The sequence below is a fragment of the Lissotriton vulgaris genome, unplaced genomic scaffold (genome assembly GCF_964263255.1).
Source record: "Lissotriton vulgaris unplaced genomic scaffold, aLisVul1.2 SCAFFOLD_921, whole genome shotgun sequence".
In the NCBI taxonomy this organism is placed as follows: Eukaryota; Metazoa; Chordata; class Amphibia; order Caudata; family Salamandridae; genus Lissotriton; species Lissotriton vulgaris.
In genome coordinates this window covers 234,329-378,507 of record NW_028255581.1, presented here as the reverse complement: position 1 = coordinate 378,507, position 144,179 = coordinate 234,329, and the positions used below count along the sequence as shown (strand labels likewise).

Sequence of the window (144,179 nt, the reverse complement as noted above, 5' to 3'; positions counted from 1 at the left end):
TATTCCAACTTCAGGTCAATAACACACTGTTTTGGGGCAAAAATGGAGAAAGATTGGACACTCTGTTTCAAGATAGAAATCTACATTCATCTAAGAAAAGAACCCTCCCTGGGAGCACCAAAAGAGACGATGCATGACCGTGGCACAGAAACAGCAGTGATTGCCACCTGGGGTGATTTTTATACTAGAATGGATTAAATAAGAGTTCCAGCACACTATGACTTGACCTCTCCCCTGCCGTTTACACTGTTCACAATCCTGAGCTTCTACAGAGACTCTACAACACCAGAGTGCAGGGAGAGAACTGAAGCAGATTGAATCTTTTCCATCAGACAGATCATCATCTCACCTCCTCCCTTCAGGTCAGCTGCATTCAACTCACAACTAGTGCACCAAACAGCTATGCTGCCTCTCTAACATTTACCTTGGCTCTCTTCCGGATCTTACCTCCTCTTCACTCTTCACTGTTACTGTTCTGCGGATGATACAAAACTCAAACTTGAGTACAAAAACCCACCTGCGTTTGATTCATACCCAATTGAACAATACGTCAAACGGTCAAATGATGGATGATATCGAACGATAACAAAATAAACATGACATAAATCGAAACATTTATATGTGGCACATGGATCAAACACCATCCATGAACAATATGGCCTCAGCAACCAGGCCCACAGCCAAGTAACCCAGCCCAAGTGAGGAATCTAATGGAAATCATGGACTCCAGTCTGTCAATCACAATTAGATATGGTTTGTTCAATATGCGTAAATTGCAGTCTGTCACTTCTTTCCATCGTATTGGCTATAATGATAGCTCCGCCCCCATTGCTTGGAATGCATGTCCCACTGCCTCACTCCACTTCCTGGAAGTGTTAGTCACTCCTCCTCCCCTCACATCTCCCAGGTCTGGTGCAGAAGACCTGGCTTGACTCTTGGATCACTAGTGCATTGCAGTCAGTGCGCGAGCCTGGGTGGTGCGGGATTGTTTCTATGTTCATGTCAAAAACTGTTAATTAATGCCTCTTGATGCAGTAAAATAATCTGACATTCTCAAGTGAAGCGCTTCTGCAAGTCAAAGAAGTACACTTCGAACTTTGATGAGAGTAAGGGACTGATTACGAGTTTGGCGAACCCATCTTGGAGATGCTGTGGTGGTCAGCGACTGCCATACCAGCGGTCCAACCACCTTATTACGAGTATGGCGGTCGGAGCAGGGGCGGCTGGTGACATTTGAAAGTGGTCGGGCGTAAATACTGCACTGTGGTGAGAGTGCATAGTGAGCGTGCCCGACCCCCTTACTGGGGGTTCGGGAGGCTTCTCCGCCGATAATTTTTTTTAAAAAGAGTGGGCAAATGGTGCATTCTCAAACAAATTTGAAAAAGAGGTGGCTTGGCGAACACATCTCTGGGAGTAGCCAGACAAGTCCTTTTGCACTTGCACAGATACATCACTCTCCCTGAATTCACAAAGGCACACTACTCACCCTCCACTCATAGACCCATTACTCACCCTTCCTTGACACATCACTAAGCCGTAAGCCTGCATTCACCCATCCACATCACTCACCCTGGACTCAAACAGGCACACTTCTCAAACTGCACTCACACAGACATCACTCACCCTTCGCTACACTGGACTCAATAGGTTTAATTTATTACAAATACAGCCTGTCTAGGTATTTGTGATACTATTTTAAAAAATTTAAATAATCCATTTTAACAATAATATACAGAGAATTCCTTCAATTACATTGCTCATGGTGACCACAATGTGCCATATAGACAAAGCATTAAACAATAGTGGAAATGATACCACCCTTATAGCATTCGGATTCGCTCCTGCAAAAATTCACTCATTCCAATGTTTGTTTTATGGAAAATAATTATTAAAAAAATAAACTCATGTAAAACAGGAAACAGCAAAAATTAGTTTACATGTGCAACATCATAAAAGTGAATAGAGATATCCTGCTTGGACCATAGCTATGATGCAGCAGTCAGCTGCAGTGCTTCATAGTAGTTACATGTCAACTGTTAATCCTTTCACCACTTCTGGCGTCTTACCCAACAGCACTGTCTGTGTGCATTACACGGGTTGTAACTGAAACTGTAAGCCCCAGAATGCACTAAAACAGTTAACAAGCCCAGACGCCGTGGGAAGGAGTCATTCATAAAATGAGAGTTCTTAGTGGGTCTGTTGCCAATCTCTAGATGGACTATAACGTTCGGCAACGTGTCCGATGCTCAGAGTAAATGAAGCGCGCGCTGATATATTGACCGCCACTATGAATAGTTGTGAGAGCTATAATGCAACACTGTTTACCAGTGAACAGGTACGTTTCACTGTTTGCACTGCAGGTCACGAAACAACATTTTGCCTGTTTATTTAGCTACACTTGACGTTATAATGACCACCTACCACCACCAATTGTGCTATGTGACACAGCCTTTGAACAGAATTGGTTCTAGATACTGCCACGGAGCTTCAATTTACGGTGGAAGTCAACGTGCCACAGAAAATGATGATTTACACAGTCGCGGCTCGCAGGGGGTTAGGGGAGAGGTGGGGGTGTCATGCGAGGGAGGGGGGTTATTAAAATACATTTAAAAAATCCTACCTGAGGTGAGGTCCTGAGCAGGTCCGTGCCGCCATAGGTCCGTTGGCGCCTACAGCCCCTCTCAGCCAATCCTGGTGCTGCCAGCAGCGCCAGGATTGCCTTAGGACACGGCTATTCTTCGCCCACAGCACGCCCATTAGGTAATGGGCATGCGAGGCCAAGTCAAAACACAAGTGCGCATGAGTGGGCGCGGTGTGAAAATTCGCCCTCCGTCCCCACTCATGCGCACTTGTGTTGTGCTGCTGCCTGTTGCCCCCCACTGGTCTGACAATCATGTCAGTCAACATGACGCCAGACCTCCCACCCCCTTCAGTCTCTGAAGGTGGTGGGCGGTCCAACGTCATGCTGACTGACATGATTGTCAGTTCTCCCTCAGCTCTTTGAACTTAAGTAAACTGAGAGTTTATTTAAGTTCAAAGATGCCGAGGGAGCTGCGGGCGGGGGGGGCTACGCCTCCACGCCCCAATGTACCGCTGGGTCGGAGTGCTTTGGGACTGCCGCAACTGCCAGGGATGTGCGGACCCTGGCGGTGGCGCAGTGGTCTGGGGAAGCATTATGCACGCATTGCCACTGCAGCACCGCCATGCACATTACGAGCTTCCCCAACGCCAGCCTTTTCATGGTGGTGAGCCCGCCATGAAAAGCCTGGTGGTGGGTAAACAAAGGGGGCCCTGTTGCCCCTGTGCAAGGGGATTCATGCAGGGGGGCACATGTTGTGCCTCCCTGTCTGCATGCACCCCATTTCCTGCATGGCAAGGACTGCACAGTCCATGCCGTGCAGGACAGCTTTGGGTGCTTACCTTGCGGGTCTTTTCAATAGGCCCCGCAATGGGACCACTGCACCGCCATCCCGCCAGACGATGAGGAAACTCGTAGACTTGCGGGCGGGTGACTTTGGCGGTCTGGGAGTGGGGCTCTGGCGTGGGAGCCCCCTCCCAGACCACCAAAGTCGTAAACAGTCCCTTTATCATACATTTACATATTTATGGCTTGATGTAGGCTTTAAACATGTCCATTACCCGTCTCATTCACTGGCTCTTAGTGCCAAGACAAACACTTGACTCGGCTCGGGCTCGGTTCTCCCTTTTCCTGTGTTGCCTCGCCCACCTATAGACTGACCTCTGGAGTACTTCCGGAATCAACACACACCGCACCAGGTACTGATGTGTTTGCACTCACCTCCTGGTGCACGCGCCACCCAAATATGCCAACTCGGCACATTTCCGGTTATTATGAGTTCATCGTAAAATAGCTCATATGGTTCCGCGATATCTGAAGACTTGCGGATTAGAAAGGGGTGACAAAGCATCAGCTTGTCCTTTCATCCTTCCAAGGTCGACATGTGTTTCAAGAGATGGGTAAAACTTTAGTGCCAAGTCACACTTCATGTGCGGTGCGCGCTCATTATTAGGAGACTGTGAGTCTTACCTGAAAACACCCACCCTGGTGCCAAGTTTTAATTAAATGAGGCCCACACTCGCGTCGGAAATAAAAAGTGGCAGTTCCAGGCAAACATCAAATTAGAAATGGTGGTTTACTTAGGCGGTCTCGGGAAGTTTCATAGATAATCGATAAGCAAAACAACTGTACTTGTATCTAAAATAATAATCAATTATTTACAGAAATAAACCAAGAGACATGAACTGCAGACATGGGTTTGTCGTATTTGAAATAATGAGTCGTTTTCTCCAATATAGCAATACATACAAAACGTGATATCACCATTATGGGGTGACCCTGAAACTTCGTCCATTTAACTATTTACAGTATGCGTCACTATCATACACGAACGACGTCATAGCGCGTCCCTCTTACCACAGACTCCTGTGCTCGCTCTGCGGGGGTTTCCTCCCTCGGCGCAGATGACAGCAGGGGGCACGTGACGTCACCCGTCCTTCACCCGGAGCACTTCAGCCACCAGAGGCACAGAAGGGAGGGGCGAGCCACCCCCTTCTAGTCCCCCCTCACTGCTCTTTCGCCCCCACCTGCCTCTTCTCCACCCATCTTCCTTTGCCCTTTCACCCCCACACATCTTCACTGTTCCCTCCCCTTTCTCTCCTCCACAGTCCCTTCTCACCCTTCCTTCTCTGACCCCTCCCTCCTTTTTTATCTGCCCTTTGCACTCTCTCCCGCCCTATTCCCCCCTCTCTCGCCCCATTCCCCTCTCTCTCCAGAAGCCCGTGTCTGAGCCCTGAGGGGCCCGTTCAATTCTGGTCATTGCTGTATTTACTACCCCAGCCGCAGTCACAGTGGCCCTTACCTTGCACAGGGAAGGGCCTGTGGCGTCTCTCTGTCCTCTCCTTTTAGCCTGTCCTCGCCCCCACCTCACCCCCTCTTTCTCTTGCCTACCGTCTCCCTCACAAACCCTGCTCCTCAAGGCCGTCTTCTGGGGGGTGATCGCCCACCCGATGGCCCACGGCGAGCGGAGATCACGGGTCGGTCCCACCTGGAGTGTTGTGGAGCGCGGAATGCACCTCCCCCGACCGCCCGTTCCGTATTTTTTTGTCGTTGTTTGCGAAACCTGCTCAGCCGGCTCGGTTCCTTGTGACACATTCACATAGCTGCCAAGTTTTCTGCTTGCTCATGTGTGACATGTTCATGTTTTTGGTGTACTCATATGCGACATTACTATGTTAAAGTGTGCCATTTACAGTGACACTTTATCTCGAGTAGAACAAAGCTGGCCTCTCACATCAGTGACCCATGTGTGCAATGGAATGGACCAGAAATGGCTTCAAACCACCCTCATTTTCAGAATGCTGATGCAAAACCGCAGACCTGCTTCCTGCTTCTAATGCTCCTGGAAATGTTTGTTGTGCCCTAGTTCACCATAGTGATACTCCTCATAAGGGGGAATGTGATCTCACCCAGTGAAATAGCCCGAGCCAGGAGGTGACAAACCACAGGCCTAGGGTGAGCAACTGGCATTGGTGCAAAATCAGGACAGGGTGAGTGTGAACATTCAGGACAGAGGGTCAACATTCAAGACACAAATTCAGGACAGGAGGTCAAAATTCAGGACAAAAGGTAAGTTATACAGAAACATCAGAGGAGGTCGCGCAATAGAATATAAGTAAGCCCAGCCATATGCATACACATTCAACCATTTGCAAACCTATCCGTCATGTACCCTTCAATCTATCATTTCACTCATCCATCTCTTCATCCATACTTTCACTCATCCATCCATTATCCATCCATCCACCCTTTCACTCTATCCATCTGTACACTTATCCATCCACTCTTCTTCCCATCCATCCATTCACTCATCCATCCAGCCATTTACCCTTTCACCCATCCAGCCATCCTTTCACTTACTCATCCATCCACCCAGTCACTCACCCTGCCACCCAACCACCCTTTCAGCCATCCATCCATCCATCCTCCCTTTCTCTCTCCATCGACGTTTTCACTTAGCCACCCTTCCTTCCGTCCATCCATCCACCCATCCATCTACTCATCGACTCATGAATCCATCCATTGACCCTATCAATCATCCATCCTTTCTCTCATTCATCTATCCTTTAACTACTTCACTCATCTATTCATCCTTTTGTCCATCTACCCTCCCTTTCACTCACTCATCCATCCTTACATCCACCCTTTCACTCATACGTCCATCCATTCACCCTTGCACTTATCAATTCATCAATCCATCCATCATTTCACTCATCCATCCACCCACTCACTCACTCATCATCCACCTTGTCACTCATCCATCCTTTCACTCATCCATCCTTTAACTCATCCATCCACCCATTTACCTATCCAGCTACCCTTCCACCCATACATCCAGCTATTTGCCTTTTCTCTCATCCATCCTTCCACTCACTCATCAATCCATCCATCCTCCCTCCATATCCATCTATTCAATCTTTGATTCATCCATTCACCCTTTCACTAATTCATCCACCCATCCCTTCACTTACTCACTCGCCCACCTTTTCATATTAATTTTGAGCTGAGCCTTTTTGAGAAGAGGCCCATCAAGAACTTCACCCTCGCTGCAGGAGCCATTCCAGGACTGGGACAGAAGCCACCCAGGGCGGAGACATGATCCACCACAGGGGGGGGACAGGAGCCACCACATGGGGGACAGGAGTTATCACGGGTGGGGGGCCAGGAGCCACCACATGAGGGGACAGGAGCCATCACAGGAGGGGGAACAGATCCACCAGGGTGGGCACAGGGTGGATGCTGTATTTTAGTATCATTGTGGTCTCTTCCAGGGTGGGGTAGGGCTCCTCACCCCTCATGGACAAGACAACGAGAAGATAGGCTCTTTCCAAAATGTTCGTTTTGCCATCCCCCACTGTGATGTACAGTACTTAAAGGAGATAATCCAAGAGAACGGATTTAACTGATTGTCCTCCATTCTTTGATAATCAGTGTGGGTGCGATTGTGCCATTTCTTTATTTTATTATATTATAGACTGCATGTTTGAAGAACCGAGGTTTGCTTACAATTTAGTGACAGTTATTAAGCTCTGTGAATAGAACCACGTGCTGCCTCGGTGTAATCAGGGCCGGTTCGAGGAAGTTTGGGGCCCTGGGCAGAAAGGGAATGTGTGAAGCCCCTCTAAATTGCAGAGACATGGCACATTCAGGGCTGTTTGCATCTGAATAGATGGCCCTGCTCCTGAAGCTGCCGCCCCTCCCTCTCAGTCACCTTCAAGCACCTCTTAACAGCTCATCAAGGGCTGGAGGTGTGAGGGTTGCCATCCCGCTGTGCCTCTCCAATGCTGCTGGGTATGTGAGCTTTTGTACTGCCTCTGAGTCTCTGACACCTGACCTCAGCATCGGAGTCAAGAAGGGAGGTGGGTTGGAAGCTGCGCCGGCCCGGTTAAAAAATCCTTCACGGACAACGGACAGGCGGCTAAAATTACAGACTGTCCGTGAAATTTACGGATGGTTGGTCACCCTACACAGGCCCTCTATGCAGCCACCTGAAGAGGTCTCCAGCCTCGGTGAGAGGAGTTAGTGACACGCATGAAAATGATAGGAGTTCACTAATGGGCGTGACAGTTATGGACAGGAATCAACAACTGATTTGCATGACTCTTCCCCGACCCTGGCAGGATGCGGACATTTAGCCAGTTTGCGTTACTATCACCTGTGATGCGTGGTGCCTGGCAGGTCTGCTTTTAACACACACGTCACAGGGCTGTAATATTAACTTGTGATTTTCGCAAATAAATATATTTTAAAGAATTAGGAGGACAAAAAAAGACATAGGGGCATATTAGCAACAAAAGGCGATAATGATCGCCAGTGAAAGGTAGCGTGATTTTTGTTATCACGTCTATTCCTGGACACTTTTCGCATTCTTATCAACCTATTATGAACACGTCAATAAGATGCGATAGTGTCCGGGAAAGAAAGCGATAACTGCCGCTAACAGGCGATAGGCAAACATGCAATAGCATGGAGAAGCCTGTTAGCGGCAATACCTCATAATATGTCTGCATATGCCTCATATTAAGCCATAATATTCCTGAAAACTCTCTGTATGACACGATCAATGGCCCAATGAGCAGGGCACTCTGCAGCAAGAAAAATTAATTGAAATTGTATGACTTAAGTAATGCAGTCAGTAATTCAGTGAATGCCAATAACAATGTTATGTGACAGTCTGGATGCACTGCAATGTCCCCCCTTACAACACAACATCACCAGGCAGCATGACATCTACCTCTAGAGTGACTGATGCTCCTCAGATGGGAATTCTGGGCTACTGTCCCCCTCATGTACCTCCATGTATCACCATGTTTAGTCAGGATTTTATCAGGTGTTAAAAACCTGCGATCACTGGGGCTTAGAGTATTATCGCGGGACAACTTTGCTTATACAGCAAAGTCGGGTTAGTGACTTTTTACGTGTAATTTAGGTTGCCTACCTTGCATGTCATTAGTGATAAATATCGCTGACATGCAAGGCGATAGAAAATGCGACAGTTAACACCTGAAAGCATGTGCTAATGCATGTTACCGCAGGCTTGATAATAGGGCGATAAAAATATCGCCGCTTTTTCGGCAAAAAGTGCTGCAAAAGCAGCGATATGGCCATTGATAATATGCCCCATATTGAGTAAGCCAGCGAAGAAGGAGGAGTAGAGAAGGTTTATAACTGAGCAACAATTTGTTTTAAGAAGTCATGGTTCTCCTGCTCTCCAAAAAGATCATTGCAAGTTGCGAGAATATATTAAGGGGCCGTTTTCGAGTGCAGCGGTCTGCAGAACTGTGAACTTGCAGTATCGGTACACAGCCTGGCCAATTATGACATTCACCGTCGTATCGGCAATGGACTGCCATCTGGGCATATTGTGAGTTCCTCCACCACCAGACTTTACATGGCGGCAAGCCAGCCATAAAAAGGCTGGTGGTGGGGAAACAAAGGGGGCCCTATATGGCCCCCATGCCATAGGGGTGCATTTAGGGTGGCACAACTTGTGCTTCGCTGTCTGTTTGTACACACAGTTCCAGCCATGCTGGAACATTTTTGCCGTTCCCATTGTGGTGCCTTTTTTCTTGGGAAGGGCAAAAAAGATCATATGCCTTCATGAGTTGAACCCGTGATGATGCAGGCGGTCCCTGCGTGGCTTTGGCGGTGCTGCGCTGGCGGAGAGCAATACCACCAAAGTCAAAATCAAGCCCTAAGATCTCACACCTACTGAATCATAGGTGAATCAGTAGTTGTTTCTTCTCATTGTATTGCTTCATAAGTCCAGGTCAGTAGAGCATGTGGTCTATAAAATTGACAATGTCCTACCTTGTTTTAACCATATATTTGTGAATCTGTGGTTTTAATCTCTTTAGGAATGAGTTTGGATAATTTGGTGGACTTGTGTTTTATGCAGCACCTTACATTTGTATAAACCCTATTGGCCTGATTCCCAACTTGCTCTTTGTAGTACATTTTGTAGTATAATAAAATGTACTACAAATTGCAGTTCACAAACTATGTGCAGAGTTTAATGAGTTCCGCATTGCCTATGCTTATGTGTGCGGAGTTCTCTGCGCTGACTCAGAGTCTCTGCACACATAAGTATAGGCGTTATTAGTATATGTTGGAGAGACACAGAGGAGTGGCCTAAAAAAAAGGCAGTCCTTCAACAAAGCGGGGATGGGATTAAGGAGGAGTAAGAGGGGTTTTGAGGGTGTAAGGGGGGGTTTAGGGAAAGACGTCACCCACTGAAACAAAAGAAAGAGAATTGCTTTAGTCTTGGGATGGAGACATGTAACTTACACTTTTGTAGTAATTTTACACGCAGAGTTTGTGAATACATAAAGCAGTAAACTTACTCCGAAGTGTAAACTTACTACAAAAGTGTAAGTTACCTTTGAGAATCAGGCCCTATAAATCTAATGAGGTGACATCAAGGGCCAGCACCTCCTCTCTGTAAATTGTTCAAGCTCCACCACCCCTGGTCCTCCAAATGCCCCATGTACTAATCCTACCATCTTTGATGTATGGTTAATATATATATATATATATATATATATATATATATATATATATATATATATATATATATATATATATATATATATATATATATATATATATATATATATATATATATATATATATATATATATATATATATATACATATACTCAGGAAAATAACTCGTACATTATAAACCTCATTTTCAAAAATAAATTGATTATGTTTATGATTGAATTTCTTTTCTATGCCTTCCAAAATTTAAATGTATTTTTGAATGTGGACTTCTTAGTCATGAGTGCAGAGAAATCTTTGCTTGTAAATCTTACTCAAGAGCCGTGAAGTGGGCATGCCAGGGAGTTTTCTGGCTTGGAACTTAGGAAAGGCTCTCTAATGTGTATGTTTTCACTCTGGGATTTGCTACAGCAATGGTACGGGATACATTCTGGTTGAATATTGATCCTCCAACTATCTTAGGGTGAAAGGATATCCAAAGATATTGGAGAAGACGCCTCACTCACTTATTGTGACATGCTTCATCATAGGCGTCTTTCCACATCAAGGTAAGATGGTACTACCTGGGCGGACTCAACCAAATGATGTTATGGGAGTTCTTATATAAAACATTGACTGGCCATGCAGGGAACCAGATGAGTGACATTAAAAATACCTAAGGTATACCCCAACCATATGTTTATTCATAGGGTACCTTGAGTACTAGATAAAACATGTGATACAAAAGAATTTTTTTTTTTAACATTATTCATTCAATTATGCCCGCATCAGAATGCCAACATGTTTCGGCCCACAACTAGAGTCCTAACAGGTCTGGCGCCTTCTTCAGGGCTGGAATCTCTACTCTTAAGTACCCCTGCTTAAAATATTGCACATATTGCATGCAACTCTGAGGCCCAGTGCGCTCACCTGTTTATTTGGTCTTCCAGTCATATTTCTACAAGACAAAAAAAAAAGGACAAATGTATAGTGAGGCAGTTAGCCAGTACAGTTATGGGTAACAAAAAGATTCGCCAAGCACTTTTCACCTCGTGTTTTTAGACAAGTGTTTGAATTTTAACTGTTATACTCTAATTTATGGTAATCTGGGTGAATTTCCCTTAATGCCCATATTTCAAAATCAGGATCTCGATCCGCATATACTCATTCAAACAAAGTAATTTTATCTGTCAAAACTCCAAAAGGTATCCAGTGTGCTATAGTGATAGGTGTCCGAATGACAAGCATCAACTTACTAATATACACAAATATTGTGATATATTTTGTGGAGACCATCTGTGCGCCTCAGTCTCTTATTTGAATCAATTTCATGCCACGTAGTTCTTAATCTAAATTTATATGCTTACCTACTAGGTAACGCTACTACGCACCATGTGGGTCAGGAGGTTCGATGCTGTCTTATAGTCAAACACTGTGGAAATAAAATACATCATGTGTCGCGTGTTTTTTGCACAGATTATTCCCAATAGTGCGACCATCATGTTTGTTTGTCTGATGTAGCTCTGTTATCAACACAAACTCGTTACAGTGATCATAAACCATTGTCAAGACATCAATGTCAAGTAAGTTACCACATTCATTCAACCGTACAAGTACTTTAAATGTGAGTAAGATCCTGTCATCTTATCTGGACCTCGTGTCTCTCATACTTAGCCTATTGATTACTGGCCTGTGTTTCTCAGAATCGTTAAAGTTATATATTGGTTACCTGCAAATTTGCCATCTCTGCGGTGATTGTAGCCCGTGGTTTTTTAACTTTACAAGTGTTTTTTTGTATCTAAAATAAAGGAGATTGAGTGGTTTGGAGACGGTATCTGCGTGTATCACTCATTCACTTTTGCACGCATCTCATGTCTCACTTTCTTGCAGTACCAAAGACGCCTCCCTCCCTGAGGCTTCCATCCCGCTTGCCACCATGTATTGTTTGTGGTGGGCGGGGTCCCAAATTCACATAAGTGTTTTTTAACTATCCAAAACTAAGGGAGATCAAGTGGTTTGGAGACCATATCTCAGTGCATCCCTCATTCACTTTTGCACACATCTCATGTCTCACTTTAGCACCTGTCTCCCTGAGGCCCCCTGTCCCGCCCAATGTCGTGTGATGTTTTCGGCAGGTCGGGGTCCCAGAATCACACAAGAGTCACACGGAAAGACTTACTTTGCCAATGTACACTCACCGCCGGTGCACCTAAGGCTCCCTTCCTGCCCGCCGCCGAATGGTGTTCGTCGTGGGCCAGGAACCTAAATACATATGGGCGTCTGCCAATGACATCATTGTATCTGCGCGCGTGTCGACGCGTCCCAATATCTCATGAGATTTGTGGTCCTCCTTCTGTTTAGGTGTATTATTAAAACGTGGACTAGTCTAGAATCATGGGAAGTGTAGTATAGTAACTCCCATTGTCCCGGTCATCAGGGAACTCACTTACTTTGAGTGTTGTTAGCCCTTTACTAGAGAAGTGTGGCTCAGGGGTTAGAGGCGGCAGACCCGGAAGCTGAGATCGGCCCTGGACCAGTGTTCAATTCCCCGCCTCGGCGGGTCTTGGGCTCAAAAATTCCACAGACTCGATAATTCTCGCTCCGGTGCCTTCTCGACTCACGGGTTCACACTCGGCGACTCTGGGCAATAGCTTGCTTAATCTCCAAAACGGCCCCTCGCGGTGGGATGCCTGGCTTTCACCTTGTGGATACCCTGCCGGGGTTATCTCACAGGGGAATACCAGGACGGGTTCCCTAAGCAAGCGCCGGGAAACCCTTTGTGGGTAGCTGTGCGCTATATAAGCTCAAATACATTTACATATACATACATTTTTTTACATTTACTATATATACTGAGGTATATATAGTAGCTGATCAAGATTAAGGATCAGAGCACTGGAGATTGTAAAGTTTGGTATACACATACACACCCCTTATCCTACCTCTCATCTGTTTCTGTTCCTTCTTTTTATGACCTGTTTACGATATGGGTTTGTCCAGCTTGTGTAAGAAGGAATGTTGGGGTTTTTGCATGCTTGCAAAAGCTAGGACTGCCCCTTACTTTTGTGCTGAGTCATGTAACCCTAAAACATATAAAAGGCCTCTGTCCTCTGTATTCCTCAGACTACCTCACTCAGTTACTACGGTTTCTGTGTGACTTGGCCTCATTTATTAAATTTAATAAAGATGTCTTTTCATATTTCAGCTTCTGTGCCAAGTTCTTTATTGATATTAGGAAGACCCCTGAGAATGGAGATTTTGGATTTCCTCAGACTGCAACAATTAAGGTGCTCAAGGCCGTGTGAATGCCCAGGTTTCATGCAATGGGAATGGACATAGATGGGGCTAAATTAACGTAATGTGCACCGTCATTGGTCCATGGAAAGGTGGCATGGTAGTCGGACCACAAGAATGTATCTGTATTCTTTAATTGCATTATATGCGAGAGAGAGAGAGAGAGAGAGAGAGAGAGAGAGAGAGAGAGAGAGAGAGAGAGAGAGAGAGAGAGAGAGAGAGAGAGAGAGAGAGAGAGAGAGAGAGAGAGAGAGAATATGAATGAATGAATGAATGATGAATCCTGTTGCTCATTACCTTTTTAGGGTTGAGATTAAGACTTTGCCAAAATGTTGCTATTCAGAACTCAAGGTCAGTTTCCGGTTATGTATGGTTTGGTCGTTTATTGGAGCTTTTAGGATTTCAGAGTTCTTGGGTGGTATGGATAGAAAAGGCATTACCAAAAGAGATTTGGGGAGAGTTATTAGCAATATGGTTGAGCAACTGGAAAACACATCAGAGAGGCATATTGCATTGTGTGTCTTTGAAAAGGGTCTATGGATGTGAGATTTGGCAATTTGAAATGTGAAAACAGTGTGCAGGGAATTCAGTTTGTTGAGAAGCACTTTTCCACAATGCAGATGGGAGGAGGCTGACGGCATTAAATGTGTTTGGGGTTTTAGGGTGTCTAGGCTTACAGACTGAGCACTGAGGAACACATTTTTTGGAATTAATGCGGCTACAAAGGGGCATAGATGAGGTTTGGCTAGGGAAGAAGTTAGGTGTATCGGCATATAAAAAGTGTTCTTGTTAAGTTACGAGCATTATATTAGGCTATCAAGGTAGTTATGGTAATGGGTTAGGCATTTGTTTATTGACTGTGTTGTTATTTGTTTCCTTCAATGATGTGTTTGAGGCCCTATGTCATCAAAGAGTTTAAGATGGATTTTAGGAAATTCTTTAGTTAAACGGGTGACTAACCAGGCTGATTCTCGTGCAGTTGAAAGAGTGCAGGCACTGCTCTGCAGTCCCTTGGTGTGGACAAAGCAGTATGAGAGGGGGACAACTGCTGTCATTCTTGGTGGGAAGTTTAATTGGAAGTGGTTGCTTCACTGTTTAATTATACATTTAGGTGAGAGCAATCTAGTGCAGCTGTCAGGTTTGGTGCTGCCTAAAAATGATGGGGGTGGACTTGCAACATTTGAAGATTGTGGGTAGGGACTTTGAAACGCGTGATGATGGGTAGAGCTAGAAGAAAGTTAATAGAAAGAGGAGAGTTGTTTGCAGTAAGCACCAACTTTGTTGAGGAGGAGTTTGCCCAGTATCTCTTAGACCACGGGTACTCATAGTACGGCCCGCGGGCTAGTGGCGGCCCGGCAAGCCTTCCCTGGCGGCCTGCTGACCGTCCTGACATCGTACCCGTGTTGTATTTAAATGAAAATGTAAACCCGGCGTTGTATTTAAATGAAAATGTAAACCCGTGTTGTATTTAAATTGAAAATGAAAATGTCAAACACTGCTGGTTGCTGCAGCGCGAGTCTGAGAGACTCTGCTGCTCTGTGGGGGCCGGCCGCCGGGTGATTCCAATGATAGTGGAGCTGCAGGGGCCTAAGAAGAGGTTAAGTACAGGAAGGCCTCATTAACATACAAATGGTCTTTCTAAAGACCTGTGAAGTGCTCGGGTGGGGCTGTGTGTGCCAGGAGGCTGTCTCGGCCCAGGCTGACACACGCAGGGTGAGGTGAAGAGGGTGACAAAGGGAGGTAGTGGGGCGGAGAGAGGGAGAGGGAGGGAGGGAAAGGAGACCGAAAGAAACATCGGGGCTTGTTAAAGTAGGAGTTGGAAAACGATTAACCTTGCACTTTGCACCAGGCTTCTGAGGTGTACACAGCGCCACTCTGCCCGCCCACCTTCTCTATTTTTAGCAGCTAGTTTGTTGTGGGTTTACAATTAGGGTAAAACAGTTCAGCAGGCTACTGGAATCCAAAAAGTAATGTTTGAAAGCAAAGGGCATAGCATCTAGTTTCAATACAGAATCCCTAAATCGCACGTCATTACTATGCACCTACAGTCCAGTTAGATCACGGGTACTCATAGTACGGCCCGGCAAGCCTTCCCTGGCGGCCCGCGGACCTTGCATACATGTACCCGTGTTTAACTTTTTTTTTTTTACAGAGTGTCAGCAAACACCCCTGAAGCAAACACCCCTGCGGCAGCGCGACTCAGACTGCTGCTCTGTGGGGACCGGACGATTTCTGTCGTAGTCAAAGTGGGGCTGCAGGGATCTAAGAGGTGACAAAGCCTCATTAACTTACGAATGGTCTTTTAAAGACCTGTGAAGTGCTCCGGTGAGGCTGTGTGTGCCCAGAAGCTATCTCAGCCCGGGCACACACAGGCAAGGTGGAGGGAGGGCGACAGGGAGGGAGGGAAAGGAAGGGAGAGAGACAGGGAGGGAGAGAGACGGAGGGAGGGTGAGTGAGGGAGGGTGAGTGAGGGAGGGAGAGTGAGGGAGGGAGAGTGAGGGAGGGAGAGTGAGGGAAGGAGAGTGAGGGAAGGAGAGTGAGGGAAGGAGAGTGAGGGAGAGGGAGAGTGAGGGCGAGGGAGAGTGAGGGCGAGGGAGAGTGAGGGAGAGTGAGGGCGAGGGAGAGTGAGGGCGAGGGAGAGTGAGGGCGAGGGAGAGTGAGGGCGAGTGAGGGAGAGTGAGGGCGAGTGAGGGCGAGGGAGAGTGAGGGCGAGGGAGAGTGAGGGCGAGGGAGAGTGAGGGCGAGGGAGAGTGAGGGAGAGTGAGGGCGAGGGAGAGTGAGGGCGAGGAGAGCGAGGGAGAGGGAAGGAGAGTGAGGGAGGGAGAGTGAGGGAAGTAGAGTGAGGGAGGGAGAGTGAGAGAGTGAGGGAAGGAGAGAGTGAGGGAAGGAGAGAGTGAGGGAGGGAGAGTGAGGGAAGGAGAGGGAGGGAGAGGGAAGGAGAGTGAGGGAGCCCGCCAAGAGTGAGGAACCCACCAAGAGTGAGGGAGCCCGCCAAGAGTGAGGGAGCTCACCAAGAGTGAGGGAGGGAGACAGAGGGAGGGAGGGAGACAGAGGGAGGGAGGGAGACAGAGTGAGGGAGAGAGAGGGAGACAGAGGGAAGGAGGGAAAGGGAAGGAGAGGGAGACAGAGGGAAGGAGGGAGAGGGAAGGAGAGAGGGAGACAGAGGGAAGAAGGGAGAGGGAAACAGAGTGAGGGAGAGGGAAACTGAGGGAGAGGGAAACTGAGGGAGAGGGAAACTGAGGGAGAGGGAAACAGAGTGAGGGAGAGGGAAACTGAGGGAGAGGGAAACAGAGTGAGGGAGAGGGAAACAGAGTGAGGGAGAGGGAAACAGAGTGAGGGAGAGGGAAACAGAGTGAGGGAGAGGGAAACAGAGTGAGGGAGAGGGAAACTGAGGGAGAGGGAAACAGAGTGAGGGAGAGGGAAACTGAGGGAGGGAGAGGGAAACTGAGGGAGGGAGAGGGAAACTGAAGGAGAGGAAAACCGAGTGAGGGAGAGGGAGACAGAGATGGAGAGGAGACAGAGATGGAGAGGGAGACAGAGAGAGTGAGACATTCAGAGTGAGTGAGACAGAGGAAGAGAGGGAGTGAGACAGTCAAAGTGAGTGAGAGGGAGGGAGGGAGTGAGACAGAGGGAGAGAGGGAGTGAGTGAGGGAGAGAGGGAGTGAGACAGTCAGAGTGAGTGAGACAGATGGAGACAGAAAGAGAGAGAGAGCGGGAGAGAGAGAGAGAGAGAGAGAGAGAGAGAGAGAGAGAGAGAAAGACCAAGAGAGCGAGAGATGTCTGTATGCCGGTGGACGAAGGCGTCAGCTGCAGGGACCTATGATCAACCTCATGGTCACAGTTTTTTTTTTCTTGCTCTAGCCCCGCCCCTTCCCCCACTGACCCCGCCCCCACCGGTGCGGCCCTCGGACATAAACCACACTATAAATTTGGCCCCCGAGAGAAAGTTTGTGAGTACCCATGTCTTAGACGGTGTGCATTTGTCTTCTTTACCTAACAAACCCTGGGCCATATTATCAAGAAAGGGTGATACATTATCGCTGCTTTTATAGGCAGGAAACTGCCGCTAAATCGGCGATAATGGGCTTGATAATATGGCCTTGTGAATTTCCATAGAAGCCCAGGTTAACACCAGAACCCGGGCTTCTATGGGAATTCATAAGGGCCTATTATCAAGTCCATTATCGCCACCTTAGTGGCAGTTTCCTGCAGATAAAAGCGGTGCTAAAGTATCGCCCTTTCTTGATAATATGGCCGCCAATGTGTTGGCCCTGAGAAAATGTATGGGGTTAAAGGCAGCGGAGAGTTGTATTTTTGCTCGGTGGTTGGGCAGGGAAACAGCGTTTCCTTGGTGGCCTGGGCTGGTGAGCCGCTGCGCGGGTCTAGTCATTCCATCAAGGCGGAGGGGAGGAGACGGGACATCTCAGAAGGTGTAGTCAGGGTTGGATTGGGATTACAAATCGGCCCGGGCACGCATAAAAAATCGGCCCTAATTTGCATAATGCCCTCTCTCAAATCACTGCTTTCAGCGTAATTTTACATAAAAGGGGGGGTGGGCGGTAAAAAAAATGCACGCATCAGTTTGCACTAGTGAAACACACCTTAAAACTAGTGAGGCCACTTCTGCTCAGGCCCCCTGCCCCGCTCTGTATGCCTACATTAATGGGAGGCTCAGCAAAAGAAAAGGGGTGACACCTCTACCTGTTGCTGCTATACGGGAGATAATGAGTGCCCTTCTCCCTCCAGAAAGGCCACTCAGACACCCACTGGGCCGCTGGCGGTATAGTCGAACAACAGAGACGCCACCCAAATCGGCCCCCAGGTTGCTCAAAAGCAGCCCACAGCAGGAACTCGGACCCCGGCCCCTCAGGCATTGCCCAAATGCCCCCGTTACCAATCCGACGCTGGGTGTAGTGTACATAGCTATAGATTAAAAGGCGCATGGGTGGAATGGTAAGGAAGGATGCACAGATGAAGAGTGAGGTGGGATGACTGATAGTGTGATTTATGGAACGGGGAAAAAGCTGGAAAATCTGGGAGGTTTAAGGATGGGGGGTTTTAGATTTACAAATTGCATTAGTGAAATGCGATATGTTATTTTTATTGGAGTTATGTTTCAATTCAGATCTGTCCTGATAAAGTGGACTTTTCTGCTTAGTACAGCTCTGTCGTTGGTTGCACCATTGCTCCCAAAGGGGGTTCAGACAAAATGCCCATCCAATCCTTGCCCTCTGCAGAGCACGTAAATTGGTGGTCACATATGTACCCATTGAAGTTACCAATTTATATGAAAGTATGTGACGCCGCCGCTATGCATAGCAGAGAAAAATATTCATAGTGGCAATGGAAAAGAAAATGCTGCGTTTATAGGTGAAGGTGTGTGCATGTTTATGTGTGTGTGTCTGTGAGCGTGCGTTGAACACAACTATCTCTCACATGGACTTTAGTAATGTTTAATTTACATTCTGATATTTTCAGGTTTGAAATATCATCAGTTTTAAGAACTTGCAACAAAATCAATGTTACTCATTTCTCAGTTACAGCTAAGTTATTGTTCTAGCATGTTTAGGCACAAGTACACTGCATACATACAGTAACAAACAAGCATTGGAATTGCCACAAGTTTTCGCTTTTGAATAAAAGTTCCTTTTATGTCATTGATGGGTTTAGCCACTCAAGTCAACATAAACTCTGTCATATAATTTTTCAGTTGTTCATCCGTGCACTGACTCACTCTTGCATTCACCATCCACCACGACCACTATACGACATACACAAAGTCCATCACATTTGGAAGACAAATTAAAAGAATTCAAGAAAAAATAAGAACGTATGCTGCAGTCTAAACACAGTGGGTTTTTGCGTGCAATTGTGAAACTAAAGAGAGCAGAGGGTGTCAGAGGTATTGTTCATTGTCTATTGTTGTTTTAAAGATCCAGCGTGGCTGTCACACTTTAAAACCAATATATTGGCCAGCTTGGAATGGTAAAACAAGAATACACTATAGACAACAGCATTCCGTAATGGGCTCCTGGTTTAGAGGAAGTGGCCATCTGGGATGCGGTGCACTGAAGACAAAATCAGTGTCATGCCAGTGACCCATTAGCACTGCCTGGAGAGCTGAAGTATCAGCTGAAGAACAATTAAAATAAAAAGAGGGGAAGCAATGAAATGAAAGAGGAACTTTAAAATTAGAAAATAAAAAACTAAAGGATTGACCACCAGCTCTGACACTGAACAACACTCTTTTTCAGGTGGATGTACACATGTGATCAGAAAATGATTCCCAGGGCAAGAGAGCCAATGACTGGTGTTGACTAAATTTTACCCCATGCAGTAGGCTGTCATGGATTGAAGCAGAGTGCAAATGACACTAGGACAGATCAATGGTGAAAGAGAGCTGACTCAAAATCCCTCTTTGAATCAATATGTTTATATATGTATGTATAGGTATGCATGTAATATTATTTTTTTATCACAAGATTATGCCCAGTGGTACTCAGTGGTGTATGGGCCTAGTCTTTCTGTGGGATGTCTTGAATTTAAACATCATTGAGGGCATGGATGGCATTGGATTGTGGTGATTTTTGTGTGTTTTTCGACTTTTTGGGGTGTTGTTGGGGCCTCGCCATGTGGGTGGGGGCTATTTTGACTGGGCCTGATACAGGCAGGGCATTGCCATGTGGTTGGGGTCAAGGGGCCATTTTGAAGCCAGGCAGTATGCTCAGGCCTGCACCCAGTTTGCTGTGCTTTCAACCATTATGCCCAGGGGTACTCAGTGGTGCATAGGCCTAGTCTTTCTGTGGGGTGTCTTGAATTTAAACATCATTGAGGGCATGGATGGCATTGGATTGTGTTGATTTTTGTGTGTTTTTTGACTTTTTGGGGTGTTGTTGGGGCCTGGCCATGTGGATGGGGGCCATTTTGACTGGGCCTGGGACAGGCAGGGCCTGGCCATGTGGTAGGGGTCAAGGGGCCATTTTGAAGCCAGGCAGTGTGCTCAGGCCAGCACCCAGTCTGCCTTGCTTTAAACCATTATGCGCAGGGGTTCTCAGTGGTGCATGGGCCTAGTCTTTCTGTGGGGTGTCTTGAATTTAAACATCATTGAGGGCATGGATGGCATTGGATTGTGGTGATTTTTGTGTGTTTTTCGACTTTTTGGGGTGTTGTTGGGGCCTGGCCATGTGGGTGGGGGCCATTTTGACTGGGCCTGGGACAGAAAGGGCCTTGGCACGTGGTGGGGGTCAAGGAGCCATTTTGAAGCCAGGCAGTGTGCTCAGGCCTGCACCCAGCTTGCCTTGCTTTTAACCACTATGCCTATGGGTATTCAGTGGTGCATGGTCCTAGTCTTTCTGTGGGGTGTCTTGAATTTAAACATCATTGAGGGCATTGATGGCATTGGATTGTGGTGATTTTTGTGTGTTTTTCGACTTTTTGGGGTTTTGGTGGAGCCTGGGCATGTGGGTGGGGGCCATTTTGACTGGGCCTGGGACAGGCAGGGCCTGGCCATGTGGTGGGGGTCAAGGGGCCATTTTGAAGCCAGGCAGTGTGCTCAGGCCTGCACCCAGTTTGCCTTGCTTTCAACCATTATGCCCAGGGGTCCTCAGTGGTGCATGGGCCTAGTCTTTCTGTGGGGTGTCTTGAATTTAAACATCATTGAGGGCATGGATGGCATTGGATTGTGGTGATTTTGTGTGTGTTTTTGACTTTTTGGGGTGTTGTTGGGGCCTGGCCATGTGGGTGGGGGCCATTTTGACTGGGCCTGGGACAGGCAGGGCCTGGCCATGTGGTGGGGGTCAAGGGGCCATTTTGAAGCCAGGCAGTGTGCTCAGGCCTGCACCCAGTTTGCCTTGCTTTCAACCATTATGCCCAGGGATACTCAGTGGTACATGGGCCTAGTCTTTCTGTGGGGTGTCTTGAATTTAAACATCCTTGAGGACATGGATGGCATTGGATTGTGGTGATTTTTGTGTGTTTTTCGACTTTTTGGGGTGTTGTTGGGGCCTCGCCATGTGGGTGGGGGCTATTTTGACTGGGCCTGATACAGGCAGGGCCTTGCCATGTGGTTGGGGTCAAGGGGCCATTTTGAAGCCAGGCAGTATGCTCAGGCCTGCACCCAGTTTGCTGTGCTTTCAACCATTATGCCAAGGGGTACTCAGTGGTGCATAGGCCTAGTCTTTCTGTGGGGTGTCTTGAATTTAAACATCATTGAGGGCATGGATGGCATTGGATTGTGTTGATTTTTGTGTGTTTTTCGACTTTTTGGGGTGTTGTTGGGGCCTGGCCATGTGGATGGGGGCCATTTTGACTGGGCCTGGGACAGGCAGGGCCTGGCCATGTGGTAGGGGTCAAGGGGCCATTTTGAAGCCAGGCAGTGTGCTCAGGCCAGCAACCAGTCTGCCTTGCTTTAAACCATTATGCGCAGGGGTTCTCAGTGGTGCATGGGCCTAGTCTTTCTGTGGGTTATCTTGAATTTAAACATCATTGAGGGCATGGATGGCATTGGATTGTGGTGATTTTTGTGTGTTTTTCGACTTTTTGGGGTGTTGTTGGGGCCTGGCCATGTGGGTGGGGGACATTTTGACTGGGCCTGGGACAGGCAGGGCCTGGCCATGTGGTGGGGGTCAAGGGGCCATTTTGAAGCCAGGCAGTGTGCTCAGGCCTGCACCCAGTTTGCCTTGCTTTCAACCATTATGCCCAGGGGTCCTCAGTGGTGCATGGGCCTAGTCTTTCTGTGGGGTGTCTTGAATTTAAACATCATTGAGGGCATGGATGGCATTGGATTGTGGTGATTTTTGTGTGTTTTTGACTTTTTGGGATGTTGTTGGGGCCTGGCCATGTGGGTGGGGGCCATTTTGACTGGGCCTGGGACAGGCAGGGCCTGGCCATGTGGTGGGGCTCAAGGGGCCATTTTGAAGCCAAGCAGTGTGCTCAGGCCTGCACCCAGTTTGCCTTGCTTTCAACCATTATGCCCAGGGGTACTCCGTGGTGCAAGGGCCTAGTCTTTCTGTGGGGTGTCTTGAATTTAAACATCATTGAGGGCATGGATGGCATTGGATTGTGGTGATTTTTTAGTGTTTTGTTCGACTTTTTGGGGTGTTGTTGGGGCCTGGACATGTGGTGGGGGTCTTTTTGAGGCCTGGGACAGGCAGGGCCTTGCCATGTGGTGGGAGTCAAGGGGCCATTTTGAAGCCAGGCAGTGTGCTCAGGCCTGCACCCAGTTTGCCTTGCTTTCAACCATTATGCCCAGGGGTACTCAGTGGTACATGGGCCTAGTCTTTCTGTGGGGTGTCTTGAATTGAAACATCATTGAAGGCAATGATGGTATTGGATTGTGGTGATTTTTGTGTGTTTTGCGACTTTTTGGGGTGTTGTTGGGGCCTGGCCATGTGGGTGGGGGCCATTTTGACTGGGCTTGGGACAGGCAGGGCCTGGCTAGGTGGTGGGGGTCAAGGGGCCATTTTGAAGCCAGGCAGTGTGCTCAGGCCTGCACCCAGTTTGCCTTGCTTTCAGCCATTATGCCCAGGGGTACTCAGTGGTGCATGGGCCTAGTCTTTCTGTGGGGTGTCTTGAATTTAAACATCATTGAGGGCATGGATGGCATTGGATTGTGGTGATTTTTGTGTGTTGTTTTTACTTTTTGGGGTGTTGTTGGGGCCTGGCCATGTGGGTGGGGGCCATTATGACTGGGCCTGGGACAGGCAGGGCCTGGCCATGTGGTGGGGGTCAAGGGGCCATTTTGAAGCCAGGCAGTGTGCTCAGGCCTGCACCCAGTTTGCCTTGCTTTCAACCATTATGCTCACGGGTACTCAGTGGTACATGGGCCTAGTCTTTCTGTGGGGTGTCTTGAATTTAAACATCATTGAGGGCATGGATGGCATTGGATTGTGGGGATTTTTGTGTGTTTTTCGACTTTTTGGGGTGTTGTTGGGGCCTGGCCATGTGGGTGGGGGCCATTTTGACTGGGCCTGGCCATGTGGTGGGGTCAAGGGGCCATTTTGAAGCCAGGCAGCGTGCTCAGGTCTGCACCCAGTTTGCCTTGCTTTCAACCATTATGCCCAGGGGTACTCAGTGGTGCATGGGTCTAGACTTTCTGTGGGGTGTCCTGAATTTAAACATCATTTAGGGCATGGATGGCATTGAATTGTGGTGAATTTTGAGTGTATTTTGACTTTTTGGGGTGTAGTTGGGGCCTGGACATGTGGGTGGGGGCCATTTTGAGGCCAGGGACAGGCAGGGCCTTGCCATGTGGTGGGGGTCAAGGGGCCATTTAGAAGCCATTGAGTGTGCTCAGGCGTGCACCCCATTTCCCTTGCTTTCAACCATTATGCCCAGGGGTACTCAGTGGTGCATGGGCCTAGTCTTTCTGTGGGGTGCCTTGAATTTAAACATCATTGAGGGCATGGATGGCATTGGATTGTGGTGATTTGTGAGTGTTTTTCAACTTTTTGGGGCGTTGTTGGGGCCTGGCCATGTGGGTGGGGGCCATATTGAGGCCTGCGACAGGCAGGGCCTGGCCATGTGGTGGGGGTCAAGGGGCCATTTTAAAGCCAGGCAGTGTGCTCAGGCCTGCACCCAGTTTGCCTTGCTTTCAACCATTATGCCCAGAGGTACTCAGTGGTGCATGGGCCTAGTCTTTCTTTGGGGTTTCTTGAATTTAAACATCATTGAGGGTAAGGATGGCATTGGATTGTGGTGATTTTTGTGTTTTTCGACTTTTTGGGGTGTATAATTGATGTTCCTCTGGCTTCCATTGCTTTTAGGTGCACAAGAGAACCACCAGTGCCAGGAAGAAGTCCTGCTGCGGTGTGTGCAGCACAATGTCACGTGACGTCACGTGTGGCCACAAACAAGACAACTCTGCAACTTGTGCAACTGCGGCCTGCTGTTCTGACATCTGAAGAAAATGGCCCCAAAGAAAGGTGGCGGTAGCGCCACAGCAAAAAAGGTTGCCAGTGCCACTGCCAGTAAGAAGGAGCAGAAGAAGCAAGTGGCACCACCTACCAAGGAGACTGGTGTGCCCACCTACACCATTTTGGGGAAAAAAAACTAAGCCTGCAGCAGCAGCGGTGTCCGCCGGGGACCAAGCTGGAAGCAGCACCTCCGCTTCATTGGGCTCAGTGCCAACACGCCAAATTAGGTCCAAGAACATGAGTGCTGCTGCGGCAGCCACTTTGGTTGTTCAATCACCATCGACCAGTGATCTTGGCTCATCACAAGAAAGTACCATCCAATCAACGCCAGGTGTAACTCAGCTGACGAGTGTTCAACAACCACAGGTGCAACGACAACCACAGGTGCAACTAGTACAAGCGCAAGTACATGGGCAAGGAGAGGCGCAAGGAGAGGCGCTAGGAGAGGCGCAAGTAGAGCCGCAAGGAGAGGCGCAAGTAAAGGGGCAAGGAGAGGCACATGGACAGGTGCATGAAAAGGTTGAACTAGAGGTTCATGGAGCGGCACAATTGCCTACAACGCTTGTTCCTCCAGAAGTAGGGGCACATCAGGAAATTGATATTCAAGCGTTATCATCCGAGGAAGCCACTCCTCCTGAGGATGATCCTTTGTCTTCCAGATCCCCAGCAAGAAAAAGGTCAAGGTGGGCTACTACTACTACAAGTTCTTCTTAAAGCCCCATTCATTCTGATGACCTTGATCCTGATTGGAACCCTGAAATACAATCTGAGAGTGAGGCACGCCATGAGCCGACAAAGGTAGCTAAGCCTAAAAGGAAGGTTCCCGCAAGGCTTCGACTTATGTGTGATGACGACGAACAAGAAGTGGTGTCTTCTGCTGCTGATGAACAGTCTGACGACGACCCAGTCATCACAGTCGCCACTCCAGCCCCAGTGGGCATGCAGCAGACAAACATTTTTACCCTATCCCGAATGGCTGCTGAGCGGGATATGGGCGGCGTGGCACTGGTACCACCACCAACGCAGTTAACTACAACACCAACACGACCTACAGCTCCCATCTTTTTTAGTCAGAAGGGCCAGCATGGACCTCCAACTAGCTCGACCTCAAGTAGTGGTGCTGTAAGTGAACAACAGAAACAAATTCAGCCACGCCTATCCTCCACTTCATCTGGCATTGAAAGTCAAAGTAGCACCTCCACCACCAGCAGACATCACCAGTCCCCAGTTTGGGACTTCTTTACTGTTAGCGCAAAGGCGGAAAACATGGTGGTTTGTTCGATTTGTAAAGTATCCGTTAGTCAGGGTAAGCTTGGTACCAACTATGGTACCGGAGGCCAGAGAGATCATCTCAAACAACACCACCCTATCCAGTGGTATACGCACCTAAGTAAGATCGAGGGAGCCCAACAAAGTAGAACTGATCCAAATGTATCCATTCACATTGCATCTGATGCTGACGAGGTGCTGATTGTGCAGGGCGGAAGTCAAGAATCGAGCAACATTTTTTCTCGTACACCCAGTACCCCTGGCAGCAGCACTGCAGTGGTAGCGCCCACACCCTCTACCCCTGCAACATGTATGAGGCACACTAAGAGTCTGGGACAGACACTAATACAAAAAGTCCATCAATGAGCCTAACTGGTTTGAAGTCTTCATCATCATCATCATCATCACGTAAAACTGACCAGCCAACCATTAAAAGCATGTTTTGGTCGGTGGCGCCATTTGAATGCAACCACCCAACGGTACGTCTGTATAACCAAAGCTGGCTAAAATACTAGCGCTGGACCTTCTCCCATATTCTTTCCTGGAGGGGGTGGGGTTTCTAGAATTAGTGGCAACAGTCTGCCCTAAATGGAAGGTTCCTAGCTGGTCCTATTTTGCCAGAGTTGCGGTTCCAGCACTACATCAAGATGTGCTGGAGGTGATTGGGGCAGCTTTGCAGAAGAGTGCTGTTCACACTATCCACTTGACTACAGACATGTGGACCAATTGCCAAGCCCTTGATTACATGTGCATCACTGCACACTGGGTCTCTTTTGCAGGGGTTAGAGACAAGTCAAGTGCAGTTGTTGACCTGGACACACTTTTTCAAGCTACTCGGAAACATGCAACATTAGCCATGTTTGCCATGGAGAAATATGATACTGCAAAAAACATTTTGGAGGAGTTTAACAGTAAGGTCTCTGAATGGCTGCAACCAAGAAATCGCATAGTTATGTTTCCACGGATAATTATCAGTAATATAGTTAAGGCCATGCAGCAAGGTGACTATTTCCGAGTGCTGTGTTTGGCGCACAGTATTAACATTGTGGTGCAAGATTTCTTGAAAAATGAAAACACAGTCAGGAAGTTACTGACCACCTGCCGAAGAATCTGCACACATTTCAGCCATTCTTGTAAGGCCCGGAAGGAGCCGTGGAGCAATCAACATGAACGTAAAGTGCCAGTCAAAGGACTCATCCTGGAGGTGGCAACACGTTGGAACTCAACCTTTTACATGCTTGAGCGTCTGTCCGAGCAGTACATGGTAATCAATGAGTTTGTCTTTCGCCTAGGTTCTACTATGAAAGACATGAGGCTAGAGTTGGAGGAATGGAAGCTAGTTAAAAGCCTGACAGACATGCTTCGTCCTTTTGAGGGCTTCACGCGTAAAGTCAGCAGGGAGGACTGTTCTTTGGGCAAAGCTATCCCATTGTTGGTCATGCTAGAGCACCAACTGAAGGCAGTGTCTTCAACGTTGAGAGATGCTGGTGAAAAAAAGCAAGACGCATATCAGTTGGCGGAGAGCTTATTAAGCCGCCTAGTTGCCAATGAAAGGCTTAAAAACATACATACAGAACAACATTACATTTGTGCCACTATTCTGGATCCACGGTACAAAAAGGCAGTGGCCAGCAAAGCATTCAATCCTTTTGATGAAGCAGATGTTTCAAAGTACAAACATTGGCTAGCTGTGTCAGCCACTCGGTTCGAAAAAGTTCGGCAGAAAATTCTAGGAGCTTGCAGAAGTCCAACTGAATCAGCAGCCATCCGGCGTCAAGTTCCACTTTTTAATCTGTGGGCGAAGGGAGTCCCTTTCCCTCACATCCGTTAACGACACCAGCAGCAACCGTATCACCATCCTCACCTGCACCAGGCCCAGCCATAATATTGTCGGAAGCGGATTGGCTAACTCATCAAGGGTTTGCTCGTTTCAGTGCTGCAAAGGCCACAGATGGTACGCAAAGTGGAGCAACCATGGAGAACCTTGAGTCAATGGTGCAGGCCTATCTGGATGACCCAACAGATGTCTTTGTTAATAAGAACCCATTGCTGTATTGGTACAGGAAAATGGCTCTATGGCCACTGATCACCAACCTGGCTGTAAATTATTTGTCTTGCCCACTCGCAAGCGTGTCTTCTGAACATGTTTTCAGTGCTGCTGGTGCCATTGTAACTTCAAAAAGGACCTGCCTCTCGGCCAAAAATGTGGAGAGGTTAACACTGATCAAGATGAATCAGCACTTCATACCACCAGATTACAAAGTACGTGAATGCACGCAGGAAGAAGAGGACACCGACTTAGGTGATGGAAGTTCTTCTCTGTTACCTCACCTTCTCCCGTCTCAATTCATGGAGTTTGAGGACGAGCTCTACTTCCCTGACACCGAGCCCGGAAAATGACTTCCTTTTTTTCATCCTTATTCACTTTTATTCCTAAGTGTCTTTCTTTGTTTTGCAACTTTTACCACAACAAAACTCTAATCACCAAATCACAACAAGTCCATCAGCAGCACTGTCTTCATCTTATATTCCTCATTGATTTGAGGGTGCCACAGTCTGTAATCCTGAGGTTCACAAGTTCACAACTCAATCATGCTCCTCTATACTCCTCCTCCAGACTCCCCCTATCCATTTCCTTCAAAGCAGATGGATGGATTAAGACGCATCCCCTCAAGTGGGACTGAAATTACTGACTGACTACATGCTTGTTGATTGCTGACAGACTTACTTCTGATATTGACAGGAGAGGCTGCCCTGTGGGCCCTCACTTTCCGAAGAAGATGCGGACAAAAAGTAGAACAGGTAATGAATAATTGAGAAGATGGCATGCAGTGGACAGCAATGGCTGTCTGGCTCTGATGAAACCAATTGCTGTTTGTTTTTTGTGCATGAAATGATGAATAATATGTCTTGTCTTAGTTATTATTTAATCTTTTACACAGTAATTGTAACTCATGTCAACTACTCTGTTTTTTTTACCTTGTTTAATTTAAATTGTACTTCAAAATCAGGGACCACTATGTTGCATTTCAAAATATGCAAAATGTCCTTGGAGCGGACTCACTTTCCAATATACCATGATGATTGATTAAATAATATATCTTTTTTCTTTACAGTCACTCACTGGGATGGATGGATCATCAGCGTCGGTTGGGTTTACGGAACAACTATGGCCAATTCGCGAGTGGCAAACAGGTAAACCAGTCTACAACAACTACTACAGCAGAACTACATGTCTGTCTATTCATGGTATGTAGTGGTCCAGGGCGAGGCAGTGTACTGTTGTTGTTATGCCAGGCAGAGTCCACTCCTGACAGCAGTTTATGTAAAATTGGGGCTATGTTGCTTGCTGCATAAAATTAGATATGCTTTGTCTGTCTGACAAAGAGGCTAGGTATGCTACATCAGCATGCTTCACTCAGTGGTGCCTGCCTTGACTGTCTGCATGGCACTGCCTCAAGCTTGGGACAAGCATCCGTTATGTTTGCAAAATTTGCTGTTTTTCAGTATTTCGCAAATCTCGCGAAATTACCGAAAAATTGCTAATTCTTGAGCGGAACTGATTTTTGGTCCATGCTTGCGGCAGGGCCATGCAGACGGTCAAGGCAGGCACCACTGAGTGAAGCATCCTCCTGATGTAGCATAACTAGTCTCTTTGACACAGACAGACAAAGCATATCTAGGGTTTAGGGTTCAGTGCGATTTACTAGGGTTTTTGGGTTTAAGTTGGTATGGTTCACACTGAGTCTAGGGCTCGAGGCTCGATGCAGGCTCGTTCATAATGATGTTGGCAAGGTTTTAGGGGGGTTTGGTGTTCTTTGGTCCAGAATTGGCAGAATTTTGGCCTTTTTGGGTGTTTTGCGGGCGGGTGTGTTTGGGTGAAAACTAAGCGAAAACTAGTCGTAGACCTTCTTCTTCTTCTTCTTCTTCTTCTTCTTCTTCTTCAAAGAGCACAGTGGTTCGATTTTGTTCTGCCTTGCTGAGATTCTTGTTAATCGCTGGAACAAGTGACTGTCCAGGTAAGTTTCAAGAGGATCGAAGTAGTGGAAGTGCTGAAAACAGCAATGTTTTGTGAACAGCGCAATTTGCCATGTTTTGAATATACCAGTATTGCATGTTTTTGGGGGCTGTTTGGGGGTGTTCTATATTTTTGGGGGAGGGTCTGGGGGTCTGGGAGCACTGCTGGGATAGCATAATTTTGATTGCAAGTGATTTGAAGAAAATCCATGGTGGGAAAGAGGAGTTAGGGGCTAGCTGCAGAGCGCGTTTGGACCGATGTTGACTGGTTGGCGGTTGCATTTTTGCTTTTTGCCTGTTTGGGGGTGTTCCGCTTTTTTGCGGGTGGCTGCAGGGGTCTGGGGGCATAGCTGGGAAGGTCTAATATCGGAATCAAGTGTTTTGGACCAAATCCATGGTGAAAAAGTTTTTCACTTTTCAGAGTTTTCGCTCACTTTCGTGTTTTCGGGGGCCTGCTTGGGGGGGGTTCCTGGTGTTTGTGGGGTGTGGGGGGGTCTTGGAGCAACGCTGGGTATGGATAGTTTTGATTGCATGTGGTTTGAAGAAAATCTATGGTGGCAAAGGGGAGTTAGGGCCTAGCTGCAGAGCGCGCACGGCGGATTTGGGAATGAGGCCTAAATTATTCTAAGTCTCACTTTTTCCGGTTTTGCTTTTTGGCTGTTTGGGGTGTTAAACTTGTTTTCGCCTGGGTTGACGGGTCTGGGGGCATTGCTGGGAAGGTCTAATACCGGATAAAAGTGTTTAGGAGAAAATCCATGGTGAAAAAGTTTTCCAAGTTTCAGCGATTTTGCTCACTTTTCTGTTTTTGGGTGGCTGCTTGGGGGGGGTTCCTGGTGTTTGGGGGGGGGTTGGGAGGTCTTGGAGCAACGCTGGGTATGGATAGTTTTGATTGCAAGTGGTTTGAAGAAAATCCATGGTGGCAAAGGGGAGTTAGGGCCTAGCTGCAGAGCGCGCACGGAGTGATTTGGGAATGAGGCCTAAATTATTCTGTCTCACTTCTTCCGGTTTTGCTTTTTGGCTTTTTGGGGGTGTTAAACTTGTTTTCGCCTGGGTTGACGGGTCTGGGGGCATTGCTGGGAAGGTCTGATACCGGATAAAAGTGTTTAGGAGAAAATCCATGGTGAAAAAGTTTTCCACTTTTCAGCGATTTTGCTCACTTTCGTGTTTTCAGGGGGCTGCTTGGAGGGGTTCCTGGTGTTTGGGGGGGTCTTGGAGCAACGCTGGGTATGGATAGTTTTGATTGCAAGTGGTTTGAAGAAAATCCATGGTGGCAAAGGGGAGTTAGGGCCTAGCTGCAGAGCGCGCACGGAGTGATTTGGGAATGAGGCTTAAATTATTCTGTCTCACTTCTTCCGGTTTTGCTTTTTGGCTGTTTGGGGGTGTTAAACTTGTTTTCGCCTGGGTTAACGGGTCTAGGGGCATTGCTGGGAAGGTCTAATACCGGATAAAAGTGTTTAGGAGAAAATCAATGGTGAAAAGGTTTTCCACTTTTCAGCGATTCTGCTCACTTTCGTGTTTTCGGGGGGCTGCCTGGGGGGGTTCCTGGTGTTTGGGGGGGTAGGAGGGTCTTGGAGCAACGCTGGGTATGGATAGTTTGGATTGCAAGTGGTTTGAAGAAAATCCATGGTGGCAAAGGGGAGTTAGGGCCTAGCTGCAGAGCGCGCATGGAGTGATTTGTGAATGAGGCCTAAATTATTCTAAGTCTCACTTTTTCCGTTTTTGCTTTTTGGGGGTGTTCTGGATTTTTGGGAGTGATACTGTCAACTCTGAAACTGAGAGTGTTATTTTTGCACTAAACAGCCGTGGTGTTTTCATCACTTCTTGTTTTTCCATCAACAATTACAGGCCAGCTTTTACCCTGTGCCATGGAACAAACAACGTACTACTCAGGCTTATCATTAGCGATCCGCAATTCCGCAATCGGCAGGCAGTGGACAGTGTGTCTGGTCACCAAGATTGATCGACAGAGCATAAGATGGAATGAAGGAGTACCGCGAATAAGAGGAATGGCTGGATGCATCAACTTCACAAATTCAACAGGACAACTACAACATACAGTTACAGTATCCTCTTAAATTCTCCTTATCTTTTAAATGTTATTGTTGTGAACTTGAACTTACTTCTACGAGTGTGACTCTGTGCATTTGTTTGATCTCTGCTTCAAATTCATCCCTCCAGCTATTTGAAATACGTCTTTGCTTTTTTAAAAACTAATTTAATGTTCTAATAATAAGTCTACTCTTCATTCTCTTTTAGGGCAGAGAGGCAAGTGAAATTGCGTAATTAGTTACTGCAGCCCTGTACTGTCAACTTGTTTCTTCGTAGTTACTAGTAAGTTGCAGTAAGTAGGTAAGTAGTAGTACTACTTTTCAGTAACCTAACCATCCATTTAGCAAACAACTTCATGCATGCAGTAGTGCACTTTCTTTATGTACCTTAGAAGATTTATCAATATCTTCGAATCCAAAGATTTGTTTCTCTTCATTTGTTGTTTGTCCATGCTGTGTTTTATTTTCCTCTCTACCAAACTTTTCCGAAAACCCCCATTCCCATCCAATTTGCAAACCCTAACCCTCTTCCCCCGGGCTGTGTGGTTTTTCATTGAGGTGTGACTGACAACAATAAATTCCACACACTTGCTGGGGAGGATAAGGTCAAAGCAACCGAGAAATCATTCCAATCAGAATTTCATGTGCGCAATCGTGGATTGATCATCAACAACATCCTCCTCCTACGTGACAAATCAAATGCTTAATGCTTACGTTGCTGTGTCCTTTGGCTTAATACTATTTCTTATAGTAGTCATACTCCATGCAACTACTACTTATATTTACATTACTTTAGCACTGCTAAGGCTACAATTTATGGCACTGTTCTCTACCGTACTATCTGTATTGTACTGTTTCTAATGCTACGCTCAGGCCACTCAATGTTTCATTTCCTTTTTTTTCATATGCTGCTACTGCCAGTGTGTACCACTACTACTACCAGCACAACAATGATATTCCATCCGTCCAGGATTCAAGTCAACACCAAAGCTTTCGCTATTTGCCATACAGCCAGCCCTGTGCCTACCTAGCACTATTCTCAAACATGAACCACAGGTAATATAAGCATTTTGGGGGGGTAGAATAATGGGCTAGGACTCGGAGGAGAGGAGAGGCTGACAGTAGTACTAGTAAAGTACTAAGGCAATTGAATTCACTAACACTGTTACTGGCACTTTTGTACATTTTTGGACGTTTAGATAATCCATTCTGGTAGTAAGTTTGAAGAAACCAAACGTACAGTAACACCCGCCCACCACCACACAAAATAATATGAACGTGTATATTATCTTTAACACCATGCGTGCGGGCTCATTCTCCTGCTGTGCGCTGACTTTTTTAAAAACCCATTGTTCATGACGAGCTCAGCTCATCATGAGTGTACAAGAGGTGTAACTCATGACGAGCTGAGCTCGTCATGAGCGTCGAAGGGGTTAAGTATGTAAAATAAATGAATATATTTTCCCTAACAAAAATAAACTAACCCAGCTCACCCCCCTCCCTAAGCCCAACCAATGTCCAAATGTCCTTCAAATCCCTTTCCCCAACACCCAATTCCCCCCCAACAGTCTTTAAAAAAGGGGCAAGGGACAGTCATTTCCGGCGGTGGCCAGGTGGTCCCGTAGCTCTTTGCGGAGCTCCCGGAGCTGGCGTTGTTGTTTCTCTGCCAAGCGCTCCAGGAAGTCCACTCGCTTTCACAGGCGGCTCAGGCGTGTCATCCAGGCTCTGGGAGGGGCAGCAGTTGTTTTGGCTGCTGTGCGGCAGCGGCGGAGGCCCTGGGGGCACTGGAGGAGGTTGTTGATGCCCTCTCCTCCTGTTCCCGAACCCACAGCCGGCGATATTCCACAGCAATGGCCTCCATCTTACGGGCCCTGGCCCGGACAGCCATCCCCCCTCTGGTGAGCTTTTTGAGAGCATCTATATGAAGAAAGAAAGAAAAATAATGTAACCAATACTCTTTAACAATAACACAAAATAATTCAACAGAAAGTTGTCTCACAGTAACACTAGCAATTTGCAAGCACAGTATAACATTTTGGCATGTATCTTTCCGCCGTCTTAGTTTGTAGACCTGTAACAGTGGGAGTTTCAAGAATTCTAATACGAGGCAGCACTATGGATTCAATACATAGTCAGAGAGTCAGAGAGTACACCGGTATTCTTCTTTTTTTCTTTACTTTTGCGAAAGAAATTACTTGTACGTGAACTTGTGGTAGCCAGCATAACCCAGCTCACTCAGCTTGCACCCAAAAAAAAGAGACACAAGCCATGATGACGCGCACTTGCATGCATTACTTTAAGCAATATATACAGGTGGGGATAGGGAATCTCTTACTTTTGTATAGGGGTGGCACTGGCCATACTCGGCTACATCAAGGGCTACTGCTCAATGTAATTTATATTTCGCACTGCTCCCTCCTGGGCCTTCAGTACTACAAAAGGAAAATGAAGATTATTCATTTCTGATCATGTATCCATCCAATCACATGATCTCTTTGCTTATGTGATGGATGACTTTAGGTGCTTTATTCTGATAGATTGAGTGAACAACAGCGATAGTCCACCGCTGTGTTAAACAGCAGAAAGAAAATTATGAACATAGGGAGTGAGTGTGGTAACCATAATTGCCGGAGGAAAGGAATTGACTTGATATAATTGTCAACTATACAATACATACACAATATATGCTGTGCTTGCAAAGTAAACTACTGTACTGTTACTTTAGGCAAGGGAGAGTTTCAGAACAATCACAACTTGTAGTATTTGGATTTCCTCTGCTTTGCTACTCTGCCACGGACATGCTATTCGAACAAAGTAACACTCTTCATGCACTGAGCTTCTGCTCTACATACACCTCTGCTATGTATGAGGAAGAAGATACCATCCAGGCTTCCAAAGTAAACGTCTATCATTCTTCTTAATGTCTCAACTGTAACAACTTTACTTTTTCTCGACAACTAAATAACACCCTTTTAATTTTATTTGGTAAACCACCGTCTTAACTTGCATTTGAGTTTCACCCAAATGATATATTGCAATGCACACCACACATGAATTTTCTGATTCACCCACACAGGCAGTCATTTTTTCTTTCTCCTCCAACCATCCTTGCTTCAAGCAGCCATGCATCTGATTCCTTCCTATCAGCCACCTCTGCCTGCATTCAAAAACACGTATCATTCTTTAGTCATAAATGTTACGACTCGCTCGTCCTTCCATTGACCCTAAGTTCTTTCCCTTTTCGTTCATCACATCCCTAAAGTTCATCTGATATGACTTGGCTTCACAAGAAAAGTTTCCCAGCTGATTTGAAGTCAAATAGAGGGGGCCATTGCTTACTCGAGAACTACCGCCGCTAATGCTATTGCTAAGTCAAGGGTGACTGACTTCTCCGTGATTGGAAAAAAAAAATGTAGTTCTAAATCAGTAACTGTTCTTAACAGTACATTGTACTTGTAGTAGTGTACTTTCTACTGTACAGTACATCATACACTCCTTTGCGAGCCTACTCTAAAATCTTAATAAGTAAGGAGTATAATAATAACTTACCACCGTCCACCGCTGCTGAACCATCCCCCTCAGCTCCTCCTAGTGGCGCCGCCGCTTGAGTGGACCCCTCCGCGTTGCTGGTCCCGGCACTGGTGGTGGTAAGTGCTGCATCAGATGTTGTGACGCCTAGAAAAAACATGTCATATTTTTAGATGCCATACACCACCCCCTACTTCGTCTCGTAATAGAAAACAAAATGTTAAACAATTTTTAATTATTGGGACTGAAAAGAAGTCACGGTTTTGGGGAGGGTGTTAACTTATATGCTTAGCCATAACATGCAACTCTTTTTGGCACAACTGATGAATGCTTGCTCTTTAACATGCAACATTTTTATAATTATAGACAGAACCAACTACTCTCCATCACCACCAGGAGGACTTGAAGTTCCAACAAGGTGAGGGCTCCCAAGTCCCGCACAGTTACTTCTGACTGAGATATGTGGAAAGCCGAACTGCACCTATCATCAAAAATGTCCTATTTCTCTTGTCCATACTTATGTATGAGCAGAATAGTCCCTGAAACACTAGCGGTATGGTATGTGCTACTATCAAATCAAAAAGACAACTACTAGTTTATTCTCGATGGACATTGACATTTTGTTGTTGGAAATTGTCAAAGCACTAACATTAAGAAGACTGGAATAGACAGCAAGGGCAACCCAGAGGACTGCACTGAGTGCCTCTAGAGCTATTGCTGGATCAGAGTTTTGTTTAACACCGTTTGCCGACTAGGCAAGCTTAGCTACCTACACAGACCGACTCATAAATAATAGTAAATAGTAGTAGCACAGAGAGTGATGGTAGAGAGGCAGGATAAGAATGTAGAAACAGTCTACAAGAAGATCAAGGACCATTTTGTAAAAAATAGAGTTAGGGAAGTATAATTATCTTAAAAACAGAACTACTTACTGGGTCCAGCAGAGGAGCCTGCAGTGGACCGTTCCTCCTGCCCACTCTGTTCCGCTGGAGTCTGGGGTGGTGCTGTCGTCTTGCCCCTGGGAGGTGCTGATGATCATGAAATAAACACAAACATGGATGATTGTTTTTTGGGAATATTTGATTTCTTTGACCACAATCCTAAATTATCTTGGGGAAACAAATTAGCAACAATTGCACTACATGTATTGACCTATCTGATCTGGTCAATTAGGAGGATACTAGTACAGTATTGCTGGATTCGCAGACCGTCTACTTGGAAACTTATTTAAATCACTAACTAAACCAACAACAAAAAGGTTCTACTACAACTGCCAGCACTCAGCAGCATGCGACATGACAGACACAGTCCGTCATCATGATTGCAGAGTACTAAAGAATGTCCTACTACTACTAATAATAATAAGTCATAATATACTCAACCTGAAGCAATCAATCCATCACTATCTCTTCTTCTTAGTGGCAGCAAGACTACAAAGGAAGAACTAGACTTGAGTCTGTAGTCTCTCTAGCATTACGCAGTTCTGTAAAGTACTACACTCATACATATTCAGGCCGAATGAGCACAAAGTTGCAAACAAGTAAGCATAGTAGCAACGCCACTGAGCAGGCAAGCACCTGCACAGAACCCTAGCAATGAATGAAAAACAAGATATAAATTATCTAACGATCTAAGACACTGCACAGGCTCCCAGATGCCGATCCCAGCACTTCTCTCATTCTGTCAATACTATTCCCAGTATGAGAGAAGTGCTGGGATTGGTCTGAGTGGCCTGGTTTGCAACTCAGACAGTGCATTGGAGTGTTCCCCACCCGGCTGTGCAACACAGCCAAGTGGAGAAAGGCTACATGCGCCTGTCTATTTGGCAGGCCTAGGACGGCCTTCCGAACCAACATACGCACTAAGCAGTGCCCATTAATCCTCCAAAAGGTGAGGAAGGCCTCACCCCAACCCTGCTGGCTGTGGCAAAAATGAAATGATAATAAACTGATTTTTATCATTTTTTTTTCTTGTTTGCCACTGCTGACTTTCAGCGGTGGGGGGTGACGCTCTTTTGCCATAACAGAGGAGTTGCCCGGCCATAGAATTACTGGGTTAAGTGTCTGACCCCTATGGTCAAGATCTATGTCTTTGTAAGTTAGATACTTCTCTAGGGGGAGCTGAGCAACTCTGTTACCAGTGCCACACTTACCTGCATCTTGCCGTGAGGGAAACGGCCATTCTACCTGGAGAATCCTGCCATGAAGGAAATGGCTACCGGGCTCAGGGGCTAGGGGCTACATCCCCCAGCTGCCCGGCACAACTGTGACGCTCCCGCTGCGCCTGCTGGCGCCATAAGAACGCGGAGCATCGAGCGGGGCAGAGGTGAGCTGAGTAACTCCATTACCAGTGCCACACTTACCTGCATCTTGCCGTGAGGGAAACAGCCATTCTACCTGGAGAATCCTGCCGTGAGGGAAACGGCTACCGGACTCAGGGACCAGGGGCTACATCCCCCAGCTGCCCCGGCACACCTGTGACGCTCCCACTGCGCCTGCTGGCGCCATAAGAATGCAGAGCATCGAGCGGGGCAGAGGGGAGCTGAGTAACTATTACCAGTGCCACACTTACCTGCATCTTGCCGTGAGCTAAACGGCCATTCTACCTGGAGAATCCCGCCGTGAGGGAAACGGCTACCGGGCTCAGGGACCAGGGACTACATCCCCCAGCTTCCCCGGCACACCCGTGACGCTCCCGCTGCGCCTGCTGACGCCATAAGAACTCGGAGCATCGAGCGGGGAAGAGGGGAGCTGAGTAACTCTTTTACCGGTGCCACACTTACCTGCATCTTGCCGTGAGTGAAACGGCCATTCTACCTGGAGAATCCTGCCATGATGGAAACGGCTACCGGGCTCAGGGACCACGGACTACATCCCCCAGCTGCCCCGGCACGCCCGTGACGCACCCTCTGCGCCTGCTGGCGCCATAGGAACGTGGAGCATCGAGCGGGGCGAGGGGAGCTGAGTAACTATTACCAGTGCCACACGTACCTGCATCTTGCCGTGAGGGAAACGGCCATTCTACCTGGAGAATCCCGCCATGAGGGAAACGGCTACCGGGCTCAGGGACCAGGGACCACATCCCCCAGCTGCCCCGGCACACCCTTGACGCTCCCGCTGCGTCTGCTGGCGCCATAAGAATGCGGAACGTCTCCCGCCTAACGGGAGGCGTGCAGGTGGGTGCCGGGCCAAGCCTGGGCCAAGGGCAGGCCCGTCAAAGCCTGGAGGAGCGAGGGCTGGGCCATTCCTCTGACATCGGCTCCCTGGGGACTATTGGCTAGAAGGTACTGATGATTATATTTTAGCGTACCCACTCTGATCATTCATTAAACTTATTTGGCAATAACTGTTGTCGTTTGTGGGGGCGCCACTAGCACTAATTTATTATGACTAAGCGCAAGGGAGCAGTAGGAACTCTGGATGCCTTCATTGCTAGGGCCAAAAGTTTACTCACGCATGAAATCGAGCTCACTGAACGGCGTCTGTCTTTGGACCTTTTAACTGCTGAAAGACGCGCATCCCTGGATGCGTTAAATCAGGGTGATATCCCTCATCATCGCCTTTCTCTAACGCCGAACTTACAGCCACTGCCTGAAGTAATGCCCTCCTTATCGCCAATGCTACTGATTATGGATACTTCCCCCACTGCCCCACCTAATGGTCCCAAATTTACCACCCGGGCACGCGCTCCTTAAACCATGGCCTCGACAAAGCTACAGGAGCCCGCGGCAAAACGGAAGCGGGTTGTCCCCCCTAATTTAAAACCTAAAAACCCATTAAAAACTGTAAGAAGCATGTACCTCTCTACACCTGTAGTGATTACTTCTTCTACGGGTACCCAGACTGATAACGTCCCACATACATTGAGAACAGATAACATTATGGATGCCTTGGAGTCTAGTATGAGAACTATGATGAGTTACATAAAAGCACTCTCTGAGAAGAACATTAGTTCCCCGAAAAAGAGACTGGACCAATTGAAACGCCTGATCACACCACAGTCTGCTATAAAAAGTCTTGGAGATTGTTTTCCCCCTTTAACTATTGATCATACTACGGTGACTACGGTGGCTAGTGCTTGTAAATCATGCACTAAAAATCAGGATGTTATTGCTCCAAAGCCTATTGTTGTTCCTGGTCTTGGGTCGAAGGATTGTACAAAGCAGCCCTCAGTTTTGTATTTGGGCTCCCGGACTCCCAATGTTGGTGGACATAAGAATAGATCGGCTAATGCAAGAACAGTGCCTCCTAGCAATTATTCTAATACTGATGTTCTGAACCTTCCCCCAGCTTCCTGTCCTTATGTTTTAATTTTGGCGGGTGTCCCTTGTTTATCAGGCAACGGAAGGGAGTTGTTGGGTTGATTTGCGGAACAAGTGTGTGGATTGGCTTAAGAAATATAAAGGTTTCAATCCCGCCAACCTGCATGAAATTTTAATGGTGCGTAGAGCGGGGTGGGTTGGACAATCCCCCAAAAACATTGTGGGAGTCTGTATTGTTATCAATTTTCGTAGGCCTCAGACAGTGCGTAATGTTTTATGCTCATGAGACCAAACATTTTCACCATGTACTGATATCTGTCCTCATCCTAATGTGCCTGTAGATTAACCTTTGGCAAATCGCTTCTATGCCCTGTCAGACCTGGATATTCCTGACTGAAAATCCCCCCCACAAACTCATCGTGCAGAGAATGCAAGAGATCCTCCTTCTTTATCCCCACCTATTATATCTAATAATATACCCAGATCGACTAGAACAGTGGGAGCTAACGATTTAAATGCTTTGACCTGGAACATAGCAGGCCTCCAATCAAGGTTAGAAGACCCAGAGTGGCTTAGCCTAATAAATCAGCAGGATATCGTAATGTTTCAGGAGACCTGGGCTACACAAGAGCTGCACCTCTATGGGTTCCAGTGCCATAACATTTTAGCTGCTAAACCAAGATTGGGCCGGCCTTCTGGCGGCCTATCGATATGGATTAATATTGATGCCGGTGGGTGTGTTAAGAATATATCAACTGATAATTTACATTTCCAAGCTCTTTTATTTAAAAGGAAAGTTTATTTCTTTTTGATTAATTTTTATAATAATGATTTTACCACGTCCCCAAACAGGAATTTTATTGACTTATTTAATTTTATTGCCAACTTAGTGTCCAGGCAAGATTTTGATAAAGTCGGTGGTATCTTGTAGGGCGGAGATTTTAATGCTAGGCTTAACAATGCCCCTTTGCATATCAGGCCGAATGAGCAAGGCACTTCTTGTCAAAGGGGCATCGAACTGCGTTCTTTTTTAAGCTCCCACAACTTGCAAAATGTTATGGATATTGTTGCCAATTTCTCACTGAATGCCCAGTTAGTGCCAACTTGCAGAGGCAGGGGGTGTTGCTCAATCATTAATTATTTCTTTGTCTCACCCCGCCTTGCTGATTGTTTATCAGAGGACGTTGTTATCCCAATGAGTCAAGGGGGTCACAACCCTATTAGGGTTGTTATGCATTTGGAATCACGGCCCATCTTCAATAAGGAGTGCAGTGCCAGGAACCTATCCCCCTCTACAGATAAACTCAGACTCCGATGGCGGGGTATCAACATTAAGGAAGTGTTCCGTGCCCTAGTTAGAGATAACTTATATCTCTTTAACTCATGTTTGTCAGACACGGTCCCTCATCCCAAGGCCGTCTTTGACTTTGTTAAGATTTATTCAGCCTCTAAATCTTTATTATCAGCACCTCGTAGGGAAACTGAATTAGGCCCCAGATGGTTCAATCGTGAGTACTCAGTGGCGAAAAGGGAACTGCGCAGGACATTGTCTTCTAGACCAAATTGTCCCATTGAAGTGAGAGAAGCAAGACGCAGGTATAGAGTGACCATAAATAGAAGAAAAACAGAGTTCCTCGAAGACCATTGGGATGCACTGGCCAGAGCAGCTGATCTAAAGAAGGGAAATGCCTTTTGGGCCGCTGTCAAGGACCTCCACTGTTCTGGTGAGTTCCTGTGTGAGTGAGTGAGTGAGTGAGTAAGGATTTATAAAGCGCAACTTTGCCCATGGGCATCAAGGCATCAAGGCACTGAGGATGGTATTAGCTGTATGGAGGGAGGGAGAAAAGAGTGCGCCGGCTATGGGTAGGCCTCCCTGAAGAGCCTCCCTGAAGAGCCAGGTCTTCAATGCCTTTCGGAAGAGAGGATAAGAGGTTTGTCCTTTAAGCTCAGCCGGAAGTATGTTCCAGATGCTGGGGGCGAGGGAGAAAAAGGCCCTCCCGCCCCACCTGGCTTTGGTGACTCGAGGCACAAAAAGAAGATTTTTACATGCTGAGCGAAGTGCCCTGCCGGGGGTAGAGAGAGACACAAGGGGTCTGATGTCTTCAGCACCGGATCCATATAGGGCCCGGTGGGTGAGACACAGTACCTTAAACTCTATCCTGGCCTGCATGGGGAGCCAATGCAGATTCTTTCTAATGGAGGAGCCTGATGAGAGCCTCGGGCATCAGCAACAAACCTGGCTGCTGCATTTTGCACTATTTGAAGGCGGTGGACTCGACGTTTGTTGATTCCTATATAGTGCATTGCAGTAATCTAGCCTTGAGGATATGAGGGTCACAGTGACCTGTTTTCGAGCCTCGATGGTAAGATAGTGTACAATTTTCCTCAGGATTCTTAAGACCCCACAACAGGTTGAGGCAGTCCTGCTGACTTGTTTGTCGAAGGAGAGCTTGGTGTCAAAAATTACACCCAGGTTGCGGGCATACTGTGAGGGCGTGGGGCATGCTCCAAGAGCAGAAGGCCAGCACTCCATCGACCAGATCTCATCCTTACCTCGGAAGATAAGGACCTCCGTTTTCTCCCCATTTAATTTGAGGAAGTTCCTTATCATCCAGCCCGCCACTGCTTCCATACAGTTCCTGAAATTTCGGGCCGTGATGTCTACAGATTGCGAGAGGGAGACCATAATCTGGGTGTCGTCAGCATAGGATACGACTTCCAGCCCAAATGATCTCACAAGCCTGGCAAGCAGTGCCACATAGATATTAAAGAGTGTGGGGCTCAGGGACGAACCCTGAGGCACCCCACACTGCACAGGCTTGACTGGGGAGAGAAAATCACCCAGCTTGACCCTCTGTTCATGGTTGTCAAGGAAGGATGTCAGGAGGCTAAGCGCTGGTCCTTCCACTCCTATCCCCCTAAGGCGCTTGGCCAAGATGGAAGGGGACAGGGTATCAAAAGCGGCTGTAAGGTCGAGCAGCACCAGAAGGGTGGTCTGGCCACTGTCGACCTTAGCGCAGATGTTGTTTGTGACTACTGTCAGGGCGGACTCACTGCTATGTGCCCTCCGAAAACCGTGATGAGAGGAGTCCAATAGGCTGGAATTGTCCAGGAAGGCACTCAGGTGGTTGTTTAGATGGGCCTCTAGAATTTTCGAGGGGGCTGGGAGTGAGGAAATTGGGCGAAAGTTCTTTAAAATCGCTGGGTCCAAAGTGGCCTTCCTAAGGAGGGGCTTAACTATGGGCATTTTCCGCTCTGTCTGGAAGACGCCTTCGTGGAGTGCCGGATTGATTACCTCCATGAGTGGAGGAAGTAAAACTTCCCTGCACTCTTTGAGAGTTTTCAAAGGACAGGGATCAAGAGGAGATCCGGATTTAAGTTTGTCCAGGTGCAGATTCAGTTGCACCAGTGTGAGCGGAGGGAAGTTAGTGAGATCGTAACCCAGAGCCCTCACCAAAACTTCTTCCAAGGGGGGTGCTACTGAAGCAGGAGGGGCCCCTGGGTCTACGTTAAGGGCTTCTAGGCCTGAATAAATGTCAGTTATCTTAACATGGAAAAAGGTTAAAATCTGATCACAGAGTTCCTGTGTTGCTATTATGGGGTTGGGTGATTGAAGGACAGCCAGGGATCAACAATTTTAAACAGTTCCCTGGGGGAACTGAGGGAGGCAGTCAATTTGTTGAAGTGTTTTTTCCTTTCCGCCAACACCGCGGCTTTATAGTCCCTAAGTAAGCTTTTATGTTTATCTTTTTCGTGTGGGTCAAGGTGTGATCTCCAGAGCCTCTCTTGCTTCCCTGCCGTAGCAGCCTAAGGGTGTCTGTGTACCAGGGTGCTGAGGTTCGCTTTTTAGCGGAATAGTGCTGCTTGATCGGGGCCAGGATATCCACGGCCCTCGAGATAGAATTAAAGAGATCAAGAGCAGCAATATCAGTATCTCTCGCTAAGGTGGGCATAAGACTAGCCATCAGAGGGGATAAAGTCTTGTTGTTTAAACCCCTAAAATTCCTTTTTAATTCCCACTTACTGGGATCTGCTAAGGATATAACAGGATGGGGGGGTGTAAAATTAAGTGGGACGGCCAGATGATCTGACCAGGACAGGGGGAGGGGAAGCCCTAACCCTACCCTGGGGTTGTTGGTAAAGACCCCGTCAAGGGTGTGTCCGGCTGAGTGGGTGGGGCCTACTACTGCTTGAGTCAGCCCACAAGAGGTCAGAGAATCCAGTAGAAGGGCAGTATCAGCAGAGCTGTCCTTCTCTAAATGGAAATTAAAATCTCCAAGGATGGACAGGTTAGGTCTATCAATGTAGGGTTCCAGCAATTTTAACAAGTCATGACTGAAAGCTGACCTAGGGCCCGGGGGCCTGTAGATCAGGATACCGGAAAAGGAGACCGTAGGGGAGGAATTGAGAGCAAAATACAAGGCCTGAAAGGAGTCAAGCGGTGAGGAGAGAGGCTCGGTCCGACATCTTATAGAAGTTTTATGAAGTATTCCCAGCCCCCCCCTGCGCCCTTCTCTGTCCATTCTTTCCAGGGAGTACCCCTCAGGAATGGCATTTAGGAGCTCAGGCCCTGTGTACTCTGAAGCCCAGGTCTCAGTAATAAATGCCCAGGATGGTTTTCTGTCTGAGATAAAGTCTTTGAAAGCAATGTTATTTTTGATTAGGGATCGAGCGTTGATAAGAAACCCGGTCTCTGTAATCGGTGGGGGGAAGTCGTGGTTCCCTGATCTGGGCCGTTTATGATATAGGTCGGGGAGGGTAGAGCTAGTCCCTCTCCCGAAGCATTGGCACTCGGGAGCGTCAAGTAGCCCCTCAGGTAGAAGCTTATGGTGACAAGGCTTCCACGGGGGTTTGAGTGTATGTAATGACCGTAAAGAATACAGGGGGCTGACTGGGACTTGGGTGTCTAAATGGACAGCCTTCCTGGCCTCTGGTGCTTTCTTGGCACTGACGGGCGCAGACGGGCTGGACTCAGATGTGACTCCGGCGCTGATGCGGTGCGTCCGCAGATCATGTCCGCTGCGCGGAGGCATGCACCTGCATGCTCTTTTATGCGCTGGAGATTAGAGCGCTGCAGGTGTAGCCTACCCCCAAGATGGCCGCTGCTAGATTCCGAGGTCCTAGGTCCGTGTGTCTCAGCGCCTCAGTCGGCTGAATACCGATTTCTGACTCCGATCAGTTGTACCATTACAGGTGAAGCATGGGTGAATCATTTTGATGCCATTTATGCTGCACCACACTCAGAGTCGGCCCCACTGTCCTTTTGCCACCCACCGAGGGTTGACATAACTCTATCTGAGGTAGAAGACGGCATTAATCAGAGTGCAGGGAATAAGGCACCTGGCCCTGATGGCTTACCCATTGACATTATCAAATCAAACGTAGAAGTTTGGGCACCGCTTCTTTTAAATGTTTTTAATAATCTTACAGTTGCCCCTATTTTTAAGAAGGGAGAACGCTCTCAACCTAGCTGTTACAGACCTATCTCTCTTATCGATAATACTTTAAAAATTCTTGGCAGGATTTTATATAATAAGATTTTGAGCTGGACTCAGGACAATGGTATTTTGGAGTGCTGCCAACTAGGTTTCCGTAACAAGGTAGGAACCATTGAGCAGTGCCTTAATTTAAACCTAATTTTAGGCAAATATAATATTGCACGCAGATCGGCAGTTTATCTTGCATTTATGGACCTGTCCTCTGCTTTCGATCTCGTTAATAGATCGAAACTCTGGACAGCTCTTCTGAATTATGGTCTAGATGAGCCCCTTGTGTATTTTTTGGCTTACTTGCACAAGGACCTTAACGCTGGTGTCAGGATCGGTCAGGGTGGGCGACGTGACAAACGCCATGAAAGTCCAAAGAGGGGTCAGACAAGGGTGCGTGTTAGCCCCTCTTCTTATTATTATTTATATGAACGGGCTGCACAAAGTCCTCACCCCTCTTTCTCATGACGTCCCGAAAATTATGGACAAATCTCTTCCTGTTCTGCTTTACGTAGACGATGCGGTCCTTATGGGCCGCACCCCCAATGCTTTACGTATTCTGGTGAAGGGGTTTGCTGATTGCATGGAGTCTCTTGACCAAAAAACTAATTTTAAGAAATCTTTTATTATGTCCTGTGGCCCTAAGAAATGACAGTTAGGTTGCATCTCGGTGGGCGCTGATAAGCTGTGGTCTACTAATAGTTTTCCCTATTATGGGGTGGTCTTTGCTGCGAACAACTCCTGGACTGAGCATATTGCTCACTCCAGGGGTAGGTTCTCAAAGGCCATTAACTCAATCCTCAGCTTACCCCGTCCCAAAAATACTGGTACCATATGTGCAATTTTAAAAATGTATAAAGCCCAGTGTATTCCCGTTGTGACTTATGGCGTGGAGGTATGGGGTGTGGCTAAGAGCGGACCCATCCAATTTGAAGAGAATAGATTTCTCAGGAAGATGCTCTGCATCCCTATCTCCACCACACAATATGTTTGTCATAAAGAATTACATTTGAATTTTATTGAAGATTTTGTTCGTGCCCGCCCTGCCCCCTTTTGGCTCACTATCTGGAAGAACCCTGCGGCATCACTCACTAGAGACATCATCATTGATTGTTTGAACTGTGATGAATGTTTGGATATTCTTTGGCTCTTTGGAGTGTATAATAGCCTTTGTAGCATTAATCAAGGGAGTGTTTTTACCAACTATACTGCAAATGATCTCCCACATAAAAATGAATTAAGACATGCTCTATACACACTGTACGACCAAGAAAGATTATGCCGCGAATCTTCAAAGACTACTGTCTCTACATATTTGGCCCATGATTTTTTAACTTCACCCATGCCTCGTTATTTGACACTTCCGATGAGTCACTGGGTGCGGGGCTTATTATTCCGTTTAAGGGCTGGCACAATTAAATTTGTACTTTGTTTTCCCCTCGGCCACTGCAACAAACTTGATTCTTCGCCCTGCCCGCGTGATGGCCTGAGTGGTCAATCTGCGTTGCACTTTTTATTCTTTTGTAAATTTTACATGAAATATATTAAATGTTTCTTAACTCCGTATTTTAAAAAACTTAAACCTATTAGCTTGGAAAATGCTTATCTAATTATATTAACTATGGATGATGTTGAACTTATTTTTCGTATTGGTACTTTTCTGCAAATAGCCGTCCGAGCTAGACAGACTATGCTTGACCCATGAATTTGTTTGTATCATGTGATCTTATGATGTTTTTAAATCTTGCAGTGATTTATATGTATTTGTACTTTTGTGGATACTCCGATATCCGAATAAAGTTTCTTTGAAATGAAATGACTTCTCTAGACAGCCATACTGCTGCTACCCTAGCAAAGATAATAACCACAGCTGCATGAAGGAGAAGCGCTTTTTTATGTGGAAGCACACTACTACCGTTTGAACAAAACCTGTAGCAGAGTCACTGTGATACACTGTTAAGACAGACCTAGAGCGAAATGTGGCTCTCCCTGGACAACTACCTGTCCTCACACAAGCCACCGTAGCCGCTCAGACTTAGCTAAACCTCCTGAGCGAGTCAAGATCCTGACCAGTCTCAATTGCACACAAGCACTGTGCTCCACCCAACATCACAACCATACAATTCTCCTCCTCTACCTTCTTTCTTTCCTTTCTCGCAGCCCGGGGGGACAGACAGTTAAGGGGCCGCAGACATGATCAACAACCGGCCATACAAACTATACGCAGCCCAACAGAACCGGCAAGGGCGGGGGAGACGGCCAGGAGGCCGAGACAAGAACTATCACCGATTATACGAGCAATATGTAACTATGTAACCGGCCCGAAATGCCACTACAAACTCTCGCCAGGTCTCCACCCCCCCTGGGGCGCTCCTTTGTCTGTATCCCTGTTTACTGTACCTTGTATATACAAATTCTTCTTTTCAATAAAAAATTACTGAAATTAAAAAAAAAAAAGATACAGAGATGCATCAGAGTAATGATCAGATGTGCTTATATTTGGAGTCAGGACTCTTTGACAAGGCTTCTAGTGACCTTTGGCCACGCCCTTATGGGCATCCTCCCACAAGCGGCATTCATCTGATTGACAGCAGTGGTATGGGGTCGGTTTCTTGGAGGGTGAGATTACCTGTGTGAATTTCATTCATTTTGCCTGCTTTCTTTCGAATTTTCACTAAATTATTGTGAGGGGCAAAAAACACAAGACAAGAAAGGACCGACTCCTCTGTCATTTCCACCGCTGGGCGGAGCAGACTGGCAGAGAGTGTGCCCAGGTGCCTCTGCCGCTCGCTGGCTGGGGGGGCGGCGCGAGCTGCAGTTAGGCTGGGGTCATGGGCGTCCACAGGGTGGGGGGGGGGCAAGGAGGGGCGCTTGCCCCCCCCTGGAGCGACCCTCCTTGCCCCCCTGCGGACGCCAATGAAAACTGTGACTTCAAGACGGGGTTTTCACTCTCTTTCCTCTCCTTTCTTTTATTTGCTTCCCTGTGAAATGGATCCAAAAAAGAGAGACGCTTTTGCTGGAAATGCCATATTTTTCTGACATTTTAATTCCAAAATGCAGCAATGGGAATAAAAGGCTAAAAATATGAAAAATAGATAAATAACTTAATAAAGTAAGACAGAGTGGTCGCAAACTGGCCAAACTGATTTTATTCACACTGGAACACAGTAGCGCCACTTTTACAGAGTTTGCCAGTGAAGCTCTTTTTTTGTTTTCTTGTCTTTGTTTTCCCTGGACTTGGAACTAGTGCACCAATCCTGGAGAAACTGCAATGTGTGGTTTGGAAAACAAAATGTGTGCTCCGGCTCCGCGTCCAGGGATGTGGTCTTTTTACCATACTGCTTACATTTTGTAAGGATGTAAGCAATGGCCATTGAAATGGGTCCATTCAGGGCCCTGTAGTCGTGTCCTTAATTTTTCAGGCAAAAGCACTCACTGATTTCTGAATAGTGAGTGTTAAAGTATTAAGGTAACCATGTTGTTCCTGCTTACATTTCTCATGGTTTGCAAAAATTTGCAATCCCTACAAGTGTTTGCTTTTTCCAGGATGTTGTTACTTTTTTTTTGTAGGCCGCATATTGCTCTTTCTAGTGCGTAATTTAAATTGAGCCGCATCCAGGTGTTTATAGCGGGCAACAATTGGGTTGTAGTTAAAGACAGTGGGAGTTTCTCAGTGGGTCAGTTCTGTGTTCAGTGGGGGAGAGGATGTGGCACTATGGTCAGAGCTGCCGAATTTGGAACTGGGAACCAGGTTCAGCCTTAATAACCAGCCCACCAGACCCCTCTCCTGCGAGAGCACAATCACATGCTAGACCTTAGAAGGCTTCACAACACCTTAGAAGTCCTGGTGTCTTCGCACCAGCAGGTGAACCCTAGCATGACAAGTGTAGGTTAATCTTCAAGGCTTGTCCACCACTATCCATACTGAAGTTCACCTCCAGTCTTGCGGGCAGGCATATGAAGCAGCACACCTTAGAACAACAGTCACTGAGGTCACAGGACCCTTGAGAAGGGCCAGCTCTAGGGCGGTGCAACCAGTGTGACCGCACTGGGTGATGACTTTAGGTGGAGGCATCATGTTTGCAAGTATATTATGGTTTTAAAAATGCTTACTGCCTCTTTCCTGGCCTCCAGCACATTTCGGCAACATCCAAATGTCATGATGACTCTGGTGATTAATGTTCTTCCTAGAGAGAGATCAGAATTTTGTCTAGTGGAAGTTTTGACTCATGGAAAGGTAGCTCAGAAGGTTAATGTAACAGCTGCAAAGAACATGCGCCATGTAGATCACAAAGTGCACATAATGTAAATAGGTCAGTGGGCTACTGCTTTTGTCAGAGAGATCCTTTTGTTACTTGCAGTTTATAAATTCTAATCCTAACTTAGAACAGTGAGCTATGAACTGTCATCTAAGAGCTGCATACAAACTGCAAGGTATAAATTAAAGCGTTATGTTTCCCACCCCCCCAGGCTTTGATTATCTTAATGTCCCAAAAAGTGTTCTTTTGGAAAGAAATCAATTCTGATTATTAAGGAGAACCCCCAATCATGGTATTACGTTATAAATTCCGGGTATTGTGTTTCTCCAGACCAATCACTATAAAACTATACGGGCTACTAGTATGGTTGTCATGTGACTCCTACACCTTGTAGTCCTTAGTCTTATGTAACATTTTCTATAAAATGATTTACACACATATTGATTGTCTATGTGTAATATGTTTGATATAAAGTGCTCTGACAACCTACAATGCATCTGAAAGAGAGTGGTTATGGAAACTTGGGGGGCACAGTTAAAGGGTGGTAGTGAGGGAATCCATGGCAGAAGCGGTCATTGGGGGCACTAACAAACATTAATGAACAGGGCACCACCAGTGCTATGGCTGGCCCTGCCCTTGAGGCCAGTCTGCCTCACCCATAGGTACCTCCATTGCCCTTGTTTCAGCAATAGTAGCTGCAACTCACCAGGGATTAGCAATGCAGGATTTGCACGCACACCAAATTAAGTTCGCAAACTTCAGTCTCCCTGCTTCATTCACAAGCACTTTTAACATGTGCTGCCTGCGCTGGGGCCAAGGATGAATGAATGAATGAAGTGATATTTGTATTGCGCAAACTTAGCCCAAAGGCATCAAGGCACATAAGGTGGAACAGCTGAGAAAAAGGTCATACAGGCTGTCGTCTATAGGTAGGTTTCTGTGTAGAGCCAGGTCTTTAAGGCTTTGCGGAAAAGAGTGAGGGGCACAAGTCCCTTGAGTTTAGCAGGAAGTATGTTCCAGAGTTTTGGGGCAAGGGCGAAAAAGGCCTTCCCTTCCCATCTGGCCTTAGCCGTTCAGGGGACTGACAGGAGATTCTTGTTGGCGGAGCGCAGATCCCTGCCAGGGGTATAGAGGGACACAAGAGACCTAATGTCTTCTGCACCAGATCCATGGAGAACCCGGTGGGTAAGACATAGGACCTTAAAGTTTATTCTGGCCTGCATCGGGAGCCAATGGAGGCTTTTTCTGATAGAAGAGCCTGATGACCGCCTGGTGGCATTAACAACGAACCTAGCTGCCGCATTTTGCACAACTTGTAGGCGTTGGACCAGCTTCTTATTTATGCCTAAATAGAGAGCATTGCAGTAATCCAAGCAAGAGGAGATGAGAGCAACCGCAAGTTGTTTCCGGGCATCCAGGGAGAGATAATGTGAGAGTTTTCTAAGTATCCTTAGGACCCCACAGCAGGTGGAAACGGTCCTATTGACTTGCCTGTCGAAGGAAAGTGTGGTATCAAGAATTACACCCAAATTGCGAACTGCAGGGGAGGGTATAGGACAGGTTCCAAGGGAAGATGGCCACCAGTCACCTGACCAGACCTCCTGTTTATCTCCAAAGATAAGGACCGCAGTCTTTTCCCCATTTAATTTGAGGAAGTTTTTGGTCATCCAGCCTGCCACTGCTTCCATGCAATTCCTAAAATTTTTGGCCACAGTCTCCATAGATTGAGAGAGGGAAACCATGATCTGGGTGTCGTCAGCATAAGACAGGACCTCCAATCCGAACGATCTTACTAGCCTGGCAAGTGGGGCCACATAGATGTTAAAGAGTGTGGGGCTCGAGGATGAGCCCTGAGGGACCCCACACTGCACAGGCTTTGCGGGGGAGAGGAAGTCACCCAGTTTAACCCTCTGCCTGCGCTGATTGAGAAACGACGTCAAGAGGCTCAGAGTGGACCCATTCACTCCCATCTCACTGAGACGGGAGGCCAGGATAGTGGGGGACAGGGTGTCAAAGGCGGCTGTAAGGTCGAGCAGGATCAGAAGGGTAGTCTGACCACTGTCGACCTTGGTGCAGATGTTATTAACCACCACTGTGAGAGCTGTGAGGATGACAACATTATGCCGTAGTGTTGACTAAATTATGCATTTAAAAAAGGCTGCAGCGTAATGCAGTATATTTTCAGATATTTTATTATTTTGACGTGTGTACACACTCGCTAACAGTCTCTGGAAAGATTTTGCCTTATTAGTACCAGTGTAACATACCAACGCAGCAGTGAGAAAGGTGACCAGTCAACCTTTACAATAGACCATCCACTCCGCAGCAACACAAGTCACATTTTATAATAACTTTTGATATGTTTGAGCTACAAACAATTTATTAGTTTAAATGGTCAGATCATGCAGCAGATCTTGCATTATGAGGCAAATACGGCAGAGCCATCATTTTAGAGAAAACATTTGCAAACTAGGATATTTTGCCATTCATGTTTGAACTGATGTTGTGGAAAAAGGGAGTAGTGCTGATGACAGAAACTCCATGGCTCAGAGACAAATGACTTGTGTTTCCATATTTTATCGTATTTGGTACATTCTGTGATTAGAAGCATATCCCATTTTGTGAATATATTTTAATGTCAATAACTCATTATAACCTTAAATAATCATGTGTATTCATTGGTTGATTAAACTGGGCAGTGAAATGCCAAACAAATACTAAAATTTGGGATGTCTGCGCATTCTGGCCACACCTCTGGCTCTGCCCACAGATCCAATCCTTGGGTTATTCCCGCCCTCTGATTCTCCGCCCACTGTTCCCCTACTTTTTTTCCCACACTTTGACCACTGTGTAAGACTCAGCATCCCTGGACCTGTGATGTGCCGCCACTGCGGGCGCCGCATGTGCCACACATTTCAGGTGCCGGGCATCCGCATAAGGGAGCTGGTCTTTATTGTATCCCTAAACGTGCGCACGTTGTCAATTTGACATTGACTACACGTAGAGGGACTCTAAGTTTCTTTTAAAAAATATAGCTAACATTTAGACCTATACATTATATTTTGTATAAATGAATTGAATGTGTATAAAATTTAGCAATGCCCGTGGAATTCTAGTAAAGGGAGCATCCATTGGCGCATCACTAGCGTGTGTGATTGCTGCATTATTTATTACTAACTTTGACGTTGTGCTTTAACTTTGGATAAATGTTATCATGAACTCTAGCACGAAGAAGCCAATATTGGTAAATATGTGTGCTACAAATAATCCCTAGCATACACTGAGCATACAGTATATTTAATATGGTGCTTTAATCATAGGCTGTTTTAAAGTATTCTGATAAAAATCGAATCATGCTGAAGACAGCATTGATTGGTGTTGGATCGAGGACCCAGAAGTCTGCACACCTAGCAGACAGAGATAAAGCAGCTTGTCAGAAAGTTTTGCGTTTTCCCTACAGGCGGTGTTTGTTGGCCTGTGGCACGGTCAGTCACATGTCCTGGATTCCTGGCATTTAATTGAGTCTATCCCAGTTATGCGCCCCAGTGTTTCTTGTGCCCCACCTGGCACACATCATGTCGGAAGATGGTGATGACGTTAACATTTTGCCCCCCCCCCCTGGAAAAATGTCTGCGGTGGCCCATGGCTGGGGTGTGGTCTCTTACTGGTATAAAAGAGGCTGCCAGCCAGGACGAGAAGGGAAAAGGCAGAGCATGGAAAGAGGCTGCAAAGAGAAGCAGCAGTCACTGTAATGACTCGCCTGCACACTAGTGCGGGAGTTCTGCGGTGCAGTGTCCGAAGGGGTGAAGCAGAGCTCCCGGGAGCCTCGCCACCGGTCTGCCACCCAGGAGCACGAGGCAGCAGGGGTAGGGTGGCCAGGAGTCCAGTATTTGCCCGGACGGTCCCTGTTTTTTACCTGCTGTCCGGGCAAATTTCAGGAAATGTAGCTCCTGTCCCCGGTGTCCTGGTTTTTAGAGAGGGGCGACTGAAAAATGTGGGAGGTGCTTTTTTGTGTTTTGCAGAGCAGGGATAGTTAGCAGTTGTTTCAAGAAAGCAATCTACTTAACAGGCAAGCTTCTGGGTTTAAAAATTGCATTTTATTTATGTTCTAGCTGCCTGTTCTGTAAATCACTGATGAGGAGCGCTGCCATTCTCTGAGCTCGCTTGAAATAAAACTGTAGTCCTTCTTCTATTTTCGTGAAATGTCCCTTTTTTTGGCTTTCAAATTCTGGTCACCCTAAGCAGGGGGTATGATGGGACAACCATCTGTGGACACCCATCCACGGTCAGGTGCATCACCGGAGTGCGTGGCAGTGGCCTCCGAAGAGACCGTGACCCTGCCCGCAGTCACTGCGGAGCTCCAGCCCCTTTCTGAGGACCCCACAACTGCCCTGGGGCGGCCACCGCTTGGGGTTCGGAGGACAGATGAGGTTGGGTGCAGGTCACAGGGTGTCAGAGGGGCACAGTGCTTTCAGTGTGCCACTAGGACTGTCACATACGGAGCACCTGCACTTCTCAGCAGGGTCCCTGCAGGGGCGTACTTAGATCAGTAAGATGGGAGGGGGTTGGGAGGGGGGTGGTCAGCTTCAGATTTCCCAACAATCACGCTGGCATATAATGTTAATATACATTAAGTGACAAGCAGGGTGCACAAGAGGGGCTTAAGAGGCAGTGGAAGAGAGAGGAGTGCGGATTGCCAGGGGTCCTAAGTGAGAGAAAACATTATTCTGTGAAAAAAACAATTTTTTTAAAGTCTTTCCAAACAGAGACAGGGAGAGGGAGAGTAAAAGAGTGAGAGAGTGGGAGTGAATGTGTGTGTGTTTGTAAAAAACATTTCTGGTGATCCACAGATACCTCACCATCCTCGACTGAAAGCACAGGTGGCCAACTAATTTTCATAAAATTCATATATCTGGGGGGTGTATCACCCCTCTCACCCCCGAAGCTGTAGCCCTGGGTCCCTGCACTTTTAACATTAGTGCCGGCACTTCGCAACAAGGGCTCCTTACATTTAACATGGAATTAGTGGCACTTCACAGCAGGGGCTCTGTACCTTGAATATTGGAGTACCAGTACTTCGCAGCAGGGGCTCTGCATTTGATACTCTGGGGGGCACCTCCCGCGTGGATTTACTGAAGGTGCAGTCATTTTCCCACTGCCACCCGTGGATGCGTAAATGTGTAGTCCCTAATCTGTCAGATAAAACGATACTTGCCTACTCCAAAAATCTAGTGACGTCATCGCAGTCTTTTTCGCCTCTTCACCTGATGATTATTCTTCAGCCCCTCCATCACCTAGTAGTTTGTTTATCACCACTCCGGTTCCCTTCACCCGCCCTCTGCCCCTTCCCCCTCCACCTATTAGCACCCCTACTTCCTTCAAGAATCTTTCACCTCAAACACATCGGCCAATCATGACCCACCATACCCCTGTTGTCACGTGACCAGGGCACATCTTCATAGAGAGTTGTGGGGTTTTACAGCCCCCTATACTTATTGCAGTAATGTAACGTGTCCCCAGTAACGGACCGGTTGTGCCTTGAATGTAAATTGTATTGTAATTGCATTTATATAGCGCTTACTACCCCTGACGAGGCGTTGTAGCGCTTTTACAGCGAGTAGCACGCTACTCCGGGACCCATAAAGGATTAGTGTTGAATTAGTACAGTGAAACATAAAAGTAACTTTTAAATGGTGGATAGGTTAGTCAGTTATTTAATTCGGAAGGATAGCAGAAGGATAGAAGAGGAAAAAAGGTTTGTATTTATATAGCGCTTGTTTTTTTTGCACACTGGCTGTTCACCTGTGTGCGGGTCACACATTGTGACAGGACTCAGGGCGCAGCTGGGATCTGAAACTAGCGCTGTGCGTGGACAGGCCCCCATCACAGTGACACCATGCAGTGCATCGCCATAGGCAACGGCGGGAGTCCCAGAATAAATGTATGTGGTGAACAAAACAGCAGGAACAGGGGCCAGTATGCTTGTTCAGGGGAACAATAGTGAGTGCTGCTGCTCTGTTCCATCAGAACAAGTATTCAATGTTGTTTGTTAATGTATGTAAATGAATGTGCGCCAGGGAGTGCGTGCACATGTACGTTTGTTGAGTGTGCATGTGAACCTGAGCTTGTGTACATTTGAGTGTGTACACATGAAAACATGGTTGCAAGTGAGTGCACACTTGAGTGCAAGTGAATGGGTGTGCACGTGTGTGTGTGTGTGTGTGTGTGTGTGTGTGGACATGGTTGTGTGTGCATGTGCAGAAATGTGTTTGAGTCTCAACAGCTCCGCTTAGCCTTCCGCCCTTCTGAAGTCAATGGCATGATACTTCAAGCGGTAGATGTGCACTTTTGCTATCATACATTGTATGTTCATGTGTTAATTGCACAAGACAGTGTGTTACTTGCACAGGAGTGTGTTTGCAGAAAGGTGTTTGAACTTCAGTGACGCCACTTAACCTTTCATCTTTTAGGGGTTGATTAAAATAGGTACCATTACAATACATGTCTACTATTCAGTGCCAGGAACCTTTGGCAGAGGTTCATGTCAGCTGCTGAGGTATGGAATCCAGTCCTACAGAGACTGAATCACCTACAACTTGAGGCACCAAGTCAAGATTCCAGGGAGTCCTGCGCACTGCACCTTCCACCCTGGGGACTGCAGATGGGGGAGGAAATAACCAAGGTTTTACTCCACTCGGCCCTAATAAAAGGATGCTATAGAAAAGGCAGACACCGAGATGCTACGGGAAGGCATTAGAATACTAAAAAGGAAGGAAGTATTATCGGATAAGTTAGGGAATTCATTCCTCAGAAATCACGCAGCATTAGGTGAGAGACAAATAAAAATGATTAACCTGGGGAGAGGTAATAAAGACGCCATAGAAATCACGATAAGACCCAATGACCAAAGGTGGGATATGGAAGATGTACTTGCTGGGAATAGATACAGAGAGTTGGCATACATGAGTGGGGATTGGTGTCAGTACAACGCGGATTTTTACAACGCATTCCGTTACATCGGAATTTTTACAACGCAGGATCCATTACATCGGATGCCATTACAACGCATGGCATTACATAGCAGATGCTATTACAACGCATGGCATTACACCGTAAGTATAGGTAAGTATACCTTTTTAAAAAAAATGTTATTAAGTTAATTTAATTAATTTAATTTAATTAATTTAATTAAAATATATTTTTAAATAGCCATTAATTTAATGTAATAAAATAATATCTATTTAATAAATGTAATTTTAATAAAAAATGGAAATAATTTAATTTAATTAAAATAATGAAATTAATTTAATGTACATATTTTTATAATTGGAATTAAATTAAATTAATTGAAATAATTTATTTAATTTAATTAATTTAATTTAAAAATGTAATTAATGTAATAAAATTAATTTAATTTATTAAATATATTTTAATTAATTTAAAAATGGTAAATATAATTTAATTATCCCTAAACACAAACCTACCCCTGTACCCTACAATACCCCTGTACCCCAAAACCCAAAACCCTGCCCTAAAACCTAAAAACACCCCTGTACCCCAAAACCCAAACCCTGCCCTAAAACCTAAAAACACCCCTGTACCCCAAAACCCAAAACCCTGCCCTAAAACCTAAAAACACCCCTGTACCCCAAAACCCAAAACCCTGCCCTAAAACCTAAAAACACCCCTGTACCCCAAAACCCAAACCCTGCCCTAAAACCTAAAAACACCCCTGTACCCCCAAACCCAAAACCCTGCCCTAAAACCTAAAAACACCCCTGTACCCCCAAACCCAAAACCCTGCCCTAAAACCTAAAAACACCCCTGTACCCCAAAACCCAAAACCCTGCCCTAAAACCTAAAAACACCCCTGTACCCCAAAACCCAAAACCCTGCCCTAAAACCTAAAACACCCCTGTACCCCAAAACCCAAACCCTGCCCTAAAACCTAAAAACACCCCTGTACCCCAAAACCCTGCCCTAAAACCTAAAAACACCCCTGTACCCCAAAACCCAAAACCCTGCCCTAAAACCTAAAAACACCCCTGTACCCCCAAACCCAAAACCCTGCCCTAAAACCTAAAAACACCCCTGTACCCCAAAACCCAAACCCAGCCCTAAAACCTAAACACACCCCTGTACCCCAAAACCCAAACCCTGCCCTAAAACTTAAAAACACCCCTGTACCCCAAAACCCAAACCCTGCCCTAAAACCTAAAAACACCCCTGTACCCCAAAACCCAAACCCTGCCCTAAAACCTAAAAATACCCAAACACCCCAAAACATATACCTCAGTACCCCAAAACATATACTCCTATACTCATACTTATTTAAAAAATTACTTAAATTAATATATTTAATTTATAATATTTAAAAACATAAATACATATTTTTATTTATAATTAATAATAATTAAATCAATTATATAATATTAAATAAAATATAAAAAAATTATATACTTACCAATACTTACGATGTAATGGTATGCGTTGTAATAGCATCTGCTATGTAATGCCATGCGTTGTAATGGCATCCGATGTAATGGATCCAGCGTTGTAATAGCTGCGTTGTAACAGCATTACGACGTAAAAGTTGCGTTGTAAGTGTAACATACCATGAGTGGTGAGCAAGATGGTTCTACGAGTGAGATCGATTAGGAAGTAGGGTCGCCGCACAGCCTATCTATAATGACCTGGAACATAAATGGGTATAATAGAATAGTGGCACAGAAGGATTTTAAAAATATATTGAGGAAAAATGACATTGTTTGCCTCCAGGAAACTTGGCTGTGCGGCGAAATCCCTGCTACCGTAGGTTTTACTCATTATGTAAAAGCAGCAAAAAGGAACATGGTGGGTAGACCTTCAGGGGGGCTGATGACGTTGATTTCTACAAGGATCGCCAAGGACATTGAACCCCTGGAACTAAAGTGCAATTGGGCACTGGGCAACAGAGTGAGAACAATAAATAATATGCTGGGGGGTGAAAGTCTATGCATTATAAATGTATATATTCAGAAAGGGAAAGCAAATGAGTATAAGGCAGACTTGGAACGCTTACAAACTGACCTGGAAGTGGTGTGTAACCGTTTTCCAAGGCATGTGCTCATAATATTGGGAGACTTCAACCATAAATTGAACCCTAAAATAATGGACTCTTGGTTGAAGGACTTGTTGGATGCATATAAAATAGAGCGGGCGCAATTTCCCTGCTGCGATACTTCAACTAAAGATGATGAGCTTGGGCAACTGTTGGGGGTTATGGGATTTGTATGTTCCAACGGTGGAAAGAAAGCGGACAGGCCTGCGAAGCGTACCTTTAAGGTAGGGCAACAATTGTGCCCCATAGATTATGTATTCATACAGGCCTGGCATTTCCATCTTATCAAACAGTTTGAAATTCTGGGGGTGGAGGGTAGTGACCACTATCCATTGCAGGTTGAACTTCAGGTAAATAGCCCCCCGCAAAGACAAAAAGTGCTATTAGTAGATGTAGAATACCCCAAGCGGTTGACAACACGAATCACCGATGAATATATACAGAAACTAAGTGCATATCAGCTAACTGTGAATTTGGGTAACCTTGCACCAGAAGAGAGCATAGTCTGGTACGAGGGTATAATAAAGCAATTGGTGGAATGCCTTTGGATTAAGTTAAAGTGTAATAATCATAAATCAGTAAACAATGCGACATTACACCCTAACAATACCAAATTCCAAACATTGGTTTGATGCTGAATGCTGGAAACTAAAGGCTGGTATTAAGTAACAAGAAAGACGCCTCAGAGGTAACTACAGTGAGGAAGTGCTATTAGAACTCAGAAAATTGGAGTTAAAATATAAGACAGTTATCAGAGATAAAAAAAGGAGCTTCAAGAACAAATGTTGGGATAACTTACTCGAGGTAATTGAAGATAAAAATGTGAAAGGCTTTTGGAGGTTAATACAGGACTGTACGGGAAAAGCACAAGGGACCATGCAGTGCTCAGTGCCAGAGGACAAGTGGCTGACCTACCTAGAGGAAATTTATGGAAAATGGCCAATGATGGAGGGAATAATGGCAAATTTTTGGCCAGGAATAAGTGAAGAATTAAAAATCCACTTTTCCCCAGACCGAATTAGAACCATAATAACTAGGCTAAACCTAACACGGGCTGCTGGCCCTGACAACTTGCCAGCTGTCATAATAAAAACAAACATAGAATGGTGGGCAGAGTTCTTTTCAGATATTTTTCCCTGCAAATTGGAAAGGGGCTATTGTCAGGCCAATCCATAAAAAAGGAGATGCAAACTCCCCACAAACTTACCGCTTAATAAACCTTCTGGAAATAAGCGAAAAGGTATTTTCAAAAGTAATCCTAGGGCTACTAAAGGAGTGGGTGGAAGACAAACAGATAATACCCCCAGAGCAGGGGTGGTTCAAAGAAGGCCACTCAACGATTGACCATTGTTTTGCTCTGTGGTCCATTGCACGGAAGTCAATTGATCAGAGGGGTAATTTATTCTGCTGTTTCGTTGACTTCCGTGCAGCTTTTGATCTTGTGGACAGGGAGCAGCTGTGGTCAACATTAGTAGGGTATGAACTACAGGATGACCTGCTGGTCCTTATCCAAGCACTACATACAGAAAATTTGGCACAGATAATATTGGACACAGACGGAGGACTGACTGGGAGAATCCCTATTGGGAACGACTTAAGGCAGGGGTGCGTCCTAGCTCCCCTGCTGTTCGCCCTGTTTTTTGCTGACCTACCCCAAGTATTAAGAGACGTTAGAGGGGCGAACCCGAAATTGGGAGGGAAGCACATATCGTGCCTCCTTTATGCCGATGACCTAGTAATCATGGACCAAACGGAGATAGGCCTCCAGAGAAAATTAAATAGGTTTAAAGAATACTGCACGAGTTAAAAATTAGTGGTAAATATGGTTAAAACTAAAATTGTATGTTTTGGGAGAAGGAAAGCGAAGTTTTCATGGTATCTTGGTACAGTTTTGCTTGAGAGGGTGTCCAATTACAGATATTTGGGAATGTGGTTCTCATGTAATTTGAAATGGCACACACACCTGCAAGCATTAAAAATAAGGGCATTGGCGTCGGTCAAAGGCCTAAAAAGATTTAATAATACCTATGGTGAAAGGTCAGATAGGCTGGCCTTAAAAGCCTATCAAGCAATGGTCCCCCCACAATTTTTGTATGGAGCCGAGGTCCTTTACCTCAGTGGCAAGACCTCCTGGGATAGAGAGGAGGGAAATATATTAAAAAGCGTTTTCGTCCTGCCTAAATCCTCTATGGTGCAGGCAGCACGATTGGAGCTGGGAATAACCTCCTGGGCTATAACAGCTTGCATGAGCCTTGTACGCTTCTGGCAGTGGGACTAGGGGAACTTACTAAAATCTCCCAATGGGCAACGGAGGAAATTACCATTAGTGAGCTTCCCTGGGCAAAAGAGTTAAGAGCTTCAATAAGTAAAGCTGATGGGGTGTTAGATTTGAAGGTATGCTTGCCGCAAGACCCCACAATATTTGGGAAAAAAGAATTAAAGATTCAAGGGGTCAATATGTCCCGTAGTTATGATCGGGACTACCTTGCCCAAAAGTCCTCGGTAGCACACTTGAAAGTGGCATGGGAGAGCAGCCAACATTTCCCCTACGTGGATTGGTTACCCAGCCATAATCTGAGGCGAGAAGTCTTGAAAATGCGAATTGGTATAAACCCAGGCTATGCGAATAACGGGGCTCGAAACCTAATGATAGGATGTAATGGGAAATGTACTTGCACTTTAGGAACCACCTGTGATATTTTACATATTTTATTAGATTGTACGAGATTTTTAGATCTTCGAAAGGAGTTTTTATGTTCGATTTTTAAAAAATATAAGATTACACACAGAATGCAAGCTGCAACTCTTCTTGTGGAAATGGAGAATTTAGATATAGCCTGTGTGTTGGGGAAATATATGAATAAAGTTAAGTTGTTCCTCAAATGCGCAAAAGAACATGTATCGTGCAGCCCTTACTTCGGAATAAAGGTAGAGATACTGTGGCGGGATGAAGGGAAACGAATACCCAGGGGGTGCAGGTAAAGCGGGTTTTATTGTTTTTAACAGGCGCTTGCGCTGGGAGGGGTTTCTGTAATAGGGCAGTGGCAGTTCTGTGAGCCGGCGGACTGGGGAACTCTTCTCCTTCCTGTAGTCACCGCCTGGTTTGCCTCCCTCCCGTGGGCTTCTGGATGCTGGTGTCCCGTCCGGCTTGCGAGTCGGTCTAAGGGTGCATGGAAAACAAAAGATAACACAGACTCAGGCAACGGCTCTGTGTCGCTTAGAGGGTTCAAGGAAAGGGTGTGAGGACAAGCACTCGTGCACGGAAGTTACAACGAAGTGGCGGTGTGAAGTAGGGGAGGGGGTCAATGTGAGGATAACGGAGGCGGGTGCACTACGGAGGTTTAAAACCTCTTCTACCCGCCCAGCCCACGATACGGTCCCGTACCTGGGTTAGCCACACTTCCCTTGAAGTGTGGCTGGGCGATGCGCCGTGTCGTTGGCCTCCTGGCTCTGCAACAGCTGGGCTCGCCTCCTCCTTCACTCTTTCGTCTTCCTCGCTTTCGTCACTGGTTCTGCTCCCTCTGCTCGGCACGGCTCCTTCCTCCTTACTTGACTCCACGACACCTCCGGGTGATAAACACACCTCCTCATCCGACGGCTCGGCTTTTAGTTCCGGGGTCCCGGCTGACCAGGGGGCGTGGTCCTGGTCTTCCTCTGTCCAGTTAAAGAAACAGCGTCCCTCTTCTTCCAGAGAGCTGGATGTGTCCCCAGGTGCTGCCCTGTTCCAAACCACGGGCTGCTGCAGGGATGAGAAAGAGGGGAGCATACATGTAGGGGATCTCGAAGGGGAGGTGAGACCCCTCAAGGGGAGCTGCCCCGCCCCTTGGTCACATACCTCCCCCCCTAGATTCTCCCGATCGGGAAGAGGGTATCGTGAGAGAAAGTCAGCGCTTCCGTTGTCCCTGCCCCTACGGTGGCAGACCGTAAACGTAAATGGCTGAAGGGCCAGGAACCAGCGGAGAACCCGAGGGTTGTTGGACATGTTCCTGCTCATCCACGTCAATGGGGCATGATCCGCATACAGGGAGAAGGGATGACCCTCCAGGTAATACCTGAGTTTATCCACGGCCCACTTAATGGCCAGGCACTCCTTCTCAATGGTCGGATACCGAACCACGCGGGGAAATAATTTCCGACTGATGTAAAGGATCGGATGTTCAGTACCCTCTTCTGACAGCTGGGACAACACCGCCCCACCCCATAGTCAGAAGCGTCTGTGTGTAGTATGAAGGGCTTCGTGAAGTCAGGGGATTTTAACACCGGACTCGTGGTGATAGATTTTTTTAGGGTGTTGAAGGCGGTCCACATGGCCGTTGTGGGCTCTCCAAATCCTGAGGACTTAAAGTCGTTCTTTAGGGTGTCAGTGAGGGGGCTTGCCAGGTCAGAGAAGGATGGTATAAACCTGCGGTAGTACCCTATCAAACCGAGGAAGGCCCTCATTTCTTTCTTGTTTCGGGGAAACGGTGTCTCAGCAATGGCCCTGATTTTCTCTATCTGGGGCGCGATCAGACCGTGGCCCAGTAGGTAGCCCAGATACTTCACTTTTTGGAAGCCCATCCGGGACTTCTTTGAGTTGATGTGTAAACCCGCTGATTGGAGCTGGGTCAGTATGGCGGTTAGATGTTGTTGATGCTCTTCCCAGGTTGCACTGAACACGATGATATCGTCCAGCTATATGATTGATCGTCTCGCAGGATGTTGTTCATTAATCTCTGGAAAGTCGCGGGCGCTCCGCGAAGGCCGAAAGGTAACACATTAAATTCAAACAATCCGTCTGGGGTGGCGAAGGCAGTCTTCTTTCTGTCCTCTTCATTGAGGGGCACCTGCCAATATCCCTTGGTCAGATCTATGGTGCTGATGTACTTGGCCTGTCCCAATTTTTCTATCAATTTATCGATGCGTGGTATGGGATATGAATCAAAAGTGGACACGGCGTTCAGGGCGCGGAAGTCCATACAAAAGTGTTTACTGCCATCCGGCTTGGGTACCATGACTATCGGTGATGACCATTCGCTTCGTGAGGGTCAGAACACCCCCATCCGTAACATCTCTTGGATCTCTTTCTGGATGGCAGGTCTACGTGCTGCTGGAATGCGATATGGTCTCTGTTTAATGACCTTTCCCTCGGGAGTCGCGATTCGGTGTTCTATGCACGTCGTTTTCCCTGGCAGATCCGAGAACAGCTGAGAAAAGGGCCGTAAAGTATTGTCTAATTCCTTTAGTTGGGTTAGTAGGAGATCCTCGTTGATTACAAGGCTGTCCAATGTCGTCGTTGTCCCGGACCCTGTGGGCAGGGTGAGATTGAGGGCGAGAGGGGGAGGACCGATCCACTTCTTAAGGATATTAATGTGGTATATTTGGGATTTCCTGTCGGTTATCCTCAATTTGTAGGTTGTTTTACCGATGGTTTCCGTTACCCGGAAGGGTTCCTGCCACTCGGCCTGGAATTTTCTGGTCGTTGAGGGCAGTAGGACTAATGCCCAGTCACCTACGGCTAATCTTCTCCATCGTTTTCCTCTGTCGTAGCAGTTCTTCTGTTTGTCTTGGTGTTTCTCCAGGTGTGAATAGGCCAGATCACGGATCTTCCCCAGGGAATTCTTCAGGGCTTGGCTGTACTCGAGTAGGCTCCTGGCATCTCCTTGTTGTTCTGTCTCCCAGACCTCTTTAGTCACTTCCAGCAGGCTCCGGGGTTGTCGTCCATATAACATCTCGAACGAGGAGCACCCGAGGCTGCTTTGTTTTTGCCCCCTTATCACATACAGTGCCAAGGGGAGAATTCGGTCCCATTCACTCCCATTAACAGCCAGCATTTTCTTCATAGTTGCCTTGAGGGTGCCGTTGTATCGTTCCACCAGTCCGTCCGTTTGAGGGTGATAGACCGAGGTCCGGATCTGGTGGAGATTCAGCAGAGCACACACCTCCTTCATTAATTTCGACATGAAGGGTGTGCCCTGATCGGTGATCACCTCCTTCGGAAAACCGACCCACGAAAACAGCTCCAGGAAATGGTCTGCAATGGCCTTGGTAGTTGGGGCTCGGAGCGGGAAGGCCTCCGGAAACCTGGTTGCATAGTCAACAATGACCAATGCGTACATATTGCCCCTCTTGGTCTTTGGCAGTGGTCCGATCAGGTCCATGGCGACCCTCTCAAAGGGTACCCCGATTATCGGTAGCAGCTGCAAGGGCACGGCAGGTGGACGGGTGGTGTTCTTTTTCTGACATATGTTGCAGGCCTGGTAATGATTTTGAGGTCTTTGTACACTCCCGGCCAATAGAAGTAGCGTAGCACGTTCTGGGTTGTCTTCTCCGTCCCGGAGTGTCCTGCTAACAAGTGAGTGTGCGAGTAATACATTATCTGTTCCCTAAAACTTGGGGAACAAGCAACTGTGGGGCCTCTGTTGGATTACCCTGTCGGTACAGTAGGTCGCTTTGGATCAGGAAGCGGGGATATCTGGGAGTGGGGTCATCTTGGGTTTGATGTGCTTGTTCCCAGGCGTTATATAGACTGGCATCGTTGGCCTGGGCAAACTTAAAACTCCGATCTGTGATCCAGGGATCGGCTGTCACCATAGCAGGTTGAGGGACGTCAGGGTTCTCTCTTTTCAGGGTCTTACTAAACGTGTCTAAGAAATAGGGATTATCCGTCCCTACGATGATTTCCTCGGGAAGGGTCTCCATCACCCCCACCTTAACCACTACTGTCTTCCCTTCTGGCATTTGTAGGGGAATGTAGGCTACCGGGTACGACTTCACATCCCCGTGGACACATTTAATATGAACCAAGGTCTCTGGGACAATCTGACCCACCCTCACCAGGGATCCCTGCACTACAGACTGCTTACACCCCGAGTCGAGGAGGGCTTTTGCCCTCGTCCTATTCACCCATACACTTACATAGAAAGCTCCGCCCAGTTCAGCTGAATACAGGATCGGTTTTGGCAGATAGCTGACTTCCATCGGCTCTTCTGGGGCTCTTTTTTGTGGACACATGCGGGCTATGTGTCCCCACAACGCACACTCAAAGCACTGGGGCCCCTTGAAAAGTGGACCCTCTGGCCTTATAGGTCTTGTCGGCTGGAACACAGGAGGGGGTCGAGTGTTCTTTACAAACCGGGGTGATGGCCTGCTCGGTTTTTCTGGCTCAAACGGATGGGGCTTGGGTTGAACCCTAGAAAATGTGGTTGCCATCTCCATCGCCTGGGTGGTAGTCAGGTTCAAATGCTGTCTCAGCCATTTTTGGGTAGGGTAAGGGAGTGCCTCCAGATATTGTTCGAGATACACTTTGTCCATGATCTCTTCCTTAGTACTGGTTAACGGTGTCAGCCACTTGTCGGCAGCCATTTTCATTCTGAAGAATAATGTTTTAGGGTTATCCCCCGGGGTTCCTCTTTCCTTCCTGAAGCGTACCCTGTAGGCTTCACTATCCAGTCCCAGGTGGTCTAAAATGACGGTTTTAATCTGTCCATATAGGGTTTGTCCTGTGGCGTTGGCCACCTGATAGGCCGCCTGTGCTTCATGGGTCAACAGGGGGGCGAGAAAGAACGGACATTTTTCTACTGGCCATCCACAAGCCAAGCCACCCTCTCAAAATTGGTCAAAAATGTGTCCGGATCATCCCCGGGGATGTATTTCTGGAGCGAAATACCGGAAGGGGTGGGATGCGCTGTCCGAGGGGGTTCTCTATAGGCGGGATTACTGGGGTCTCCTATGATCTTCTGCAACCCCTCCATCTGCGTGGCCACCGTGTTTCTGAAGGTCTCTCTGTCGGCCTGTGCTGCAGTGAGTTGCTGCTCGACTGCCCATCCTAGTTGTTCTTGTCCTTTCACCAAAGACTGCAATAGTTCCTCCATCTTCGGTTGACAGATGGCTATTGGACTGCCCGCATTCTCCACCACTTGTGGCGGGATCAAGGGAAACGAACACTCAGGGGGTGCAGGTAAAGCGGGTTTTATTGTTTTTAACAGGGGCTTGCGCTGGGGGGGTTTCTGTAATAGGGCAGTGGCAGTTATGTGAGCCGGCGGACTGGGGAACTCTTCTCCTTCCTGTAGTCACCGCCTGGTTTGCCTCCCTCCTGTGGGCTTCTGGATGCTGGAGTCCCGTCCGTCTTGCGAGTCGGTCTCAGGGTGCATGGAAAACAAAAGATAACACGGACTCAGGCAACGGCTCTGTGTCGCTTAGAGGGTTCAAGGAAAGGGTGTGAGGAGAAGCACTCGTGCACTGAAGTTACAACGAAGTGGCGGTGTGAAGTAGGGGAGGGGGTCAGTGTGAGGATAACGGAGGCGGGTGCACTACGGAGGTTTAAAACCTCTTCTACCCGCCCAGCCCACGATACGGTCCCGTACCTGGGTTAGCCACACTTCCCTTGAAGTGTGGCTGGGTGATGCGCCGTGTCGTTGGCCTCCTGGCTCTGCAACAGCTGGGCTCGCCTCCTCCTTCACTCTTTCGTCTTCCTCGCTCTCGTCACTGGTTCTGCTCCCTCTGCTCGGCACGGCTCCTTCCTCCTTACTTGACTCCACGACACCTCCGGGTGATGAACACACCTCCTCATCCGACGGCTCGGCTTTTAGTTCCGGGGTCCCAGCTGACCAGGGGGCGTGGTCCTGGTCTTCCTCTGTCCAGTTAAAGAAACAGCGTCCCTCTTCTTCCCGAGAGCTGGATGTGTCCCCAGGCGCTGCCCTATTCCAAACCACGGGCTGCTGCAGGAATGAGAAAGAGGGCAGCATACATGTAGGGGATCTCGAAGGGGAGGTGAGACCCCTCAAGGGGAGCTGCCCCACCCCTTGGTCACAGATACTAAGCTACAACAGTAGAAAAAACTGCATTCTGAAGAAGTTATGTATAGGTAAGACTTTAGCGATTTTAACAATTAAATGTTATAATACTCAGTTTTAAAAGGAACAAGAGAAGTTAAACTACACGTATCTTGAGGTGCAATTGTGGTTTTAATATTGTCATGTTATGCTGCTGTTCTTTCTCTTTGCTGAATATTGTCATGTTAAGCTGCTGTTCTTTCTTTCTTCACGGAATGTGGAAAAAGTACTTTTAAGGTTTTAACAAATCAAATAAGGTTTTGTTTGACTGACTGACTGACACCATGCAGTGCATCGCCGTAGGCAACGGCGGGAGTCCCAGAATAAATGTATGTGGGGAACAAAACAGCAGGAACAGGGGCCAGTCTGCTTTTGCTGGGGAACAATAGTGAGTGCTGCTCCTCTGTTCCATCAGAACAAGTATTCAATGTTGTTTGTTAATGTATGTAAATGAATGTGCGCCAGGGAGTGCATGCACATGTATGTTTGTTGAGTGTGCATGTGAACCTGAGCTTGTGTACATTTGAGTGTATACACATGAAAACATGGTTGCAAGTGAGTGCACACTTGAGTGCAAGTGAATGGGTGTGCACGTGTGTGTGTGGACATGGTTGTGTGTGCATGTGCAGAAATCTGTTTGAGTCTCAGCAGCTCCACTTAGCCTTCCGCTCTTCTGAAGTCAATGGCATTATACTTCAAGCGGTAGATGTGCACTTTTGCTATCATACATTGTATGTTCATGTGTTAATTGCACAAGACAGTGTGTTACTTGCACAGGAGTGTGTTTGCAGAAAGGTGTTTGAACTTCAGTGACGCCACTTAACCTTTCATCTTTTAGGGGTTGATTAAAATAGGTACCATTGAGTTGGGTCACAATACATGTCTACTATTCAGTGCCAGGAACCTTTGGCAGAGGTTCATGTGAGCTGCTGAGGTATGGAATGCAGTCCTGCCAAAGAGGACTGACTGCTTGTCTGACTACTGTCAGGCCCAGGGGCGCTTGCGGTCTAGGGCCCGCCCCATTTGGCCTTCGGCCATGTCCCAAACGTTTATGTGGAAAGACTCATGGGTCTTCCCCTGCTGGACATTGGTGGTTGCTTTGTTATAGGGCTAGGGCAGGCTAAACTTTGGAAATGTATTTTTGCCCCAAAAATTCCATTGATTCCCTATGGTCCGCGAGATGAGTGAGGTTTGGCAGGGTACGCGAGATGAGTGAGGTTTGGCAGGGCACGCGAGATGCGTGCACTTTGGCAACCGCGTACCGCAAGATGCGTGCAATTTAGCATGATGTCGCATTTCAACGCCGCAAGCAGGGGAAATTACGCGGGTGTGATTACGTTGATGTACGTGACCACACCCAAGGATCTGTGCTCACTATTCTGGAGATTTCTGAGAAGGAGGTTGATTCCAGGCAGGCTCTGTGTTTTGGTATGCTGTTTAACCCTTTGATGCAGATTCGTGTGTGCCGCGCTGGAGCAGACCTTTCCGGAGGAGCTTCTTGAGTTGGTAACTTCTCCGGCAGACTTTGAGAAGGTGGTTTTGGACCGGATTTCTTCGAGGAATTTCTTCCTTTGGGGTCCAGAGTTTGCAGATGAACCTATAATTAAGAGTAGGTCGTACTCTTTAGGTATGAAGGCGATTTAATGCACAAAAAGGTTTTATTTTTTTGTATTTACAGAATCTAAAGAGCAAGAAAGATTTAAACGCTGTTTCAGTTTTTTATATCATGTTATTTAAGGAATTAGAAATCTTCAATGTTTTTGGTATGAAGTAAACCCAACATAATATTTCGAAGAGAAAGTTATTGTTTTAGCACAGAAACAAGATAAATCTCTTGCTTATGTTTTCTACATGTAACTTGATTATGAAACTATAACAAGACAAAATTAGAGTGTTTTGCAATACACAGTTTCGTGCTATGTGAACAAGTTTAAAGATTTTGATACTATCTAACAGTGAACAATTTACAGAAGATAATGTAAATCATGCTATTGTTTCTGAGAGAGTTTCATCAGAAAAGTACAGATGTTTTATGTGCAAAGAAATATCAAGCATTTGGAGAATAATTAGTATAAAAGGTCAAATTGCAAGAGGTTTAATTGCGATATTTTACACACAGAATTTTGTGAAGTGAATCTAGTTTTACATGAAAACTCCATGCTTAGATTGCTGCTTGCATTAAGGAAAATTTACTGAAATATAAGTAAATAGGTATTAGTGTGTGTCTAACTGTTTCCTTTTCAGATCTCCCTCCCAGCTGTTCCCTTCCCAACTCCCCTTTTCCCCCCGCTTGATCACTTCAATATTCTGTGTAATAATTACAATCAGAATTGGAGGTATCGAGAGGTGGGCCCTTATATCATCGCATCAGATTCCGAGGAAGACTTCGTCTGACAGACTACAGAGACTGAATCACCTACAGCTTGAGGCACCAAGTCAATATTCCAGGGAGGCCTGCGCACTGCACCTTCCACCCTGGGGACTGCAGATGCTGCACGAGTAAAGAAAAGCAAGGATGGTGGAGCAGGTCAAGGCAATGAACTCTAGAATATTCACTCTGTCTGGAGATCTTGCTCTCCTGCATCAACAAAAACACTCTGAGTAGAATTAAGAATGTGGCGAATGCAAGACATTTGCCAAAAGTTGACAGATGTCCCGTCATCCACCCTATTTGGGGTATATCATGTATATTTAGTTTGTTTACATTTTGTTGGAAATGTGCACACCCTGCCTTTTAGTTGTTTGTAGAGCTTTGAGCACTTTGCTCCTGTTAACCTGTCATAAAGTGGTCGTTCTCTCCCAGTTAAACTGGTAACATTAGTATTCAGCTGATTGGTACATTTCATTTACTTATGTCCTTAGTATATGGTCCTACATGTACCCAGGGCCTGTAAATGAAATGCTACCCATGGGCTGCAGCACTCACTGTGTCACCCTCTACAGTAGCACTGCAAACATGTCTCCAGGTCATACCTTGCAGACTAGCTAGGCAGTTTTCAAAACCCTCATTCAAACTGTGGAAATATCCTTTTGCCAAGCCTAAACCTCCCTTTTTAATACCTATAAGTCACTCCAAAAATAGGCCGTAAATGCCAATAGGGCAAGATGCTTGGTAATTAAAAGTGGGACTTGTATATTTAATGGTTTATATGTCCTTCCAGTGAAAAACTTCCTACATTGTCTTTTGCTGTGGCAAGGCTGGCTCTCCCAAAGAATGACATTGGTTTATACTATTACACTTAATAAGTCGTAAATTCAGTTTGGTAACAGCCAGAAAAATAAGTTAATGGCTCATTTTAAGAGCAATTTTAAATTCAATTTAATGGTAATGGTCTGATTTTACCAATTGTGGAAAATATACACTTTTAGAAAGTATCTTGTTCTTGGCGGACTCCAAAATGCCGGTATACCAGTGTCCAACTGCTGATGGTTCCCCTGTGGTGAGATGTTTATTGCTACCAGACAGTGTACAAAGGGATCTGGCCCTTCCTCTCAGCATGGCCTGGTGTGCTGTGCCCAGGCTCTTCCTGACCTTCAAAGGATGCCTACTCTGTCACTGGCAAATTTAGCTCATACATAAGCCTGCCTCCCCTTGGTCTTTGTGATCCTGCTCACTCCAAGTCCAGTGGATGAGGGCAGGCCTACCTGAACTGGCCTTGAGGGTGGACAAAGGATTTCCTCCCACCACAAGCTGGCACAGGGCATAAAAGTGGCATCCACAGAACCGTCCTCAGAACACTCCTGGCCTTGTGGAAGATCAGCAGAGGACTTAACCTGCTGTCTGAGTCCTAATAAGAGCCTATATAATGGACCTGCTCTACCTCTTATATGTAGGACAAAGAAATGGACCCCAAGAGCCAGATATCTGAACTCATGGTAAAGCTACAGGGACACAACAAGCTATAAGGGCTTTAACCCACAAATACCCATCTAACCAGTGGCAACTGGACCCACTCCCATAGGCCTCTGCCTGCCACCCTGTGAGTCTCCAAGTACCTCCCCTGTGTTCCCGGGAGGCTTTAGAAGAGTACTCCTGCGGTGGATTGGAACCTAAAGGACTAGAATCAGAAGGCAAAATCTTTGACCAGGATGAACGCTATTTCCTCTTAAAACTGAAAAAAAATCATATCTACGGTTCACCCTATGGAATTTTTTTAGGCATTTTGTTCATTACATTTTACTCTATTTTTCTAATTCATTTTGGGACTTTTCATTCCATATTCTAACTGTATACTGTTTTTGTACTGCATAAACACTTTACACATTGTCTGTCTTCTCGGAGCCATAGCAACAAGAAGCGTAGTAGAATTTAGTGACTTTTAAGCTTTACCCTGACATGGAGTGTGATTTATTTGAGGTGGGTACTACTTAGCACACTCAACTAATAACCCAATTTCTAACACTGTTGTAATCCAGGACTTATGTTTTCAGTACCACCCAAAGATTTGGTTCAAATCATCATCATCATCTTCCTTTTTTTTGGAGCTATGATTTTTAGTTAGCAATTTTTTTTTTACCCTAAATTTCATTCCTACCCTCCTATTTTGCACCTTTGAATTTTGAAAGAATTGAAGTGGTTCTGGGCCTCATTGAATGCCTCAGCATGGCAAGTCTGAGGAAGCTGTGTATGGAAAGAGGGTTGACGCTGGCAAAGGGTTCCAACAAAGTGGAGTGGCAAATAGGCCAAGGAACATGGGAGGAGATCCACCTGCTACAGGCTTGCATACTGGAGGAAAAGTATGAGGGAGCAGAGGAGGAGGAAGAAATAGAGGAAGAGGAGGATGGCCCTGCAGAGCCCACAGTGGCACTGGAGGATGATTCTACTGGTGCCAGGTCTCTGCCTTGTCCAGAGGAGAGAGCTGCGTCTTCTCGCAGCCTCACCCTGGTGAAGATAGAGGAAGACAAGGAGTGAGGGCCCTGAAGCTGTTACTGCCCCCTTCGCCACTGGGGAAAGAAAAGCTTGAAGCAGCAACAAGAGACCGGGGGGAAAGAAAGTTGGCTATGGAGGAGAAGAAAATATTATTGGTTCATGAAGTGAGTGGGAAATAACTGTACCTGAAGGTGAAATGAGTCATAGAGTCCAGTGATGATGGTGGTGGTGACACTGAATTGTCAAGGAGAGGTAAAAGTGTCCTCATCCCCAAAGACCTGGTGTGTAGCTTTGCGGTGCAGGTGACAGAGAGAAGTGGTGTGAGTCCTACCAGGTGGCCTTGTGCGTGCACAGGGTCGCAGGGTAGGATTGTGGGGCTTGTCTCTGGAAACCTATGCCAGTCACTGGGATGGATACTCTACTGGCGCTAGATAAAGTTATCAGGATGAGGAATGGCCTCCATGAAAGAAAGTCTTATCCCAGAGAAACACTGCCTAAGGTTCAGGGGCAGGCAGAAAAAGTCTAATTAGTCCAGTGTGGATTATGTCTGGGTGAAGGGCAGCAAAGTGGGTGACTACAACTGGGTCTACGTCCTATGTATGAGATGGCACATGCCAACTATGAGAGAGCACATGTTGAGTAATTGATTTGCAAAGCTGTGCCAATACCATATTGACTCAAAGGTGACTGTGTGCAAGAGCTCGGGAAGGAGACTTACCTCTGAGTTAGTAGCAGAGCATCAGAGAAGGTTTGTGGGTGTTGGACAGGCCACATGACGGGCCGCTCTCCCCCGGCTCGACCAGGCCCGAGCCCAGTCACGCAAGCACCACACACCACCATTGCACGCCCTACGTCCCCTCAGGGACCCCTGCCCTCGAACATGATAACCTCGTGGGTCCGATCCACTGCCGGCCCATGCACCCAGCCCGGGCCGCCATCTTGGACGCCTCGCCACGAGGCCGCCTGGCCCCCGATCGACCTCAACCCTGGGCCTAGCCCAGCCTCAGACAATCCGGCACCACCCTCCACCCAGGAGGTGAGCGGGCTACTTGGCAAGTCAATGGGAGAGAGAGGTGCCGATGGCTCTCCCCCCGCCCAGTGCCGCTCGCCCATCGCCTCCCCGGGCGCTGGCTCCACCCCCCTGCTGGGTGTCTGGACTCCCTCATCCCGGACCTCCCGACCTCCAAGTGCGAGGGTCCGGACATCAAAGCACGCCAGCCCTATAACTGGGACAGCTCCAGAGCAGGAAGTCAGTTGTATCTTGGAGTCGAGAGACGTAAGAGGAACTCATCCTGGACGGACTACTGGCGCTGCCGTAGCTCTGTCCTGTGCACCATCGCCCTGCCTGTTGGCGCTGCCACAGCCGTCGTAACCTTCATTCTTCACCGTCGTCCGGATCTGCTGGCGAGGCCGCGGACCGTTGTAACCATCATCTTCATCGGGACCTGCTTGGCTTCTCCACGGCCCGTCGACCATCCTTCATCCATCTCGGGACCTGCTTGGCTCCTCCACGGCCCGATCAGCAACCACGCCGAGCTCGAGGATTGAGAGCTATTTAACTCATTGGTAACTAAGACTGTCCCGCTACCCTTTCTCCTCAACCAGAGATCAGAACCGAGGGGACCCCTGAGTCCAGACCTCCTTGTATCATAGCGACGTAACCTAAGAATTGCATATAAAGTCTCGTTAACCTTCAATCTTGTGTGGTGTCCGTCTGTGGGGGGGAAGTTACTTACCTGTACAGTCGTTGGAGACGGCTCTCCCTGGAGACCTCTCCCCGTAATCTCGGCCGACCCTCCCGGTCCGTCTAACATTGGTGGCCAGCGGCGCGATCCGAATCACCGCATAACGTACAGAGAGTAGCTCACCCCACAACGAACAACAATGTCGACTAAAGAGAGCGGATCAACTGAGAAGTTCCAAATGGAAAAACTAGAGGAATACAGCCATCGTGAACTAAAGCAGTTCTGCATCGAACTAGGTATCGCTACCACCGGACTAAGTACCAAGGACGATTTTAAGCATGCCCTAGAATCTTGGGCAGAGACCGGGGATGTCGAAACCCCTGAGCAAAGCACCGCGAAAAATACCAACACGGCCCCTGAGGGGCAAAGAACCAGTCTCTCGCAAGACGAGATCCAAGAAAGAGAAAAAGCCCGACTACACGAACTCGAAATGGCCCGACTCAAGATGGACATAGAACTCAAATTGGCCGAGCAAAAAATAAACTTAGAGCACCTTCGCCTCCGAGAAGAAAGAGAGGAGAAACAGAGGCAAAGGGAGCTCGAGGAAAAAAGACTAACGTACGAGCACGAACGGAACCTAGCCGAGATCAACCTGCGCAAACAAAATAAAGAGTTAGGGGTGCCCGACAGACCGTCCACCCCAGGGACCGCGGAGAAAAAAGTGCACATCCCCAAGGATGTGGTCCGAGAATATTTTCGAGAAGACGACATCCAGCAATGGTTTAAGGCCTATGAAATCGCGATGACTGCGCACCGGATCGATAGAACCGACTGGGGAGCCGGCCTATGGGGCAAATTCCTCAATGAGGGCCGCGATACTCTGTTACAGCTCCCAGACCACCAGATGACCTCCTACGACCATATGAAAGCGGCCCTCCTCACCCGCTATGGCCTCACGCCCGAGATGTACCGTCAGAGGTTCCGAGACTGCACACGCATTCCAGGTACAACTTGGGTGGACTATGTAACGTACTTTAGCCGAGCCTTCGAAGGCTGGATCAGAGGGAACAACGTCACGACCTACGAGCAGCTGTTCAATCTGATGGTATGGGAGCATCTGTCCAACAATTGCTTCATTGAACTACGCCAACACCTCCTCGACAGCAAGTTAACCGATCCCCGGCAGCTCGCAGCCGAAGCTGACCGGTGGGAGATCACCAGAGTGGGCCGGAATGGGTCCTACGAGCAGAACAGGAACAACAATGGTCACTACCGACCCAGAGGAGGAGGAGGGGGCCAAGGACGAGGAAGAGACAATACTCCGGCCGCCCCCGCTACCAGCACCACCCCCCCGGCCAACCGGGGCAGCACCCCGGCGCGACCGGGATACAGAGCCAATGTTACATGTCACCGATGCCAACGAGTCGGCCACTATGCAAACGACCCAAGCTGCCCGCAGTATCAGAGTCCAAGACCCCGCCAGGTGGCCGCCGCGGCACTAGGGGAAGAACAGATCTCCGAGGAACAAGAAACAGGCGAGCAAGAGTATCAAGAGTGGGAGCCAGCCGCCATGACTCTCGCGTGCTTAGGGGGAAGAGACATGGTCCCGCGGGTCCCCCTACCCGCTAACACCCAGAAGTACAGCCAATGGGTGAGCATCAATGGACAACGGGCCGAAGCCCTTCGAGACACCGGGGCCAGTGTGACAGCCGTCCGCTGTCATCTGGTGACCCCAGAACAATATCTACCGAACGTTCTCTGCCCTGTGCGATCAGCCGACAACTCGGAAAGTCTGTGTCGGATGGCCTGCGTCCCCTTTGAGTGGGGAGGGGTCTCCGGCATGTTGAAGGTAACGGTCCGAGACGACGCCCCCGTGGACTGCCTCCTCGGAAATGACCTGGAAAGCTCCCCGTGGGCAGCCGTGGAGCGAAAAGAACACTTGGGGATGTTGGGCGTCCCAGACTGGGCGTGCGTCACCACCCGGTCCATGGCCGCCCGTGCCAACCATCACCCGGAAGAACCAGAATGGCCGGCGCCACCGCCTCCGGTCGCCCCCGCCGAGACCCCCGACCATGGCATCCCCCTCGAACTTGCTCAACCTTCCGACCTCGCTAATCTTGATCAGTGGGCTCAAGAAGGGGGACCCACACAAGAACAATTTCGTCAGGAACAGAAGACCTGTCCCTCCCTTGAGGGACTCCGACAACAAGCGCTCGCCCAAAGCGCCGGGGATACCTCCGGAACTCATTGGGTCTACTGGGACAATGATCTATTGTACAGCGAGCAACGAATCGCCGAGCTGGGGGCCAACCGAGTACTAGTGGTGCCCCTCCGCTTTAGAGACTTCCTGCTAAACCTGGCCCACGATGCCCCCCTGGCAGGGCACCTGGGACAGGATAAAACCTACAGCCGCCTAGTGACCCACTTCTTCTGGCCCAAAATGAGAAACGATGTGCACCAGCATTGCCGATCTTGCCCCACGTGCCAAGCCAGTGGGAAGAGCGGCCGCAAATTAAAGGCTCCCCTGCAACCCTTTCCAGTAGTCACAACCCCATTTGAGAGGGTCGGGATAGACATTGTGGGACCCCTGGACCCGCGTACAAGACAAGGCCATCGCTTCATCCTGGTACTAGTGGACCACGCCACCCGCTACCCTGAGGCTATTCCTCTCCGGACCGTGACAGCCCCAGTGGTCGGCCGGGCCCTGATGGGGATCTTCTCCCGTGTGGGGTTCCCCCGAGAAGTCGTCAGTGACAGAGGCACGAACTTCATTTCTAAATATATGAAGTCCCTCTGGCAACAGTGTGGGGTCACCTACCGCTTCACGACCCCCTATCACCCCCAAGGAAACGGACTTGTTGAGCGGTTCAATCGCACGCTAAAAGGGATGATCGGGGGATTGGAAGAGCCCCTCCGTCGCCAGTGGGACGTGCTGCTGCCGTGCCTCCTCTTCGCCTACCGGGAGGTCCCACAGAAGTCCCTAGGCTTCAGCCCCTTCGAGCTGCTCTATGGGCACCCAGTACGGGGGCCACTCAGCCTGATCAAAGAAGGCTGGGAGATGCCTCCGGCCAAGAGTCCTCCAGATGTCTTCCGGTACCTCCTCACCCTCCGCAACCAGTCCCGGCGGTTCAGAGACCTAGCAAAAGCCAACCTAGAGGCCAGTCAAGAGGACATGAAGAAATGGTATGACCAGAACGCCTCATCCATTGAATTCGAGCCGGGGCAACAGGTCTGGGTAATGTCCCCCACCGAACCGTGCGCTCTCCAAGACAAATGGACGGGACCCTTCAAGGTAATCGAGCGCAAGGGTCCTGCCACCTATCTGATCGATATGGAGTCCGCCCGGAATCCGCTCCGAGTCCTCCACACCAACAGACTGAAACCCCACTTTGCACGAACAGAACTCAGCCTCTTGATGGCCACAGACAATGGGGTTGAAGACGACTCCGAGCCTCTCCCTGACCTCTTGCGGACCCAGGAGCAAGACGGCTCCGTGGATGGGGTCCGACTCTCGGAGACCCTCACCAGAGAACAACGGCAAGAGTGCCAAGCCCTCCTATCACGGTTCGCCAGTCTGTTCTCCCTCACCCCGGGTGTCACTTCCTGGTGTGTGCACGATGTGGACACCGGAGACAGCCCTCCTATCCGCCACCGGGCCTACCGCGTACCTGATCGGGTACGGGCCTGCATCCAGGCGGAAGTAGCTAAGATGCTCACGCTCGGGGTCATCGAGCCCTCAGACAGTCCATGGGCCAGCCCGGTCGTACTGGTCCCCAAAGCAGCCGCCCCCGGGACCACACCAGAACTCCGGTTCTGTGTCGACTACCGGGGTCTGAATGAAGTCACCAGAACGGACGCACACCCCATCCCCCGGGCGGATGAACTGGTCGACCGAATGGGCGCTGCCCGCTACCTCAGCATCTTCGACCTGACGGCAGGTTATTGGCAGATCGGCCTCACACCCCGAGCACAAGAACGCTCTGCCTTCTCCACCCCCGATGGCCACTATCACTTTACGGTCATGCCCTTCGGCATGAAGAACGCCCCAGCGACGTTCCAACGGCTCGTCAATCAGGTCCTGGCGGGGCTCGAAGAGTTCAGCGCCGCCTACCTGGACGACATCGCTGTGTACAGCCACCATTGGACCGAGCACCTCCACCACCTCCAAGCAGTGCTGCAAGCCCTTCAGCGAGCTGGCCTCACGATCAAGGCCAGCAAATGCCAAATTGGACAAGGGTCGGTGACCTACCTCGGACACCAGGTGGGAAGCGGCCTAGTGGCCCCCCTACAGCTGAAAATTGCCGCCATCCAGAACTGGCAACCCCCTATCACTCAAACTGAGGTGCGAGCCTTCCTGGGCCTCACGGGCTACTACCGAAGGTTCGTGAAAGATTATGGTACCATCGTGGGGCCTCTCACCGAACTCACGTCAAAAAATCAGCCCAAGAAGGTGAACTGGACCCCAGAGTGTCAAGCGGCATTCGAACAGTTAAAGGCCGCCATGTGTTCCGCTCCTGTGCTCCAGGCCCCAGACTACAGCCGGGAGTTCGTCGTCCAGACGGACGCCTCCGACCAGGGCATTGGGGCGGTCCTGTCCCAAGTGAACACCGAAGGCCTCGATCAACCGGTGGCCTTCATCAGCCGGAGACTCCTACCCCGGGAACAACGCTGGAGCACCATAGAGAGGGAAGCCTTCGCTGTGGTATGGGCCCTCAAGAAGCTCCGGCCCTACCTTTTTGGCACCCACTTTCGGGTGCAGACTGACCACCGACCCCTGCAGTGGTTGATGCATATGCGGGGGGAAAACCCAAAATTGCTACGCTGGTCCATCTCCTTACAAGGTATGGACTTCACAGTCGAACACCGGCCTGGGTCCGACCACGCCAACGCCGATGGCCTGTCCCGGTTTTTCCGCCTCGACGAAGAGAGTCCCCAAGAGGATGGGTAACTCTCCCCGCCTTCAGCTGGGGGGGACGCATGTTGGACAGGCCACATGACGGGCCGCTCTCCCCCGGCTCGACCAGGCCCGAGCCCAGTCACGCAAGCACCACACACCACCATTGCACGCCCTACGTCCCCTCAGGGACCCCTGCCCTCGAACATGATAACCTCGTGGGTCCGATCCACTGCCGGCCCATGCACCCAGCCCGGGCCGCCATCTTGGACGCCTCGCCACGAGGCCGCCTGGCCCCCGATCGACCTCAACCCTGGGCCTAGCCCAGCCTCAGACAATCCGGCACCACCCTCCACCCAGGAGGTGAGCGGGCTACTTGGCAAGTCAATGGGAGAGAGAGGTGCCGATGGCTCTCCCCCCGCCCAGTGCCGCTCGCCCATCGCCTCCCCGGGCGCTGGCTCCACCCCCCTGCTGGGTGTCTGGACTCCCTCATCCCGGACCTCCCGACCTCCAAGTGCGAGGGTCCGGACATCAAAGCACGCCAGCCCTATAACTGGGACAGCTCCAGAGCAGGAAGTCAGTTGTATCTTGGAGTCGAGAGACGTAAGAGGAACTCATCCTGGACGGACTACTGGCGCTGCCGTAGCTCTGTCCTGTGCACCATCGCCCTGCCTGTTGGCGCTGCCACAGCCGTCGTAACCTTCATTCTTCACCGTCGTCCGGATCTGCTGGCGAGGCCGCGGACCGTTGTAACCATCATCTTCATCGGGACCTGCTTGGCTTCTCCACGGCCCGTCGACCATCCTTCATCCATCTCGGGACCTGCTTGGCTCCTCCACGGCCCGATCAGCAACCACGCCGAGCTCGAGGATTGAGAGCTATTTAACTCATTGGTAACTAAGACTGTCCCGCTACCCTTTCTCCTCAACCAGAGATCAGAACCGAGGGGACCCCTGAGTCCAGACCTCCTTGTATCATAGCGACGTAACCTAAGAATTGCATATAAAGTCTCGTTAACCTTCAATCTTGTGTGGTGTCCGTCTGTGGGGGGGAAGTTACTTACCTGTACAGTCGTTGGAGACGGCTCTCCCTGGAGACCTCTCCCCGTAATCTCGGCCGACCCTCCCGGTCCGTCTAACAGTGGGAGTTTGGAGGACTCCAAGAAGGGTAGCTCAGTTTCCATATGCAGAAAGATTGGGAGGGCCAGGACAATACAGAAAAGTTCCCAAAGATCTCCAGGGGAGTTGGTAGGGAAAGGGTTCTGATATCCTTCTGAGCCCAAGGGAGGCGGTTCTAATGGGTGGAAGCCCAGGGCACTCCGTTTCCTGCCCAGGTGTCATAACTGTTACCATTCGGGGCACAATCGAGGGAACCCTCTCTGTACCAGGAGACCACCAACTGGCCACCTCAGGGCTGGGTAGTGTGGTCTTTGGATGAGGTCATCCCCAGGAGCAGAGGGTATCACATTCCTTAGTATTCCTTAGCTGGGAGGTGGACCCAGGGGGGAAATTGCATATCTAGATGGTGGAATTTATATGGTTTTGCATTTCAACTTTTTTAAAGTTCTGGTACTACATTAAATACTTTAGTCATTGCTCTAAGTTAAGCCTGTCTGTTCTGTGCCAGTGCTACCTGAGGGTAGAGCTCCGGTTAATTGTTACTTTGAGGGTTCACCCTGACTCAGATTGTTATTATCTGAGGTGGGTACTTTCCCCCCTCAACTAATAACCCAATTGCTTACAATTGTCTATACCACAGATAGGTTAGTGGGGATGCCTGCAAATTTTTGTTGAGATTTCATCATCCCCAAGCTGTAAATAACCCTTTTCGTCCTTCAATGCACAAATGTATTCCTCTGAGACAGTCTTCCTACCTCCCTCCAGCTTTCTGGGAATCTGGCCTAGATATTCAGATCTTCCTCATGGGGGCTTTGAAGGAGTCGGGAGATACACAGGATTTTGTAAAAACACTAGAAGTGTAGAAAATACAACATTAATGACCCCTCACAAATTGTGAACAAGAGATATAATTTCTACCTTTTGGGTCAATGTTTTCCTGACTTGAAAGCCACGGAGTCAGTCCAGAAGGGTGACAAAAACCCTTACAGCCTCTTAGACAAAATTATTGTTTGTCCATGGCCACTTTTTCTCGAATATTGAGCTTTGAAATTGCACCTGCAGGCTCACCAGTGCCAACTGGCTAACTGGGCATTCTAGTGTCCAAAGGGGAAAAATTATTTTGTCCAAAATCTGACACTTTTTAAACATGAATCAGTGAGGATACCAATGCTGCTGCCAGGCCAGCCCCTTGCAAGCTACTGGTCTTTGTTTCTAATGTGTATAAAATGCAGGATGAAATTCAATGTTCCATTCTCCTTGCACACAGCTTTCCAAATGAAGGGCCCAGTTACCTGGAAAGGATGCCCTACTTTAATGTAACAACGATGGACTTCAGAGAGTATGACAGTCCAACACTCTGTCAGCCAGTGTAACGAAAACTGAGTACATGTTCGGCAAGGTTATAGGGCTCGAGTCTCTGGTATGCTCCTGAGCCATCCCTGAGAGGACAGCCGACTGCCCTGTTAAAGAGACTATTTAAGACCAGTGCTTATTTTGTGCTGGTGCTTTCAGGTGCTGAGCACTGGCACCTATTTCTCAGGGCCGGGTCTATTGAATTTTTCTCCGAAGCACAGCCAGCACCGTGCACAGGGCATTTTATTGCCAAGCCCCGGAGCAAGGCTTGTGCACCTGCACATTCAGATTTGGTTCATGCTGCCAGTGTGCTAGCATTGGTGCACCCCAGTGCCTGGTCTCAAGGGTGGGGGACAGGCAGGTGTGTTGTGTCATGCGCAGTATAAACGGCACGCACGATCAACTGGAAGCACATTTCAGTGGCACCAGCCAGTGGTCTGAGCTTTCCAGTCTAACTGAAGCTGCGAGATTAGGTGAATTGCGTGTGCGTTATTTTACACACAACTGTTATCCTACAGGTAACAGAGTGACAGAATAGTGCTCCTTGGCCATGGGACACCATTAATATATTCCTGCACAGCGGTACCTGCAGCAAACTGCCTGCCTCAGTAGCACAGACAAGGCCTTGCAGCATAGCAAAATACGGGAAGGAGCTGAGGGTGGACCGAATGTGAAAACTTTTCTTCCTGCCAGTCAGTTATTAGTAACTAAATTATTCGCTATTGATGGCTGTAAGGGTCCAAGCGTCTTCTCCACGGGAGTGCCAGGAAGCGTCGACAAGCCCAGCCCTTCCCCCTACACCTATTGCATCTATCAAGCACTAGAACGCAATGGTGGTATGGAGGGAAAGGAGGGAACAAAACAAGGTAAGGAAGGGTAAACACTGGACTCCTCTGGCTGGTATCCCTCAAGGTGAAGACAGGCTCTACAAGGGAATCGGTATGTTATATGCACAGTAACCACTTTCAGACAAAACAATTATTAAGCAGTGCACAGATTCTTACCTACGTGTCAGTGATAGCTAATATGTATTTAGTGAACGTGATGTGCGTGGCTCTTCTATTCCAGCAACAGGATACAAGAAGTGTATCTTTCTATAACAAGTATGATACATTAGCTACTAGGGACGTAGATAGTACTCAAGAATTGTAATGTAAGTTTCTCTTACCAATAGTAAGAACTCTGACTGTTCAGACGAGAGGCAATTTGAATGATTTAAATCTCATCTGCAAAAGGCAGCATGTTCAAAGTTAAAACATACTACACTGTTATAGTGTTGGAAGATTAAATGTGGCGCTGAATAGCGCCTTACCCGGTCTTCTTGCCCAAGTACTGTAACGTTTGCCAGTCTTCTCCGATAATACCAGGGAGTCCAAAAGAAAAGAAAAGAAAACAACAAATGAAAAGAACCTGGTGGACTACATCTCCCACAATCCCTCTAGGGCATCCAGGCAGGGGCTCCACAAGTCCGGCCAGCCGGCGGAACTACTAAGTGTCCGGCCGACGGGCGGAACCATGAATACCCCTGCCGAGAGTCCCACGAAGGTCGGGAAGATGGCTCTCCAACACAGGAGCTTGACAGCTCTCCACTGAGGGACAGCTTCGCAATAAAGGTAAAGGAACAAGGGGGCCGCCTCAGACTCAAAGTAAACACTGGGCGGTGCAATCAGGGAGCAAAACAGGGAACTGGTAGAAAGCCGGGGACCGAGGAAACGGTGGCGGGCTGAACAGATTCAGGAACGGAGAGCAGAGAGAGTGGAATCCACTTGCGGAAAGGAAGCAAACAACGGATGCAGCTCGGACGAAAGTGACGTGCTCGCTAGGAACAACAAACACTAGAACGCAAAGCCACGTGGTGCGGGGAGGTCAGGCCTTTATTTCCGACTCGCTCCCTGGGCGCATGCGTGCTTGAATGCAGCGCGATCAATGACCCCAGCACCGCCAAAACTAACCTACACGAAGGAATGAAAGAAGTTGCCGAATGGATGAAACTAAGCCGTCTGAAACTGAACTCAGACAAAACAGAAGTCCTCATCCTAGGTACATCCCCATCTGCATGGGACGACTCCTGGTGGCCGGAAGCCCTCGGAAAAGCACCCATCCCGACAGACCACGCTCGGAACCTAGGCGTCATCCTGGATTCTTCACTTTCAATGAACAGACAAGTCAGCGCCGTATCCTCTTCCTGCTTCAACATTCTTCGCATGCTCAAAAAAACATTTCGCTGGATCCCCCCCGACACAAGGAAAACAGTCACCCACGCTCTGGTCACGAGCCGACTGGACTATGGAAACACCCTCTACGCAGGTACTACCGCAAAACTCCAGAAGAAACTCCAACGAATCCAAAACGCCTCAGCCAGACTCATATTAGACATCCCACGCAACGAACACATCTCTGGTCACCTTAAAGACCTCCACTGGCTACCCGTCAATAAGAGAATCACTTTCAGACTGCTTACCCACGCACACAAATCACTCTACGACATCGGTCCAGAATGCCTCAACTCACGACTGTCCTTCTACACCCCCTCCCGCCAACTACGTTCTTCCAACCAAGCCCTCGCCACTGTTCCTCGCATCAACAAGACCACCATGGGAGGCAGATCCTTTTCATACCTGGCTGCTAGAACATGGAACTCACTCCCCGCCTACCTCCGCCTCACCCAGAACCACCTAGCATTCAGAAAGCAACTTAAAACTTGGATATTTGACAAGTAATCCCCCCCTTCCTAAGCGCCTTGAAACCCTCTGGGTATGTAGTGCGCTATACAAATTCTCTGACTTGACTTGACTGACTTGACAATGGCATTACAATAAGAATTAGAGTGAAATCTGGTTTCAGTGAGATTTGTCTAATACAGAGAACGCTTTATTTTAAATAAATCATGATAGGCGGGAAGTTTGCGAACAGTATACTGCATGTTACTGAGTGATAAAACATTCTGTCGAGAGGGGCAGTGTAATGAGGTGTGCGCAGGCAAAGGATTTGCTGACACTTACAGGGCGCATGCAGTTGAGAGAGCGCAAAACTGAATTAGAAATTGTAGGGGTGCACCATATTCACGAGTAGTCAGCACCCACATATATAGAGGGCTTTTAATTATGTTTAAATGTGATGTAGGGCTACAAATTAATGTGCCAAAACTCGCATAGAGCAACGCAAAGTGTTTTTGAAAGCATTAATGCCACGTTAACCTAGAAATGTTGTTTGCAGTGAAGTATTAATTAAATTAAGGGATGGTCAATAGATCATTATTGTATTAGCTGCCTTATTAAAATTCATTGTTGTATTCTTATAACGCGATAGAAGTGCTTAAGTTAGAAAATGTATTTTGCTTTAATGCTGAAGGCCTAAGTAACGAAATGTATTGCTCATGTTAGGATGTGATACACATAAACGTGCAGAGGCCTAGTCATGAAAATCGCGTAGGCCAGATTGAAAATGCTTGCTTGACATTAAACCATAGAAATGTTTTAAGAAAGCTGCTTTTAGCTAAAGTCAATTGCAACATTATGAAATTGTGAGCCGATTCACATGTGTTCCTTTGCAGGTGCAAGGCTAAGTAGAAATTGTAAAAGAAGGGCCCATTGTGTATGAGTGTTAGGATGGTAGACTCAGACATGGAGGAGTGACTGTGGAATTTAGGGAAGCAACTTCAAGAGAAGAAGAGTCTGGGACCCAAGGACGTTTCAACGGACAAGGATGGAGATGCCGTAGTGGAAATTTCTGAAAATCAACACCTTCGAGTGGGGCGTACCTTAGGGCGTGTCGTCCATATTGTGGGGTTTTGTATTAGGGACAGCACCCTGAGGGTAAAACAGAGCAGATGCGCATGAGGGCGAAGGAAGCTGTTGGTCAGGCAGAGAGAGCTTTGCTATGAGACAGGGGTTCTTAGACAAAGTCCGAACAAAGTGAGTGTACTTCTTTGGAAGTCACCACGGCTGACACCTTTGATAGGAGGGAACCTTGTTGAGTAGGGATGTCACTTAGTATAGTGTAGGGACAGATTAATCTGGATTTATTCCTTTCTTTTCAAATGCCTACTAAAACTCAGGTCATAGCAATTCTTGTGAGCCTGATGATTCTGGAGGCTGAATCTTGTATTGTTTCTTAGTCGATTGAGGCTTTTCCGTAGGATTATGTTTGTATTAGTGCCTGTTTATCTTCTGAACCTTTTGCTGAGGTGTTTATACACCCAACTGTTTTTGGCTTTATAATAAATCGTTAAACCCGATCCTTAGTCACTGGTTCTTTGGGGAAAGCAATGGGAATTGTTGAAGTTGATGGTAAATTGTTTGGTTTTTTGCCTTCTACACTCTATGACAGGTAAAAAGGTCTAGTCGACCTGTGACGGGATTCTGGAGAATGCTATTCTGATTCTAGAGAAATAATCCCGCTTTTCCAGTGTTTACCGAGCGGAGCTTTAACGACACAGAACGCACAGGCTTGTGGGGAAAGTGTTTGTATACTCATACTCACTCCTACCTGTCCCAGTACTGTCTTGTCCCTATCACACCCATCCTCTCCCTTCTGCAATGGGCACCGTTGCAGCCAAAAGCACCTTGATGAATACCTCCAATCCCTGCCACTGTGACTGTCCCCCACTGCTACCTCGTAGAGTGCCCCTCTCTCTACAGTGGCCTTCTCCCACTATCACAGTGCTCCTCTCTCCACAGTGCCTTTCTCACCTGTATCTCAGTGGCCCTCTGCTTACAGTCCCCTTCACCTCCGTATCACAATGCCCCTCCCTGCCACAGCACAAGATCATTCCTGTTACAGTGCACCTTGGCTCCAGCCCTCGCTGTCACAGCCTCCCCTCCCCACCATCGCTTTGATTAAAGCTTGCACTGGGCCCTGAGCATCCATACTTTAAGAGTTTGCACATGAGACCACGAAGCCCTTCTCAGTCTTGGCCACTCGAACCAGGAGGCTTTCCCATTTCCCCCCAACCAGAGAGAGGATGCATGGGGAATTGCAAAAACAACAATTGATGGACAGAATGCAGAACAATGTCATACATTCACCCCATTACAGAGATCTGGGCCTAAATCCATCGTTTTTTTGCACTTCACACCACCCCAGGTCAGACATGGCCATATGCAAATCAGCCTTGACCCTGTGCCTTATGGGAACAGTCCAGCCCGAACTGCCAAGCCATGTCTTTCCTGGACCAGAATCAAGCATCCAAGGACCAGTTTCTGGCTATCAGCCGTCATCAGCCTGGATAGCTTCACTCCAGTGGTGTGGAGACCATGGGACTCACGTCTGACTGGGTGTGAGTGTTTGATTCAGATGCTCCGTCCATCACCACCCCCTTTTGTACCGCTTTTGGCCGCCATAAGTGTGGTAGGGTATGCTCAGATATGAGTCCCTTGCTCACTTTGCCACTGGATTCAAGCAAGCCGGGCTGAAGATGGCTGGAATGCCAGAAACCGGTCCTCGGAAGCTTGTTTCCGGTCCAGGGAAGACATTGCTTGGCAGTTCGGGCTGGACTGTTCCCATGAGGCACAGGGTCAGACTGATTTGCATATAGCCATGTCTGAACTGGGGTGGCTGAGTGGGCTAAAGAACGGTGATGAATTAAACCCAGATCTTTTGACTGGGTGTGAGTGTTTGATTGATTCAGATGCTCCGTCCATCACCACCCCCTTTTGTACCGCATGGGGAATTGATCAGTTTTGACCTGGAGAAAAATAGCATTTATTCAAAACATGCTATCAGAGGGGCTAGACTGTTTTGGGTGCTATGTACCTCCCTTGCCCCACCCCCTCAAGCCTGCTGAGATCTACCCCACATTGTCTCTTCACCTCCAAACACCCATGTCCGGTAAACCCCTGCTGCATACTTACAGCCTTATGTCCCTGTTGAAGAGAGATCAGAGTTTTGTCTAGTTGTAGTTTTGACTGTAGTGCAGAGGGATAACGTAGAACATGTACCATGCAGATGACACAACTGTATAGCTTAGTGGGTTTCTGTTTTTTGTCACAGATGTTCTTTTGATACTTGCTGATCATAAATTACAATCCTAATATAGCACAGGCGGCAGAATCAGTTGAATTTTGTGCTTTATTAGTTAAAAAGTGTGTGTGGAAGTCTCTCTGAATGGAGTTGCATGTCTAAATTTGTTTGAAAATAGGTGGCAGTGGGAGTTTGCTACTTATAGCCTGATCATGTAATAGAACTATTTTTTTGAAGCATGAGAGCATGGTTCTCCATCAAAACGTAATCCCAATGGTATAACTGTCACTTTATTATGTTTTATCAGGAATACCTATTGTGAAGGCACAAAACTTCTTTTGATGGCATAAAACTTTTAAAGAATCGCTATTGTGTGTCTTGAACAACACTTTAATGCATTGATGAGACAGCCCAAGAATTATACACTCCTGTAACTCCTCAAATTTACATAATTAATCACTATATATTTAATAAAGCAGTGGTGAACACTTTTCTTGCTCTCCCTCAGTATCTGCTTTTCTTCCTCCCCTTCTCACCTCACTCCTTCCCTTTTTTCCAATCTTCCTTTACTTTCTGTCCTACATCCGCAAATTTTCTTAATCACCACCTCCCCTGATTAAATGCTTTCTCAACTTTCCATCTTTCCCTTCCACTTTACTCTTACACACTCCCCGCTGTCCACTCTTCTTCCCTTGCCTTTCTCCTCGTTTCACTTTTCCTTCTCATCACGTTCCACTCCAATCTTGCTATCCCATTCTCTGCTTTCCACATTTCACTTCACATTCTTTGTCTACCATATCTATCTTTGCCTTCGGACCTCTTCTCGTCCCTCACTCTCCCTTTTAATTTTTTCCTTCTTGCACATATGTTTATATCCACCCCAGGAATCTGTGTTCTATCTCAGGGTCATAAATTGAAATCTTGGTGTGGCCACTCAATCTTTCATCTTTAGATAAAATGAATGCAATTGAGCTGGGTAACAACACTTTTAATTAGGTGTCAAGGCCCCCTCTAGTGAATATGTGCTTCACAAACATACGTGGTGTGTTTCTCCCTCTATCCCTTAATTTCTTCCTTTCACATTCTTTTCTTATTTCCTCCTTCTTTCATCCATTACTTATTTCCTTAGTCCAGTGCTCCTCTTCCTGCCTGCATTTGTTGATGCCTTCTTTAATGTATTTCTTCCTTCATCCTTTCCTTTCTTTGAAACAGCACAGTACAAGCACATTTTCTTTCATTTGCAAAGCTGACTCAAGTTCTCAAATGACCTTTTCTAAAGCTGTATTTTGAGATTTACACACAGTCTCTAATTTGAGTTCACTTTTAAGTTACTGTCATAGGCTTCCTACATGTTATGTTATGTTATATTGATTTGTATAGCGTACTAATCACCCAGGAGGGTATCCAGGGGCTTGACAGGTGTGAGGGGCCAGAGGTGCTTTTGTGAATAGCCAGGCCTTCAGCTCCTTGCGTAACTCAAGAAGTGAGGAGGTGGCTCTGATTTGTTGACGCTTGTGGATGTGGGTGAAGCCAATAAAGGTGGTGGGTGGAGCTGGGGAAGTGGGTGTGACCACTATAAAAACTGTGAGCCCCTGCACTTCATATTTTACAAATTAAGCACTGTTTAAGACCGACGGTTTGAATCAGCTTTTTATCTTCTATTTAAAAATAAAAATAAAATAAAAGAAGAGGTTCCAGTTGGGGAATACCCAGGGACATCTTAAGGAGTTTGAGGGCCCTGGGACAGATATATTTTCAGAACAGCTTTGCGTTTGTGGTCCATTTTCAGCTTTTGCATACCTTCTTTGGCTAGACATTCTGCATGTATTACCATCTAATATTCAGGGAGAGTGATGTGCGTTTTCGATTGTGTAATTTAGCAGCAGCTCACTATTATTCTCACAAATAAAAATATTCTTTGCCACCCATTGCCATTTCTTATATGTGAAGTACTGTTTTCATCTAAAAAGAGTTTTTTATGGATGTTGCATAGTATTGAAAAACAAGCACATGTATCTACAAAATATCTGTAAGAGCCAACCACACATTACTAGTATTAAACAGAAGTTAAAGGAAAATGGTATTTAAAACAATCTGGGTTTAAAAATCTTTCACGGTCATCAGGGCAGGACTGTGGGGATTACAGAGCCCAATCTGGCCCTTGAAAGGCTGGGGCCAGAGCTCACTTTGCCCATGCTTAAAACGTCTCTGGTCTGAGTCCCACCCTAGTAAATGAACATTTTATAGCTTGGCCACTTAACGTGTTTATTTACTAAAGACAAAATGCTGGTGTTTCAGGAAAAAATCTGTGATTTGTTTCATGAAATTAAACTATTCTTTTGGGGAATTGAGCTTTTTTTTTCCAAGATTAACAGACGGTATTTGATAAAGTGATATATGGCTTTGAATAAACAGAATCATTTAGGGCCAGATGTAGGTGGCCATTTACCGGCCGGTAACGGCCGATTTCGGCCGTTACCGACCGGTAAATGGGTTTTTGGGATGTAGGGGGCCAATTTTACCGAATCTGTAAAATACTGAATCGGTATTTTTACCGATTCGGTAACTTCTAGATGTAGGTGGGACTCTTCTGAGTCCCAAAGGCCTTTCAGATTCGGTATTTTACCACCCAATTCAATTGGGAGGTAAAATACCGAATCCGGGTGTGCATGCACATGCGTGCAGGCACACCTATGCCATGTGACAGACAGACATGCCCTTAGGGCATGTCTGTGTGCCACATGGCAAACATGCCTGTATTTGGGGTGCTAGAGGGTGTCAAAGTGACACCCCCTGCACCCTTGCTAGAATCGGCATTTACCGATTCTGTAAATACCGAATCGGTAATGCCCATTGATTCCTATGGGCTTCAATGCACATAGGAATCAATGGGCATTACCGAATAGGTATTTACCGAATAGGTATTTACAGAATCGGTAAATACCGAATCTTAACGATTCGGTATTTACCGATTCTGTAATAGCTGCATTCCCCCCCTCTATTTTACCACTTCTTAAATACCGAATCGGTAAAATTCGGTATTTAAGAAGTGGTAAAATAGAATTACCTACATCTAGGCCTTAGTCCTTAAGCTGTTCAATTTGAAAGAGTAGTAAAGAAAGGCATGGTAGAGGTCTAGTCAACTGCTCAGGTAAAGATAAACTATCTGCATTTATGAAGCCCTTTGGCTTTTGCCCTATAGATACTAAAACTGCTAGAAAACGCCCCGTTTTACCACAATTTTCTCAAACTTCTCGTGGGACAAACGGGCAGGTGCGGACCGTGCAGGTGAAGGCTGTTTCCCGAGACTCCGAACGCTAAGGCGCCTGCCGACTCTTCAGTTTGCAGTGAGCGCTACAAGATACTCACTATTGCAGTGCGGTTTTTCATGAACCGGTATCCTCTTGCTACAGAAATAGTAAATGGAAAGAGCACACCTTTGTATTCTAAATTGAGAATAAATGCTTCACACATACCTGAGAAAAGCAACGATTTAAGGAGACAGTCTCTGTATATGATAAACGTTTAAGTAAGCTTTAACCCAAAAATGCTAAGAAGGTTTGGATGTTTAAAATACAAGCAATTGTTTGCACGATCACCGTCACAATCTAACAAATATTTGGATTGTTTGCATATTAAATTACATGTAGATATTTACGATAACATTAGGTGGTCTTGCAACGTTCTATTGAAATGAGCTTCCATAGACAAGTTGGTGCTTACAAATACCTGGTGGCGGGGACTGTATTTAACATTCGCCTCACAGATCTTCGTGTGCAGTGTACACAGCGCCTTGCTCCTCCGTGTCCTGCAGCAGAGGAAATGTCACTCGGTCTTCAAGGCGCTGTTGGACTCCCAGCCAGGACTGCGGCCGCACGGAAAGGGGAAGGCGAGCCCTAGACTCCCTTCCCGACCCTTTCTCCTTTCTTCTTACCTGTCCCTCCTCCATTCCGCTGCCCGTCTCCCGTGTTTCGTCCCGCCTCTCTTCTGCTCTTTTTCTCCCGCGTCTACCATGCCTTTCTCTGCCGTCAGAAGCCTCTTCTTTTCCCCATTTATCAGCTTAAATCGCCCGCTCCTTTACCCACGGTCCTTATTCCTATATTTTCATCCAATCTATAACCTCGTTCTCCCTCTGACATCTCCCTTCTTCCTTCACCCCCTGTTCAAACCCCTTCCCTCTCAGACAGTCACTACCTGGCGTGCGCCTCCTCCCCTCTTCCCTCACATTTACCCTCTTCATCCCCTTCTCTCCTAATCTTGCCTCTATTGCCCTCTCCTCCCTCACACACATACTCTGCTCCTCGAGGTAGTCTTGGGGCGGCCTGATGGTCCCCCGATCATGAGCTAAGATAGTAAGCGGCGGGGTCGGGCTCGGTTGCCCCAGATGAACAATATCCCACTTCGGCGCTTCCGGGTGTTTCCCCAGAGTTGTCACTTGTTTGTTTACCAATCCCGTAGCTACTAGCTCGGATCATACCATTCTGATGTGCGGGGTTCGTGGCACGTTTAAGGTATCCAAACACAGTGCCATTACAAACACGCAAATATTGCAAAGTAATCCAAAGGAGGCAGCAAGTGATGTATATATGTGTTTTCCCGCCGAGCTCGGTCTCGTCGCCACCTGTAGTTTTTGTTCACCACTGGCACAAGTCCAAGCGCTTCATACAGACCTGTTTGCGCTCTTTGCACCTGCGCTCCTGGCACACAGCTCTCACCTCCGTGAGCTTACTTAGCTGCGCGCTGCCATGGGTACTGGAACAAAGCCCAGAATAGCGGTGCTGTCACCAATGTTGCATCACTGAACGCAGGGATTGAGAAAAATCCAAGCATCACGGGAAGAAGAACTGTCACAAATGAGCTACGCAGCTACGCCCCTTCAGCAGGAGAGTGCCAAGGTGAAATACGTAGCCCGTGGTGTATTTTGGAGCACATTGTTGCAAATATATTACTAACACATAATGTAGTAGTGCACCGCCATTTACATACAGCAGATTTTCCATTGAAGTGATCACAAAATTCACACTGACATGCAGTTTCACTGATAAAACAATTTAGAGCCAGGTTTGGATTGGAATTAAAAATCGGCCAGGGCATGCTAAAAAAAAAGTGGCCCTCGTTTGCATATTGCCTTTCCGCAAAACACTGCTTCAGCGAAGTTTTAAAAAAAAGAAGGAGGGGTGGGGGTCTCTGACAGAGGCATGTTTTCTTAACTTTTCTTAGATTACAAAAAATGTAGGGAAACACACCTGAAAGTAGTATAGGTTGTACACTACTCGTCACCATGCTTTTTTTGACAGGTGGCCACGCCCCCTTGGCCCCGCCCCTTTTATAAAAAAACCTTGAAAAAAAATTTGAAAAAAAACTTGTAAAAAAAAACTTGAAAAAAAAAAACTTGGAAAAAACGGGCTAGGTAAAAAAAATACAAGACATGCCCGGGCATGTTCGGACATCGTTTTATATGTAGTTCAGACATGCCCGGGTATGTCATGTTTTAGAGTTTTTATGGGGCTCCATAAGCTGGACATAGGTAATGTAACGGCGAATTACGCGGATATTTCATATCATCACATTATTAAAAAAAATAATGATAACGCATTTTAGATAAAAAATTGCTTTTTATTAAATATAAAATCAAGGCACTGACAAGTTTTATTTCAGGGTAGTATTTGCAATTTAATTGAAATCATGTTTACATAACAGAAAATCACATTTTATGTCATTACAGTTTTTATTATATGGAATTACGTGTACTTGACAACATTTTAGTGACAATAGAAAAATTGAAAGAAATTCCAGCTTATGATTAATGAGGTAACTGTTGTTATCAAATACATTATGTCCAGTGGGATATAAATCACAGTATCGAAAGCAATCATAAAATCAGAGGAAGATGCATAAAAAAAAAGGAATCATCTCTTTTTTGGTACTGAAAATAATCATAATAGCTATAATACAATTATAATGTATAGAAAACACAAATTCTAGCTTATCATTATTAGTGAGGTAACGGTTGTTATCAAATACATTAATCTCGGTGGCATATGTGAAGTAGTGTGGCTCACTGGTTAGAGGCGGCAGACCCGAGAGCAGAGGACGGCCCGGGACCAGGGTTCGATTCCCGGTGCAGCAGGTTTCTGGACCAGGGTCAGCGGACTCGATAATTCTCTCGCCTCGGTGCCCACTCTGATCAGCGATCACACTCGGCAACTCTGGGCATTAGCTTGCCTCATCTTCACTAACGGCCCCACCAGACCGCCGGGGATGCCTGGTCTCACCCTGGAGATACCCATTAAGGGACCATCTCTCAGGGAAGCCAGGAAGGGTTTCGCAGCGGTCGAAGCGCCTTGGGACCCTACGGGTAAGTAGTGCGCTATATAAATGCCAATACATTTACATTTACATTTACATATAAATCACAGAATCAAAAGCAAACATAAAATCAGCGGAAGATACATAACATTTTTTAAAAAGGAATCACATCTTTTTTTTCGTACCCGATGATAATCACAATAGCTATAATACTATTATAATATATAGAAAACACATTTTACAGCTTTTGATTAATGAGGTATCGGTATTCATGAAATACATTAAGCTCTGTGTTATATAAACCGCAGTATCAGCAGCAAACATAAGGGGCCCGATGTAGGTATCAAATACCGGTCGGAAATGGCCGATTTCGGCCGTTTCCGACCGGTATTTGGCCTACTGAGATGTAGGGGACCTTTTTTTGTCCGATTCGGTATTTTACCGATTCGGTAAAATTACCGAATCGCAAAAATACCGAATCGGTCATTTTACCGATTTTTAAATTTGGGATGTAGGTGGGACTACTTTCTGTCTCACAGGCCCTTCAGATTCGGTATTTTAACACCCAATCAATTTGGGTGTTAAAATACCGAATCCAGGTGTGCATGCACATGTGTGCATGCACACCTATGCCTTGTGACAGACAGACATGCCCTTAGGGCATGTCTGTGTGCCACATGGCTCACATGCCTGTTTTGTGGGTGCTAGAGGATGTCAAAGTGACACCCCCTGCACCCTTGCACAAATCGGTAATTACCGAATCGGTAATTAACGATTCGGTAATGCCCATTGATTCCTATGGGCTTCAAGGCCCATAGGAAGCAATGGGGGATACCGAATCGATATTTACAGAATCAGTAAATACCGAATCTTACAGATTCGGTATTTACCGAATCTGAAATACCTACATCTCCCCCTCTCTAATTTACCACTTCATAAATACCGATTCGGTATGATTCGGTATTTATGAAGTGGTAAATGTAAATTTACCTACATCGGGCCCAAAATGAGGTACATAAAAATCAAGAAACCAAAAAGCATATTATCAACACTCAGTAATATGCGGTATGGCCACCAAGCATAAAATCATTCAAAACTACAAGGATTGATAAAAAAATGAGATAGCTACATAAAGCAATATTTAGTTACCACAGTAATAATCACAGAATTCTATGATAAATCCAGGGTGCTATTCAGACAACCAAGTCAGTCTCTTGAACAGTTTTCTTTTTTTGGGCGGGAGTGCTTGGATGGGGGTGGTTATGGGGTCATGAGCATTATCAGAGGTAACTCGGTAGGCACGCAAGGGTGCTCTATGACGGTCATGTGAAAACGGTGATGCAGGGGGAGAAGGAATAACAAAAGGTGCAACAGCGTTGTTCTTTAAATCTTCTAAGTAGATACGATGACCGCCGTTGCCTAGCACAGATGTCGGTATGTTCAGTTCTGCTAGACTCTGCATGAAGACATCCCAACCGACAGGCACTTTATTATTAGCGAAAGAGTGTGTTTGGGTGGCGCCTCTGACCAAATCATGCAGGTTTGAACCGCGAATAACATTACCTTTATAAAGAAGTTCCCCCTTATCATTCCAGAAAGCAATGTCTTTATTTTGATTAATTTTATTAAGAAGTAATTCGGCTTTCTTTTTGTGCCGGGGTTTAACATTGTTAATAACTTCATTAACTAAATTAAAGGCTGGCGATTCAGGTTCTCTGACGGTAGAAACCGGGGGCTCATGACTTTGGGGCTCATGACTTTCAGGCATGAATAAAGTCAGGTCCTCTTTTTCCATTTTACCATGATGGACAAAGTTCAGGTACTTTTGAAGGATGGCGGTATAAAGCTTGGCCTTTTCGTGCACCGGTAAATCGCTACGCTGAAGAATTGCACGCATCTCGACGTCCAACAGATCGGTGGCTGATTTTCTAATATCAGTATCAGCGCTTGGGGGACTTTGCATTTTGTCTAGCTGATGTTTAGGCACGAGATACATTTTTTCAAAGTGAGCCATCACCGGCGGCACAGCAGTCCTGAGAGAAGCGGAATAGCAATGCCTAGCAGCGACCCTATGAAGCCCCCAGACTGCTTGACAAGACTTTTTTTAGTTTTAATAGAGATCCTTTTATTGCTCAGTTTCTTAACCAGATTTCTTTTCTTTTTAAGCACTCGGAGCTGCTGAGGACTCAGAGGGACATTGCCCTTCAAGGTATTTAGGGCTATCTCAGAAATCGCTGCTACTAAATCGTCAGACGATGAGCATAGAAGAGCTTTCCTTTGTTGCGGGGATGATGAGACCAACAGTCTTAAAAGAGCTCGATTGCGCGCTATTCGGCTCGACATGGTCGTGAGATCGTCGGCGCTCTAAACTGGTGCGATGCTTTCTATTTATCTTCTTTTTATAGACGGGTTGGACTTTTTTAGAGTATAAGCCACAGGGAGATCCGGTGGGAAAAGCCCGGTTCTTAATCTGTAATCCTCCGGCATGCCAGCGTTTAAATCTACAAAAAGATACCCATAGGGGTTCTGAGTGGCATCCTCAAAGGCTTCTAGAAAGAAATTAGAGCGACCCGGGTACATCTGTCTGGCTAGAGTAGTTATTTTAAGCTTGTCTCGGGGGTTTTTGAAAAGCACCATGTACTTGGTGTTCAGAGCGATGTTTCGCGAGCTCTTACCTTGGCAGAACACGTTTTGCACAATGTATAAAACGCTAAGATTCCGATGGTGAACATACTGAGTAAAAGCTTTTTCAATTTCATCGCTGGCGCAAGCAGAGGCCATTAGATCATCTACAATTAACATATTAACACTAGAGGGTGGAAATAAAATGTCATCATTTAAGGTGTAGGGGAGCCCCTCAACAAATTTGAGGTGTGGAAGCTTTTGCGAGAGTTCTTGATAGAGCCGCTGCCAACAGGAATAGGCCCACACCACGTTGGTGGGTGGCTGTGTCATCATTTGATGCGCATTTTCCAAAAGTTTTTTACAAAATAACTTTTACCAGAATTGGAAGGACCCGCGAGATGCATGAGAACGGATGCTGTAATCTAATATCCATACTTTAAGCTACCTCTAATAAACTATATACAACAATGCAGAAAGCCTTTTTTCTTGCTAGACCGTTTTACACAGAGGCAGGATGACTCTTAAAAGCCGTAGGGGAGGGTTTTATAGTCCTCTTTAAGAACGCGTTTATCATATACAACCCTCAACGTTTTACAAAGAGGGCGGGTCTCAATATCCCAACGTTTTTTAATTCCTACAATGCTGGGGTGTTGCACTACTAAGCTCTCAGCTTCTGGAACACATTCACCTCTTTCGGCGTGCTTAGCATATTGAGTGACCAGCTCTTTTAAGTTTTGAAAATTTACTTTTTCACGGTTCTGAACATTGAGGGTGATCCCGTTCACCTTCAAGTAGATTTTACCGCTTGATAAGCGGTAACTGTAAGTTTTGGGTCCGGCGCTAACGAACTCAGTGATGTGTTCATCGGAAGGTGTTTCGCTAGTGAGTTCCCCAAGATAGTCACCCAACGGGGGGTTAACATCCCCCTCTTTGCTCACGAAAATCACAGAGTCTGTGTTGTGGTAAAGACAACGGTCTTGGAGCAACTCCAGGAGCTTATACAACTCTAATCTAGCATAAGCGGTGGTGAAACTGGCAATAAAAATGTTGGCATTGCACGAAGGCGGGTAATGTTCTTTGGTATACCGCCAACACACACATGCGGTATCATCATCTATGAACTCGCAAGATGACACTTCGGGGTAGGTGGTAAAAAAGTACTCGTCAAATTCATCCGGCTCAGTCACTAGAGTAGTTTCTGAACGGTCTTCTCTCTGACCCAGTTTTCCCCATAGAGAATTGAGAAACAGTTTAGCAATCTGTCTTTTTGTGGGGTTCACGCTGATTTTATTAGAGCGCAAACGAATACCCTCTTTCTCAAAATATTCCCTTTGGTACTTCTGTTTCTCCTCATTATCGGTACACCACTGGGGGTAACCTGAAGCTTCTTGCTTGTCTCTAAGGTGCAAATTGATGTAGTCGGTGAACAGATCATGAGAAACATTTTCAAAATGCCATATCTCGTAAGTTCGATGTATCACATAGCCTTTTTTCAGCGCTACATTCACTTCTACAGTGCACATGGTGCCGGTCAGAGCACGTTCAGCATCAGAGTGAGCACACAGGGAGGTCTGTCTGGCTTCTGTACAGGAGCGGCAGAGGGTAAATAGTAGTTTGCCCTCAAATCTGTAAGGAAGAACCGGGAAAAAAAGTCCTCTAGGCGGTTGAATTCTACATCTGATTAGACCAAAATACCTTTGGGGGTCTCCAAAATCTTTATAAATGATCTTAGGATGTCCTATTGGGTAGACTTTTGTCTTGTTTACAAATGGGTATAAGCTGGTAAAATCATAGTAAAAAATCTTTTCATCATCAGAGACCTTTCGGTAAAGAGTAATGGCGTTGGTTCGCCCTCCGTAGAGAGAATCGCGTGGTTTCAAGGGCTCTGGTAAGTCACGATCCTTAATAAAAGTCTGCAGCTCTAGATTACATGTTAACTGCTCACGCCACGCGTGTTCCCAAATACTTCTCACGTTGAAGCCGCGTCTTTTTAAAAACTCCTGTTTAATAGTTGTGCGGTTAAGCAACTGACCGTATGTACAACCTGTCATCTTGTTAAAATCGTTTCCTGCATAGAAAATTGGGCAGCCGTGAAAAAAGCAGCCATTAAATTCAAAGGCTGTAGGGACCCCGTCAATATTGGCATAATGATCTAAAAAATAGGACCCAATTTTAAGCTCCCCGCCACTCAAAGCGTGACGGATGGTCATTTTTTCGCTGTATTCCAAATACATCAACCACTGAATAGCCGGTGTTGAGAATCTCTTTTGCTGTCTGTGATAATTATCACGAGGTAGCAACGCTAACGTGTAAGGTTTTAAAAAACAAAATCTGAACATAGCCAAGCAGACTGAAGCCAAAGTGATGTACTGAAAGGGCTCAATGAAGTCATCATAGGCATACTCGTTGGCTTGACTGGGGTTCACCAAGATTTGTTTCTTAGACATATCTATGACACCTTCTCTAAAGCGGATACAGGCCTCTCTTAAAATGTTCACATCTTGTTGACAGTAATGAGACAGTTCCTTCTGGAAATCAAATACCTGATCTTTGTTTGATTGATACCAGGACAGGAATTCTGTTTTCTCAGATGGTGACATATAGTTTACACCATAAAATTCTTCTGAGGGCATTGCGCCGACGTAGTTCTGGTTCTGCAAAGTGTTAAAGTAATGTGGGAAATGACCTTTGGACTCTTGGAATCCCATAGCCTGAGGAAGTTTACTGAGTTTCATGGGGAGGAAGTTAATAGAGTCTATAAACCTGATATTGAGTACTTTTGTTGTAACGCACATGAGTTTACCACCCTGAGTGATCAGTGACATTGCCACTTTTTCAAGCACTAAAGCTTTCACTACAAAATAACAGTCATATCCTTTAGAGAAATGGGCTAGAAAACTATAGTTTTTAAAGCGGGGTGTAATAAATGTGTTGATAAAATCATTGACGCATGTAGGACCTGAAAACTCCCAAGTTGGCTCACCATTAATATGTCTGGCGAAAATATAATTAGGCTTGTGAATGATATTTTCCTGACGGCACTCCATATCATAGAATATATAATCATTTGTTTTGGTTGGCGGTTTGAGTTTACTCATAAAGCAGAGATGGGAATCAAATGAAAACACCCGGGCTTTACAGACACCACATTCAAGGCCTTCACATTCATGACTTTCGGGGCCATAGAGACCGCACGAATCACACAGCTTTCTGCTGAGACAGTTCACTTTCCCCACCGCTGCTAATGCCCGATGACGCTCTAAACACGCAGTAGAACGACAATATAGTCGACACTGCGGACACCTGTGGAGATCATTGGCTAGGTCGTGGCAATCTTTCGTAATGCATGCTTTGCAGAAGTCTGCGCACGAGTGATTGTATTTTTGGGTATAGGCCGAATGACAATATTCACAGTAATACCTAGCGCCGAGAATTTTTTTTATATCTTTCACACCGTAAAAATGGTTTTCATGTAAAAGAACAAACAGAATTTTAGATTTGGTGGGGGTTCCGCTGGTGAAATAACTCCAGCCACCTTCGTGGTATAATACTTTAATCGTCACACCCAAGTAATTTTCAAATGATTCTATGTCTCGCAAAGAGACATCCGTATCAGGGGGGATATTTAGGTCATCATGCATTAACTGGGCCTGCTCCGTCAATGTTCTATCCGTAGATCGCCCATGATCCAATAACCCGGCTAAACACCCAGCCAGGCACAAATTTCCAGCTGTGTTGCTTAAATCAAGCAACCAGCGACGTTTCTTTTGAATGATCTTACTAAACAATACAGAATTCAGACCCCGTCTGGCACCTCCACCCCTACTTTTTATCACAGTCACAACGAGTGTTAAACTTTGGGACCCCACAATCTCAGCATTGCTATTCATCATGTCAACAATTTTGTTTAAGAAATCTGAGGCATCTAGGTCATGATGCGGTAGCCTGCGAGTGTAAAAAGAGTTAGCCAGACCCCCGCCGCTCAGGCGAATTTGTACATAATCGTTGGGACCGATATCCGGGGCCATTTGGTCGAGCAGTTGTTGGATAGAGTTAATAACCGCTTCTAGGGCTAGTCTAACAGAATCTATGAGGTGAAGATTGACAAAACAAAATTCTTCATAAAATTCGATAGCTCTAAATTTTTTGATAACTCTTCGATATTGGCGCACGCTTTCTAAAAACACAGGCGCTGGTGTGTTACTGACGCTGGAATTATCGTGATCGCCTGTGGCTCTCTGAGGCGGCTGCTCTAACTGCGTGGGGCTTGGTGGTAAATAGACATCATGGGTTTGAATATTACGGCGTATATTTCTCAAATTGTTTTTGGCTCTTTTTAGGTTTTTGGCTAAACGATTTCTGACTACTTTAGCAGCTAACCATTTCTCTTTACGTTTGGAGCTTGCAGTTTCAGACCTTCTTGGCGACCTATGCTCTTTGGGTTGCATCATCAGTTCCCCGAGTCAAGACTCAAGGAGTCAAGGTTGACTTGGGCATCGGCTAAAATAGTAGCGAGCGCGGTCTGAGTATTTTGGAGCACCTCCTCTACAGCTAGTTTGACATCCGTTATACCCCCGATATGTTCAGAAGCGCCCTGTGCCCGTAGAACATTAAAAATGGATGAACTGACCGGTGCAGAGTTCAAGCCTAAGCCCTCGAGGTTGTTTATTATGGGGAAAACGGCATAAATCGCCTGAAGTACAGCTGCGTCGGTGGGGAGTGAAGCTTTAACCGCAGCAGCATCAACCCCGCTACGAGGGTCAAGCGATGTCTGTAACTCAATGTTAAGTGATTTTTTGACGCTTAGGACGGCGTCTATGGCACCTGAGGAGACTGAGGATTCAAGCAGATTTTGAGCTGATACTAAAGTAGCTGAAATTGATTTCTGTAAATTTTGTTGTATACGCACGATGCCTGTTTTGAAGCTTTCAATGGCTTGTATCTGAGCCACGGTATCACGATTACTTACAGCGAAAATAATAGCTTCGCAGATAGGTGCGGTGTTCAGAGTGCTTCTCCTGAGGTCGGTAATTAAAGGTATAATTTCGTGGCACGCCGATGTTGCGGATGTAATGTTTAGAGCTGATGCAGGGACGTTTCTAGGGGTTTGTAGCTCGGCTGTGAATTCACCGGTTGCAGCAGCGCCGGTGGCAGTTTCAGTATTTAAATTATGGTAAATAGCATCACGGTCAACCCTTACCGGTGGGGTACGGATGGCTGGGACTCCTAAGGTAACATCTGTGTGACAATCCCCTCGTGAGTGTGGGTTCTTGGAGCGTTCGCTGTGTACAGCAGGCCCTGCTTTTGATTTGTTTTGTTGAACAGGTACATTTGCAATTCCCCCCCCAACCAGCGTCATCGTCATCCAGCGAAATTATTTCTAGTTCAGCGTGGGGGGTCACGGCAATTGCCGGGTGTTTGTGCGAGTTCTTTGATGGTTGAGAGTGAGACCTAGGGGTAGCAGTAGGTGGGAGGTGCACCAATACAGGCGCTGCGCTGCAAGGGTGCGATGTGACACCTAGAATCTGTTCTGAAATTCGGCCGGGTAGAATGCAACCCGAGGTAGGAGTGTTTAAATTTGAAACCGGAATGGTCTGTAGGGTAGCAGAATTGTTATCTGTAGCATCTGCTTTCCTATCGCGCTTTTGAACACCCTTTTCTTTACAGACGGAGCGTCTCTTTCTCAAACCACCATTTACAGGCGCCGGTGGAAACTTATGGTATGCCGGCTCCCCAACAGAACTATCACCAACACCACCCGGCCGTGTTTGCCGCATCCAGCTCTGCCGCGCTTCTTTGCCCTTCTGACCTTTGCTTTTCAGATCACCAGCAGCCAGCCTTGAACTCCTCTGTACACCGCGTCGTCGTGTACTTGAATGCGTCAGGCGTCGGTTGGTGCTTGATGCAGCCTCAGCGTTATCTAAGTAAGAGCAAAAACACAATTTTAATTCAAGCAATGAACAGTCTGAAGAGTCCTCAATTGTCATCGGCGCTAAAACTAGTTACTTTGGGTATAAAAAATGCACGCACACACACACACACACACACACACCACGCAACACTCACCACACACCACTCACCACGCACCACACACTACACACTACACACCACACACTACACAATACACACCGCGGTGTAATACCGCTAGAAAAGTGAATTAATTCTCACCATCCTGTGTACTGAAGCCGCAAATTTGACTGGATGCGATAGGGTTAGGGCCTTCAAGCGTTGTGTTGAATAAAAATGCATCAGTAGCTTCTGCTACAGCCTGCGAATACAAAATGCAAACAGCTGTAACACATTTCCTATATCGGATTAAATTATGTGAAATGAAAGCACGGCTATACATAATTACACGCTCATGCAAACACTGCAGCAGCAACAAAATCCTGACCTCGTCGTGAAATTAGCCTGCTGGTTAAGCTGGTATGTCCAGGATATACTGCGACATTATTTAAGACTGCTGGGGTTATTAAAGGATGACCGGTAAAAACACGTAGGCAGACTAGGCGTCGACTTAAAAACACGGATCAATGTCCTGTCAGTCTTTGAGGTATGGGTTAGCGCAAATTTTAAACATAACATGTTGCATCATTTTTCCTTCAGTTTAAAACACATGCTAGTGTAACATTACTAAATAAAATTTGACGGAGAAGCAAAAAGACTTAATTAGAACAACATGTTAGAACATTGCCCGGGGCTCGAGTCTCATTCGACTTACTTTGACAGCCTGGGCTGGTAAATCTGACCTCCCTCATTAAAAAGTATTTAACCTTTGAGAGAGAATCCTATTAGACGCGCATATTCAAAGGAGCTAGAGGCTTATAGAAAAAAACGACAAAACACTTCTTACCAGCAATTCTTGTTCCTCAGTCATGATGTTCATAAATGGCATCTGCGCACAGTCGGCAAGTGCTGAAATCTTTCAGGGTTTTCAGCTTTTTCAAGCGCCTGACGTGGTGGTGAATGCAGGAGTCACCGGCTGCGTCGTAGCTTTTCTGAGAGCTTCAGCCAAAATGTTCTCACGGACCTCACGTTTTATATCTAAAAACTGTCAGTTTCCCGCCTCAATTCACAACACTAACTGTGTCTTCATGTGTTACGAATTAGACGGTACACGCCCCCGGACTCAAGGCCCCATATACGGACAACATCCTTTCTAAGCATTTCTAAATCATATGAACAGTGGCGCTTTTAACAGAGCCACGTGGTGCTGAAAAAAAAGTCAGACCCTTTTTTTCATTCAGTTTTTCATTTTTTTTCATTCATTTTTTGCAACCCTTACTCTAGGCCTCATATACATACAATACCTCCCTTTAATCATTTCTAAATCACATGAACAGCGCGCTTTAACATGGTGACGTAATTCATTTTTTCTCCTGCATTTTGCAGTCCCCAGCGCTCTAGGCCTCATATACATACAATAACCCCTTTAAGCATTTCTAAATCACATGAACAGCGGCGTTTTAACATGGTCACTCTGTGCTGAAAAAAGTTAGACCCCTTTTTTTATTCATTTTTCATAATTTTTACATTCATTTTTGCAGCCCTTAACTTTAGGTCTCATATACAGACAACATCCTTTCTAAGCAATTCTGAATGATGTGAACAGCTGCACTTGTAACATAGCCACCCGGTGCTGGAAAAAGTCAAATAGACAAGCAAAAGTTAAAGCCATTTTTCATGCGTTTTATTTAGATAAAATTATATCATAGGTTAAAATGTTTGCTACAGATTCACTTTGAAAAAGACCTTGCAGAGGCCTGCTAGTTATCATAAATACAATGAACACGTTTATTATGAGTGAATGAAATACAATTTTGCGCTGGTATCTTATTTACAACGGTACACAGACAAAATATCGAGTTTTAAATATCGATATACAATAATATCGAAGTCTAAATATCGATGGGACAAAATATCGAAGGTAAGTAATATCGACAGTCTTAATATCGATATTAGTATGATATCAGTAATATCGAAGTTGTAAATATCGATGTCAATAATATCGAAATAAATAACTTCGATGTTACTAATATCAATTTTTAAATAAATTTAGTATATATTATATTGTATTTATTATGTTTTATTATTTATTTTTAATGTGATTTAATTAAATATTGTCTTTTACTACTGTAGCGGGTTGTGGGTTTATAGGGGAATAGGGTGGGAAGTAATTTAATTATGTTAAATTAATTATTAATTAGTAGGAATTATTAATTAATTAATTGAGAAATAATTTTTAAATAATTTTAATTAATTGATTAATTGATAAATATGTTCTGTAGCGGGTTATGGGTTTATAGGGGAATAGGGTGGGAAGTAATTTAATAATAATTAATTAATTAATATATGTTTGTACATATTTTAATTAATAATTAATTGGTAATTAATTTATATTAATTAGTTCCTTAATTAATATAATTTTGTACATATTTTTAAGTAATATTTAGTTGGTAATTAATTAATATTAATTAGTTAATTACATTAATTATAGTAATTTTTTTATATATATATTTTTTGTTATTCTTAATTAATTAATTGGGACAAATAATATTAATTATTAAATTAAATTAATTACAGCTAATGTGCTAATATATTTACTTTATTGTTATTGTTAATTAATAATTAATTGGTAATTAAATTATATTAATTAATTTTGGGTAAAGGAGTATTTTTAGGGTTCAGGGTCAGTTTTCAGTTTTTGGGTAAAGGGGTATTTATAGGGTTCAGGGTCAGTTTTCAGTTTTTGGGTAAAGGGGTATTTTTAGGGTTCAGGGTCATTTTTCAGTTTTTGGGTAAAGGGGTATTTTTAGGGTTCAGGGTCAGTTTTCAGTTTTTGGGTAAAGGGGTATTTATAGGGTTCAGGGTCAGTTTTCAGTTTTTGGGTAAAGGGGTATTTTTAGGGTTCAGGGTCAGTTTTGGGTTTTTGTGGAACAGGGATATTTTTAGGGTTCAGGGTCAGTTTTGGGTTTTTGGGGTACAGGTGTACAGGGTAAAAACAAAAAAATATTACATTAAATCAAATAACATTAAAAAAAATAAAATTACATTAAATTATTAAGTGTTTTATTTATTTTAAATGTATATGTATTAGTTTTAATTTTTTAAAAATATTTTTATTTAATATTTGTAAAATTATATGTATTTTAAAATTATTTTTACATTATTATTAATACATTTAAAAAAACGATATTTTTAATTCCGATATTTTTGTACTACGATATTTTTTTTCCGATATTTTTGTACTTACCTTTATGAAGATAGGATTCCGATATTTTTGATGTCGATATTTTTGTTCCGATATTTTTGTAGTTCGATATTCTGTCTGTCGATATTATGTCAGACATTCATTTACAACGCCTCTTTTCAAGCTACGTAATTCTCTCATCACAAACCTTGTTACAAGAGCATCATTAGCTTTTAAATCTGCTGAATACGTTTTTAAAATGCTTTCAAAATCTACACCGCGGCATCTATGATATAAATAAAACAGACAATGTGCCCCACATGTGAATGATGCGTCGTCCTGAATCTGGTTATCGCTAAATATTATGCGGTCTGCTGAGTTTCTTTTTAAAAATGTCCATATGCTATCGGGGTACAAATAACTGTTTGGCGGCATTCCGTAGGAGTCAAAAAACTCAGAGTCCTTATCCGTAAGAAATATTGCTAACCAGTGCCGACCCCTTTGATTTTTACCGTCTGTATTGACTAATAAATGAAGCGGGCGTTGATGTTTACTCAGATACAGCGGTAGAGTGTCAGCAGCAAATACACCTAAAAATGAATGTTTAGCAGTCATGTCTTTGGCAAGAAAACGTTCCAGTTGCGACGTATCCATCATCACATATAGTCAATTAATACCTCTCTCCTATGGTTGATCTGTATAACATTCTGAAACACTGCGTAAATCAGGAGGTTTATGGTAGACGGCAATGCGGCGGTAAAGCGGAGCTCCAGACACACGATGCCTGATTTTTGTGGCGAAAAATGTCCGCCTCCAGCGTCGTTGTCGGGGCTTAGATCGAAAGCCAGCATAGAATACCCTTTAGTGTACTCTATGCGGTCCACAAAGAAGGGTCGGTCCGCCGCATACTTCCCGGCAACCTGCAGCAGGGTCAAATATTCTCCAGCCACGCCCCCAGATTCAAAAGAAGGCATGTATGGTTTTGCCGGTATAGCTTGACCGTCTACAGAGAGACTGCTGTGAGATATATTATAATGCTTAAAATTAAAAGGGTTTTTTCCATATTCACCGCTAAATGCCGCGTTATCGACCAGCGCTACAATTACAGTTCTTGGCAAAAATCCGAAGAAAATATTCTCTGTATTCGATAATAGAGCTCCGGCCGGGATGCTGAACACCTTAAGCTCCACTCTTTCAATGGGGTACTTGGCATTACTGGTTAACAGAGTCTCGGCGTGAGCTAAACGCACCACAGGGCTCACTTTGACGCGTTTCACAAAAAGTGACGCTGATAAGATGTGCACTTTGTAACCCTCAGCGTCTCCGCTCTTTAAGCAAAAAGTGTCTTTATTTCGAATAAGTTTAATCTTCACAACTAGACCGTTAAGCATTAATTTGTCTTGGAAAAACAAATCGCTGTGTAATTGGCCAATAAGTTCCACTTTTCGACTTCGGGATGTAAAGCTAGCTGTACTCTTAAACCCGGCGTTAGCACCATTTAAAGTCGTGTCCTCGTGCTCTCCGGCGGTGTCTCTGAAGAAGAGACCCGCTGAAAGTTGGCGTTTCAAAGCCGGGTCCCCATAGTTAAGTACGGTGTCTAAATAAGCCCTGTACGGGTACGAGTTGTTTGACTGACTGATGAGTCGGTCACCGAGGTTCACATCCAATTGGTTAAAGAGTGATGCTATGGGGTATGGAGAAAATGCCACACGTGCAGCGGTGTCCAGATCAGTACCGTCGGCATTAGTAATTTTGCATGAAAGATAAAACAGCGTGGCTGAAAGGTCCAGGTAGTCATCCGACCGTGCTATAAAGAACTCTAAGGGTGCTGTGTCTGACAGGGCCGAAAGTGGCGGTACTTCGACGTATAGAGAACTTTCAATGCTGGTTTGCGTTGGTGGTACTTGGAATAGGTCCAACTCGGACTTTGCGCATTCCTGGGAACCACAGGGGGCGGAGGCCATGGTCCGCTTTTAAAATATGTTGCCTTTAGAGACTCGTTTTTTTCCGCGTCTACTCCTGGTCTTAAGAGATCTCTTTTGAGCCGGTCGGTGGCGCTTCACATCGCTTTGAAGGAACGCTGGTGGGCCCCTTAGTGACACACCCCTTTTTCTCTTCCTGCCTCTTTCAAGGTAGATTAAACCCGAACCTTCTTGACCCTTTTTATTGAACTTTTTCACCACCGCACCAGAAACGCGGCCTACAACGTCTCGAGCAATATTTGCAGCCGCGGTTTTCACATGTGGTTTTGCCAGTTGGAATCCTCTTCTTAAAAGCGGCACCGCTTTTCTGAAAAGACTTCTGAATATACCGCCAACACCCGCCCCATACATAATAGGAGCCCCGTGGAACCCCGGGAGCCCCGAGCCTGCTTGCGCTCTATAGTAATTCCTATAGAGCGACGCATCGCCGTAATTTTCAGGTAAAATCATCATGCTAGTACACTTCGCCGCGTCGTGGTCAGAAATGAAGCTTCGCCATGACTTTACCCACTTTAAATCTTATATTGGCGTTCAAATCGTCCTTCAGTTCCAAAGTGTGGAGTGGGGGTTAGGGCGGGCCGGAATAACAGGCGTGGAGGCCGTATGAAGTGCGCTATGATTAGCGAGAACTTTATTGATTGTACAGAAAGTTGGTCTTTGAAGTATAGTTGTCCGGGTGGCAGTCCAGGTAAGGTTGTAGTGATGAGGTTCCGGGGAGGCGTCGTCGGTAGGATGTCTGCTCCTGGGCTGAGGTCGTCTTTCCGTGGTGTAGGTAACGGTGTGCCCCTCGGAGGTAAATAGAAAGAGACACAGGGCGGTTAGTCCGGAGGACAACGAACCTCATAATACAGTCACCTGCACCGGGGAGTGAGAGGGTTGAAACGGACGTGAGGGAGGGCGGTAGGGTAGGTAGAGAGAGAAAGCCAGAAGACGGGTATCGGGTAGAGAGTGTGGTTTGAGGGGGGGGGAAATGTGTACAGTTCTATACAGTGTCGGTGTACGTATTTACAGTGAGTGCGGTTCGGGAGACTATTTACGCTATGTACACTACTACAAAGGGGAAACACGGAAAAAGGTAACAAGGTACTCACGTGCCCCGCCGTAACTCTCCTCCGAGTTACGGCCGATCTCCAGCCACCTCCTGAGGACGCCACCAGTCCTCTCACCAAACGTCTTCTTCCTCTTCTTTCTCTCGGCTCTTCCTTTCTCCTCCGCTTTCCGCTGCTGGTTCTTCGCGTACTGCTAACTCCTGCCACGAGTCCGCTGCTGGGAACCCTGAGTCCTCCGAGTCGTCGGCTTTTCTACCATCTGGTCGGGATCCAGTAGAATGACTTCCGGGGTCAGGTGTGGTCGCTTCCGGTCCTTCAGTACCCGCCACACTTCCGGGGTCACGAAAGGTCACTTCCGGTCCGCTGTGCACCGGTGTTGCCGTCGGCGCCTGTAGGGAGATAGAGAGAGGAGTAGCCTGGGTTGTCTGAGTTGCGGTACGGGTGGTTCCGAAGGTATGGGAGTCCACACTGGTTCGCCGCCCCCTGGAGGTAAGGGTCGGCCCTTCACATTCCCTTTCCCTAGGAGTGTTTCTTGTAGGGGTTGTGGGTGGCGGATACCGGGAGAGGTAATCCGCGTTACCCTGCTCTAGCCCTTTCCGGTGCAATGTTCTGAAGCGAAAGGGTTGGAGAGAGAGGAACCACCGAAGCACCCGATCATTGTGTCCTCTCTTGCGGGCCATCCATTCAAGTGGAGCGTGATCGGTATACAAAAGGAATTCCCGTCCCTCAAGGTAGTAACGGAGGCTTTCCACCGCCCATTTAATAGCGAGTGCCTCCTTTTCAACAACGGAATAGTTAGTCTCTCGGGGAAAAAGCTTCCTGCTAAGGTAAAGGATGGGTTTTTCTGCTCCCTCTGAATCTCTTTGGGACAGCACTGCCCCCAAGCCCTGATCCGACGCGTCGGTTTGTAGTATGAAGGGCTGGGTATAATCAGGACTCATTAGCACAGGTTCAGATGTCAGGGAATGTTTGAGGAGGTTAAAGGCACGCAACAGTTAGGGAGACGGGTGTTTTAGGATCTCCTCTGTTTTTGCTGTCTTCTTTAGGAGGTCGGTCAGTGGAGCTGCAGTATGGGAAAAGTTGGGGATGAACCTCCTATAATAGCCCAACATCCCCAGGAAGGCACGGAGGTCTTTTCGGGTTTGGGGAAAGGGTATGGCTTGTATGGTCTTAACCTTGCTGTCTTGAGGACGAATGTGCCCTTCACCCAACAAGTATCCTAGATATTTTACACTCTGGGCCGCTAAAGTAGTCTTGGATGGGTTGATGGTGAAACCGTATTTACCCAGGGAGGAGACAACAGATCGCAAATGGGAAAGGTGTTGTTCCCAGGTATCGCTGTAGATGACTATGTCGTCAAGATAAGCACCTGAGTACTGGGAATGAGGTTGTAAAACCTGGTTCATGGCCCTCTGAAATGTCGCCGGGGCCCCATGCAGCCCGAAGGGCATTACTTTAAACTGGAACAAGCCTTCTGGGGTGGAGAAGGCGGTCTTGTGTTTATCTTCTGCTTTCAAGGGGATCTGCCAATAGCCCTTGAACAGATCAAGGGTGCTTATATACCTTGCTTTGCCAGTGCGTTCTACCATCTCGTCTACACGAGGTAGGGGATATGAGTCGAAGGCAGAGATCTTATTCACCTCCCTAAAATTGATGCAGAATCTGGTAGAGCCGTCGGGCTTAGGGACCAAGACGATGGGCGAGTTCCAGCTGCTGCTGGAGGGTTCTATGATGCCCATCTTTAACATCTAGTTCGTTTCCTCTTTGATGATGGCTCTACGGGCTTCAGGGATGCGGTATGGTCGTTGTCTTACCGTCTTTCCGGGTTCCGTGTGAATGGCATGTTCCACCACAGTAGTGTGTCCCGGTAAGGAGGAGAAGACTGATTGTAAGGACGACAAGGACCGGCAGAGGTCCTTTTTCTTGCACTCTGGTAGGTCTGTGTCGAAACATCCCTCAAACGGGAAGGGGGTACTACCGGATAGGACGGGACGGGGACCCTCCCATTTCTTTAGGAGGTTGATATGGTAGATTTGGCTAATTCGCCGGCTGGCATCCGTTTCAATTTCATATGTGACCGGAGTCACTTGCTTTACGACAATGAACGGACCCTGCCACTGTCCTAGTAGCTTATGATCCGAAGATGGGATGAGCAGTAGAACTTGGTCTCCGGGAACAAAGGACCGAACTTTGGTTCCTTTGTCGTATTGGGTTTTCTGGGTAGTTTGGGCGGCCAACAGATTCTGTCTCACGATCTCCCTGATTTCTCCTAAGTGTGTCTTGAGATTGTCGATGTATTCGGTAAGAGGACGGGTTCGGTCAGACTCAGCTTCCCAGGCCTCGCGAGCCATGTCCAATAGAGTCCTGAGTGCTCGGCCATACAACAGTTCGTATGGTGAGTAGCCAGTACTACTTTGTACCTTACAGCGAATGGCAAAAAGGGCGAGGGGAAGCATCTCCTCCCATCTTTTGCTCTCAAGACCCAATAGTTTTTTTAGGGTGGTTTTCAGGGTTGCGTTATAACGCTCTACTAACCCGTCTGTTTGGGGGTGGTAAGCTGAGGTTCTTATTTGCTTAATTCCCAGGTTAGAACAGACTTGGCGCATGAGAGAGGAGACAAAGGGTGTTCCCTGATCGGTCAATATCTCTCGGGAAAACCCTACTCTAGAAAAGATGGAAATGAGGGCTTTGGCTATGTTCTGGGTGGTGGGTTGACGGATTGGTACTGCTTCAGGGAACCGGGTGGCATAGTCCACTAACACTAGAGCATACCTACATCCGCTCTTAGAGGGTAACAGGGGGCCTATAAGGTCCATTCCTACTCTAGTAAAGGGGACGTCTATGAGAGGAAGGGGTTGGAGGGGAACCCTTGGAGGCCGATATCAGCTGGTTTTCTGGCACACCGGGCACTCCCGGCAGTAGCGTTTAATCTGAGCATATACTCCTGGCCAGTAAAATTTCTCCAAGATCGCTTCACCAGTCTTTTCATCGCTGAAATGTCCTCCCAGCAGGTGACTGTGGGCCAGAAACAGCACCTTCTCCCGAAACAGTCCAGGGATAACTAACTGGGTGTTTGTCTGGGGTCCCCACTTCCTATATAGGAGTCCATTCTTTATGAAGAAGTAAGGACCTACTTGCAATGGGTCCTCATTGGGGAGGGCACGCCCCCAGGCGTCCTGTAGAACTGGATCCTCTTGCTGGGCGGCACGGAACTCTCGATCTGTTTCCCATGGGTGTGTGTCTACCTGAGCAGGGCAAGCCAGGGCGAAGTCCCTTTTTTCCTTTTTCTTTTGAGTTTGGGGGAAGAAACCTGAAGCAGGAGAATCATGGGAAAAAGGGGCTTCTGCCCACCATTTCTTCAGAGAATCAGTAGTGTCCTGTAGGAGGTGGGGAAGACCACTATAGTCGCTGCCCAGAATAGCTTGTTCGGGCAGATTGGGTACCAGTCCGACTGTTAGTGTGCTCCCTTTATCACTGGGGTGTTGTACACATACTCTTGCGGTCGGGTAGCTTTTTGTATCCCCGTGGACACATTTGATGGCCACAGTTCCTGTAACGGGTCCCACGGAGTGGGGCAGGTCTTGTGGTCGCAGGACACTATGTCGGCACCCCGTATCGGCAAGGGCCATCAACTGGTGTCCGTCAATCTGCACAGGACAGCGGAAGGGTGGAGGGGTTATTTCCGTAGTGAGACACACATAGTTCTTAGCCAGCCCTATTTCCATTGGTTCCTCCTTCTGGGGGCAAATGCGGGCTATGTGTCCGTATCCACCACAATGATAGCATTGTGGACCGGGTTGTGGTGGTCTAGGCATGACCGGATAGGGCATCAAAGGTACTGGGCCGGGTTTTCGGACCACCGGAGGTGGTCTTTGTGGCCGGGTATGACTGCCATGGGGTAAGCGTGTGGGGTGTTCTTCCTTCACACGTTGGGTCTCTTGGGCTGGGTTATAGGCGCTGGCGATTTCCACCGCACTATCGAGAGTCAATCGAGCATGTTGACGTACCCATTTCTGTGTGGCTGGGTGTAAGGATGCCAGGAACTGTTCTAGGTAGATCTTGGCCAGTATCTCTTCCTTACTGGATGTTGCGGGTTTTAACCACCGGTTGGCCAGATCTTTTATACGAAAAGACAACGCTCTGGGATTTTCTTGGGGCCCTACCTTGGCCTGACGAAGCCGAACCCTGTACGTTTCATCGTCGATCCCTAGACGCTCCAAAATACAAGTTTTAATGTCTTCATAGGGGGTCTGTCCCTGTATGTTTGCTTGTTGGTATGCCGCTTGCAGTTCCCCTGTTAAAAGAGGACCGAGGTAATGACCCCAACGATCGGCCGGCCAGGCTGCGGCCTGAGCCAGGCGCTCAAAGTTTGTAAAGAAAAAATCGGGATCTTCACCAGCCACATATTTTTGCAGTACTACGGAGGGAAGAGAGGCCATCGGCCTTTGTTGCCCCATGACGGTTGTAAGCTTCTCAAGAGTTTTGTCCTGGGCTGTGCCCTGACCCTTCAGGACGTCATACAGTTGTCCCTGGTCATCTTCTGCGGTCTTGAGGAACTGTTCCATCAATTTTCCAAGGTGTTCCTGGCCTTCTGCCAGTTGTTTGACCGTGGCCTCCATGCTTCCGGGCAATCCCACTTCTGACACCAACTGTGGAGTGGGGGTTAGGGCGGGCCGGAATAACAGGCGTGGAGGCCGTATGAAGTGCGCTATGATTAGCGAGAACTTTATTGATTGTACAGAAAGTTGGTCTTTGAAGTATAGTTGTCCGGGTGGAAGTCCAGGTAAGGTTGTAGTGATGAGGTTCCGGGGAGGCGTCGTCGGTAGGATGTCCGCTCCTGGGCTGAGGTCATCTTTCCGTGGTGTAGGTAACGGTGTGCCCCTCGGAGGTAAATAGAAAGAGACACAGGGCGGTTAGTCCGGAGGACAACGAACCTCGTAATACTGTCACCTGCACCGGGGAGTGAGAGGGTTGAAACGGACGTGAGGGAGGGCGGTAGGGTAGGTAGAGAGAGAAAGCCAGAAGACGGGTAGCGGGTAGAGAGTGTGGTTTGAGGGGGGGGAAATGTGTACAGTTCTATACAGTGTCGGTGTACGTATTTACAGTGAGTGCGGTTCGGGAGACTATTTACGCTATGTACACTACTACAAAGGGGAAACACGGAAAAAGGTAACAAGGTACTCACGTGCCCCGCCGTAACTCTCCTCCAAGTTACGGCCGCTCTCCACCCACCTCCTGAGGACGCCACCAGTCCTCACACCAAACGTCTTCTTCCTCTTCTTTCTCTCGGCTCTTCCTTTCTCCTTCGCTTTCCGCTGCTGGTTCTTCGCGTACTGCTAACTCCTGCCGCAAGTCCGCTGCTGGGAACCCTGAGTCCTCCGAGTCGTCGGCTTTTCTACCATCTGGTCGGGATCCAGTAGAATGACTTCCGGGGTCAGGTGTGGTCGCTTCCGGTCCTTCAGTACCCGCCACACTTCCGGGGTCACGAAAGGTCACATCCGGTCCGCTGTGCACCGGTGTTGCCGTCGGCGCCTGTAGGGAGATAGAGAGAGGAGTAGCCTGGGTTGTCTGAGTTGCGGTACGGGTGGTTCCGAAGGTATGGGAGTCCACACTGGTTCGCCGCCCCCTGGAGGTAAGGGTCGGCCCTTCACACAAAGTTATTGTGTGAAAATGTTTTTTGCTGACCGCAACATAGTCTCTTTTGGTGTAAATGATGTTTATCATGCTATTATTTCGGCCTGTGATTTCCACACAGCGGAGGAGCGGCACGTAGCTATCCCCCACTCTCTGATGCTCTATCACGTCGCAGTACACAAACATCATGTAATACCCCCCGTGTACATCCGTGAAGGCTCTGTCTTCTGCTGATGCGTGGTGAGCGTTAGGCGTCAGCCCCAGCACTCAACCCAGTTTTTTGCGCACCAAAATACCGTAGTCTTGCACATTCTTGAACTGCACTTTTCTAAGTCGCGGCTCATACGTTAATCTAAAGTCTATAAGTTCTGCGTTGTTAATGATAGATTTATTCATCACGTCTACAATGTCTTGTATCTTGTCATAGTACCCCGGTGGAAAAGAAAGTTCATGCGCGCTCTCCTTCTTGCGTACCACTGTAAATCTAACATCCTCGGTTTCAAAAGTATCCCACGTGTGCGGGTACTGAATTTCTGTTAGGGCCACCTCCCAGTCACCTTTTAGATGTATAGGTTTTGCTAGTTTCACTGTAAAATTTGAAATTTTGTTATTAGGGAAAGTGTCCAGAGAAGCATTACTCGGGAGCGTCAGATAAAAAGGTCCGACCTCCATGGTGATTCCGAAGTACCTAAATGTTTAAACCTGCTGTTGTAGACTTTGTATATCCTTTAATTCACACTCAGAAACCCAACTATTAAATTTATCAGGCCACCCCCTCCATTTAACTAGGCACTTTCTTCTGGCGCCCTTCCCCTTCTTCGCCAAAACTTTCTCAATACGGTACACGCGGTCTTGATCCATTTTTATTTTTTGTAGCTCACCTTTGTAAAAACATCCTATGACATCCTCCCCCGCGTAGTCTTTTAAGTTGGAAACTGTAACGCCTGAATGCTTGGAAATCTTGTCTATCACAAAGATCTCATCTGTAAAACTCTGCTCATACCCCCTTTTGGAATACGCCCTTGCATCTAGATACCCTAACATGATCACCTATTTTGAACGTGCTTTTTGAAACAGGATTGTTGTTGAACGCTGACCCGTACACAGTTCTCCAAATTTTCAACTCATTTTGTTGGGTTACTTCTACTGGCGCCGTCTTAATGGTTCTATGATAGCTATGATTGTAGCTTTTAATAAAATCTTGTAAACGATCTATATAACGAAATGTGTTATACGCTGTAAAATACCGCCAAATTCGAGCTTTGAGAGTTCTGTTGAATCTTTCTACAATCGCCACCTTAACTTCATTGTTTGTGACAAAATGTTTTACCCCATACCGCTTCAGCAGCGCTTTTAGCGTCTTGTTTTCAAACTCTTTCCCTCTATCTGTCTGTAGCTTTTTAGGGATTCTTCCGCTGCTGAAAATGTAATCAAACGCTTTTGTGACCGAACTCCCTGATTTTTCCTTCAAACCGACTGCGAATGCATACTTTGACAGTACGTCTATCACAGTTAATATAAATTTTACACCATCATTAAACGCAGCGTGTTCACGGACATCTAGAAGGTCTGCTTGCCATTGATGATTTAATCCGCTGACTAAAACACGCCGTCTTTGAAAGCGTTTTCTGGACCCCTTATGTAGCGTGTAGGCATCTTCACCCAATAACCAGTCACGTACATGTGTTCTTTTAACAGCGTCGTTGTGGATTTTGCTCTCCTTGTACAAGGCGTCTACACCGCCAAAACTACCAACATTCAAGGGGTTGTAATAAACTCTTTTGAAAAGCTTCTGCATCGTCGCGCTTCTTGAACTAAAATACCACACTCCACCTACTCCCTCGCCACTACTCAATTCATTCACATTTGTTTTTATTTATTATTTTCCTTAATCACATAATCAGGACTAAAAGCCGGTTTATGCAGCAGTAGTAAATTATTTAATAAAACATGAATTAAACAGCTTATGATTTTAAAGTGCGAAATATAGGAATGTACAACGCTATAAACGCTAATAACAACAAATACATAGATATTTAACACATTGATCTTAAAAACTCGTGACGTAGAATAAGTATCTTGATTTTGCCAGCTGTGTATGGTATCAGTCTTCTTGCTTCTTCTCCACGCCCCCTCATGAAGGCTCGGCAATACAAATCAGCTATTGTGTTCATAAAATTGAAAAACTGTTTCTTATTCAGAGTAGTGCCTAGGGTGCAAAATGTCCGTTCTATATAATTGTTGACGCAGTCTTCGAGCACGTCGTCGACGTCCAAGAAGTATTTGCTATTTTCAATGTCGTAAAAGCCTCTAGGTTTCCGACTCAGCTCTTTTTCAAACTCTTCAATAACTTCACATTGTTTGTTACGGCAAAGCGAGGTAGGTCGAAACACAGGTTTGGGGTATGGCATCTTTGCTCTGATCAGAAAATAAAAAGCATCTTCCACGCATTTAGCGCTCGGCCGCACCCCGATCTCGACCATGTGTCGATACAAACTTTCCTGCAACAGAAAAACACAGATACATAATAGTAGCGAAAACGGTCATCAACATGTTTTCATTTACGCGTCATTAATAAATGCTATGTTCCTCGGTTTTAATCTCCTACAAAGATACTTGATCTTAAAATATCTACGATAATTCAACTTCCTCAGATGCTGTTTCATTATCGCTCTTATCTCTTCACCACCCGCCGCATACATACTTTTAACATGCTCTGAGGGGGTCTGCGTTCTTTTAATATATTTTAAAACATTCACAATCATCTTAATACAATCGTCCGGTAGAAAGATTTCTTTCACGACCGTGACCTCACCCAACGCCACCATAATTTTATGGGGGTCCAGCTTACAACATAGTTTACGTATCAACCTATCTTCATATTCACACCCCATCATGAGACAGTCGTGATGCAGCTGACTCGGGTCGTCAATTTTACAACCTTCGCAATCGTCGTACCACCCCGCCTTTAAGCACAATTTTATGATAGCCGCTATAGCGGTCAAAAGTGTGTGATACTGTTCAGCACCCCGCCTGTCACCGTGCCAAAGTTGTACAATCGCGTCTAGGCACTTACAGCTGCAGTTTTTATGCGTAACGGCAAGTTTTTTCTGTCTTGAACAGCAGAGACATGAAAAACGTAGCGATGGATGTGTAAATTCCATAGTCGTGCTAGCAGTTTTGTCGCCTGGGGCTCCTCCTCCTCTCTATTGACAGACACAGCTTTGGCATGGGTTAAATCTTTCCTATCTAATAGGTCCCAAACTGTGTCCTTGGGTCCCTATCTATCCAGCGAGAAACCTATAACATCAGGAGTGCCCCAGGGGTCCATATTAAGTCCCCTCTTTTTTAACATCTATATGGCCCCCCTCCTCGCTGTGATAGAATCCCATGGGATCCTCGTCACGTCATACGCTGACGACACACAACTTGTCGTCACGATCGACAAAAAGTGTACGAGCGCAGATCCGCGCTTCCAAAATTGTCTTTCCGATGTCTTCCAGTGGCTCAACAACAATCATCTAAGATGCAATAGTGCCAAGACCGAAATCATACTGCTGAGCAAAGACATATCCTTCTGCCCGAAGGACTGGTGGCCCACAGGATCTGAGGCTCCACCTAACGCCGTACATTCAGCGCGGAACCTGGGCGTGCAATTCGATTCATTCCTCTCTTTCGATGACCACGTCAGGATCACCGCCGGACGCTGTTTTGGACTCATTAAGTCTTTGAAAAAATTCTTTGACTTCCTCCCCATTGCAGCCCGAAAATCAGTCGCGGTAGCTCTAATACTCTCCCGACTTGATTATTGTAATGGTTTAATGGCGGGAGTAAAAATGTCCACTCTTAAAAAGCTGCAGAGCATACAACATGCAGCCGCCAGATTGGTGTTGGGACTTCCTAGAAGGTCATCAGCTTCAACGGCGTTGAACACTCTCCATTGGCTACCGTTACACAAAAGGATTCTTTTTAAACTTCTCCTCACTGTTGTTAAAACTATGAAAAACTCAGGGCCCCATTATTTTGCAAAGCGCTTCATACGCTACAACCCCTCGCGAGATCTGAGATCATCTGGTACAAATCTCATTACCATTCCAAGATTCAAATACAAAACCAGGGGCGGGAGGACCTTCACCGTCCTAGCAACTAGGGCCTGGAACAATCTACCTGTCAATCTTAGATTAACCGACAAGGAGAACACCTTCAGAAAACTCCTAAAGACCTGGGTCTTCCAACAATCAGATACCTCTGTATTGGCATAGAATAGTAGTGTACAACCTATACTACTCCTGAAAACAAGTGCCGCCACTTTTGCTCAGGCTCCCTACTCCCACTCACAGTTCATACCTTAATGGGCCAGCACAGGAGAGAAAGTGAGTCACACATCTGCTCGTTGATAAAAGGGAGGTAATTGACGCCCATCTGCCTCCAGAAAGGCCACTCAGGCACCCACTGGGCGTCATCCTAATAGCACAGACATCGCCCAAATCAGCCCCAGGAGCCCAAAAAAGCAGCCCACAGCTGAAACTGGGATACCGGCCCCTCGACCACTGTCCGAGCGCCCGCCTTACTAATCTGACCCTGTTAAGAGCACAGGCAATAAAGTGTGGAAATCAGGTTTTGGCAAATATTCATCGTTTGCAAATCACCGAGTAAATTGTCTCGATTCATTTGGCTCCTGTTAAAATATTTGTTTCCATCACACTTCAGGATTTCATAAAAATGTTCTTCATTTGGGTTTTCCTAGCTGCTTTTGAAATATTTCTAATATACACTTATATGTATTTAAATATTGTATCTTAAGAAAAAACTGACATCTGTTGTCTTTCCTTTCAAACTCCCTGTATCCCATAACGCTTGTCAGTGCACGTTACAAAATCCTTGAACTTTGCAGTCAAAATAAAGAAAAGTATACACCAATCTATGTGTTATAACAGTAAGACTGACATTTGACGCCTGTCTTTGACCACATAGCAATTGTTATAAGATAAAAGCAACATTTAAAGGCATCTTTATTGCTAATTCTCCTTCTCAATTCCAGCATGGCTATTTCTGGGGCTGCTGTAGAACACCCACTCGCACCCCTACCTCCAGCGCCTATGCGTGCTGCTGCCAGCACAAACTTCTGAATTGCAGAAACTGTAAAGCCACATATAGAAGTGGGCAACCCAGCAAATTTGCAGTGAGTCGAGGCAATCTGACTGTGCCTTCGGAGCCAAGGAGAACGGAAACAGCGTGTAGTGCACCTTGATGCTAAGGAACGTAATATAGGCAAAGTCACTGAAGTTAGGAGATAGGGTTGACCAAAATATTCGACAAGTAAGATCAAATTATGTGGTATAAAAGAAAACATTTTGTGATAGTATTGCCCAAATATTTTGTCATTTGTATACATGCTAATGTCTGAGCAAAGGTTTCACCTCATTATTACCAGTTTAACATCCAGATACTGCAATCAGCAACCAAATGTTGACCAGCCTACCTTTGTAAAGGGTCTTCCACTTTGAGGTAAAACAGGTAGCCACGTTTTTAATAACTTGTGATCTGTTTGGCCACAAAAACATAAAAATGTTTTTGATAAAATCTATAGATTATGCAACAGATGACAGATTTTGCGGAAAATCCATACCTATGTGGAAAATGTTGCAGCTGTACAATCACATGATTCCAGTGGCCCTGAGTACAGGACCATGAAACCTTCTCACCACATGCAGGGCTTTAATTAAAAAAAAGAAATGCCAATGTTGGAGCCTGATTCAAGTCCATGCAATTCTGACTGGTGCTTTTGATCAAATGTAATTGAACTATACATCTTTTGTCACAATCCTCTAGTAAAAATTCATTGTGGGGTGTTCCCAAATTTCCCTGTAAATTACATTTAAATTCTATTTAGTCAGTGGCAGCTCCTCCACTAAGCTGGAGGAGCATCGTCCCACTGCTCTTGGGGCAATGTCAAAGCAAAAATAAAATAGGAATAGAAGTTATTTCTGTTATCATAATTTTATTTTTAGTACCAGCCAGGTTGGGCATTCCGGGGCCGGGCTCCCGTGATGTCCGGGAGGAGGAGTGATTGCTGCATTCAAATGTGAACAAGAATATAGGCACGGCGCACAGCTTATTGCGTGATCAATTTGATTTACTGGTTAGAAAAAGTTAAACAAGTTTCAGGTGCTCCTGCAGGTGGCGCAACTGTCCAACTGCGCCAGGAATTGTAAGTAGGTTGAGTGCGCTACTGGGATGTAGGCGCATCCCTGCACTTGGGCACACTGGTCGGGTTCATAAGGTGAAGTGAATGACTCCAATAGATTCGTAGCAGTTTAGTTTCCGATTTATTTAATTCATAAATACGTTTTCTTATGAATTCATGTATCGGGTTTCATAAGTTCAACTCAAAGACAATTTTATGCAAATAAATGCTCCAATGCATTTCGAGCCCAACGGCCCTTCCTCAGGGAACGCTGCGAAGAAACAGGATATAGCGCTAATCAATTATCAAAGTAAATAGCACAAATGAAAAACACATACTTTGTATCATAATAACAGAATACATCAATATTAGGGAGAGGAAATATCATCTGTGCATTAGTCAATGTGATGTGAGTGGTACAAGGGGATGGTGACTGTTTTTAGACAAATGGGATCGGTGAGAGGCAGACGAACAAAGGTGAGGGCTAAAGGTGGTGGCTGGTCACTCACGCCGTAGGTTTAAACCCGTAGTTCATGCAAAAGGATAAATATGTATTAACGTGCCGGGAGAAAAGTTGATTACCGCGGGTGCAGTAAAAGTATAAACATGCTGCTCGTTCATAACGAGACTTACGTATAGATTTAAAGTTGATACCCTCATGGCGTCTGAAGGAACAAAAAAGGTTACAAGCATAAATTAAACCTCAGGCAAGGAATCACGGAGTTCCACGCGAAGTTTCTGACACTCCGCTCCAGACCCCACTGAGACGCCATTGAGCTTCGACTACCTCCGTAAGTTTGATTTCACCGTTTGGCAACTTTGTGGAACTCCGTGATTCCTTGCCTGAGGTTTAATTTATGCTTGTAACCTTTTTTGTTCCTTCAGACGCCATGAGGGTATCAACTTTAAATCTATACGTAAGTCTCGTTATGAACGAGCAGCATGTTTATACTTTTACTGCACCCGCGGTAATCAACTTTTCTCCCGGCACGTTAATACATATTTATCCTTTTGCATGAACTACGGGTTTAAACCTACGGCGTGAGTGACCAGCCACCACCTTTAGCCCTCACCTTTGTTCGTCTGCCTCTCACCGATCCCATTTGTCTAAAAACAGTCACCATCCCCTTGTACCACTCACATCACATTGACTAATGCACAGATGATATTTCCTCTCCCTAATATTGATGTATTCTGTTATTATGATACAAAGTATGTGTTTTTCATTTGTGCTATTTACTTTGATAATTGATTAGCGCTATATCCTGTTTCTTCGCAGCGCTCCCTGAGGAAGGGCTGTTGGGCTCGAAATGCATTGGAGCATTTATTTGCATAAAATTGTCTTTGAGTTGAACTTATGAAACCCGATACACGAATTCATAAGAAAACGTATTTATGAATTAAATAAATCGGAAACTAAACTGCTACGAATCTATTGGAGTCATTCACTTCACCTTATGAACCCGACCAGTGTGCCCAAGTGCAGGGATGCGCCTACATCCCAGTAGCGCACTCAACCTACTTGCATTCAAATGTGGGCATGACTGCTTGCCCGGCTTTATTAGGCCGGCCAAGCAGTCATGCATACTTTGCATGTTCCCCACCAGGCTGTAATGCACAGCCTGGTGGGGACAGGCCCAGCCTCCCAATCCCCGTCTGAGTGCCAAGCCACAGTGCTCAGACCAATGACAATGCACAATGCTGCATTACAATATTGTGATTGGCTTAGGGGAGGGAACCCGTGTGCTTCCTGTTTCCGGCCACAGAGAGACGACGAGGGACAGAGGCGGGGGCGAGGTAGTAAGTTAAAAAAAAATTGTACCCCTCCTCCCTTGATCCGCATCTCCCCTCTCGTTCCTTTCCAGCCGCTACTGTATTTAAAAGCTAAAGAGGGTGACATTTGTTGAAGGTGTATGGCGCTCAGAGATCTGTACACATAGATATTATTGTCTCCTGCTTCTTTGCGGTGCTCTGAGGTAGAGAGATCACCCACTCCCAATTCAGTGACAAAAGTCAACAATATTGTTAATTTTTTGATCCTCCAACACATGCTAATATCCTCATACAGAATCATATTCATGTAATTTAATAAATAACATATCAGAAATTCTTGTAGTTCTTGTGTTCATTTAATCTGTTCTTAGGACTCTGGTCTTTAGCCAACATGTGTTTCGTCGCCAAAGTTATGAACCCGCAACTTCGTCAGGGCTAAATGACATAGGAATATACATCGCTATAGTACATATTTGCATTCTTATGTCACTTTACACCCAAATAAAATGACTTTTGTGCCTTTGTTAACAGTATTTAATAGTTCCAGTGACATCACAGTGGCAACCCATGCACAGTTTCAGGGAAGTATAACCAACATTATTTGTCAGTCAGTCAAAAAAGCTTTATTATCGGTTAAAAACCATAAAAGCACATGTGTACAATAATTTCTGATAACAATATACCATTATACAACACTACTGGACAAGGAAGGGCAGAAGAGCAGAACGTGCAGATCTGTCCCTTCAGCACAATCACACCCAGGACAAGCGCTCCATATATAGTGAGCGTTCAACCACTTGTTTGACACAGCCCGCACTGGTAGTATTCCATGTCTAAATTGGACATATAACTTTGTTGCCAGTGTAGGCTGAATATCGTCCAGAAATTTCTCGAACTGATGAATATCCTTAGCCTCCAGAAAAGTATTGGTTAGCCTACCCAAGGATGGATTTGATAGTATAAGGTCCATTCGATATTGTTTAAGAGCAGCAGCCAACAACCTCTTAGACGTCAAGGTGCAGGTTTCCTCAGGATGGAGCACAAGTCTCCCCTGCCCAATGCGTGTCAGAGCTGCTTAACGTGTTCCAGCCAGGGGATTTTTCTCGCGCCCCTTGTAGACAGAAAGTCCCTTAGGTCCTCCCTATAGCTTAGGAGCTCTGGAGTAGACCAGAGTCGCTTCCAGTACAGTAAGGGGCAATTAGAGATAACCTCCTGAATGGGACCAAACCCAGATCTAGCCGTAGGGGAGTCAGAGGTGAGCCCCGGGGAAGTCTCAATAAGTGCCCCATGAAACTATTCTCAGTAGTGGTCAGGTAAGTAGCGCTGACGTGGCCCCATAGTTCTACTCCATAGAGAGCCCCACCTCTTGCCTGTGCTTTATAAATTTCCACTGGGGGCCCCAAAGATTTAGATGAGCACTCGTTAAAGACCTTGAGTATACCTCCAGAAGATTGGGCCCGCTTCAAGTTTGCTTTAGCCATATGGGACCCCCATACCATCTTATCGTTTAGCATTACCCCTAGATACTCTAAGGTGGAGGCTCTTTCCAACGCCGAACCCTCCATATGCAGGTGGGGGCAATTTGATGTATTTGCATTAAAGACCATGTACTTGGTTTTGGAAAGGGTTATCTCCAAGTTCCTACATTCCAGTACGCACCCCTGCCTCACGCCCTTTTCCACCGGAAAGGGAATCCAAAGACCCCCATTCCTCCCATACCTCACCCTAGCGAATGTGCCTTGGTGGAGACTTTTAAACAATTGGCACAAATAAACCGGAGCTCCCAGCTCTAACGATATCGCCCAGAGCTTATCCCTCTGTACCAAGTCAAATGCGGATTGAAGATCCACAATGATCAAGTAGAGACTTCCCGCCCCCATGGTCACCGTCTTCCAGTACACCAACTGGAGTCTGAACAGTTGATCGATTGTTGAGACCTTGGCGCGAAAGCCTGCTTGGAGGAAGGATAGGATATGGTGGTCGTCCATTCAGCTCTGCAGCCTCGCTAGTAGGAGGCGGGCAAACAGTTTCTGGAAGACGTCGATGAGGCTAATGGGGCGGTAATTAGATGGGTCGAGTGAGGATGCCTTTTTGTGAATGGGGATGATCTCAACACCCAGCCAGGTTGGGGGGATCTCATGCCATGTAAAATGGCATTAAAGTATAGAAAAATGTAGGGAGCCCAAACCTTCTGTTCGCTCAAAAATAGATCTCCAGGGATCCTATCCAAACCAGGGGCCTTCCCGGAGGACAAACTTTTGAGGGCCACCTGGATCTCGAACAGACTGAAGGGTATAAAGACGGTATCATTTGCAGCCGCTAACACTGTAACAAGTGGGCCCTCCACTGGAGTAACTAGATTGGCTAGGGGTGCAGTGTCAGTGTGGGAAAAGAGAGGCTTAAAGTGAGCTATACAGACCTCTTCGCTCAGGTTGGGAATTATGGCGGGCAACCCCTCTGACGAGCCTGATCTTACTAGGTCCCAGAAGGCCCTGTAATCACGACCATCCAGGGCTTCTTTTATGCTTTCCCTTCTCAAAGCCTCCCATTCGGACTTAGACTCCTTGATTATACTTTTATAGGTGAGTCTTGCCCCTCTAATACTCAGCAGAGAGCCGGATTTAACCTCCTTAACTAAGGCACGCTTAGCAGCCCTACAGTTTTATTAAACCATTGGGCCTGTTTTTTTTGCCTGAGCCTTCCTGTTGACTGTGATGTAGAAATAGTCTGTCAGGGTAGAAAAGAGGTTGGTGTGAATATGCTCAAACTCCCGGAAATAGGAAAGGTCGTAATTATGAACTGGGAGTTCAAAGGCTTCTACTAGGGTACTAACAACATGTTGATAAAGCTCCGCTATTTTGTCAGGGGCTACCATAAACTTGGCCCACCTAATATGTCTGCCCTCTGCCACTATGAATAAGTTTGGATCAGCAAGAATCTCCAGTGACCACAAATCATGTTGTTGTCCTAGGGTATGTTTTAGTTCTAGTGACAAAAGATTGTGGTCACTATCTACCCTATGGATTACTGTGAAGGCCCTCGTTTGATTCCAGAATTCCACATTGATCATAATGTAGTCAATAGTGGGGCTTTTCCCCACTCTGTTGTAGGTACTGTTTCCTGGGACATCAGGAGGAATTCTGCTGTTGCAGGCTCTAAGGGAATGGGTTACTAGGAGCTTGTTAATCTGGAGGGCCAAGGGGTTAGACGCTTTGCCGGGTACATAGTGCACTCCTGGATGTGCCAGGTGGCATCCTCATCCAGGGTGACTGCAGGGATCCCTGCCAGGGGTTCATAGTGGCAATTAAAATCACCCCCGATAATTCTATGTGTCGGTGCTGGAAATGTGGAGAGGAGTTCCTCAAGAGCCTCTAAGATAGATTGCGCCAACCGATTAGGAGTAGGGCGCAAATAGATGGTAAAAACCGCCACCTTTGGATCATTCAAATAATTGAGTGCTATACAGAGTATGTCCGGAGAATGGGAGTCTATCACTTTAACTGAGCATCCCAGGTGGGTGGCAACCCAGATGCCCAAACCCCCGATGGTCTTCCCCTAGGTCCCTGAACTGCTGGTGTATAAAATGTAGCATATCCCACCAGGCACAAGTCGTACTTGTCAATCAGCTCACCCCAATCTGGATTAGATAGCTTAGGGGCAAGCCCTGCTACGTTCCAGGAACCAATTAAGGATTTACGAGAATCGGCCCATACAGGGCTAGCTAAGGTGGATACAGATAGTTTATGAGGGGAAAGTCCTGAAAGGATGTCTAGCTCTATTCCCTCGCCTAAGGGGCGAGTGTTTGAATTTAAACTAGGTGAGATCGTTATTGATCGAGGGTTCTTAGTCATAGAAACCACGAAGGGAGGACCCTCTTCGGCTTTCTCGCCCTCCACTAGCGGACACCCTGCCTTTTTTGGGAAAATATAATTGGGCCCTGGTTGATATGATAGTCTGTCCACATTATTTAGGGCACTGAAGCCGTTGGTTACGGGTATGTTATATTCTGCTTCTGTATACCTTGGTGGAAATAAGTTGATGCCAGCCCACCCAAAGCCAAAACCCATGGGTAGAAATACCCCAAGGGGAGAGGATTGATTGGGCCCGGGTTGAGAGGCCCACGCCACTCAAGAATGTGAGTGACCACTCCAGGATCCCTGAAATTGACGATCACGCAGTCCCCTCCGATATCTTTGCGTTTGGTACCCAACCAGCTAACTCTTCTCGCAAACAAAATTTCCCCCTGGCCCGATCCCATTAATGGTCTGTATCTATTCAGCCAGAAGATTATTTTGTTTTTCAACTCAGGGAATGTTTCATCTCGCTCACCAGTCAGTAAGGGAACTACAGTTAGAACCACCACGTACGGGGATGCCTCAGGAGGTAACTGGGGGCAGGGCGAAGGATTTTGGGGCCATTTCCGGGGCCTATCCTAGCGGGATTTTGTGGCTCCTGCTCCCGGCCTGGCCGCTGCTTGCTAGTGACTTTTGGTGTAGAAGGGGTGTCTCGGTGAGTCAAACTAGATGCATTAGGGAGCACTCTAGGTGACACAATAGGTCCGGGAGCAATGATGTCTGGGGTACGTTAGGCCTGATTTGTTAAAACCTGTCCCTGTAGCTGGATGTCTAGTAAGGGACCTTTACTTGAAGTGTGGCCTAGGGATACCTGCTTGGTGTTACTTGTTACCGGATTCACAATGTTATTCCCTGTTGAAGAGGGTTGGTGGTCGCCTCCTCCCCTTTTGTTATTTATCAAAGAGACTACTTTATCAATTCTACTCATCAAAGCTTTAACCTCATCAGAGCTTCGAACGTTCAGCGCCCAGTGCTGAACGTTCGGAGAACGAATGCTGGCCCGTAGGCCAACGGTCGTGCGCAGCACTGGGGAGGTAGTGCACGTGACGACCGTTGGCCGACGGCAGCAGTTAAGGGGTTAAATTGGGAATTGATAAGCTGTTCCAATTGGGCTTGGAAATCTATTAATAAATGAGTCGCCCACACAGGGGGTGCTAAAGTAGAGAAGAGGGGGCCTGGCTCCTCCTCTAGGACGTCTGGGGTAACTATGGTTTTCTTAGTTACTTTTTTGGGTTGTTTCTGCTTCTTGGTTCTAGAGCGTGGCTTTGGTGCCTTTTTGATCACATGGGGAGCTAAATGGGGAGAAAGGTTGATAGGAGAGCTAGCATCTTGCACATTCTGCGCACATGGAAGCTCAGAAAAAGAGGACTCTAAGAAAGAGTCAGGTGAGATAGCAATAGCTAGAGATACGTTCCCGATTGGTAATGGGATGGGAATAGGAGGTGTGAGAGATGTCTTTTGGTGTTCACTATGGCCGTGGCAACCACCCCTATAGTTTTTTGCAACATTTTGTCTATGTCTGTTAAACTCGGCAATGGGGTTGATGAAGCTGTTTTTTGCCTTGTGCGAGGGCGTGATGTTGGGGGATTATTTTTGCCCATGATACTTGACGTGGGAAGCTGATAAATGTATAATTATAGTTACAAGTGCTCAAATTAGCAGATCCAAATTAAATGAAAAGACTAAATAATGGATAAATGTAAGGTGTTTGCTAAAAGATAATACTGCCCCAGAGCACAATTTCAATAGTCAATGTGAAATGTCACTTTGGAACCAGCATTACTGACAACTGACGTGGTATACCACAGTACGAGGACTCCCGTTCCATTGAGTTCGATCAGCCAAGAGGGGTGGCCCGGCCTCCTTCGGCCCCTGACGGCCACAGACAGCCCACCCTTGGCCTGGGTTTAGCCCGGCACCGTCCCGCGTCGCTGGTGAATTGACGAGGACTTTACCTCCCGGTAGCTTGGGGGAGGGGCGAGCTGTGTCCTGTAGCCCCGCTGTCCTCTGGGCTCTGGAGTCCGTGTGGTTACAGCAACGAGTCTCCCTTGTTATATACTATACTAGCAGCCCGTCCCGACGTTGTGCGGGTATGAATTGCTGCCGGCCAGTAGTATATTGTTTTGTAGGATTTCTGAGCCATGATTATCTCTTACGCGGATGACACCCAGCTACTGTTCACCTGTAAAAAGGTAGAAGCTCTGGATGGTGACATAATCAGGAAGGTCTTCTCCTGGTTTGGCCACAATCAGCTCCAGTGTATCTCCGATAAATCAGAAGTAATTCTGTTCGAAGCTTCGGACCAGGAAGTCTGGAGAGAGTGGTGGCCGCCTAATATGTCCCCCCCTCAGACCTCTGTGGGAGTAGCTAAAAATCTTGGGGTTAAACTGGACAATTCACTGAACATGAAGAGCCAAGTTCAATCAGTGATCGGTACTTGTTACGGAACCCTGAAAATGGTCCAGAAATTTCTCCCCATTTTGTCCCTCTCCCGCAGAAGGACCGTGGTCGAGGCCCTTATCACCTCCAGGCTGAACTATGCCAACGTCCTTTATCTAGGTCTCCCAGACGGCCTCCTCAGTAAATTACAGGTTGTCCAGAACTTGGCTGCCAGAGCCATCTTGATGTTGAGGCCGAGAGCTTATATCTCGCCCCACCTCAAAAAAGTACACTGGCTCCCCATCTACAGCAGAATCCAGTTTAAGGCCCTGTCCATTGCCTTCAAGGCATTACATGGTATTGGGGCCACTTATATCAGGAGGAGAGTGAGCTACTACATACCCGGGAGAGCCCTCAGATCATCCCACCAACATCGGATGAGTGTGCTCAAATTCAATCGCACCCGCTTAGGAGGGCGCTCCTTTCAAGTTCGGGTTGCTCACCTTTGGAATGAACTCCCAATGGCAATTAGACAAGCGTCAGACATTCTGCACTTTAGAAAGCTACTGAAGACATGGCTGTTCCAGCAGTAACTTTGGCCTTCCCCTAGTACTTGTGCCTCCCTCTTTTTTTTCTCGCTCTGTTTCCGCTAGCGCGGGGACACTCTTCTGAGTAGCTGTGCGCTTTACAAATATGATAAATAAAATAAAAATAAAAAAAAAATAGTTTTGATAGCATTTCTTATCTGTGACAGGCCTGTGAAACGCTCCGATTCACAGTGCACTGCTGATGCACTTAAGAGTGCGCGTTCAGTAGTGTGTGAACTCGAGTTTCCCTACTTTATTTTTCCTTGCAATAACATATAGCGCGAACTTGACAACATGGCATGAGCACAATTTACATTACTGAAGAACACATTCATTTGTGGTAGGCACGGGGCGACAAAGCAATTTGCATGGAATCACAGGATGTTGAGCTGATGCAGAGATTCGAACGTAGCTCCCCATCTCAAAAGTTCGCAATTCTAGAACTTGTGGCGGGAGGTGTGTCTAAAATTGTATGTCGGTGCTGGCCATCAATGAGAGAGACCTGTGCATTTTTCACTGGGTGGTGAAAAAATATGAGTATGTTGCTGGAGATGTGGGCCGCCGTGCCACCAATGTACTTACCGGGGGAGGGTAAACACCCATTATTCCGCAACTTTCTTTCCGCATACCATGACTCCGAATACTTTCATTACGAAAGTACCATGACTCCGCAGTGCCATTATAACGCATGGCATTACATTTTATATGCTTTTATCACGCTTACATTTACAACGAAATTCGTTGTAAATGCATGAATGGTAAACGCATGTTTTTTTAAGATGTTTGGATAAGGTAAGTATGGGTATAGGGGTATATGTTTTGGGGTACTGAGGTATATGTTTTGGGGTGTTTGGGTATTTTAAGGGTTCAGATATAGTTTTGGGTTATGGGGTACAGGGGTAGTTTTAGGGTTTAGGGGTAGGTATGTGTTCAGGGCTAGGTTTGGGCTTTGGGGTATGGGGTATTTTTAGGGTGCAGGGGTAGGTTTTGGGGTACAGGGGTATTTTAAGGGTTCAGGGCTAGGTTTGTGTTTTGGGGTACAGGGGTATTTTAAGGGTTCAGGGCTAGGTTTGGGTTTTGGGGTACAGGGGTATTTTTAGGGTTCAGGGCTGGGTTTGGGGGTACAGGGGTATTTTAGGGTTCAGGGGTAGGTATGTGTTCAGGGCTAGGTTTGGGCTTTGGGGTATGGGGTATTTTTAGGGTTCAGGGGTAGGTTTTGGGGTACAGGGGTATTTTAAGGGTTCAGGGCTAGGTTTGTGTTTTGGGGTACAGGGGTATTTTAAGGGTTCAGGGCTAGGTTTGGGTTTTGGGGTACAGGGGTATTTTTAGGGTTCAGGGCTGGGTTTGGGTTTTGGGGTACAGGGGTATTTTAGGGTTCAGGGGTAGGTTTGGGTTTTGGGGTACAGGGTTATTTTCAGGGTTCAGGGCTAGGTTTGGGGGTACAGGGGTATTTTTAAGGTTCAGGGCTATGTTTGGGTTTTGGGGTACAGGGGTATTTTAGGATTCAGGCATAAGATTGGGTTTTAGGGTACAAGGGTATTTTTAGGGTTCAGGGCTAGGTTTGGGTTTTGGGGTACAGGGGTATTTTTAGGGTTCAGGGGTAGGATTGGGGTTTAAGGTACAGGGGTATTTATAGGGTTCAGGGCTAGGTTTGGGTTTGGGGTACAGGGGTATTTTTAGGGTTTAGGGATAGTTTGGGGTACAGGGTATATTTATAGGGTTAAGATGGGTTAGTGTTTGAGGGTGTTGGGGTATTTTAAGGAGTACGGGTGGGTTATGAATCTGGGGTGCAGGGGTATTTAAAGGGAGCAGGGTGGAATTCGTTTTTAGGGTGTAAAGGGTAATAAAATAAAGTAATAAATAAAAATAATATAAATAATGCAATTTAAAAGACTAAATGTTTTAATTAAATTTAAAAAATGTGTGTATATATATATATATATATATATATATATATATATATATATATAAATATATTAATACACATATATACAAACATATATTTGATGTTTTAATAATGTACTTTTACAATGTATATGACTTTACCACACATGCATTTATGTTATAATGGCAAGCGTGATAAAGTCATATGCGTTGTAAAAGTTTTATAAATGATGTCTTTGCGGAGTAATAGTCCTGCGTTATAAAAATTGCGGAGTGATGGTATGCAGGATGTTGGTTTGCGGAATATCATCACATATTCACGGGGGAGGGATAGTCCCTTTCTTGCTATTTCCGTGGAAGCGGGCCTTGTGTCCGGATGTGCGTGGCGCGAGGCCTGTGCGCAACAGAAGTGGAAAATCTCCAGTGTGCGCTTCAGGCATCACCGGAAGTTAAGGCGAGATTACATTTCCTGCACAAGGGCCCCTGTTTGCGCTCCTTCTGGCCCTTGGGAATAGCGCCATGCCTGACCTCCATACAGTAAAGCAGGTGCACGTCACTGGAAGCGGGGGCAAGCACACCCGGAGCTGGAATGTACAGAACCTGGGAAGAAAAAACTATGAAATATTGGGCACAACGCTTGCTTTTTTTCCCATAATCCCGCGCCCCGCACACGCCCACTCCCCCAGCACCCGCCCACAGCACACGATATGAGACATGGCATGAAGGGCGGAACGTACCACACGCCCCCAGTATTTGTCACGCCCCCAGCACACGCCCACAGCACAACGCAGACACGCCCACAAGGGACTACTTTGCTGGCACGGTTCTTTTACCTTTTAAATGTATATGGTCGGCATCTGCATAGCCTATGTCCTTCTGCTGCAACTGCCCTTTCCAACGCTGTATTGGGTGTTGTGATTGGTGCTGTGGTTCCTGAGATTACCCACCTCAAAGGTTTGGGCTCTCTCTTTATTATATTAGTATAGATAGATAGATCAATTTCCAGCAGACAATGGGTCCCAGGGGGACTTGGCACGAGCCGGTGTCCCCCTGGGGTATTTCGCGCAATGGGATATCCCATGCGCTGTGATTGGCCGTTGGGTGTTGGGAGGGGCGGTTCAGGCGCGGGGAGGGAGCTGGAGGTGCGACATCACTAAGCTCGAGTGAAGTAGCAGTGGCGTCGTGTTTTGGCCCACCCAACCGCCCTTAACCTTCAAAGAGGTTGGGGAAGGGTGTTTTTCCGTTATATATGTTAATTTTGTCCTCGTTTTAAAAAAAAAAGAGAAAAAGATGTCACTTTAGGGCAGTAATGACAGTTCTCCTTTTGTGTTATGTGTTTGTTTAGGCGTGGTCTTAGGGGATAGGATAATCTAGAGCGGATTTATCCTTTCTCTCTGGGGGGGTTGGGAGGGTAGGTGGGAAGGGAAAGGAAAAGTTGGAAGAAAAAATATTGGTTTGCTATTAAACAGTTTTTGGTTTGTTGGCAAATAATAAAAGCATTTGGGGAATGGTGATGTAAATCAATTGGGGAAAAAGGTTTGGGGAAATTTTACAAGGTGTTTGTTTAATAAAGGTAATGTTGCGGAGTCTGTCTTTGGCTGTCCTAATAATAAAAATGACCTTTTATGCTATATAGCAGTCGTGTGGAGTGTCCTTATTTGCGCGATGGCACAAAGAAAAAAAAATCCAGTAATATCAGGAGAATGCCAAAAATAGTCCTTCTTTCAACAACTTTTTCCAAAAATAGAGAAAGGCGCTGTTAGACCATAATTTATGCTGTAATACTGTAGCGCACAGGTTCATATACACTGGAATCTAACAACAGTGTTGCCGGCAATGTTGCCGAACAGTTCCACATCCGTGATGCCCAGGCTGCAGAGATTGCATTTAGCAGACAGCACACATGTATTTTAACATTAGCCGCTTACCCCAAGCCTTACAGTATACTGCATACAGGTGAAGCACTTCGCCGGTGCCAGCTCCACATGGACCTGCAATACACTCAAAACAACCCGAAATAGCTGCAGATGAAACTGGCCGGCGTTCAGCAACCGCTGCGCTCTGTCAGTCTTTGTGTGACCCGAAATAGCCGCAGGTGAGTTAAGCCGGCGTTCAGCAACCGCCGGACCGCGCCATGCAAGTCTCCGCAGTCCACGGTCTCCAGGGGTATGCAATTTGTTTTCCTGAGAGGTCGCCGACACCTCCCACACTCAGCTGCCGACTACCAGGATTCAAAAAGCCGGAACGCGATCGATGGTCTTTGCTGAGACCCCGCTAAGGCACGCCACATTCATCCTCTGGGTGAGCCGAGCAGGATCCTCTCACACACACGTCCGCAAATTCAATCAGCTGGCACATGTTCTCCGCTAACTCATGCTAATTGCACGGCTAATTTAACATTATTTGTAGCAACGGAATTAAAAAGTAAAATTCAAGTACATCATTTTGCTTGGTCCATTCCCTAAATGTCCTTGATTATATTTAGTTTGTTTGTTATATAATCCATTCCTATATATTATGAACAACATTCTTAGTCTCTGTTAGAATGATTACCTACATTCCTACTATATTCATTGACTTCATGTTACAAACGTGCATACCAATATTGTGTTGTTATATGTATATGTATCTTTCTTGTGTGTAAATCACACTTAATGTGTAACTATTCTATACATTAACTTCTGGTGATCTTTCAAATTATAATTGTACCCGCTTCTTTTGTTTAGTTTAACTTTCTGAAATTACATCAGGAATTAGAAAATTCAGTCAGTTGGGAAGTCTGTTATGCTTTTCAAAGTCGTTTTTAAACTATTCAGGATTTGCATGTAACAATGGTAAAAAAAACTCTACCTTTATGCCGATTTTAATTCCGTCCCGGTTTCCCACAATTTTATATGTCAGGTATAAATCCCCAGATCCAGACAACACAAAATAATGTTGTTTCCTTTTCATTTAAGTCTGTATTTGTGACTAAGGGAGCCAAAATGAACATTTCAATGCCTACTCCCGAGTTGACAAATGTCAATCGAATTTCAACTCTATTGCGAATTAATTTGGTTTTTAAATGCATTCCATTTCTTACCGGTAAGTATTGTTTTGTGTCTTCAAATGGTTCAAGCAAGTACGCTCTGTTACTTGGTGGGGCTAGTTGAGGCGTTACTTTTAGATTCAATTGAAGTTTTAAAAGTCCTTAATGTCTTAAGTTGCTTGACCTTTAATTACTTTGTTCCTCTAGTTGTCTTTCTCCTTAATCCACGCGTAGGTTCAAAATCGTCGCCAAGTTGTGGTAAAAGATGATGCATAGTCCAACTGTGTAAGTAGATAATCCTTTATTGTAGAATCCTTCTAAGATAGGTAAGTAGGAGAAGATAGGAAGAATAGGTAAAACCCCACCAGGAGCAGGCTCCAAGCAGCTCAGCCTGAGTTGCCCAACTGACACTGTGAGCCATAGAGACACCTAGGCATTCTATGATGTCATGGTGCATTCTATACAGTGGAGAACAGTAGAGAAGTAGTTTACTACACATCCTCCTTCCTTAGGGAAAGACAGCAGAAATAAAGAAAAGAATAAGTGAGATACGTCAAATACAACATTTACATGAAATTACAATAAAGAGCTACACAAATCTAAATATGTACTACACGAGGTATCAGAAATATCATTAGCAGGAGTAGAAATACAATAAGATGCTAAACATAACTACTACATGCCCCTTCCCCCTCCCTTAGGGAAAACAAAGTATGATTTTGATGAATAACAACCAATGCAACAAAGAAGAGTGGTCATGCCCACAACCTCCCCCTACATGAGTACAACACAGGGTAGGCACCCTGGTAAACAAAGGTGGGTGTAGACACAGACCCTTGAGAAAAATGCAACATACCCATAAAAGGTACAACAGGTGTAGAATTCACTCAAGATAACCGGAAGAGTGTAACCCCAAAACAGAAATACACCCAAGAACACGTTCTGGAAAAACTAAAATTTCCCCTGACCAAGGCAAGCCGACACAGAGAAATGAAAAAGTTTCTCACTCAAAGTCCTACAAACATGAAACGCTTGGCCATAAGTTCCAAGCAGGTGGACTTCGACCGGAGCATAGTGTCAAAATGAAAAGGTGCCAAAACAATCTCCAGCCAAAAATAGAGAAAAACGCATGGTATTAACCCTGTAAAATAACACAACCTCCCCTAAATAGGGTACACCACAGGATACAGACCCTGGGAAACTGAACCACCAAAAATAGAGCACAGTGCAGAGTAATAACCCTGTAAAGTAACAAATCCTCCCCTAAGTAGGGTACACCGCAGAGCACACACCCTGGGAACAGATATGAGGCATTGACTACCCACAAACAATGCCACCTACCCAAAGTAGGGTAAAGACCATGGAAAACTACTGAACCTCCCCATCAAGGCATGCTGACACAGAAAAATGATAACATTTCTCACTCAAAGTCCTACAAACATGAAACCCTTGGCCATGAATTCCAAGCAGTTGGACCTCGACCGGAGCATAGTGTCAACATGAAAAGGTGCCAAAACAATCTCCAGCCAAAAATAGGGAATAACGCAGGGTACTAACCCTGTAAAATGACACAACCTCCCCTAAATAGAGCACACCACAGGATACTGTTCCTGGAAAACTGAACCACCAAAAATAGAGCAGAGCACAGGGTAATAACCCTGAAAAATAACACATCCTCCCCTAAGTAGGGTACACCGCAGAGCACACACCCTGGGAACAGAAATAAAGCATTGACTACCCACAAACGATACCACCTAGCCAAAGTAGGGTACATCACAGGATACACACCATGGGAACAAGTAAGGGGCATTGACTACCCACAAACAACACCACCTCTCCAAAGAAAGGTACAACACAAATACTCACCCTGGAAAAACCAAGACTACAACATCCCCTACATAGGGTACACCATAGGGTACAACATCACCCTAGAAAGCAGAATTGGGCATTGACTGGCCCCACAACCTCCCCAAAGAAGGGTACACCGTAGGGTTAAAAGATGTCACCCTAGGAAACCAAACTCCCTATGATAGGGTACTAATCACCCTAACATGTAACACTAGCTGTAGGTCAGTGCAGCCACCATAGCTTCCAGACACTTTCCAAAAGGACACCACCCATTCCTCAAATGAGGAACACACAGTTTCTCCAAAACTGAATTTAAACTCAACCTCTCTGCAAAACACACAATAGGACGAACACACTGAAAACCTCCCAAAAGATAGAGCAACCAGAACAAGTGACTATGCCCAAACATGCGCCCATTCAGAACATGCACAGAGATGCTAAACACTTCAAAAATAAATGAATAAATAAACACAAGACTTGAGCACCGGTGAGCGGTTTCACACCCGGGTTCTCAGTGCACAGCTTTCCGCTGAATTTCGCCACAAGAGTCTTTTGCACAACCTCCTCCCCGAAGTCGTCGCTGATGGAAAACTGGTTCCTCGCTCGTTCTATGTAGCTCCATGTAGCTCCAGGAGAAGTAGGAGAAGGTTGTCTCCTACTAGAATGGACAAGACATTCCAAACATTGTGAAAAGCATTGTGACTTGCAACAAGCAAGGCCAGACCAGCCTCATAAGAAACTCTGACATTGTCACCGTGCTCTTGGTGCTGATCTAGTATGAAACTTTTATCTTGGTCCAGGGTCTTTACTATTTCTTGTTGTGATTCTGATCACGATCGCTTTGTCGCTTAAACCTCTCCTAGATTCCAATACCTGCTTCTGATCTCACTGTCCCAGTTCAGAACTCTTTTTTTTAAAGTTTTAGAGTTGCAAGATTTTCTGCCACAATTCTATACTTTCTCAGTCCTGGACACTCTGTCCTGGTTCTGGACTCTTTTGAGCTCACTGTCCCAGGATTCTCTGCTCCAGTTTTGGAGTCTCTAGACTCCCTGTCACTGTTCTATACCTTCTCAGTTCTGGACTCTCTGTCTTGGTTCTGGACTCTGTCATGCTTCCCTGTGCCAGTACTGTGGGTTGTCCTTAACCGTGCTTGTAAACAAAAGGAATTCATCATTTTCCAGTACTTTACAATAATATAATTTTAAGGAAGCATCTTCCGTGTCCTCAATGTCCAGGAGATTTTAGGTGTCTCTTATTCCTTGAGTAGACTTGTTTTTAAAACATACAGAAACGTCCAGTCTCCAACACTGTCTATGATGCAGCTGTCCTGGTTGGAGTTTATTGCTGTGATCAGTCCCTAAAGCTGGTTGCAGACTAGGTACGACACTGTCACTGCCTTTAGACACACTTGCCCGTGAAGTGTAAACCACATGCAATCAAATGTGATTTCTCTGTTACAAAATTATATTATTAATTGAAGAGCCAGTAAGTTTGCAAGTATTTTTCCATGTTCACGGCTTATTTTCCTTTAATGGGAAGCCATAAGCGCAAGATGGATACGATAACAAACTTGAAAGTAAACTTGAAAGTTAAGGCTGTAGAGATAGCGCACCACAAACTGTACAGAATGGACTTTGTTTGCCCTCCTTTCAAAATTCTACTATGCGCAGACAGCATCCTCACAGGGAAAAAACATGAGTCTCTTTAATGCATAAACTCGCTCACCTTATCATCGGAGTCGTATCTGCCTCACAGCTACATGTTTAGGAACAGGCTGTAAGTTACTGCACAGGCAGACCCCTCTCTTCCAGATTTTCAGGCATTGCTGTGCTGACATCTAGTTAGACAGTTTCTTTTAATGATTGAGCGATAATCCGTAAGAGACTACACAAAATATGGCCACTTTACATCATACATGATGATGTACCAAAAGTACTTCACCTGCCACACACTAGTCCGCCTGGCACACGCTGGACTATGGCGCTGGTAACCAGGCAATACTGAGACGGCACGCTTCTTGACGTGGCACTGTGTGGCTCACGGCGCGCTGTTGCATGCAGGCGTCGCTGGTCAGCTATGAAGAGCTGGAGAAGAAGAACGTCATGCAGAATTCACTCTGCTCCCACGCGGCACTAAGAGAACGGTGAGATGCGCGTGAAAGGATTTTAAAATTTAAACGATGCGCTTCAGTTTGGCATGGTGGGGGGTCTACTTTAGGAATCCAAAGCGGCAAAACGAAATGTGCTCACCACACAAAACATTCCCAGACTCTGACCCCGCACATATGCCTTAGTGCTCACCAAAGGTGCTGCTCTTCATGCTACCAAACGCTCGGACATTTAGCTCCTCCAGGAAAGTTCTCTCGAACCGTTTTGTGCTGTCACTGTCTCCGTAAAAACACTAATCCCAAAACACATTTATAAAGTGCTGAGTGTGTCATTTGTAGATGTAGCGTGTCAGAAAAGCAAGATACTGCTGCTCAGTGCTAATGAAGCGGTTAAAAAAAAACATATTCAGACTTTGAAGAAATCGCCGTTAGATACACTGCGAGGCTCTGCAGGAAACTAATTGCAGCTTTCAGGTAATTAAGTGGTTTATTGAGGATGCAGACGAAAACTTGCTGTCAGACTGCAAAGCTTCCTCAAGTCCGTTTAACGTTGTCAATGACTCTGCACCACACCAAATACCGATATGAAAGACGTTTGTTGTGAGGGAAAGTAACACTAAGTCCTTCTTTTCCCTAAAATACACCACCGCTGTTGAAGTGCACAATTAGACCTTAGTAAAGATGCTGATAGAATACACTGCCATACGCTACCATCCCAACACCAGGCAGATCAGCAATTTACTGAGGATGCAGACAGGTCAGGACACTTCCAAGCATACATAGGCTAAAAAGAAGCAAGGGAACACACCTGTTGTGCCTATGAGAGGCTTGCTGCTGGAGGAATTGTTTACTTCTTCCAGGTGACCACAGACTCCTCAGTAATGGAAGGCAAACGCCCAGGGTTCAGGCTGTCCAGATGGTGCAGGACACTGGTGGGGCTAGTTGGGGCGTTACCTTTAGATTCAATTGAAGTTTTAAAAGTCCTTAATGTCTTAAGTTGCTTGACCTTTAATTACTTTGTTCCTCTAGTTGTCTTTCTCCTTAATCCACGCGTAGGTTCAAAATCGTCGCCAAGTTGTGGTAAAAGATGATGCATAGTCCAACTGTGTAAGTAGATAATCCTTTATTGTAGAATCCTTCTAAGATAGGTAAGTAGGAGAAGATAGGAAGAATAGGTAAAACCCCACCAGGTGCAGGCTCCAAGCAGCTCAGCCTGAGTTGCCCAACTGACACTGTGAGCCATAGAGACACCTAGGCATTCTATGATGTCATGGTGCATTCTATACAGTGGAGAACAGTAGAGAAGTAGTTTACTACAGACAGCACCCTTGGGCGGACTTTAAAACAGATTAATCTCGCGCAACCATGCCTACCTTCAGGGATTTATGCCCCTTGTGGCGATCTCTTCTTCAATTACTGAATTCCTCAGCAACTCCCGGCATTGTCTGGTCCGAGTAAGTTGTACTACTTCTTACTCTCTTTCACTATTTCTATTAAGAAGGAATGTCAGCAGTTTCTGTAGTTCTGTTGGAGAGGCTGTCTGTACCAATTTCAATGTTTGTCGTTTGGCCTTTCAACAGCCCCTCGTTGTTTCACGAAGGTGATGAGGGTAGTAATGGCATATTTGTGAGAAAGGGTTATTCGGATGATAGTGTATTTGGATGACAATTTGATGTCTCACGGAATGCAGAGTTTGAAGGAAAATTTGGTACCGGTGAAGGATATTTGGGAAAGTCTAGGATTTATTTTGAACAGCGAGGTCTGTTTTGGAGCCAGCACAGAAGTTGGAGTTTTTAGTTTCCAGGTGGATACAAATTAGTTTGTTTTGCAAATTCCAGAAAAAAAGGTGAAGTTGATAAAGAAGGAGGTTATTCATGTGTTAAAGAAGGAGATTCTGTCCATAAGGGATTTGGCATTGATGATAGGTTTGTTGTCATCTTCGATTTAGGCAATATTCCAGTGGCTGTTACATTATCGAGCTTTGCAGAGGTTGAAAGGCAATGCCTTGAGGAAAGGTCTTTGGTATGGGGACTGGATTTTACTAGATGCAGAGGCAAAAGAAGAGTTAGGTTGGTGGTTGGACAATATGCAGGCTTTATATGTCTGTGCCATTTTTGGATAATATGCAGGCTTTGAATGGCTGTGCCATTTTTGGATGTGTACCGGACCATGAACTAAAAACGGATGTGAGCCTGAGAGGCTGGGCTGCATGGTTGGTGAGGTATATAGGAGAGAGTTGGAGTTTGGACAGAAGGGGAATAGATAAACCATGTAAGTTGTCTAGAATTGACAGCAGGTTTGTATGCACTAAAGAGTTTCATGGAAGTCTTAAAAAGGCAGTCGGTGTTGATGAAGATGGACAATGTTTCAGCAGTAGCTTATATCAACAGGTTAGGAGGGACAAGATAATGTTTGGAGCTGAATATGGTGGCAGATTGGAACTCACAACATTTGAAGGATTTTAGTGTCTGGAAATTGGAGATGAGGAGTTTTTGCAGGATAAATAAAATGATGGGTCCTTTGGAGGTAGATCTTTTTGCGTGCAGCTTAACTTACCAGTTGCAGATGTATTGCAGCTGATGTCCAGATCTGGAGCATCAGTTGATGCAGGGGCAAGTTACGAAGAAGAGGCTGTGGTGTTGGATTATGATGATGATACCCCCAAGGAGGGGGAGCTGAGGGAGGTGGATGAGGGGGGGGCCTCATGTTTCTCATAGTGTGTTGCAGGCACCGGCGGGCAGGAAGGCAGCGGCGGCTAGGTCTACAAGAGAACACGGCCCCGTGGTGAGGGCTCCTCAGCCAGCGGCCTACGTAAAAGAGGCGGCAGGGCGGTCGGCACCTGTCCGGGCACCCTCTTTGGAACCAGGTAAGGTGACTAAACCACGGGCCAAACCAAAAATGGTCTCTGTGGGGACGGGGTGTGAAGGGGATGGGGGGTGTCCGAAGAGAGGCTACATAGGGGTAAGTTTGTTAAGGACACAGGAGTGGGACCGGAAGATGGGGGAGCAGGTCAAGGCGCCACGGTAGAGAGCGGGACAGACACAGAGGCGGCTGGGGGGGGCAAGGACCCATTACCCAGCAAGGAGTTGAAGATTAAGAAGCTCCCTTATATGGGGGTCACTAAACCATTGGGGGCGCATTTAATGTTGGCAACCAAAGAACATACATGGAAGGGGGAATATGTAGAGCTCTTGAAGCTTTTGCACAGGGAGGTACGGGCTAAGGAGGGCTCGAAATAGGAGGAGTATGAGCTGGGGAAAAGGCCTAAGGTGCCGGTTACGATTGAGGCTGGACAGCGGCCTTTTTAATATACGCAAGCGTGTACTGTGAGAAGTTTCCGGAGCACTGCGTGGCCTTATTTAAATACATGGATGTCATAAGGAAGACGCAGATCACTGGGGCTGGATATGCATGGATGCAGTATGATGAGGAGTTCAGAGCGCGTATGGCGTGGGACACGGAGGCTTAATGGGGGAACTGGACATGGATTTGTGACAGCATACCATGGGGTCAGCGACAGGTGGTAAGACTGTGATAACAGTGTGCGGACTGCCGCTGGTATATCGGCCCTTTCAGGGGAAGCCCACCCAGGGAGGGGTGGGAGGCACAACAACTTCACCAGCAGGGACAGGTGCGTGCTGCGACTTTAACAAGGGCCTATGCACGAGGGAATACTGCAAGTTTCGACACGAGTGTTCGAAGTGTGAGAAGCGTCATCCCTTTGTTAAGTGTTGGGGAGTCAAGCCACAGGGAAATCAGCAGTGGCAGCAGGCGGGTAGAGGCGCAACTGGGCCCCCTCAGCAGTTCCAGAGCAATAGGGGGGGCAAAGGGTCACATGGCGCTGGGCCCAAGAGCTCCTACACCAGTTAGGTTAGAAAAGCTGGTAGAGGGGCTGAGGGGGTACGGGGACCACGGTGCAGGTAGGGTTTCGATTGACGGTTTTCAGTGGGGATTCCATTTTGGGGTATCAGGGGCCGCGGCAGAGAAGGTGGGCGGACAATTTGAAATCTGCTGCAGAACACAGGGTGGTGTTTCAGGAGAAACTGGACATAGAGGTGCGAGAGGGGAGGATGGAAGGCCCTTTTGAGGATTGGCCGATAGAAAACCAGATTATTTCACCAATCGGAGTAGTAGCCAAAAAGGAGGTGGGTCAATACCGGCTGATTCAGCATCTCTCATGGGCGGAGGGGTCATCAGTTAATGACTTTATTGATGAAGAGGCGACCTCAGTTTCTTATTCCTCAGTCGACGTAGCTATGTCACTAGTGGTTACCGCGCGCGTGACTGCAGAAATGTGATCAACTAAGAGACAGGGGTTATCCCCGGAAATTGTTGAAACATGCAGTCAAAAGGGCATGGTACACTCCGCGCGAAACACTGTTGACCAAAAAAGAAAAACCAACTTTTGAAAAATTGGTATGTGTGTCTACATTTGGGCCCTATACTAATAAATACAAGAAAATAATTCTATTAAACTGGCATCTCCTAATGGATTTGGAATGCTCAATGGAAAGACCACTATTTGCCATGCGCAAGAACAAAAGCATTGGACAGAAGAAAATCCGAGCAGATATGGTCTCAACATCACCAAAAGTTACTGATTTAAGAACACAATGGAATGTACATCCAATCCAAGGCCACCGCGAGTGCGGGACCATTGAGGGCCACGAGTTTGTGCATGACTCCATCAAATGGACCCACATTGAATTCACAAATTGCAAAACAAGAAACATCATTTATGGAATTAAATGTCCTTGCTCCAAATTATACATTGGAAAAACAACACAGCAAATCAACCAGAGAATTGAACAGCACTGTTCCCGCATAAAAAATCGAATCTTGATGGCACTGATGGTGCAACATTTTGTGTAACACAACCACTCTGAGCGAGACTTTGAATGGACCGTCTTATCTGGCGTGAAGCCGCCTCCACGTGGAGGGAACCTGGAAAGCCTCCTGTCCAAAAGAGAGGCATATCTAATCCTAAACTTTTACTGCACCACAAAAGGTCTCAATGATTTAACAGAATTGAATCAAGCAATAACATGACGGAGAAGAACTGTAAGCTTAAACAAGTCTATAAATGTAAGAAAGGGAAGTGTTGCCCCCAGCACATTAACTATCGTAAAGAGCTGCATGATACTATGAGGTATAATGAAGTAACAACTGAACTCCACTCCACTACAAATCCCAGAATACCTCTGAGTCAGTGGAAGGAGGGGCAACTTGTTAAAAGAAGTGTCAGCACAATGTGATGCCTGTTGATTTGGATACACGACCATTGTGGTGAAAATGAAGCTCCGATAACGTAAGTGTCTGGAAATGATTTGCAGAACTAGCAGCTGCTGAATGAATTGTTGTGACGGTATCGCGAATGTTTGATAAATACGGGCGCGTCAAAGCAGGGGAACGCCGAGCTAACAGAAAATGCTACGAGAAGCTGTCCGTGAATGCTATGGGCGTTTGAGAGACGGGAAAAATAGCATGAGTGGAGCCACAAGTCAGTGCGCACAACGTACCGTGCTAACTACGAGCGTTTGAGCGATGTTGAACGAGTATGAATGGGGCCACAAAGGAGTGCTGTTTAATTGATATAATTGCGAAGGTCACAAACCGGCGTTTGAGCGGAGAAAAGGCTAAGCGCAATGGAGCCAGAATGCAGTGCTCGTACCAAATAATCTTTTGAAAGTGTGATGGACATATCGGGTGCCACAAAAAGGAGAGCACGATCTAAAGTGCATGCAATAATGAACTGTATATGCCGCGAACATAACAAAAGAATTGAATGAAATGCCAAAGAAACCACACACACGCGTAGGTAAACAAACAATTGGAACTTAGAGTGCAATGAGGATTTGAATACCCTGTCCAATTGTTTTTGTCAGGCCACTAAGACTACATGCGCAAAAAGAGGACAGTGTAACGCCAAAACAACAAAAAAAGAAGGACGTGAAAGTGGGGAGTACCCTTTGAAGGAAGAGGGAACCACTTCCAATTAAGAGAAATGCCTCAGTAAGCTCCATCTATGGGTAAATTAGCTGTGTAAATAAATTGGAAAATTGAACGCAATGTATTTGTTGTAGGACGGAGCCACAAATCTTCAGCTTGTCTAAGAAAGAAAAAGGAAACAAGCCTTGGAAATAAATAATACACGCATGTGAAGATACTGAGTAAGTCTCTAACAGAACTATTGCGATAATGATTGCCTGAAAATCACAGACTCGTATACTTATGTTACTTATCTGAATATGTTTAGGTATACACCAACCAGAGAAAAAAACACTATAAGAGTGAGTTACGTTGATGAACATAAGGTACCTTAATTATTTCCCAATAATTGACAATATGTAGAGGAAAGAGGGTGCATTAGATTTCTAATCTATGGTGTTGGTCTTTTCACCCTCCCCATTTTAGTTTCAGCGTGATGATAATCCCATGAGTTAGAGGGGGATTGGAAACGCGTCAGCTTTTCCATATCTGTCTACGAGGGATTCCGGGCCCCTATAATGGACGTAACCCCTATGGTTGAAAAAAAAGAAATGGCAAAGTGTGATATAAAGTCAGCTTTCCGGTTGTTACTGGTGCATCCAGATGACTGGGATCTCATAGGGATCCAGTGTGAGGGGAAATGGTATGTGGTTAAGGCGCTGCTGATGGGTTGCTCCATGTCATGTGCTTTGTTCGAATGCTTTAGCACCTTTCTGCAGTGGTACTTTTACGCGATGCACGGGGCACACATCGGTGACACACTACCTTGGCGATTTTTTCTTTGTTGGTGGACCAGGATCCACGGAGTGCCAGACAGCCCTGGACACGT

General features: G+C 46.4%; 1 protein-coding gene and 1 long non-coding RNA gene across 2 annotated transcripts; both read right to left on the bottom strand.

Moving 5' to 3' along the window:
- Positions 1–33,133: 33,133 nt before the first annotated feature.
- On the bottom strand, positions 33,134–90,970 carry LOC147659073 (uncharacterized). Its single transcript, XR_015307324.1, has 4 exons — positions 90,656–90,970; positions 36,062–36,157; positions 35,151–35,276; positions 33,134–33,518 (listed from the first exon to the last, which is right to left on the bottom strand). It is a non-coding gene; the product is annotated as an uncharacterized LOC147659073 (long non-coding RNA).
- Positions 90,971–100,310: 9,340 nt separating this feature from the next.
- On the bottom strand, positions 100,311–102,737 carry LOC147659072 (uncharacterized). The gene is made up of 4 exons (XM_086951987.1): positions 102,714–102,737; positions 102,029–102,128; positions 101,446–101,780; positions 100,311–100,973 (listed from the first exon to the last, which is right to left on the bottom strand). The coding sequence occupies exons 1-4, from the start codon at positions 102,735–102,737 to the stop codon at positions 100,311–100,313; spliced, it is 1,122 nt and encodes a 373-aa protein (XP_086808113.1).
- Positions 102,738–144,179: the final 41,442 nt, after the last annotated feature.

Coding starts and splice junctions, on each gene's coding strand:
- LOC147659072 (XM_086951987.1), bottom strand. CDS start 102,737: ATGACTGAGGAACAAGAATTGCTG. Junction 102,129..102,713: donor CTGAGGAACAAGAATTGCTG/GTAAGAAGTGTT, acceptor TTGTATTCGCAG/GCTGTAGCAGAAGCTACTGA. Junction 101,781..102,028: donor CGGCTTCAGTACACAGGATG/GTGAGAATTAAT, acceptor GCTCTTACTTAG/ATAACGCTGAGGCTGCATCA.